This window comes from Dermacentor variabilis, chromosome 6, assembly GCF_050947875.1.
Source record: "Dermacentor variabilis isolate Ectoservices chromosome 6, ASM5094787v1, whole genome shotgun sequence".
Taxonomy (NCBI): domain Eukaryota; kingdom Metazoa; phylum Arthropoda; class Arachnida; order Ixodida; family Ixodidae; genus Dermacentor; species Dermacentor variabilis.
In genome coordinates this window covers 73,826,366-73,938,697 of record NC_134573.1, presented here as the reverse complement: position 1 = coordinate 73,938,697, position 112,332 = coordinate 73,826,366, and the positions used below count along the sequence as shown (strand labels likewise).

General features: G+C 46.8%; 2 protein-coding genes and 1 long non-coding RNA gene across 4 annotated transcripts; 1 reads left to right on the top strand and 2 right to left on the bottom strand.

Annotated features, from left to right (window-relative positions):
• Positions 1–5,503: 5,503 nt before the first annotated feature.
• LOC142584862 (uncharacterized) lies at positions 5,504–14,612 on the bottom strand. The gene is made up of 5 exons (XM_075695170.1): positions 14,387–14,612; positions 12,492–12,643; positions 11,673–11,740; positions 10,404–10,487; positions 5,504–5,742 (listed from the first exon to the last, which is right to left on the bottom strand). The coding sequence occupies exons 1-5, from the start codon at positions 14,510–14,512 to the stop codon at positions 5,615–5,617; spliced, it is 558 nt and encodes a 185-aa protein (XP_075551285.1). The 5' UTR covers positions 14,513–14,612; the 3' UTR covers positions 5,504–5,614.
• Positions 14,613–19,181: 4,569 nt separating this feature from the next.
• On the top strand, positions 19,182–31,575 carry LOC142584861 (uncharacterized). Its single transcript, XR_012828950.1, has 4 exons — positions 19,182–19,426; positions 20,379–20,448; positions 21,540–21,608; positions 31,454–31,575. It is a non-coding gene; the product is annotated as an uncharacterized LOC142584861 (long non-coding RNA).
• Positions 31,576–52,959: 21,384 nt separating this feature from the next.
• LOC142584220 (uncharacterized) lies at positions 52,960–81,405 on the bottom strand. Of its 2 annotated transcripts, none has more exons than XM_075694379.1 (5): positions 81,102–81,405; positions 73,504–73,655; positions 68,725–68,789; positions 63,417–63,503; positions 52,960–53,387 (listed from the first exon to the last, which is right to left on the bottom strand). In XM_075694379.1, exons 1-5 carry the CDS (start codon positions 81,225–81,227, stop codon positions 53,263–53,265), a joined length of 555 nt encoding a protein of 184 aa, XP_075550494.1. In that variant the 5' UTR covers positions 81,228–81,405; the 3' UTR covers positions 52,960–53,262. The 2 variants fall into 2 exon arrangements, with proteins under 2 accessions (XP_075550494.1, XP_075550493.1); XM_075694378.1 differs by having other exon boundaries at positions 68,725–68,792; positions 81,102–81,402.
• Between the last annotated feature and the right edge of the window lie 30,927 nt (positions 81,406–112,332).

The window sequence follows — 112,332 nt, the reverse complement described above, 5'->3', positions numbered from 1 at the left end:
CTTTGTATCCGTATTTACACAACGATCTGTTGAGAAATATAGTTTTAGCAGAGAACGTAGATCTCTTGAACAGTAGAGTTGTAATGCTTGTGAAGTGGTGTATTTCAATTTTCTTTTGCGTTTGACGATTGCCAGAGATCCCGTGCTGATGAGCTACATGCAGGGCAATCATTACCTTTCTCTGTCTTTAGTGGCTCAATACGTTGGATTGCTGGAAGCTAATAGTTATACCTACCCTCGCGTCATCTGTTCAGTGAAATATGTTGCCAACTGTTATAATTAAGCCATGCCAGTAAAAAGGATTGCTCACGAAGCACACAAAATGGCTTATGGCTAGAAACATGAAACGTCGAGGAAAATTTTATTAACGAATTCAACATATAAGGAGCAACTCTCCAGTTTTGGCCATTGCAAACAGAGAAGCGCAGAACATAGATCACGTCGCGGCTATCGTGTCAGTAAAGTATCAAGTGACTAGGCTGAACAAAAACATGTGAAATTTCAAACAGTAGCCTACGTGCCCTTCTTCTCGAGGGAGTAACGATAGGGTCAATGTCACATGCAGCAATGCCTGGTGAGACAGATTGTTTGTAACGTCATTCATTAGGGCATGTGACCTAGGTAAATCATCCAATGCAGAATGTTCAGTACCGCCACTCGGTGTAAGCCACGCGACAAAAAGAGGAAGATAATAAAGGAAAGGAAGCGGGACTCGCCATGTAAACGTGGCATGGTCTCTTGGCTCTTTTATGGGGAGAACACAGGAAAGAAAATGGTCTTGCGGAGGCTAGTCGAGGTACTAGAAGAAAAGACCTACGTTGGCAGTGAAGCACGCTTCCTGGTAGCATGGCAATGGGACATTTCAATTTCTCTTATCGCGTCTAATAATAAACCCGTTCTGGAAGAGTTCGTAGCAAGGTACTTCGAGAAGGTGCCCTGCAGCATGAGGGGTACACTCTTAAACAAATGTACACCCTTTGGGTGGTATCTTGCCACACAACAATAATCGTCATGTGTCTTGCTTGCGTTTACTTTCTCGAAAACGCTGCACTCGCTATTTTCTCGTTGAGAATGCTCTGTCGTGCTGATAACGCCCATGTCGTTCGTGACTTGGAAGTACCGGGCTCGCAACGTTAAAGAAAGGAAATACGGACAAACCAGATGACGATTATTGTTTTGGGGCGGGGTACAACACAAAGGGTGTAATTTTCCTTGAGAGTGTATAAACAAAATTTGCAATGGCGTCTGGTGAGGGGTCTTTAACAAGATTCCCTTTCTACAAAAATGTGCAGGCAATCGCTGATACAAGACTTTGTGATGATTTTAGCTCTTAAAAAGGCACGTTTGATTCGCCTGAACCACTGTGAACGAGTTGACGGCGGAGTGCGAGCAATTCAGAATTGTGCAACTTAATTTAAGCACTGCAGGGGCGACGCAGGCGTTTCGTTTTGTCTGCAACACTTCCGTCTCACTTTGAGACGTCCCTAATTGCAAGCATATGCAACTTAGGTCCTGTGAACACACTCCACGTTGCACATACACAGCAGAAATGCGTAAGAGGGTTTCAATGGCTGCGATGCTGCTTCCCACCTGCATGTCTGCACAAAGCTGGCACCCTCAGTAGACAGGCATATAACAAAATCATGAACCAGTCCTGTGCCTTCTGAAATGAACGGCATGGCTATGAGGGAGCCATTGCTGCACTGCTGAAATAAATGGCAGGCTGCAGTACCTCTTGAACTTGTTCAGGCGGCGCCGGCATATCGAACTATAACAAGAAATTTGCTCTGCCATGTGCAGCCGGACAGGTAGGGTGCCGCTGCTTTCTTCGGTCCGTGCTATAGGAAGCTGAGGCTTATCAGCAAGGAGTCACCTGCTTATTGGGACTGAAGTATATTGTTGTGCCTGCAGAGAAGATTGTCATATCTGCAAACACCGAGGAAGCACTGCATTTGGAGGCCTTGTGAATTGGTAAATATTGCCATGCATGTAGTTGGGCACTTGTGACAAGTTTCTTGCCACCAACTCACAATACGAGCATCCTCACATTGTAAAGACCATCATTTAGACCATTTAATGACCATCATTTAAGGTTTAACTATCTGTCTTGAACATAAGGTATACGTAATAATGCCAGCACAATTACCGCTACCTTTGTTTGTAGCTGTAGAAAAGTGAAGTATGTGGTTGTTCTGATTAACGGGGAAGATATAGAATTTGCACAGTTATTTCTGGTCTTTAGCAGATTATTTCTCAGAAATATTTTCCCCGGATAACCATATAGAATACTTGGCACAGAAGGTATATTTCACAGTCCGTTGTATGCGCCATGATTGTCTTTCCTTTCCTGGGCCTGTAAGTGTTTCATTCTTAACACACCATTTCTTTTCCCATTAAATTACTGAACGGGTATCTCGAAAGACAGTCACACCGCGATCTCCTTGCGAGTGCACAAGCAGTTCGCGTAGGCTATCAACTGGCACGGACATCATTGCTGCATCCTGCTGTATGCCACTTCCACAAGCCATTCATCATAATCACTTTTTGTCTGTGTTCCCGACATCATGTAGGGAGGTTGAATAAACTGGGGCCGTATAACGTAAAACTATTACAATGTGGTTTCTATTCCAATATGTCCGACGCATGCATCGGGCGGTCACCCGCAGGGTTGTCTGAACAAACCAATCAAACGCTCCCCTCGTTCATTGGAGGTCTCTTTTGTTTGTTTGAAAAACGAATAACATTGCCTGCACTGAGCGACTTGTTTTGTCTAATTGGCTCACAAGAGGCGAGGAGCATGCTCAAGTGGAGAGGGATTCGATGTGACCGAGCCACTGCAATGAATATCGATATCCGGATGAAGAGGGTGATGGCAGCGTCCGCGATAGGTCCGCTTTCTCTTACTTAGCTTGCGGTGGCTCGTCGACAATTGCGGCGGCACGCAACGGAAGCTTAAGAATGACGCTAAAGTGGATCCTCAGCAAATAATAGTTGGCAGAACGAGGTCGTAAATGTGCAGAAAGTTCTCGAAAACGTTAAACGGCTGCGCAAAAGCTTTTATTACACCAATTAAACCTATGCTCACCGGCTGGGGTGAGTAGCCAGTGTTGGAGAGATCGGCGGCAGCCATCTTTTATTCATTTCGGAACGGGGCAGCCTGCGGCTATTCAGAAGAAAATTCACTTTTGTTCGGCATATTATCGCATCTTTAACGCGTACATGTCACTTCGACGCGGTAACTTATTGCGCTTTTGGGACGTCGCGTGAGAGGCAGGTGAAGTGGGTGCAGCCCGAAAGCTTTTGACTAATAGCCGATGGCTAATGGCGAAAAGGCGTTGAATAAGGAATAACTATTTTTATTTTATTCGGTCGAAGTATGCGTAATCAGTGTGTACACGTCATATCAGATGGGGAGCTATCGCGGTTTTCGTGACGTCGCGTGACAGACAGGCGAAGTGAGGGTGGCCCAAAAAAGTTTTAGCCAATCACGGTGGGCCGATTGCAGAAGTGGAATAGGAAAGTTTGGAATAGTTTTACGCTATAGCGCCCCTGAATTGAACTGTAAGGTTGACCAACAAGAAAATGTTCACTTCTTGAGATGCACCTCTGTTTATGTGCTTCTTCATGGGACGTTCCTCCTTCCTTGTGAATTTGCAAGGAAGGAAGCATGCACACGAAGGATTGAATAAGAGCATGTTTGTCGCGTTCAGGAATTCTTTAAGTTAGCAACATAGTAAGCCAGTCTGGCGCAAGAGATGCGGGTGGCTGCGTTGTTCGTAATTATTTTGTGTGCTTTGCTATGTGCCATTCGTTTCGACTTGCCATTCTGCAAACAGTCATTAAATCTGGTGTGGGACTTACGCCTTGCATATCTGGGAGTGGCCTGGCGCTGGCCTGCCTACCTGGAACTGCAATATAGATAACTCAAAGGTGTGTTTCTATTGTAGTTCGAGTGGTCCGAGAGAACATATTTCCGGAGCCATGATGGGGTGCAGGTTTGGACACTCACGTCAGTGCCCAACCCTTGTGGGGTAGATCTATTGAGTGTTCCGTCATCTGTAAAGGAAGCCCTTTCGGTCGACAAGCTTACTTTTAGGGGGGGTGGGGTCATAGTTGCTATGGGGCGACAGAGCCCTTTCGGCCAACAAAGAATGCAGAAGAGATTGCGATCTGGTGTAATGCGGAGGCTTCGCCACAAGTGGAATGCAGCGGTCATTGTGGAGTGCTGCTGACGTCATTTGTCGGTCCTTTAGGGGAGCTTTGAAAGTATTAGCGCCGTTGCTTAAATGATATTGCGCGACATAAAAAACGACACGGACGTGAAAGAAGACGACACACCAAGCGCGCTTGGTGCGCTTGGTGTGTCGTCTTCTTTCACGTCCGTGTCGTTTTTTATGTCGCGCAATTGGCGCGCTTGGTGTGTCGTCTTCTTTCACGTCCGTGTCGTTTTTTATGTCGCGCAATATCATTTAAGCAATGGATTACCAACTTGCCCGCAATGCTGCTCTTATTAGCGCCGGTCCGGAAGTAATGGGCACCGCGGAAAAAGAAGGGCTCTACGCACTTGGGGCAAGGAAACGACATCATCAGGGGAAAAATAAGAGTCTTGTAAGCTCCCTCCTCTGCGACACAATCAGAACGAAGATAGGGCATGTTGGCGCAATATCCCTCATACGCCCGGTTCGATAACTATTTTCACTGGGGTCACATCGGTGCTATTTGAGCGGCCCGTGATGTACATAATTTTCTCTGTTCTCATCGTAATAGATGTCGTAAATAGATTGCTAAAGTTTTTGCCACCCCACGTCGTCATTCCTGTCCGGATGGCTAGTCTCCCGAGGCCCATGGCACGTCAAGCTGGTAGACCTGCCATTTAATGAAGCCGTACAGCAAACCACAACCAACGAGTATCCGGCGCCTTAACACATTGCATTGAAAAGATCAGAGCTCTTGTAGACAGTTTGGATGAGAACGGAAAGTTAAGTGTGTGTGATGCTTATCTATCTTCTGGCAAAGTGATATAGTTTGTTGGCTCGCTGTAGCTGTTTGATGACATTCAAGGAATCGGTGTATATCTGTACTTGTGCGACATCTGATAATAATGAGGATGCCGCAGTGGCATCTCGTATTGCCTGGAGTTCGAATAAGTTAGAGCAGTAGACATCCATCGTGTACTCCCTATTTCCTTTCGGAGGCAGCGTTACGATAGACAGCAAACACTGGTGTTAAGGCTTTGAGATAATATTACCTTGTTTATAGGATCAAACGGCAGGAACGCGGCCCGTTTTCCCACCTGTTTCTTAAATGTTCTGACTGAAAAATTTTTATAGCCCATTTAAGTGAAAGATTTGTAAGTGCTATTTCTGATGTACCTCAGCTTCCCACAACACTTCACGAAACATAACAAAAGGAACGTGCATAAAAACTTACGCTAAGTGGTGACCCACATTTCCGTACATTGAAGCAGCCTTTTTGTGCACACGAACAAAACAACGTGCGCGAATGATTTGGGGACTTCTCTGTATTTTGATCGCCAAAACTATTCTTGTAGCCCTCGAATTTTAATCATGGTTATCATATTTTCTCTGTTTGGAACATTTTCTTTGCAACGTATCTATGCGGTGACTTTGCTGCAAGTATCTTTGTCGTAGAGGGAAACACCCTCTCCGCAGATCTTGGTATGCTGTCGGTGACATTCTTCCGGAATCGAAGCCGTCGCGTTTTTTACCCACAGTGTGCAATCTGAAAGGAAGAAATAATAATAATAATAATAATAATAATAATAATAATAATAATAATAATAATAATAATAATAATAATAATAATAATAATAATAATAATAATAATAATAATAATAATAATAATAATAATAATAATAATAATAATAATAATAATAATAATAATAATAATAATAATAATCAGCCTGGCTACACCCACTGCCGGGGAAAGGCTTCTCCCATACTTCTCCAACTACCCTGGTCGTGTGCTAATTGTGGACATGTTGTCCTTGCAAACTTAATATTTCACGCTAAATAACCGCGTAAGATTCCTGTAAGCATCTATTAAATTATGTTTTAGTGTGCAGGAAAGGTTGCTCTATGGAACAAGCAAAAACGAGTTATGACATGTTGCCAAAGGTTGCGCGTGGTTATACGCCTTTAGAACGTGATAAATTCAGTGCAAAGAAGACAACACAAGATGCGAAGCGTTACTTTCCACTGATATGTGTTATTATATAGCACTTCATACTTGCATGCTTGCATTTACATGAAAAGTACGCGCGCAGCTACCGCTATGACAACGCAGTTATCAAGGAAGAAAGGTCAGTGAAACGATTCCAAACAAAGTTTTCTATTACGCAGGGCAGTAAGATTAGAACTGCCACAATCTGAGCCATAAGAGCTGACATATTAATTTGCTGGGTAGCAGCGAAACATGTCGGTACTTTGCAGTGGTTAGGCAGGGGACGGCCCAATGCGGTCGATAATTATCATTCATACTCTTTGATTGTTCACTTAAACATCAGCTTGGCTAGCCTGTTTTAACATTGTACCATTTCAATTGGTAGTCGCGTTCGTCATGCGGAACGTAGAATCTCTTGTGGACGCCCTATGACGCCATTTCTAGGCGACAGTTAAGTCGTTGCTTTGGAAGCACAGATATACCGGGTGTTTCAGCGAACACTTTCAAAAACTATTAAAGATTGCCTGTGGCAGACCGCGCAATTCTAGTGCATGAGCTGGGCTACTCGAAGACGTGGACATGCACAGAAAATTGAAATGCACATTCGTCTAATTAACACAAATTAACTAATCAAGTATTTAACTAATTTCCTGATGGCGCAAACTGCAATTTACAAATTCTAGCCAGGGAGTTCGCAATCCGGATCCCACTTGGAACTAATTCTCAGAATGGTGTCAGTTTCGAGGTATGAATTCCAGAACTTTGCGGAGAAATGCATTGGCGTTCCAGTTACTTTCGAGCTTGAATGCATAAAACGACGTTCTGCTAAGAAAGTAACTGGATCGACAGGGAATTTTTACCGCAAGTCCGACGGCGCGTATCTCCTAAAGGCTTTCATCCACACAATTATTTTCAAGCGAAACCGCTTTGCGAACTCACCAGCTAGAATTTGTAAATTGTAATATGTGCCGTAAGGTAATTAGGTAAACTTAATCAGTGGACTTTAGTGAATTATTCGATTAATAATTTCAATTTATTGTACAAATAATGTCCCCGTTTTCGACTAGATGAGCTCATGCAGAAGAATTGTGCTGTCTGACAAAGACAATTCAAAGACTTGTTTGAAAGTCTTGCCTGAAACACCCTGCACATGGTGTTCCAAGTATGAGGCATCGTGGTTCTTGAAACGATAGCCCATTTTACGTCGAGATAACCAAGTGCAATTTGTTCGCAGTCGAGCAGTAGTTAGTAATTGTTTCTCCATGCCATTTATTTGCAGAATAATTTGAATTTTGCTATATTTAAAAGCTTCTTAATATTAATTTTAGGTATGGATTGCATTTTTTTTAATAACTGCTCCGAACGCTGCAATGACAGTGAAGAATTTGGGGGAAATTGAAAGAAGCTTAAAGCTCGCATGTTTTCAGCTCGGTGCATGTTGTCTGTTTATTTTTTTCCGGCTGATAAAGAAAGCCCGAGAAAAAGGAAGAAAAAGAGTATCACGTGCCCAACCATCCTCCCGCAACAAAAAGCGGAGCCCTCGAACAAGCTACATATTAGTTAGTGGCCGAGCTGGCGCATTATCTGTGCACCCCACCGCGACAGCGTGACGCTTTGGTGCTGATCAGGAAAGAGGGCCGATAACCTGTGCTTCATGCGTCGTGTAGATGCTGCGCTCTACAACTCCCGTGGAGCGTGTTCGAGGGCGCTGCTTCTTTTATGCGGGCGGATGGTTGGTCACGAGATATTTTTTTTCATTCTTCACGGCTTTCTTTAGCAGTCAGGAAAAGAAAGCGGACAAGACGCACCTTGCTGAATAACGTGCAAGCTTGAAATTTCTTTCAATTTTCTTTAAATTGTCCATTGACAGCTTGGCATTCAGAGCCGTAATTAAAACAGCTATTTGTAATTAATTAATAATTCGATTGGTATCAGCAAAAAAATTACTGGCAGCCGCTCTGCTCCACTGTGAACAATAGACACTTGGTTAGCGCAGAATGGCCCGTATTTTTTGAAGACGCTAGACATGACAGCTGGGACATCCTGCATTCGCTGTTTTTTTTTTCTGATATATTTATGCTAGCTGAGAGATATGTATGATTTAGCAGTTAGGAAGGCGTCGCTTAGTGGCTATGGCGTAGGGCTGCTGAGCCCGAGGTCGCGGAATCGAATCCTGGCCATGGCGGCCGCATTTCGCTGGGGGCGAAATGCGAAAACACTCGTGTGCTTAGATCCAGATGTATGTTAAAGAACCCCAGGTAGTTGAAGTTTCCGGAGTCCCCCACTACGGCGTGCCTCATTATCATAAAGCGTGTCTGGCATGAAAAAAAAATCATAATTTAATTTTGTATTTAGAAAGGCTTCCTTAACTGGAGCTGCGTGAATGACACATTGTATGAAATCTTATTTTGCTTCGTGAAAAAGGAGGCGACAGGAGTAGAAGTCGCAGCAGCAATTTGACAAAAGGTTTGACTTATGACGGGTACTGACATGTGTGCTGGATACCAAAGAACATTTTTTACCAATTAACTGTCTCAGTCTCGTAAACCACGACACGCTCCTGACTTAGAGTTCGGCATGCAGCAAAGCGGAAACGAAAAAAAAAAATAATAAACGTAATATGAACAATCTTATCTTTCACAACAGTGCGTTGTCCGATACGAAACTGCTCAGCGTAGTCAGTCTCGAAACTGCTGAGCCATCATTTGTTTTAACCGGTTTATATTTCCACGCATTCGTATTTAGTTTGTGAGTGAACATTTAAAAATGCAATATTAGGCGTACTTAACGTAAAGAGATCAAGGCGGAGTCCATACATTTGATTATCGACAATCCTAAAACATGCAATAGTTTTGCTAGCTTTCATGTTTATTTAGTGCAAGTTCGCAAACATTTGCCAGTTTCCCTTGGCGACGTTCGTAGTATTTTCTGCAGCGGAAACACTTCCACAAAGTTAGTGATTGATGATGCCTAATGTGCTCAAGCAACACAGTGGCATGATGCGCCGCTATGCAATGCCGTGGATGAATTTTTACCGCACTGGGCGGTTTAACCTGCACCAATGGAGCGCTATACGAGAATTCCCGAGCTGCGCAGCGACGTTGACCAACTGCAATGCCGCGGTAGGTCAGTGGCTATGTAATGGCGTCGCTGGGAGCCACGTCGCGGGTTCGATGCAAACCGCGGCGTCCACAATGGTGACGGCAGAGGAATACAAAAACGTTTGCGCACCGTGCGTCGGACGCTCACGTTACAATCAACCTCGGACAGGGAATTCTAATGCGTAGCCCTCCACTGGGGCGCACCTGGTTACCAGCTGTAGAGCGTAAGGATGTTATGAACGGACATTTCGAATAATAGCGAACTGTAAACGCCGGAGGTTTACCAAACGCGTGAAGCGATGGCAAACCTGTCTCACCAATATTTTAAACGCAGCCGAATACGTATGCGTTTGTCAATCACCGAAAGACAAGAGTTTGTGATCGTCCTTGCAGAGAACTCCCGAGTGGTTGACGCATGACAATTGTGACGCGTCTGAAATTTATCGCAGGCGAAAATGTTTTCGCAGCCAACAAAGACAACGGGAGCACCCAAGCATTCGCAAAAATCTTTTGCACCCTGTCCCGATTCTTGGAAGATAAGAATGGCGGAGACGTTTTGGGTAGCTTCAGGCTATCCATTGCCGAGGATAGTCACGCGCTAAAGATCAAATCAATCAATCAACCAATCACTTGATTATTCCAATTAAAACGACGGAAATAAGGGTTAAATATTCATTGTTGTATTCGTTTTTTAATGCAGGCGCAATGCGCATTTGGACATTTACGAGGACAACATCAATGCGCTACAATACCTTCCTGCAAGGCGGGTAAACTTGGTGTTTTTCACGGATGTCTGTGTTTTCGCACTGTAAAACAGTTCTTTATAGAGCATGTACTTTCTCGTACCCTAATTACACTTTCTTTCTGTGCGTATCCGGTGCTGAAACAGCCTTTCTCTTCTGAGCGCTCTTTTTTTCTTCTCGCGTTTTACCGTCTCACGCCACGATCCTTCAACGAATAACGAGTACTTTGCGCTGACCAAAAAATGACGCTCCGTATTCTTTTTTTTTACATCATTGCACATACATTGTGCTGAGGCACATTCTCTATGTGTACGTCTGACCCTGAGAAACGTGGGCAACACAATGTTAAAATCGTGGCGTGGTAAGTGCGGCTTACGATGTCCTTCGTAGTTGACTTCCATGATTCCGCAGGTTGTGTAGTCAGTGTAGGGGTACCGAATAGTCTGCTGAGTGCTGGTGTCTGCAAAAGAACAAAATTATATATTTTTTTGCAACAAGCAAAATTAGTTACCTTGTGCGTGTACCGTCATGCCAGTGCAGGACAGTGTAACATTTGGTTGCGCCAAGTATCATGCGTTGCAAAAAAAAAAAGAAAAAGAAAACGTCACCAGAAAGAAATGTTTCAGCATGATTGGAGGAGGACTGTTACTGACCACTGCGCATTGGCGACAAGTCGGTGGCTAATATTTCATTTAATCATGTTTGTGACTTTATTTTTAGAGTAGAGGATCGATCTTTCAGTATTGACCGAAAGGCGAGTACGGAAGAAGGTAAGAAATGGTACGATCGCGGGACAGCGCATTCTAACTTCGAGTATCTTTTTATATTTCGCAATCGGCTAGGAAGCGGCAAAACAATGCGCAGAGACTGAAGTAGTTCGTTAGAGCTAGCAAATGCTCGCAAAGTCAGCGTAGGATAGAAGAAAGTGAAAAAAAGTATAATGATAGGTGTTTTGTGTTGGAGTGTAAGCGTCCATTGCTGCCTACTAGCTGATTCGTCTAGCAGATGCAGGAAGACAGTGGTCGATTCTCAGACTCTCTATTTGTAGCATGCTGGCATTAGGGCCGGGATGACTGCAAGTCTGTTAGTCTTCTAGTTTAGCAAGCAAGCTTTTGAGAAAGAGCAACACACTTTCAAGAAACAAACTAACCTACATATAAAGAGATGAAAGGTCAGGCTACCCTTTCTTCACGCGTCGTCTGTACTTTCAATAATTTTCGACAGCATTCACATCAATTATGCTGTCGAGTTCATACGTGATTTGCTTTCCTGCTCGTTGAGAATCTGTGGAACGAGAGTCAGGGAGAGGTTATTCCTAATATTACGCGTGGCTCACCAATCGAGTACTCGGGAGTACATAACTGTTAACTGGCGTGAATGAGTTGGGAGGATTAAATATTAATTACACAGCCCCGCAGTGCTATGCCTTTCAGAGTTGCTAAATTTAGGAGTAAATTTATTACTTGTATCCCCCCCCCCCCCTGCCCACTGGCACACAAGGTGAATTTAGCTAATGCTGATTTAAAGGTAAAAACATCTTTAATATCCTACATGCACCAACGAGTGCTACAATGAAGTAGCGCCTAAGCTACACAGGTATTCAAGCACAGCATGCGTAGTACACTGCAGCAATGCGTCGACTTACCTGAGTTCACCACGACAGTAGCAGTCTCGGGGGAGTCACCCAGTGTGAAGTAAAACGTGGCGTTCTTCCTGGCAACAGAGAAATGAGCACTGCTCGATTAATTCGTAACACATCTGTCGCACTTAAGGTACTAAGTGAAAATGCCGTGGCAATTCTGTTTACTGATTTTTATATCTAAAATATGCAACTGGACATCTTTGCCGTGAGTAGCGGCTTGATAGAGGAATAACCACGCTAAAAAAATACAAGGCCGAGCAATGCTACATTACAGTGGCCGAATAACTTTAAGGGCATCACCTAATATATGAAGCAGTTGTTGCGGCTAGTGAATTGATGAAAAATGTATCAAACTTGGCTTGAATTCATAAAGAAAGGTAAACATGACTTCCTGTGGTTTCTTGGTGAGTGTCGGAAATGACAATACAGTTGAGACGCCACTGATTTCGTGCCCACGTCTTAGAAAGAGATAGAAACAGAAGGAAAAAAAAAGAACGGTTATATTTCTTTGCGACTAAGAAGTTGTTCCATGCAAGAAGTGTTGACTTTTTTCGGAAATTCTACCTTTTAAACGGTTAGCTCGTTTTAATATTTGCGATATATGACCCTCTCAAATAAAAGCTAGTCTTAAGAATATCAATAACTGGAGTGACAACGAAGAAGTGGTTTATTTGCCTTCACTTACGGCGTCGCATGACGTTCAATATTTTTACTTGGAAGGGGAACCATACGCACTGTGCGGGAACGAAACAATCTTATTTCCAGCTCCTCTACGAACCGGTTCGACATAACGTGGCAGTAGAAGCGTAGGCAATTGTTTACCTCGGCTGTCCATCACCTGCGTTCAGTGACCACTGGTACGTGGCCGATGGACCGCTGGGGTCGAACTGGATGCGTGTCGCCGTCAGGCACTTGAACAACGGGTTGGTATTTGTGTCTTTAATAGCCACGGCGTAGGTAACGGCAGCCAAAATCTGCGAGTGTCAACACATAAATCTAGAAAACGCAAGTGCAAAAAACAAGGAAAACCGCGAGTTTTCCTTTTCTATCTGCCAGGTGGCTATCGTTACGCAATATTACGATTAAATAAATGCGTACAGTCTTTGTGCATAAATGAGGCGCGTAAGTCGGCTGTGGAACTGTTCGTCAGTAATTAACCCTTTGTAGTCTGTGGGCTGCTCTGACCGCCCCACAGTATCTTTACGCGTTCTCCCTCGAGTTGTCTGGGTCCCCGAAACAGCCACAGCCGACGGCGAGCGTCTTCATGGCCCAAAAATCTATTCTCCGACGACGGAACACATGTGATCTGATACCCAGGTGTAACTACTGCCTTCCTCGTAATATTCACCCCATTTATATTGTGCTCTTTTGATCGAGGTCGAGCGCAATCGGGATAAAATTTCACGACCCCTTCTGCCACACCCGCGAGGAATAGAATCGAGCTCAATCGCCATCGAAAGTGCGCCACGTGACACCCGCATTGCTCGGGTGGAGGAAGTCGCCCTCCGGAGACTTCGAGCCGGAGCGGCCGTTTCTGATTGCGCAACCCGAACCTGTGGTCCAGCATCCGAAAAAATCCTTTGCCCAAAATGTCCTGCTTCTGAGTATTTCGTGCAATACCGGCGTTGTGGGGACTCATCGGCACATTACTTGGTTTGATTCATGTTGAACTGCGCTAGAAACGTGGGAACAATCGATGAAAGGGGCGCGCACACGTACGCTATTCCTTCCTAATCGCACATCACGCCGCCTTTGCGACATTCGCAGTGTAGAGCGTCTGCATGGCTCGATGAATAGTTTTAACCAATCGTTTTCACCAAATGGAACTGAAGAAATAACCAAGCAGAAGTAATAAAGCCCCCAAGGAACCTCTTAATGTTCAAAAAAGATGTTGACAAATCACCTCAGAAAAGCACACTCAGTTTTTCTCGCGATATGCTGTGTTATTCTTTGTTTTTCAAGTGTCCTATAATATCTCCGCTCGTTTTACGTGTTATCTAACCATATTTGAATGTATCAATTTCTTCTTTGTTTTCCTTACCTTTTCTGATATCCCCAAAGGGGCCTTTGATGGTATAATAAACGATGAGGATGATATTCATTATGATGGGAGAGACAGACAATTCTAGAAACACAGGAAATAGTCCAGTTTGTTGCATCTCCATACACACGTTAACATCGCCAATTTTGGTGCCATCGACTTCCTTCTCGCTGCGTGTACTACTGTACGAAATTTGGCCTAGTTTGGATATTGTTAAAAACAATGGCTCCTGAAGAACTGCTGGTTCTAAGAAAAAGGTGACTCGGTTCTGGAATGTTGCAACACTAATATATTTCATGACCGGCAGGTGCAGCCGGCGAACTACAGTTTACAGACAGTAAAACGCAATATATTTAAAAACTTCCGAAAAGCAATAATGTACTAAACTGATGTCGCGTCTCTTTCTTTGGCATAAGAACTTCAGCTATGCGATCGGCAAATCCGGCGAACTCTTCTACCGTAGTATTTGCTGGACTTCTAGGCACATATAAACTTACTAAGCCCCTATGTGTATAACCAGTAATTACTATCAAAATCGAAAAATTTCGCGGCAGTAAGAAATCAGAATGGTTGCACAATAATGTACATGGACATTCGTGTCCTTCTTTTTTAGAGACTGTAATAACTGCACACACTGAAGAACCAGCGCAGTTTTACGCGAAATGCTCCTCCGTACCTCGAATGCGTCGGTTTCCTCCGTCTTGACGTCGTTTTTCTCTGTAGACGCGTGCACGGGTGCCGGGAGCACGCAGAGTTGGACCAAGGCCAGGGCAAGGAGCGCAAGCGTGTTAACCGAGGACATTGTTGCAACTAAGGCGTCGGCGGTAGAAGCGGCGGCCTTCGATGTATTCTCACTTCACGCGAACGAACGCTGTCGCCTCGCAGGATGCGCGCTATCGACGTCTAGACAGACGCGTCCGTCCTCGCGCTGAGGATATGTGCGCTCGCGATGCGCGTCCACCAGTTCCGGGAAACTGGCTAAACTTATCGCTCACGACAGGAGTTTACTTCTTGCAGGACCCAGGTGGTGGGCTTCGGCTATAGGCTACGGGTCTCCGCAATCACAAAAGAAACGAATAGCTCGTAGCGTGCGTGGTGGCGACTATTGCACGATGAAGTCTGAATGCCATACAGTAAAGCAAAACCCCGGCTACAACATGTAACAGTGGAGACCATCAAATCGGCACAGATCGCATCTAGCACTATTGTTTTATGACAAGAACAGCGTCCACACACGCACTTGAAGAAATTCAACATTACAAATTTAGTCATTTCTTCCTTTCCACAGAGATGGAAAACTAGAAAAACACGTGCACTCGGGTTCCCTTGACCGTAAGAGGACTCCAGCGGCTAAAAAAAAGAAGAATAACAAACGTCTCTTGCGTAAGCGACGTATATGCGTGTGATCAGGGCGCGAGCCAAACTCAACGGCTAGGGCTCGCGGTTTATCTCTGTGTGTAGTGAGCAGCAGCAAGCCTGACCATGGCGGGCACTTGCACGGCAGCGCGTCGAGTCACTTTTTTCAAATTTCGCCTGTGTTTCAAGGTAACAACGTAGGAATCTGACGAAGACGAAGTGGAAAACAAAGAAGACACATACAATGTTGTGCGTGTCTCATTTGCACTCTTCAGCTTGGCCAGATTCCTGCGCAGTTTGCCTGAAGCGGAGTCGCTTGCTTTGCCTACTAGCACGTCATAGCACAGCTGTGGAAATGAAGGGATCCCGCTACCGGCCGTCAAGAGCGCGAGCGTCACCAGCCTCTGCGTGGCGACAAATTCATGCCAATATTTACGATATTATGATGAAATGCTCCATCCTAAATGCGTGAGCATTTCTATTCATTCCCAATAAGAAGTTTGTCCGTCCATCACGTATGGCGAATGCAATGGTTCATACCCCCTGAACAATGATTTATACCCCCGCAAGCAAGTAAAAAATGCAACAGCTCATACCTGCATAAGAGGAGGCTACAAGCGCTCAGCAAAGTGAAGTGAACAGTGCACACATTCATCGAAATCACCCATACAACACACAGAATAACATACGTTTCAATAAAGAAAAAGCTCAAAACAAGCGTCCGAACTACAAATAAAGCATTGCATAGTCTTTTGAGAAATTGTTGTGGTTGGTTTGTATTAGATTCGCTGGACATCCATGTTGATAAGGACCGATAAGGGTTGACAATGGTCGGATCATGTTCCATAAGGTTGACAACGACCGATGAGGGTTGATAGCTGTTTATGCTGGTCGGGTCAAGTTTCATAAGTTTGATATTGACACCGGGCTGCGTGGAGGTGAGAAAGTGGCACAATGCTTACACATACTTAGACAACTACCAGATGAATTTCTGCGTGAATTATTTTAGAGTTTGTTTATGGTTGTCGTAACGGCAGCAAAATATTTACGTTTCATTTCGCGCCAGGTCTAGCATTAACTAATTTCGAAAGAGGGCAGGACTTGTCATTAACCGGTTTTTCAGAGCTTCAGTTTTCAAGCCTACCCGCCGCACTGCCATTCAGATTTATGAAACTATCGAATATTTTACAATTAAACTTCATGAACGTTTTCATTTGTCTTTATAGCTGGTTGTTCTACAGCTGCGAATGTGGGGCAGAGTTCTTGTTCACAAGGACACTACAATATAATGTTTCTAGTGCTCTACAGTCTGAATCCGGGTTAATCGCCAAGGCAACATCTGTGTCTGCGTGTTTGCCGCTCCCTTGTCCCATTTCACCGATGCCGAGCAAAGCTTGGACACTACTTTTGCCCCAAGCTCCAATTCCATTTTATTCCCAGGAACATTGGTACGATAACACTGCTAACAGCCGAAGTGGTTTACAAAGCGTGATGGGCAGACGCAAGAAACTAAGGCAGAACTCATCCTTTGGGGATTGTTTACACTAATGCAATTAGCCTTGAAGTAGTGGCACATATGTAAGTTGGTGATGAAAAATTCGTCATCAGTAGAGATAACGATGATGCAACAGTGGAGTATTAGGCTGCTTGTTCGGGCAACATACCCAGTGACCTAAATTCAGTTTAATTTTCAATTAAACTTAGTTTATTTCAACTCAAACATGTTGATGAGCGTGGGCAATAAGCTTTTGTATTGCTTGACGATGTCCGCAGCCTTTTTAGACAGACAGTGCGAGAACATAGGGTGAGGTGTTATAGATATTCAATGCATCCATCGTTTTCTCAACAAGTAGTTGTGTTACGTAATGCACATATATAGAATGATATGGCGAAAAAAATCACATATAGAATAAGCGTTTGAAATGATCGAAGTGAACCGAAATTTAAAAACACAACCAAACATAAATAACAATCCAATCCCTTGGAACATTCTTACATAAATGAAGTTAAAAATGTGTCACGCGATACATCCTGCAATTCAAGTAATGCATGGTGACAAAATATGCAGTTTTTCCTTTTTGCCGAAGCAGGAGAAAAAGAAAGAACAATAAAAAATGTTAGACAACGTAGATTTTGTTCAGAACAGACCGCAAGCCAAACCACTACATTTAATATGTGTACTTAGTCTTTGCCCGTCGTACCTCGCAGGCTTCGCAATACGTGTACTTAGTTTCCCCTCCCTGAGTTATAAGCTCAAGGTAATGTTTAAAATGTTACTATTTCTTGAACAGAAGTCTTATACCGTTGAATTAGTATTGAGACCTAAATATTACGTTTAGGAAGTAAACATCCCTTTCAAAAATGAGGCGTGTACGCACATTGTGGGGAACTTTCAGAATGCTCTCAGTACAATTTTTTTGTATTCTATGTAACGTAGTAATAGTAGTAAGTCATACTGCACCAAACAACACGACAGTAGTTAATGCGACTGAAAAAAATTTGGCCTTATATAGGGGGAAGCTTTGGTGTTTTAAAAAGAAAATAATTCAGAGGACTCATCGCAGAAATAATGTGCACGTTATTGCGATTATCACAGAAGCAATGCAGCAACAGTATTGCCAACGCCGAAACATGTATGCAGCCAGGACATGTACTCTCGCGCTTCCGACTGCACAGGCTGCGCCATCTAGCGGCGTCACCGTAAGGTTCCGGCCTAGCGCGGGTGCGCATTTACATTCGCTCGCCTGTGCAGCCGGTCGACTGCAGCGCCGCCCCCGCGGCACCAACGGGAACTATATATCTAGGTAACTTTTCGCCCTAGGGGAGCGTAGGTCCCTAGGTGTCGTGTAAAAAACGCACCTAGCTCCTGAAACGCCCTAGTCCCCATGCGCTCGCTCGCGCGGGGCCCATAGAAATATACCCATAGCGCAGATAGTATGTGGTAGTATCAGCATGTATCAGTGGTAGTATTGTTTGTGTCAACTCGCCGGAGTAGCAGAGTAGGCGGTTCATTGTGCGTGCACGCGAGCAGCACGAACGAAGCGATATAAGGTGGAACGGCGCGTTTTACGGCAATTGAAGTTGTGTGTGTGTGACGCGCTTGGTGTGTGCAAAGAGCAATTTAGTTGCGCGTGTGACGAATGTGTATGCGCAAATAGCACGACCACGAACGAAGATGGAACATCGCGTTTTAGCGTGCGCAAACAGCAATCGAGTTGCGTGTATGACGCGTTCGTTCGCGCAAACAGCACGACCACGAACGAAGCGATGCAACGTGGAACAGCGCGTTTTGCGCAATCTAGTTGTGTGTGTGTGTGTGCGTGGCGCGTTTGTGGTGTGCAAAGACCACGACGACGATCGTCTTCTAACTGCGCCAGAGCAAACCGATTGTTGGATTCTACATAGGTATTGAACGGGCGTTAAACCTAGAGAAACACGGGATTGCGACGCTACTAGCCGCGATGTATAGCACTGTACACGTACGTACGTAAGTTTACAGCACAGACTTAATTCGGAGTGAAGGGACACGCCACGAGTGATTTGTATGTGGAGGTTAACTCATACGTGCATTAATTAGCGGCGGTATAGGGAAAAAAAGGGGGGGGGGGCGGGAGCGGAGGGAGGCGGGATTGCTGAGACAGGTGCTCGAAAGCGTTTCCACGCATGTTTTGTCGGTGTACTCGATGAACTAAATGCCGCTTTAAAGAAATTGTGACGAAATGTTGGCATGTGCGTAGTGGCACAGTTTAAAATGTGTCGGAGAGTAAATCCGAAAAGAACCGAAGCATACCATGTGTAAAAAATGTGTGAAAACTACAGCTGCAAGCTTATGTTATGCAGCATTGACCGATGTCGAGATATTGTTCTCATGAACGTAGCATCCATCGCCTTTGCACGCATGTGCTGGCTTCGGCGCACTATCATCAAGGCATTGATCAAGGTTAATAAAACTGTACCCGCAAAGAGTGCGTCGCCCTGGTTTCGGTTTCGGTTCCCAACAGTTTGTAAATTGTGCTTTTTGTTGGCGATTCTCTAGACAAGGGATGAAAACGAAAAGTGGCAATTAAAATAAGCAACACGTAGAATATTTTAAACGAAAAACTGTTTCAACATTTCTTTATGTAACTAATTCTAAGGCTCTAAGCGCCACCTATTTCCGGCAGTCAAAATGTGCCATGGCGGCTTCCTGTCAATTGGATGTGAGCGTAGCATGGGAGCTTCAATGGTACATCTCAGCTTTTTTGGTTATCCCCAGCTGTTCCTTATATTTCCTCGTAATAACTCTTTCTTGTACCCAATAGAATACCGAATATGAATCGTATAGAAGCTCAGAGGCTGCACCTGTCATTCACATAGACAGGTAAGGTAGCTGTTCGCGACCACTTTCAACTCATCTGGGACGTACATAATTTTTTTGTTATTTATGCATGCTTAGGCATCATTTTTCACGCCGCCTGAAGTTCTCGCTAAAAGTACGCTTTAAATGCACTGCACGCCTTAAATTGACACCCATCTGTAACGTGTTTGAGCCGTTATTTATAGCCCATATTTTGCGGACTACGATTTTAACCTCATGCGCACTACCGCCCGTTTGTTCTGTTGCGCTCGCGATATCAATGTTTTTAGATCCAGAAGGCTGCTTCCGCATGAAAAAAGAGACTCGCCGTGTTAGATTGTACACATGGAAAGCGAACGCTGTGACACATTCTTTAAATTGGCCGACTTTGCAAGCGGTGGCATCATTGCCGTCGTCGAAGTGTGTATACAGGCACGCTATAATAGAGACATACGTATTTACAGTGCCAAATGAACAATTTGGTGTTTCGTCCCTTGGCGCTCTCCTGCTCGGTCTGACAGGCAGGTGTCACGCAGTGCGTTGCACTGAAAGCGCATGAGCATACCGCGAAATCTACGCGAGCGTTTTTATAGACAAATGCTCGAAGATTTCTATCACCAGCTGCCACTTGAAAGTGCGTTTAGCTAGCAGGCCAGCAGTGTAGTGTCTGCGCTTTCAAGCATACACTTGATCATACGAAGATAATGAGACAAAGTGTAAACACATGAATGACAGATTCACTATTTCTTGACACTCGTAAATCCTCAAACCTGCCAATTGTTCGTTAGTGCGTGAAAAAGTGGAATTTTGTGATGTTTAAAAGCAGACATTGGTTCATCCAAACGTGGCTTTGCCTAGGCCGTCGCATTGTTTGAATGAATTATCAAATGCATGGGCATTGGAGCAATGAGGTGATGTAGCTGAAAAATGCACCTTTGTTCTCTTTTCACTTTGCCTCATGGTATTCTGTCTCAAGTTTAGCCATTGTCAAAGCAGCAATTTCGACTGGCACAGCAACACTCATCTGAATGGCATCTGTCAATGTCGTAAGTTGTCATTGCTCCTTTCAGCACATATGTTACATGGTCTTTGACATCTTCAGTACGACCTAAATGTGTTTCACAGCTGTGATTGCCGCAGTGCATATAGAAGCAACGAAGTGATCCCAAATACTTTTGCAGAATAACTGAAATGTGGGCAAGTTCATTCGGATTCATGATTGTGGCAGATTTGAACCCAACACTGTGTAACACTACTACACAGACTGGCGTTTCGGGTAGTTGAGACACGAGTCTTATTAAAACCTCGTTGAGATTTGACAAACTGTTAGCTAGGTGGGATAAAGTAATTGTGATTCAGAATGGTAGCCTCAACATTGAGCACAAGGCAAGAGGTGAGTTTTTTATTGTGATCATTTTCTACAAGCATGCACATTAGCGTTACAGTAGTACAAGCATCTTTGTAGCACATCCTTCCCTGTATAAAAAGGGTCATGTTGCTTACTGCTTAGCTGGTGTTATGCATTGTCCACTTCTATGGTGTTGATGCCCAGGATCTCTACAAAACGGAACCTCTTCGGTACAGTCGTGTGGCTGCTTGTGTTAGTCTCCCCTAGCCAGAGGCATGAAGGGCGGTCACTGACCAAGTCTGATGTATAACCCGACGTTTTGGAACTACACACGGGTTCCTTGTTCACTGAGTAGGACAGGAAATCGTCGTCACTTATGTAGCCAGCATGTGACGTAATGAACATGTGTAAATGGCAGGCATAGTCCCTGGTGTCCGGTTCATCGTAGCTGGCGTCAATTGAACGATTAGCAATTCTAGCAGCCGCCAGGATGACATGTTCTTTTCTTTGGCAACAACAGTGGCATTGTCCCAGTCAATCTTGTGACTATGTTCCTGCGCATGCTCGGCAAATAATAGTCGTGTGACTATTATTTCTTAGATCACGTTTTTTTTTTTTTTTTTCGTTTCCATGCCTGACCAGCCGAACTTTCATCGAACCCTTGATTATGCAGCCAGAGGCAGTGGCACTCGTTGTGTCCTGTTTGAGATGAATGGTCTTTTTGTCTGTGTCTATCCACTATCACCTGGGCTTATCTCCTGGCTGCTGAAGTGTGCCTGCATTTTCCAGGTCAACTACTCGGACATTAATGTCTGGATACAAATTGGGTAGATCTTGTATGCCATGCCCAACATCAGAGTAAGTTTTCTGTTTCTGCTTGCACTTTTGCTCATGCACTTTCATTTTCCTCGGGTCCGGGAGTTGTGGAAAGAAGCTGTTTGCAGTAGCTGGAAGTGTAGTCCTAAGCCTTTGGCTCGTAAGCATTTGCACTAGCGAGGAGCTATTTTTCAGAAGGCTCAGTCTATAATCGTGTGTCTTGTAGGCATCACCTGACGTCTCAAGGGAGTTCTTGGATAAGCTTATGGTGGCTTCTGTGAGATCATTGCGCTGTTGGTAGCGTGGACTGCACGCCATTTGTTGGAATTCTTATGAATTCTGCAAACAGCGAGCTGCGCCCTTTTGGAAGCTACAGTTTGTTGCGGTTCACGACCACTACACTATTGCACGCCTTGTGAAAACAAAGAGACATTGAGTCGCAACCACAGGTCCTGTCAAACTAGCCAGTACTAGCTCAGGATACCCTTACTAGTATTTTGTGACGATGAGCCACCACACCCCTCCAATAGAAAATATGTCCATAGTGAACTTCTGTAACAGCTTTTCTCGGAATCCCAATTGCAGGAGTGTCACCCTTCTCTTAGCCCTGTGGTACTAGCATGTACGACATGACTTGGAAGACATTTGCTGTTTGTATGTATTTATGATGCAGCACTTTGTCATCTTGATAGGCATTTTTTGATTTCAAAGTGGCCTTCAAGTGAGAAGTGCTGGGTGGGTAAGCTCCTGTAGCTTCTTGGGCGCGATGGTTTTATTGCCAAAATATCAACATGTCTTGGACTACATTGTCCTTGTAAAGCCAGAATTCTTTCAGAGTTTGCAACACCTTGTCCAGCTCTTTCAAGTGAAAATGCAAAGTTGGCAGCAGCATTAATCTAGCACTTGTTCTTTCTTCAATTGTTGTAAAGAAGGTGGGGAGAGGCAGCATGCATAGCCTTCAATCTTGGTAGGCCCTTGTGGTGCCTGTTATTCTCCTTCACATGAGAACTTCACAGTGTATCAGCTGCGGGAAAGTCTTTGCCTAAGATGTACATTATGCCTCGTAATGCATCAATCATGTGCTCATTTTATAGATTGGGAAACAGATTGTTGCCCCATTTATAGAATTTATCTCGAGCTTGCAAGAAAGAAAGCACTTCTTTCTATATCTGGGCATAGCCAGGCATTCTGTCTCTGCAAAATATCTTGAGGCGTATCTAGTAACATGTTGCCCATCGTCTTGCTTTTGGCTGAGCACTGCAACTAGACCACAGCACAAAGCATCAGCTGTGATTAGCAGCTGGTCTCTCATTTTGAGGAGCACCAGCCAAGCACTGGATCTGAAGAAAGTATTTCTTTCCATTTTGAGAATTCTGGAACCTGTGTGGGTTCCAGACAAACCATGCTTTGAAAACAGCATGCTGGACAATGGGTGTAGTGTTTGCATGTTAGGAGCGAATAAACCTAGATAGGTGGTCATGCCCATTAGCAGCAGTATTTCTGGAGGATGGTCTTGGCATGTCTGTGACAGCTTTGAGCTTGTTTTCGTTCATGTGCCCCAAGTAGGATGTTATTGTGATGCCAAACTTACATTTCTCTTTGTGGATGGCAGCTCTTGCACAGTGGGTGCCCTCAAATGTACTGCAGAGTTCGTTGTGTTCATGTTTAGTTGAGCACCAACTGATAACCTCTACCATATGACAAGCAACACATATAAGTTCTGGATGAATATCATTCATATACCATTGTGTTTGATCTGGGGCACACCAGATACCAAATCGCATGAGCAGTTAAAGCGAAACCAACGGAACGGTGCTGTAAAGGTGGTCAAGAACTTTCTGTAATTTTGAGGGATTTGCCAAAACCCTGAATTTGGGCATCAATTTTTCATACACCAAGCTGTGACTTGTAGTATCTGAAGGGTATGGTCTACTGCAGGAATTGGCTCATAGGGCTTGCTTGTTCAGTTTTTGTGTAATCCATAAAAGTGTGGAGTGCTCCTGATGGCTTCGTCACCATAAGCATGCACCAAGGAGTTGGCTCTGTCATAGCTGTCGTAAAACCAGTCTTAAACCTGGAGAAGTTTGGCTTTCGTCTTCTATAAAAGCAGCCATACAAAACAGTGAAATATTAGTGCACAGGACACAGGCTCCAGTTTCAACATTGTCATGCAAGCTGCGCAAAGTATTTGAGGATGCGGCTTTGAATCTCCACAACCATTAACATTCTCAATCTGTCTAAGCACTCGACTTCAGCTTCACAATCACCTCTGTGACCTATTTAGCAAATTTATTTGGAAATAGCAGCATTCTGCCTGATGCACGAGATGGAACTTTATGTTGTGCTAGTTGCCTTACACACTGACCACAGTAACTTGGAGATCACCACCTTCTCGAAATGTCACGAACCACATTGTTTTCAGGGTGAGACAAGCAATCGTGTCTAATTATCATCTGTGACAAAAAATAACTGATGCCTGTGGCAAGGTGCCATTCAAGTGGTTGAGTTCCTCCAGGAGGTAGGGGGTGATACGAGTGAGAACCCTCAAAAGCCAATTATGGCCTTAGCCAAGCAGCCCCAGGTGACATAGTAAAGCTTTTTGGGCACAATGTCATTAGGCACCACCCTATATAATTTATTTGCTTCCACAACATCTGCATGGCTCGCGAGTGTCCGGTGGTAAATTTCTGAAGCCACATCAACCTCGATGTAGTATCCCTAGTTCCAAATACTTCAATCTGCATGCCACTATGTATGGTGGGGGTTACTGGGAAGGAGAATAACGAACAGCTACACATAGATAAAAACTCCCTAAAGGCTGTTATTGTGGAAGGACTGCCCAACATCAACACACGCTATATGATACAAGAATGTTGCTGCTATCAAAGATGAATTCAGTCAGTAATTGAGGATGAAGATAGTTTTACTCAATAGCCTTATAAAAAATGGTAAAAGAAAGCTAATAAATTTGTAACATGTTTTGAATCTTGTCTGAAAAAAAAATCATTAGTATGTCTTCAAATATCTCGCGCAGCCGGTAATCGTGTTCTACTTCTTCATGACCTTCAGGTACGCTAGAGAAGTCTTTCTCATCATTGGGCTAAAAAATGTAGTTGAGCAAAAGGAGTAGACCTAGGTGGCTGACAGGATGGCTCTTCTTTAAGTGCTGTGCGTAGAAGAAAAAAACATGCAAACATCTTCAACACTGTAATGGGCACTAACTGTTAGGGATGAAACATGAAAAACCCTAAGGAAAACATTTAGGTTTGGTGGATATGTAGAAAATACACAGAGACTAAAGACAATGAAGGACAACGAAAAATGTTTGTGTAAGCTTCTTCAACAATGCGTTTGTTGCCTGTAGACAACACCAGGCAGAACTCGGAAAGCGACCTTCACCCCAATTCGACGTCAATTCTGCGTGCAATTTGTGCATATTGACACAAAGGTGTGGGGCTCCTGCACTGCAGAACAGCGCGCGCAAAGGTCGGCTTCAAGAAAGATAATAAAGTGCGTAAGCTGCACGCTCTTGTTCTGCCCCACCATTAAAGAGAAGCATACATTTTGCAAGACTCTGTCTCCAATCTACGTTACATTTTTCGGCGGAGGTGTGGGGTACGTGCTACCACTCGCAGATCGAACGCCGTCTACAAGCCCAGTACGAAGTCCGGTCAAGCTGACTCCCGTGCAGGTACGGAAAGCTGTCGACTTCAAGGACTGCCACCTGAGCACGAGCCTCTACGCAATCAAGTCAGAAGGATGAATACATTGGTTCCACCTTCTTCATCGGCCGCCCCGACCGAGGTCGTCCTCAACCAGCCACGAATCCCCACGTCCTTCCATGGGGACACCTTTGAGGATGTAGAGGACTGGCTCGATCACTTTGAGCGTGTCGCAGAATTCAACGTCTGGACTACAGAGCGCAAACTACGCAACACCTACTTTGCCCTCGAGGACTATGCACGGACCTGGTTTGAGAACCGTGAGGCAGGGCCCTATCGACATGGGACGAATTCCGACGGCAGCTAATCAGCACATACGCCAGCTTCGATCGCAAGGAGCGAGCTGAATCTGCAATGCAGGCGAGAGTACAGAGGCCGAACGAAAGCGTCGCAATGTTTCTCAAAGGTATGTGCCGACTTTTCCGACACGCAGATCCGTCCATGCCAGAAGAAAAGAAGCTAAGGAATTTGATACGCAGTGTCGAGCAAGAGTTATTCGGTGCCCTAATACGCAACCCACCAAATATTGTTGCAGAGTTTCTCGCGGAAGCCGTATCGATGGAAAAGGCACTGCAGCAGCGAACAAGGCAGAACCGCGACGTGTCGACCCTATCGCGTGATTCTCTCGCTATATCCCTGGACAATATTAATCCCTTGTGGGAGCTCCTTAGGCTTATCGTTCGAGAGGAGCTTCAAAAGCTTCAGGTGGCTCCAGCATCGGTACAGCGACCTGCTCTGTCTGAGGTCGTCCGGGAGGAAATCAGGCAGGCAGTCCAAGTCCCAGAGCGAAGCGAGACACCACAGCACAAGGTACGGCAGCCACAACCTCGCATGTCGTATACAGAAGCTGCACGAAGTTCGTTGTCCCCGATTTTTCGCGATGTGAGCGACGTCCTGGACCTTCTTGGTGTGCGCGCCGTTGAACAAGACACTCGCCTCGTTGCACGCCATTCATGGCTGAAACACACCCACCCCACAAGAGCGACGTATGGCGCTCCGCAGACCGGAGGCCCTTGTGTTTTCATTGCGGTGAAGCCGATCACCTCTACAGGGCGTGTTCCTACCAATGAGCTGGGCTCCGTGAATTTTCACTGAATGCGCCGTGCCCGTGCAATGGTGAATGCGCCCTGGAGATTGACGCATACCTCGTTTGCTTTGCCCCACGATTCCGTGAACCCCGGTCACCGTCACCCGCTCGAAACAGGTCTTCCAGCCCCCTATTCAAGCTGAGAGCAACGAGATGTCGCTCACTCAGCCCAGCCTCCCGGGAAAACCGAGTCCAACGACCTGCGGAGGAAGAGGTCGCTGATGTTGCGAACGCTGAAGATCCTCCACTGCAAGGACCGCGATATGACGTAATTGAGACGCAAAGAAAGCAGTGTAGTTCCGTACCAGTTACCACAGATGACCACGAGGTCATGGCGTTAATCGAAACGGGTGCGGACACATCTGTTATGAGCCAGAATCTCGCGCGTATACTGAACAAAGTTTCGACGCAATGGACCGAAACTCAGATTCGTACTGCAGGAGGTCATCTCATAACTCCAATGGTCCGGTGCACGGCACGAGTCAACATTCGGGGCTTCACGTACATCGGCGACTTCGTCAGTCTTCCTGAATGTTCAAAGGACCTTATACTCGGCATGGATTTCCTTCAGGCGAACGGTCCATCATCGACCTGCAAGAGTCTAGAGTCAGCTTCACTACTACGCAAGCCATAGCGAACAGTAATGACAACGACCGTGACATCGCGCTTCACGTAACTGACGATCACATCACGTTGCGACCCAAGAGCAGCATGCTTACCCTTGTCCAATGCGACATGGAGGACGCCGCCGAAGCAATTGCTGAGGCAAACATGCCCCTGCTTCTTGAGCGCCACATTTGTATAGCCAGAGGGCTTCTTCAGGTGCAAAACAAATGTTCAGTCGTTTTGCTAACAAACTTTAGCAACGATTATCGGCATGTACCGCGAGGAACAACATGGCCGAACTGAGCTCATTTCTTCACGAAATCACTAACGTTACTGACATTTCCACATTGGAAACCGCATCGTCTCAGCAGTCTGGGTTCCCCAGCCTAAAAGAACGGATTCACGTTAACGCCGCTCTGCCAGACCATCAGAAAGACCGTCTACTGAGTCTCGCGAATGAATTTGTGGACTGTTTTTCAACGTCATCCAAAGTGCGGCGCAAGTGTATCACAAAACACCGCATTATTACGGACGAGTCTGCATGTCCTGTCCGTCAGCATCCTTACAGAGATGCTCCAAGACGACGTGATCCAGCCATCCACCAGCCCGTGGGCCTCCCCTGTAGTGTTAGAAAGAAAGACAACACACTATGCTTCTGTGAAGATTACAGAAAGTTGAACCGTGTCACCAAGCGTGATGTTTATTCATTGCCACGCATCGACGACGCATCGGATCGTCTACAACATGCCAAGTTTCTTTCTTTGTTGGATCTTAAATCAGGATATTGGCTAATCGAAGTTGATGAACAGGATCGTGAAAAAACAGCATTTGTGACGCCTGATAGGCTGTATGAGTTCAAAAATTCTCCCCTTCGGTCTCTGTTCCGCACCTGCCACCTTTCAGCGGACGATGGATACCGTGCTTGCTGAACTCAAATGGCAAACCTGCGTCGTATACTTAAACAATGTCGTTGTGTTCTCGAGCACGTTTGACGAACATCTCGCATGACTCGAGGGTGTCCTGCGATCCATACTGCCAGCCTCACCATCAAGCCTGAAAAACGCTACTTCGGGTTCCAAGAGCTCAAATTTTTTGGCCATGTCGTTGGTCCTCAAGGCGTCCGACCAGACCCCGACAAGTTAGCTGCCGTCGCTGAGTTTTCACCACTCACAGACAAGAAGGCTGTCCAACGCTTCCTTAGTTTGTGCGCATATTATGGGCGCTTCGTCAAGGGCTTCTCGAGAATTGCTGAGCCTCTAACAGGGCTTACATGCGATGATGCGCCTTTCATTTGGGCGGACGAGCAGCAGCAATCGTTCAATGAAATGCGCAAGCGTTTGCAAGAGGCCCCGATACTTGCTCATTTCAACGAAGACGCTGACACTGAAATCCATACTGATGCCAGCAATGAGAGTCTCGGTGCTTGTGCAGTGGCAAGCTGGTGCGGAACGACCCGTTGCTTATGCAAGCCGCAGTCTCACCAAGTCTTGAGAAAAACTACTCAACCACTGAAAAAGAATGCTTAACGGTTGTGTGGGCAATTGGTAAATTCCGACCCTACTTGTACGGTAGACCCTTTAACGCTGTGAGCGATCAACCACGCCCTGTGCTGGCTTGCCAACCTCAAGGATCCTTCAGGCAAACTAGACCATTGGAGCCCTCACTTACAAGAGTATGATATTACAGTTGTCTACCGATCTGGCAGGAAGCACAGTGACGCCGACTGTTTGTCACGTGCACCACTCCCTACGACTTCATTGGACCCTGACCATGACTTGCCATTTGTCGCCGTTATCGACGCCATAAAGATGGTTGAGCACCAGCACGCTGACGCTGAGCTGCTGCCGTGGATCAAACACCTCCAAGGAGTTGAAGGTGTTTTACCCTGCTTGCTCATGTGCGGCTTATCATCATACTACTTGCACAACAACGTCGTTTACAGGAAAAACTGCGGAAGCGGCCCCAATACGTACCTCCTTGTCGTGCCGTCGGCGCTACGCCACAACATTTTGCGAGCCTGCCATCATGAGCCATGCGCGGGACACCTGGGATTCGCCAAGACTTTAGGCAAGGATACGACAAATATTACTGGCCCCGGCCATATTCTTCTGTGCAACGGTACATGAAGACCTGCCATGATTGTCAGTGCCGCAAGAAAGCACCAGTTAAACCGACTGGCTTTCTCCATCCTGTGGACCTTCCTCAAGCACCGTTCCAACAAATAGGAATGGATCTACTTGGGCCATTCCCAGTGACCTCTTCGCGCAACAGATGGATAGTCGTCGCTACCGACTACTTAACCCGGTACGCCGAAACCGAAGCTATTTCGCAAGTAAATTTATATGAAGTGGCCAAGTTCTTTGTACGCCGCATCGTCCTACGACATGGTGCACCGTCTGTTCTCATCACTGACCACGTTACAGCATTTACAGCGGAACTTATGCAGGATGTTCTCCAGCTGACGCATAGCTCTCACCGCAAGAACACTGCATATCACCCTCAAACCAATGGATTAATGGAACGTCTGAACAGAACACTGGCTGATATGCTCTCCACGTATGTCGACGAAGAGCACAAGACGTGGGACACGATCTTACCCTATGCGACTTTCGGGTATAACGCTGCTGTACAGGAGACTACATAGCTTACGCTGTTCGAACTTGTGTAGGCGCCACGTCAGGTCAACACTTGACGCCATGCTACCTATGGCTGATAATAGCCCGACCAGCGAACACGTAGAAGAGTTCGTACAAAGAGCCGAAGAGGCACGCCAGCTTGCTCGGCATCGTATCCGGAGCCAACAGCATACCGCCACCCTTCGATACAACCAGGGTCGTTGCGACATCCATTACAATACCGGCGGCTGCGTGTGGGTCTGGACGCCCGTCCGCCACCATGGACTCTCAGAAAAGTTGATCCGCTCGTATTTTGGTCCCTACAAGGTTACACACCGCCTCAGTGACGTGACCTACGAAGTGGTCCCCTGCAGTTCTGAGCCCAGTTCACTACGTCGTCGTCCTCCCGCTGAAGTTGTTCGTGTAGTGCGCATGAAACCCTACTATACGCATACCTGAATGCTGAGATGCACCTGAGGAGCTCCATTTCTTATGTAGCTGAAAGAGCTTTTTGAACAGAGACGGTCGCTCTTCTCATGGGAGGCAATTGACACAAAGATGTGGGGCTCCCGCACCGCAGGACGGCGCACGCAAAGGTCGGTGCCACTAAAGACGATGAAGTACGTAAGCTGCACGCTCTTGTTCTGGCCCGCCATTAAAGAGAAGCGTATATCTTGCAAGACTCTTGTCTCCAATCTACGTTACAATGTAATCGTTGTCGGGTGTAAAATTAAGCTTTATATTGCATGTTTTACACATTACTCATCTGATGCCTTAGCAGCGATGGTTTTTCCTCTGCCTTTCTTGTAAAAAAATTTTGGGAAGTGCCCACGTGCATCTACTTTTATTTATTTTTTTTTGTGCATGGCACATGTGCTGTTAGCCTGGAACTGATTCACAATGGTATTAACAGCCATAGCGTTCAGGGCACCGTGTCGCTGAAAATCCAGCAGTGGTGTTGGCGACCTTTTCCATATGAGAAAATTTATCCCGAACCATGCATCCTGATTCGTGCAGGCCCTCCACGTGGCATATAGGCGTTACTGAACTAATTAAAATTCTCAAAGTATAATGTGTCAAAATTTCATAAAGTATGGCTTGCACACAACTTTGAGACATGATAGCGTTGGATTGTAATTTGAATATGCGAGAAAACATCATTCTGTTGCGCGGAAACTCAAACACAAACCCCTTTTCCAGCTGCCATTTCAGGTATGTCTTAGGAGTGGCATGCCCCAGAAAGCTCGCCTTCGCGCATAGCGGGGCGAAACGCGAAAACACCCGTGTGCTTAGATTTAGGTGCACGTTAAAGAACCCCAGGTGGTCAAAATTTCCGGAGTCCTCCACTACGGCGTGCCTCATAATCAGAAAGTGGTTTTGGCACGTAAAACCCCAAATATTATTATTATTATTATTCGCGCATAGCGTTTGCCACCGGCATTTCAAGGGAAACATTACAGAAGCATAAGCTGCAGTTGCCCGGAAGCGTGAGAAGCAGCCAGGGATCTTTTAATGCTATCGTGTTCCACTCTTAAAGGCGCAGCTTAAGTGTCCTCCAACCTTTTTTTTTTTTTTCGCTGTTTGGGGACTGCCTTCTCGAAGGTGTTGCTTCGTTTCCTTTCTGCTGTAGGGTGAATGCAATATCTGCTTTGAACAACAGCAAAGCCACGTTTTGATTGCACTTGATGCTGGCCGCACTAGCGCGGCATCTCTCCTATCCAACAGTTCACTATGATGTTATCACTGAAATAGAATACACAGGACACCTTCGTGTACCACTTCATCTACCTCGAAGTAATATGCCATAGCTCTATGATCATATCCTTAACATCCACTACTTTCTTGGATTCATTTCAGATAGCTGGAATGTACAGACTAAAAAAGCTCGGAAGCGCTTGCACTCTTTGGAGAATTTTGTATGAGCATTTTCAGGCTGTTCTGGTGACAATAAAAAATACTGGCTCTCCTGTAATCGAGAATAGATGTAAGCATGAAATGGCTGCCGACAAAGCAGATTGATTGTAGATGTTACTAGCCACAATCTTAAAATGGGTGTAGCGCACATTCGCAATGGCACACCCCACCCCCCCCGCATCACGCAACTGTACACTGGTCCATATGGAAGCAAGTTCACACTGGTCCATATGGAAGCAAGTTCCCTGTCAAAGACAGAACCCCATTGCAAGTCTCGTCTCGGTCCACCATATGCGCCGTGGACCTCGTGGACTGCTGGCATTGAAAAGAGCACAAGCAACTGTATGGTATGGTATGAAGAACTTTATTGAGGTCCTGAGGGATCAGTCTGGGACTGATGCGGGCCGCTCCCACGTCGGTACAGAGAGGCCGAGCCCCTCTGCCATCACACGGGCCCTCTGGACAGCCCTGAGTTGGTCCGCTAGCACTTCACTGTGCAGCATTCGCTGCCACCACTGTTCACCTCGATAACCATCACCGGCCAACGCCAAGCAGCGCCACAGCATGTGTTGTAAATCGAGCAAACCCCCACACTTACTACAATAGACTGAAACCCCGCAGTCCGGATTAATTTTATTCATGATGACCGGGTTAGGGTACGTCCGTGTCTGCAGAAGCCTTAATGTAACCGCCTGCGGCCTACTTAATTTAGGATGTGGCAACGGGAATGCCCTGCGCCCTAAGTAATAGTGCTTGGTGATTTCGTTGTAGGTTAACAGTTGGTCCCTGTACTCAGGAGCGGGAGATCCAGCCCCTTCAGGGAGTACACGGCACACTAATCCTCGTGCCTCCCTGTGCGCCACCTCGTTGAGGTTACGCGGGGCTCCCTCCACTGTCCCCATGTGCGCCGGGAACCAAGTAACGGTATGCGAAGTGATATCCCTACCCTGCAGCAGTCTGTTAGCCGGTTCCGCAACAAGTCCTCTCGAGAAGGCTGTAATCGCAGATCGCGAGTCGCTAAACACCAAAACTCTTCTAGAATCAAGTAGTGCTAGAGCAATAGCCACCTGTTCAGCAACCCCCGGGTCTTTGGTATAAATGGAAGCAGCATTTCTAACGCTCCCTTTGCCATCTACTACCACCACCGAATAAGCATTTTTACCATTAATCCATGCGGCGTCAACAAACGCAGACTCCTCCTCCTGATCCTTTGCCTCTCGCAACAAAGCCCTAGCTCTCGCGACCCGCCTCCCTACATTGTGCACGGGGTGCACATTCCGCGGAAATGGACGAACCATGATATTTGCCCTAAGGTTCACGTTCAACTCGTGTAGAGGCGCCCTATCGTGCGACACAGCCACCGATTCTTCAATTGACTGTAAGATATACCTACCCGCTGGTGTACCTAGCAACCGCTCCCTCTGTGCGGTACGTTGAGCCTCAGCAATTTCATCTAAAGTATTATGCAAACCCAGTCGTAACAACATATCGTTTGACGTAGTCATAGGCAGACCAAGCGCAGCCTTGATGGCTTTTCTGATTAATGCTTCCAATTTATTTTTCTCCCCCCTATTCCAATTTAGCATAGCTGCCACATACGAGAAATGACACATAATAAATGCGTGAACTAAGCGCATCGCACCTTCTTCTCCTAAACCCCTATGCCTATTAGAGATCCGTCTTATAAGTCTTATGGCCTCCTCCGTTTTCTTGGTAATACGCTGAATGGTTGTAATGTTCGATCCGTTCGCTTCAAGTACAAAACCCAGGACCCTGATTGCTTCAACTTTGGGTATCACCGACCCTTCCCTAGTATGAATTCTAATGCAAGGCTCAACTTCCGGTACCCAACCCCTCGGCCTACGACCTAGCTTCTTAGATTTGAAGATCAACAACTCCGACTTTTTAGTGGAGCACTTGAGCCCCATGAGACCCAGGTACTCCTCCGTAAGCGTTACCACCTGCTGCAGCCTAGTCTCAAGCTCTCCATCACTACCACCGACACTCCATATAGTAATGTCATCCGCGTAGATAGAATAGCCAATATCCTGGACAGTGTCCAGTCTATTAGCCAACTTCGACATCGCCAGATTGAATAACATAGGCGAGAGTACGGATCCCTGCGGGGTACCACAGCAACCCAATTTAACGACTTCCGATTTTATCTCCCCAAACCTGAGACATGTCTTTCTATCCGTAAGGAAAGCCTTGACAAAATTGAAAAGCCGCTGCCCCATATTCAAGTCCGATAGCACCCGTAGAATGAAAGAATGTCGGATTTTATCGAAAGCTTTTTCCACATCAAGTCCAATTAGTGCCTTAGTATCCCTTGTTCGCCGGTCAAGGATCTGATGCTTAATCCTGATCATAGCATCCTGAGTCGAGAGGCCGGGCCGAAATCCTATCATCGAATGCGGAAAGACCCCATTGCCCTCAACATAACGCGTTAGCCTATTTAAAATGGCATGCTCAGCGACTTTTCCCAAACACGACGTCAGGGAAATAGGTCTGAGATTTTCAAGCCCTATGGCCTTGCCCGGTTTGGGTATCAGAACAGTAGTTGCCAGTTTCCACTCTTCCGGGAAAGAGCCTTCCTTCCATAGGCAATTGATCTGCCGCGTAAGGAACTCAATTGACCCATCGTCTAAATTCCGTAGCATTTTATTCGTAATGCCATCCGGCCCTGATGCCGATCGACCATTAAGATTCTGCAGCGCCATCCTGATATCACTTTCAGTAAATTCCGCGTCCATAGCTGCATTTTCGTCTCCACTATATTCCAAAACCCCATCAGGTGTATCGTGCCAGGTCTCCAAAGGAAGGTATCTCTGAGCCAAATCCTTTAGCAACTCCTGCTCCGTGGAGTCCCGACACGCCTGATGGACCAGCTTACCTATCACAGTCCTCTGATTAGACTTAGTGTTTGTCTCATCTAGTAAATGTCTGAGCAAACTCCATGCGCCTCCCCTCTTAACGCGACCATCAATAGAATTGCACACTTCATCCCATTGCTGCTTGCACAGTACCCGACAATGGTCTTCAATTTCCTGATTAACCATTGCTATACGCTTTCTAAGCCTTCTATTTAATCTCTGACCCTTCCATCTCGCTAACATCGACTGCTTTGCTTCCAACAAATGTGCCAGGCGACTATCCATGTGTTCCGTGTCAATATCGGTCTGAACCTCTTTAGTGGACGCCTCAACGTCACTTTTAAGCTGACTAGTCCACTGTTCCAAGGTCAACTCATTTCCTTCATCATCGATTCTCTGCGCTCTTCTTTTCCTAAATGCATCCCAGTCAACCATCCTGAATGTGCGCTCCTTTTTATTAGCCACTGCCAAAGTAATCATAAGTATGTAATGATCGCTACCAAAATCTTTATTAGAATTGGACCAGGACGAATCCACCACCCCTCGAACAAAAGTGAGATCAGGTGTCGAATCTCTACATGTCGACGTGCCACATCTGGTGGGATACGAGGGGTCTGTAATCAGAGTTAAATTCAAGTCTAGTGCCTGCTGCCATAGTCTCTCCCCCTTAATAGTGCTATAAACATACTTCCACACATGATATGGTGCATTGAAGTCCCCTCCAATAAGCAACGGTGCATCCTTAGCCAGATTGGTTGCCTTGGTCAAGAGAGATTTGAAACTCTGCTTCGTGTCCCGGGGGCTACTGTACAGGTTAAGCAGGTAAACGCTCCTCTGACATGACCTTTGCCGACCTAAGATTACTTCCACCATAATATATTCAATCTTGCAATCTGCCATGTGAAGATCATGTCTAATGTATGCCAACCTCCTATTAATGAGAGTAGCGAGTCCTCTGCCCTGTTCATTATCCTTAACTTCCGCTTTGAAATTCGTTAAGGTCACGTTAGACGTCAGTGTTTCCTGTAACATGATAACTTGAGGCTTGACACCATGCGTTCTAACAAACTGCTGCAGAGACGCCTTCTTATGATTGAACCCCCTACAATTCCACTGCCAAATACTAAATGAACTATTTAATAGAGCCATCTTGACCACGGAAATTTGGTGAACTATTTTTGAGCTCAAGTCCACTCGGCGACTTACCCTGCTGGGCTAGCGGCCGAGTGCACTCCCGCTCCATAACAGGGACCACTGTCTCGTTTAGATATATTTCAATTTTGCCTAATCTCTGATCCGTGATATTTTCCCGTTCTTCTATCCGCTCCAGTCTACTAATGATCTGATTTACACTTTCTTGCAATGTCGCCATCATTGCTTTAAGCTCGGAACCGACTTTACCCTGAATCCGGACGGTCGAGGATAAGGCCCTCTTTTTCGGAGCAGGCGTCTCTTCGTCCGCCATGTTCTGTTCTGCGACCTCCACAGACCTTGGTACCTCAACCGAGTCATCATGTTTCCCAGTCTGTCTTAAGCTATCGTTGTTACCGGAAGGTAAGCCGTTCCTAAGTACAGCCATCTCTTTGATAAGCCCGTCAATGGCTGCTTTTAAACTACGATTCTCTCTCTCCAATTGCGCAATCCTATCCCTATCCTTATTACCATCCACATGCTCCTGGCGCTGCTCGGGCGCTCGGCCGGCGCTGATGCCACCCTTGACCTTGTCAGCCCAGGTGGTCTGGCTCCCAGCTGCGCCGCCGTCGCCACCAGCTGCAGGAAAGCGCACCCGCGCCTCCATAGAAACGGATCGGCTCCTGGTCGTACGAGTCCCAGAAGATGGCCGCTGCCTCGACCTGGAGCGGCTCCTAGAGCGCGAGCGTCCCTTAGAGCGTTGGCGGGCGCTCACCAGCTGCACCATCTCGGCTGCCTCTTGTTCCGCCGTTAGCTCCGCCCTGGCTCTCTCCTGTCGTCGAACACGCACGACGTAGGGAAGCTGGTATCGTTGTCTGCATTGTTTATCCGCGGTCAGGTGTCGTCCGCCACAAAGCTTGCAACAAGGCACACAGTTGTGATCCTCTTCAGGGTTCCGAGCCCCGCATCCTCGGCATTCAAAACAATCGGGGGCTGGGCAGACGTCCGCCCGATGTCCAAGCTTGCCACACACATAACATACATCCAACTGCTTTCGATACAGGAAGCACCGTACCAGAGTTGGCCCATATCTGACGAAATTGGGCACCTTTAACCCATCGAAAACAATGATGACTGATCCTGTGTTTTTGATGCGTTTGGCCGCCATAGCCAGCGGATTGCGATCATTAACAATGTTCCGCTCAAGTGTCGCGGGGCCATCCATAATGTCTACATTGCGAATGACCCCCTTACACGTAGTGTGTGGGGCCGTCTCGTACGCACTGACCTCAAAATCCCTGTCTGCCACTCTGATTGACCTGAGTCTCACATATCGTTCAGCGTTGCTCCTTTCTGGCGTACTAGCCACCAAGATATTTTGCATAAAGTTCGGGCAAATAACATCTTCCCGAATCTGTTCAATACCGAGGCCTGCCGCCTCTACGATTGCCTTGCCCACCGCTGTAGAGCTAACTTTCTCCAAATTCAGTCCACCCCGTGGGCGAATGACTATTTTGATGTGTTCTTGTGGCATCGGTGGCATGCGCGACGCCTTCACAATGCGATTCTTGATTGCCGAGCCTCCGCGCCGTTCACCTGCGCCCCGTCGTTCAGGCATCTCACTTGGCGAACCGCCATCACCTAATCCATGCCTCGTCGTAGTTCTAGATTTTCGGTTGGACACTGTCCGCCATCCCAGGTCTTCAGTAAAGTCCTCCGCCGGGAGCACTTCCCCTTCAACGTGCATTGCTGCCATGCCGCGCTAGGTCTACCAGACGCTAGCTCTCGGCCAGCGTGGCGTGAGCACAAAAGTTCCAATGAAGTCCAAAAAAGGGGTGGCCCACCTCAAATTCAGGTATCCGCTGAATCTTCTCTTCTTCACGGATCCGATGATAACAAATTTACACCACTAGGTGACCAAAAAAGGCTCGGAAGCTTCGAAAAAGACGGACCCATAAAAGCCCACAAGCCTCCTTCGAACTTCGTCGTCGTCTTTCTCACAAGCAACTGTGTCTCAGTGCCAAAAAATGACAAGTGTACAGTGCCTTGTATCTGCCTCTGAACGTTGCTATTAGAAGTGACAAATAAAACTTCAGCATACTAGAAGTTACAGCTTGAGTGATATTGTGAGCAAATATTTAGATCTCAAAAGCAATATTTTTTTAACATGTTTGGGAAGTAACTAGCATATGTATTGCAGTCTTGACTGTTTGGCCGGATGAGCTGGTTTGAGTGCCAGGATAATGGCTCTGGCTTTTGGTTCATTGAAGGTGGCTGACAACAGGAGCTAAAAGCATTTCATGCTTAAAATGACTGCAGCAGCGGCACTGTTCGGTTAGTCAAGGACCTCATTTCATGGCCCTCATTCTGACACCTTCGAACACTGTTTCTGCCTTTGTAACGCTTCCTAGAATTTGTCCTTCAAATTCTTATGTGAAAGAACCATGCATCAATTTTGGCATATTTCTCAAACTGTACGAGCAGAATTGCTGCTGATTTCATAAATACAACCTGTAAATCAATACAGCAGAATTGTTAGTTGAAATATGTAATCCAAATCAAGGAGCCATTCTCAAGACGATGTTCCCGCTGGCACTAATGAGTGTCATTCCTGGCGTTGGTGAAATCTTTATTCTACATTATAAAGTATGAAACGTTCGCACATGCTCTTATTTCCTTGTTTTTTGGGCTTTGCTGTTTCAAGGAGCTTTGCCCTTTGAGTGGCAGCAGCCTGATTGACATAACTTCTGACTCGCGTATTTAACATTTTTGCACGGATTGGTCAAGGAGTAGCCAGATTTTGAGAAGTACATCTTTAGCAGAGTCTATAGGTGCTGGCTTTTGGTGTGGAGAGAAAAGCAGCTTCATAGCTTCCCTCCTGTCTCTTGTCATTGTGTCAGCAAACTGAAATGAAAACTCTCGAAACAGTATATTTGTTAATGAGGAATCTTTGCAAGGCACATTGTGAAGCACATGCCGATGAATTGCTTCAACCTTTTACATTAAACAAATTATGCCATGTGCTGTCAAGAGGCAAATAAAGCTGTTTGCTTTAAAAATTAACAATAATCTCCACAGTTTGTGAAGTGATTGAGATATTGTTACCCAGTACCTTCAACAAAGATCTTATGGGAAACAGTGCAAGGAACTAGCATACTTACACTAATTGCATGTATTTGGCGGAGTTGTGTGGGAGACAAGATAGCCAACCAATTTTCCTTTAATGCATGTGAGCTTTGTCATCTTCATGGTGTAATGTAATCTTTTCAGGTAGCAGATAAAGAATGTGTGGCAACATGAAATGGCCTTTGATGACACAGGCGAGTAGTGGATGCCACACTTCAGTTCTAATTAAAGTTACATCAGCACAGAGCATGTATGCTACGACCAAGTTGGGTCCATACTTTGGATTACCGTGTACAGTGTCACTCTCTTCTGCATTGCAGAAGATGGAAGCCAGTGTTTCTTTGCTGTTGCTATTTCAATTTAGTATATTTTCATGTTTTCATGCTCTGCAATATACAGCCAGAGGTTGCACGGTCTTGAAATGAAGACTACTTTTTGTGTTTTCAAGATAAAATTTTAGCTATAATAAACGGAATTTCCAAAAAACAAATTTTATGTTTGGCCTGCCTTCTTTTGGGTGATCAGACATGGGAGCTATTGAGGCATCATGGCTCATACGTGCTGCCTTTATGCTTGAGAGGTGTGTGCACAATGCTCCTTACATGTTGAAAAAAAAAAAAAATGGAGACCATCCATAATTGGTCTTGGGTTGCTTTCTTAGCCACAAGTGCTATCTGAAAGTATAGCTGCTTTTTGTTACTCTTTCTGGCGGTGCGTTTTAGATACATAAAAATTATGATGGACGTGCATGTTCAGTGTGATTGCAGGAACGAAAAACTTTACTGAAAGATCCTTTGCAAGAGATGCAAGTGCTTGCCCATTTCATGAAAAAAAAAGGCTTTGTTTTCATTGTATACAGTAATCTAATGGTCAGGCAGACTTGATCACAAAAGCAAAGAGAGAAATTCAAAGCCTGCTGACCACATCGTAACTGTCTAGTGCATAGACAACACTTGCACGTTGGCCAACAGCATGGGAAAGGAGAAAGAGATTGCCATGAAGCACATGTGGTGAAAAGGAGAATGAAGCAAAAATTGGTAGCATTCAGAAAAAGCTAGATATTCTTGATGAGAAAACTGAAACATTGGACAAATAAATAATAGCAAACTTTATCAAGTCTTACCACCGTATTCAGCAATACATATTAAAGCTCATGCTTGACTTGATATAAATGACGCATGGTGTGAACGCGCCCAAGATGCTCATTGTGTTTCTTTTGGTGTGTTCATGACAGGCGTCATTTAAATCGAGTCAAGCATGGGCTTCAAGTTAAGATGCATTTATGAATACGGGGGTTCGTGTTGCGGCATGGTGAGGCTCTCTGGAATGAAGACTTCATGAACTAGAGAATAGATGTGCCCGTGAGAACCTACTTTTACGTGTTATCGCAGACATCTGAACCACAGGAGCAGTCTGAAGCATGTGATAGGTTTGTGAAGACTTTCCGAGAAACGTGCATGGGTTTTCTCTGCAACAGTTTGCTACAATCGGGGGTATGACTCATTTTACATTTCCTGATCACCTTGCATATTTCCGCACAATGCTTTCGTCATTACTGTTCAGTGGTTCAGTGGCACTGAAAAGGCAATACAGGCATGAATGTCAAAAGAGGCACTTGTAGGCAGGGTAAATGCAAAATTACCTTGTTTACATGTCCATAGTTTGTGCTTACAAAGAAGGCAGAAGAAGGATGCCAGGAAAAAAAGCATTTCGTCTGAGGTTCCTCTCATTATGAAGATGTTTACAATGATGAGAGCTAAAGACAAAAAGTGTGGTCCTAATGAATGGACACATTCTCCCAGTTGCAATTCATAGTTTAAGATATTGAGGGACTTCAATCGCACTTCAAAAAGAAGTCCATGATCAATAAACAGTGCAGGAAGCCAGTATAACAGTTTTCATTGACAGTGAATTGGCCCTAGGATATGATCCAGTTTGCATCTTCAATAAAATGGCTATTGATTGGCTACTATTGATCTGTACAATAAGTGCAGCACGCAGTACCATTTACGCCTTGGGCCTCACTTATGCCATGTCAAAATTGTGGAAATACAACACATTCATAAAACAAGCTCTCTTTATCACCTTATCTTAGGGAGGTACTTGTCAATGTTACAGTGCAGAGCACGAACATTTCCTTAGGAGAAACCTTCCAGTTATTTATGAATTATATGGGAGAGGTTCATTACCTCTGGAAAACTGTTCTGCATAACACTCTTGCTTCTTCACACATCTATCATGATCCGTCAAATACGGGATAAGTTGGGTGCTGCAGATAAATGGTTCCTGCAGAGCCTAAAGCTACAGCATCAATAGGTAGCTAAATTTTCATTCTTCAAGTTTGGTCCAGTTCTCTGAAACATAGACATAGAACTGAAACTGTTCAATCTGAGTACCAATATTAAATGTGTTATTTTGGAGCTTCAATGATTTGCTGAAGTTGATGGAAAGTGAAGGACTGTATAAAAAACATGGCTGTAAGGTCAGCTATCATCTTCTGCGCATAAACTTTCAGATACTGCGCTAAATATAATCTAAAACACATGAAAAGTTTTTATACATTAAAGTACAGCCACACTGGATCACGCTAGCATCATTATCATATGTCACTGGTGTGGCACTCAACACAATGTGGGAACTACCATGGCTCGTACAATGCTCCGAAGGATACATTGCAATAGCGCAACTATGCTCAATGGCATTTGAACTGTTTCTTGCAATTTACAACTTCTAGCCATGCACTTATTCATTTATGACTTGGATGGTCGTGAAGCCTAAGTGCTTTTCTATCTAGCAATACTGCAAGCTTGTCTGCTGACACTAGCTGCACAAAAGAGCAACAGTAGCTTGTGCTCCAGCAGAACTTGAGGGCGGATTACAAGTTCTTGCCACACTATAGATGAGAAATATGAACATACTCCCAAGCTTCAATATCTTAGCCGGTGTAAAGCTGCAATACAGGTACTGCACTCCCTTAATTGCACTGCTTACAGCTGTCAAACTATACCTCTGGTGCTATGCACATTTTGGGGATGGCAAGAAGTTCCACTAGACAAGGTATCAACCACACAGGCATTTAAAACATTGAGTTAAGGGTGTTTAAGACTGACTAAACACAATTTGCCACTTGGCTTGGATCTCGATTCCTTTCCCCTCTAGTGTCATTGACTGAAGAGCCACAACAGGAGTAGAGTAGCAATGCTTTGTTGTCTTGCCTGTTTACTAATAGCAAGAAACTACGCTCTAGCACTGTAGCATAATCAAAGAACAAAAGGTTAAGTGCAAGCTTGATCAACCAGCTCTCCAGTAGTCTGGGCCCCACGTCAGAGGGTATCGTCGTATGGTGTCAGGACTACAAAAGTGCACGAAGACTACTGGAGGCTGCAGTTTCAGTAGAAGGTAGGGGATAACCCCTAATTAAGGGTAAGCCTTTGCTTTTGACAATGATCGGCCAAATTTAATCACGATTTCCCACTTCTCCGCCGGTGCAGAAATGCCATCGTCCTTTTAAGATTGACCACATTACAAAAACGTACGTACGTACGTACAGTCCTATACACTGCGGCTGGTCGCGTCGCAATCCCGTGTTTCTCTAGTTTTAACGCCCGCGCAGTACGTATGTAGTACTCAACATTCGGTTTGCTCTGGCGCAGTTTTAGAAGACGATCGTCGTCGTGCTCTTTACGCGTCACACACACGCACGCACACACACAACTCGATTGTGCAACACGCGCTGTTCCACCTTGCATCGCTTCGTTCGTGGTCGTGCTGTTTGCGCGAACAAACGCGTCACACACGCAACTCGACTGCTCTGCGCACACCAAACGCCAAAACGCGATATTCCACCTTCGTTCGTGGTCGTGCTATTTTGAGCATACACATTCGTCACACACGCAACTTAATTGCTCTTTGCACACACCAAGCGCGTCACAAACACACCACCCACCCACACACACACACACAGCTTCGATTGCCGTAAAATCCGCTGTTCCACCTTGGTATCGCTTCGTTCGTGGTCGCGCTGCTTGCGTGCACGCGCAATGAAACTCCCACCCTGTTGCTCCGGCGAGTTGACACAAACCCTGCGCTAGCGCATATTTCTATGGGCCCCGTGGCGCGCGCATGGGGACTAGGGCGTTTCAGGAGCTAGGCGCGTTTTTTACACAACAACTAGGGACCTAGACTCCCCTAGGGCGAAAAGTTACCTAGATATATAGTTCCCTTTGGTGCCGCGGGGGCGGCGCTGCAGTCGACCGGCTGCACAGGCGAGCGAATGTAAATGCGCAGCGCGGGTTCAGTTCTGCCCAGCATCGCATAATTTCAAGGAATACCTTTTGCCGGAATTTTATGCAGGCCAATAGTTTATTGCGATTAGCATTCTTTTGATGCTTCCCGCCCTATCCGGTGTCTGAATATTTATCTCCAACAGTTCTTCCACCAACCTGGGTCGACTGTGTCGCGCATCGGGCTGCTGCACTGAGGGAACAGGGTTCGAAAGCAACCGTCGGGCCAACTTGGATCACTGAGTAGGTGGCACTGTGTGCCCATGTGCCGCTCTTCAACGGATCTCTATAACCATTTTGTACACTGTATATATCAACATCATTTTATACACCCTGACAATTAGTTTCTGTGTAACTGTGCGTTGCGTGGGTCTATATGGCTATGTCTTAGTGAGAGAGGACTCGGACACTTCTTTGAAAACGTGCCGTGTATACAATGCTTCGTACTTTGTATATGTGATCGTCCTAGCGGAATTTTGCCGTGATTGTGATTCAGTGTTGATATGGGGCGCTATAACGTAAAACTATTCCAAACTTTTCTATTCCAATTCTGCTATCAACCCTCCACGATTGGTCAAAAACTTCTTTCGACCACCCCCACTTCACCTGTCTGCCACGCGACGTCACGAAAACTGCGACACCTCCCCATCTGATATGATGTGTACACACTGATTATGCATCATTTGTGAGAAAAAAGAAAAACAGTTATTTCTGATTCGACCCCTTTTCGCCATTAGCCCTCGGCTATTGGTAAAAAGTTTTCGGGCTGCACCCACTTCACCTGCCTGTCACGCGACGTCACAAAACCGCAAGAACTCACCGCGTCAAAGTGACGTGCACGCGATAAAGATGCATTAATATGCCGAACAAAACTGAATTTTCTTCGGAATAGCCGCAGGCTGTCCCGTTCCGAAAGGAATAGAAGATGGCTGCCGCCGATCGCTCAGACGCTGGCTACTCGCACCTGCCGGAGAGCATGGGTGTATTTGCGTATAATAAAACTTCTTGCGTGGCCGCGTAACGTTTTTGAGCACTTTCGGCACGTTTACCCCGTCATTCTGCCAACTCTTCTTTGCTGAGAGTCCGTTTTAGCAACATTCTTGAGCTTCCGTTGCATGCCGCCGCGATTTTCGTCCAGCCACCGCAAGCTAAGTAAGGGAAAGCCGACCAATCGTAAAGGCCGGCACCACCCTCTTCATCCGGTTATCGACTTTCAGTGCAGTGGCTCGGCCCCATCGAATCCCTCTCCACTTGAGCGTTCTCTTCGCCTCTTGTCAGCCAATTAAATACGACAAGCCGCTCAGTGTAGGCAATGTTATTCGTTTTTCAAGCAAATAAAAGTGACATCTTATGAACGAGGAGAGCGTTTGATTGGTCTGCTCAGACAACCCCGCGGGTGACCGCCCGGTGCTTGCGTTGGTGGTTACGCAAATTTGACGTCAGGAGATTGGAATAGAAACATATTGGAATAGTTTTACGTTATAGGGCCCATGGTCCCTTGTTGAATAAACTTGTTCTAAACACACCTTGACGTGGGTGTGCGTAACTGGGGATGCAGCACTGGACACGTGGCACTCGGCCCATGGCGCTCTCCAGTGAATCGTTTTGATACCAACTTGGGTCACTGGCTATGTGCCGTACACACCCATGCACACCCAGCGACTCACGTTGGCTCAAAGAGGTTCACTGAAGCACAGAGCAAGCGGCACATACCCAGTGCTCCATGTCGGCCTCAAAGTTATTCTAAGTAAGTAGTATATACCCAGTCCCGTGTTTGCAATAACCCACGCGGGCGTGAAAGAGGTTAATTGAAAAGCAGCACGTATGTACAAGCTGCCACGTACTCAGTGATCCAAAGTGGTGTAATGGTTGTTTCCGGATCCTGTTTTCTCCGCCACAGCAGCCCGACGCACTTCTCATTCTATTAAGGACTACTCAGCGATTCAGGTAACCGGGGAAACGGATAGATACAACCATACCGAGACAGAAAGATGCAAACATAGATGGATAGTTGGCCCACGCAAAGGCCGTGAAGTACCCCAAAAGTGCTAACGCATTAATAAAGCAACCTTAATCGCGCTTAGGAAAGATTTTCCCTTTCCCTTACGTCTGTTGCAAAGTCTAGCGATTTCGTCCGAGACGGCAAAAAGGCTGACAGCTGCTAGGTTGGCTCAGCCGCTCTTGAGTGTTGTGGGTATTGTTAAGCGTTGTGCACGTCGTCCTGCGCCTTGACGATAATTTCCGATTTCACTGTAAAACAACGCATTTTTACTGCAAATATACATGTTTTTGTAGTGAAGTAAAGGAACTCTTATGGCATTTCGTTTATGTTTTACGTTAACCTTTTATGTCATTCCGTTATGTTTTAACAGGCTCCAGGGCAAACGGTAAAAGAGGGGGTAAAAGGAGAAAAATGATCGATTTACGATAATATTGTCGTTATAGTGTTATTCGTTTTGGGATGTATCGTATTTTCGTATCTCTTTTTGTTTTTTTAACATGCACCAATGCTGGCGAACTTGTGGTATGCTAACCACAAGTAGAAAATCCACAGAGATGATTTATCGCCAATCACTCTTTCGTAACATCCCTGCAATTATAATTACTATACACATAAGAGTGCTAGAAATCAACTTCTGCTGTAAAAAAGTTTGATGTATTTTTTACATAGGTTGTTTTGAAAATGGTAGGCTCCGTGAATGAATACATAAAAGAAGTTCGGCCGCATGTTACACTCCTGTAACACTGGAAGGCGAAAGCCTGCTGCACACGCGGCAATGCATTAAGTTATATCATCAGACGGGTCAGTAGTATCGCAAGGCATAACGAGCCGCAGTGTGAGGTAAACGTATAACGTTGTATGTCGACGTCCTTAACGACTCATGCGAGCACCTAATGCGCTAACTAAACGTTCTTTCGTTCTTTCTTCCATTCGCTCTTGCTTTCTTTGTTTCTTTCGTTCCTTCTTTGATTCTTTCTTTCGTTTCTTCATTCATATTCAGCCATGACATTTTTCCTTGCTTACGGGGGTATGAGCCATTCCTGAGAGAGATAGAGAGAGAGAGAGAGAGAACATTAATTAGCACCAGCAGTTCAGTCGGCTGGGCCTAGGCCTCCCACGATGGGACGTCGAGGTCTTGCCTCTTCGCCGCTTCGTAGGCCTGCCGGGTCACCCAGAGTTGGTCGTCTAGATGGGAGCTGCGCAGGGCGGCGTGCCATCTCGACGAGAGGGTCACGGGATTAAGGTCTGGGTATTGACGTTAGCACTCCCATAGCATGTGGGGGAGTGTTGCTGATTCAGTTTTACAGACCTTGCACGTCTGGCTCGGGTAGATGTCGGGGTATATAGTGTGATAGCATGTGAGGCAGGGGTATGTATTCGTCTGTAACAGGCGAAGGGTGGTTGCCTGTGCCCTTTTTAACTTGCGGTGAAGGGTGGGGAAGGTTCTTCTTGCGAGGTAAAATGATTTCACAAGGTCGTTGTATGTTGTAAGGCGGTCGCGTCCTGTGGGTGCACCAGCACCGTCTCCGGCACGGTTGACTAGTCCTCGTGCTACGGAGTGTGTAACCTCGTTGAGGTTGGTGAGGTGCGGGTGGACAACGCCGGCGTGTGCTGGCATCCAGACGAGGGTGATTTGATTTTCAAGCGAATGCAGGGCTTGTCGTAAGATACGGAGTGATTGCTGAGAAATACGACCTTTCTTGTAGTTGTTGATTGCTGCGCGAGAATCGCTCAGTATGGTGTGACAGGCTGGGTCAAGAGTGGCCAGAAAGAGAGAGAAAACTTTTATTGTGTCTGCTTAGAATTATGGCGCGAGATAGAGTCGCTCCTTCTTCCTCCCCAGGCATCAGCCAGGAGTCCGTTGGTCCTGGTGGCATCCTCGCTCAACTGGACGAGTTGGTTTTGGATGCCCGGGTCAGATGATATTTTTGTCTCACTGGTCTAGACGGCGCTTTCTTCGGGCATGAGCCATTGCAAGGAGCCATTTGAGGCTTTCTGCCATTCTACAGCGAAGGTGGGTATTGCTAGGATCTGGCGGGTCGATTCCGCACGTACAACAATTTTTCATACGTGGGCCGACCCCGAAGATAGTGCAATACCGGGCCGACCCGCGGAAGTGGTGAAGCAGACGTTACGCACTCCCCAGAGGTGGGTCCATGCTGAAGATTGTGAAATGCCAGGCCGACCCGTGGCAGAGGGGTAGCAGGCGGTAAGCACTCCCCACAAGTGCGCCGATCCCGAAGATTGTGCTATACTGGGCCGACCCGCGGTGGAGGCGCAATTCGCCATTAAAGGTCCCACATAAACAGCTTTGCTGCTCATCCTTCTTCACAGAGTGGAAGAGCACTGAGTTTCTTCCTTCGTTCTTTCTTTCTTTAGTTTGTTCACTCATATTTATTTTTATTTTTGTACAATGTACGTTCAATATTCCCACCTGTTATGCTCTCAATCGAGAGCAATAGCAATGTAAATAAATAAATAAATAAATAAATAAATAAATAAATAAATAAATAAATAAAGCTTTTGCATTTTTGCTTGCTCACGGGGGTATGAGCAATTCCTGATATCTTTTGTCTCGCCGGACTAGACGCCGCGTAAAAAGCCATATAAGGCTTTCGCCCTAAAAAATTCTCACCGCTGCGTACGCAATAGACGGCTGTGATGTTTTTTTGAAGAGATCATGTCTGTTTCTGGATTATGACATGAAACATTGCATGGCCTTAGGACTAAATTGCTCATAAAAACCATCGCCCAAGCACGCCGTACAGATAGTTAACCAGCGAAGCTGAAACATGCAACCCCGGTTTTTATCAATCCCGACGGTTCAATAAACGATAGCTTGGTTGGCTGCCGGATTCTCGGTACGCAGTTGCTGCTTACGCTGCAAGAGCCTGTTCTTGTGCCCGGGCTGTAGCATCGGCACAGCGTAGACGAGCTCGTTCCCGGTTCTGCTCACGGCGCTGCTGATCGAAAGCTATCTGCTCCTCTTGAATACATATAACGCGTGGCCTGTTCATTTCGGAGCCGAAGAGAAGCAGCTAGATGCGCGTGCCCTCTGCTGCGACATAGAGCAATGACATCACCACTGGCGCAGCCAATCGCGTGCCTCTGTCTCTTTTTCTTTTTCGCGCATGCGCATGGGGTTGCGCCGGAGTTTTCGGCGCACAGGTGACAGACGGACGCATGAACGAATCGGTCAGCCATATACAGCTTCGGTGTAAAGTATTCACAATATTCTGATTAACCACGTGGTCTGCTTGGTCAGTGTACAGTGAACTGACGGACTGCGCCTCTTTATCAAGTGTTGATCACTCTAATGAACTAAATATCATAGCACAATAATTTTCTATACGCTTTGCTCATTCTAGAAATTACATATGTTGCTATGACACTAGAAAATGAGAGAAGAGCACATTCACAACATTAACAAGACAGTAAGAAAACAGCAAAACGAGATTGTCAATCTTGCCACATCCTTCTAAACCAGCGACAGCTCGGGGATATAATAGCTTTTCAAATCGCTTCACAATATTGAGTGGTAAGTTGCAAACGTTCAACATTCGTGTTTGTTTGTATACCGCAGCTGATGAGGACAAACCAACATGCTATACGACCTTTACTGGCCAGTTCTTCCAATCCGTAGCGTTTCTTTGAGGCTGTGAAGTACTATTCTATACGGTACTGCATTGGCTCAAGCTTTGTCGTGCTTCCTTTATAAAGTTATTCTTCGGAATTGGGAGAATGACAGCCCGCAAACAAATGCCATGTAACAAAACATCGACAGCGCATGTAATTTATGTGAAATTTTCTCAGGCTCAAATATTAAAAGTGCGAAACAATAACGAAAGATCGGAGTACGCAAGAGGCTGCGTTTCGGCCAGAAAGCTCGCCTTCGTCCACAACGTTTCGCGTAGGCGCCGCGGTGCTCGCTGTGCAAGTTCGCGGCGTCTCTTCGTTGCATGTGTGGCAATGGAGCGTTCCCTGCGGCCCACTAGTTGTTGCGCCCTTTCCGTTTGGGTGTGGACGCTCCGGTGCTATTTCAGCGACTATACCCGGCACGATGGTTGGTCGGAATGGCTGCCGAGATGGTGATAAGGCGATCTCGCAAGCGTGTGCGTCTCGAGCAGCAAAGCACGTCAGGCCCTCTAGTTTTGCTGCGAACCATAATTTCTCTCTCGAAAAAGAGACGCATAGGTGTGTAAATGAAGGCGAAGCTACATTCAACGCAGGTCTCATAATATACTGCGGCTCATGTCAATCAGAGACGATTTTCGGAAAGGGGAACGCAGAAGCGTTGCGGAAAAAGGAGGCGAAAAAAGGAAAGACGCTCACAGCGAAAGTATATGCTCAGAGACAAACCAGAAGGAACATTAATGCGTATGCGCTGTCATTCAGAATTGTAAAAAAAAATGTTTACGCTTTTTTGTACATATAAAATTTGCCTAACAACGTGGCATGCATCACTACATCAATAATGACAGCTATAGTGCAGGTTATAGCAACAACGGCACATGCGAGTGGCCTGACAGAAGTCACCAAAAAAAAAACTTCGGGATGGGGGGAGAGTGTCAGAGGAGGGGGGTGCAGAAACTTCAGCCAAGGGTGGGAAACATAAGTTCCTTAACCATGAGATGCATTGGCGGGGCACCAGTAAAAAGGTAAGCATGAACGTGAATCGGACCAGCCTCGAGGATTTGCCTTTCGAGTCTGCCTTTAGATCTGCTTACAATCTCGGTTTAATCGAAAAAGGGCTAACAGCCACAATCCCGGCGGTTGGCAGTATGGTGCGCAGAGTTGCTCAGGGCCTTTTAAGATGAAGAATGTTCTCTTAGCCTGTTATTTAAACTGCGCCCCGTCTGCGCAATGTAAACTATTCCACAGTCCAGTGGTATCTGATATACAACTTCGGTATCACAGGAGGCGAGCGGTTTCGTGTGTTTCTTTTCATAGGTCTTGTTTTTATGGCCGTTTTCCAAGGGAGCACAACCGAGAAAGCTTGAGAGGAGCTGTGAAGACAAGGTCAACACCGTGTTCTTTCTCGATACTATTTAGGTTGTGTGAAATCGTTTTGTCTCTGAAAATATACTTAGTTGCATGTGAGCGTCTTTCCTGTCCACGTCTCTTTTTTCCACAACGCTTCTACGCTGCCCTTTGCAAAAATCATGCCAAACCAACTAGCCAAACAGCTTACTATTCCACTAGAGACGCCGAGGTCGGCGTCAAATCGCTCTGCCTGCACACGAGTGCAATCAAGGGCCCGCCGCACTGCGTTAAAATCGCAGTACGTGAAGGTACATGCTCTGTAAAGGTCAGCATGTCGTTATTAGCCTTGAAAACGCTCACGGGCATGAAGCCATATATTTGTGTTTTCGCAAACGCTTAGTAAACGCAAGTGCATACCGGTAACATACGTTAGTCGGTTTTGAAGCACTCTTGTTTTCAACAAACTAATCCGGTGCAGTAAGAAACAAACTTTCGTGCGTATCCAAATGTAAACTTGAAGAAAAGAACGGTTGTAGAATACAACAATTTACGAAACTCCTAACGTACAGGGGTGACAGGGCTCGTCTAGAGCCTCTAGCCGCGTACAGCGGAGCAAATTAAATGAAATTTAGCTTTAGAACTTGCGTTTCGAGGTGCTTCTTCGTAACTCGGTACCTCTCTTAAAATTTGTTTCTTCCTTGCGCAGAGCTCGGCTCAGTCGCTGTGGACAAGTGGGATGACATCTGTACGCAATTCAGTGTCATACAAATGTAGTACGAGCTTCGTAAGCAGTTCCACTGCCTCAGATCGTTACGCCTGACTTGAAGTACGTATTAAAGATACCTTAGCAGTCAACACTCGCTACGGCACGGTTTGAGCACTGCGGACCTCTGCACGTGTGATTACTATTCCCGTTTTTCCTCATCGGCACGTCCATGCACACCGCCAGAACGAACCGCCGAAGTGCGTCGCAGATTTCTATCACCGGGTGACTGCTTCCGAGGAGGGTCGCGTGGCGCCGCCTGCGTCGCTGGAATGACCGAACACTCTAAGAACAGTTTACACCCTTTGGCTTGCCCCTGCTGCCACACAAAAATAATCGTCATCTGCCTTGACGCGTTTCCTTTCTTTATCGCTGCAAGCCCGGAACTTTCCAGTGACGAACGGCACGCGCCTTATCAGAAGGAGCACTCCAAAGGGTTTAAACTGTTCTATGCTGATAACGCGCGTGTCATTAGTTACTGGAAAGTTCTGGGCTCGCAGCGATAAAGAAAGGAAACGCATCAATGCAGATGACGATTATTTTTGTGTGGCAGAAGGGGCAAGCCAAAGGGTGTAAACTGTTCTTAGAGTGAATGCATGTTGACGGCGTTTCTCTATATATCTTAACACTTGTGCTTTCCCTGTAGAGCAACAGGCATCGCACCGTCAACATCAATGTAGCGTCCATGATCGCGTTCGCGTCTTTCCTGTTTGTAGTTCACAGTGGTGGTGCTGGCTGTACATGTTCGCGGCGTCCATGCGCTTGAGCGTAACCCGCGTTCACGAAGCGAAACGTCATTAATTTTTTTTTCCTTATGTAGCAAAAATCGTGTTTCGTTGCCTAACAGATACGATCACGATGCCACATAGCCTCTGGGTTTCCATGTACGTACGTGCTCTGTCCTAATTTTCAACTCTTCTAGCGGTATACGGAACGGACTTCCTGTATGCTTGCCGTCGTCTGTGACGACACAATGACCTAGGTCAACTAATGGCATATTCGGGTGGTAGCTTCAGAGAGTTCAACAGCGGTACCAAGGTCACATTAAAGAGCCACTAAACGTTTGTTCTAGCATATAGTGCAGTCACTGATAATATTGAAGTCAGATATGACAACTAGGATTGCTCTCCACCGTTCTGCTTTCTTTTCGCCAGATTGTAAGGTTGTACGTAACACCAGACAGCGATTATTGGTAGTAATAGCTATTCGTAAGCGCTTATTCGGCACTCGCGGTGCCATTGTGCGTTCTACAGCAGCTCGCCGAAAATCATGCTTATGTAGTCAAGGGCCTACACTAAAGTAAATAAGAAAAAAAGGCCGTAGCGTTAATTTAGTTGAAAGTAAGGGAGAAGCAAAAGCCGATTTTCTTAAGATAACACCACGAGGCGTAGAATCTAGTTACCTGACGGACGAACACTCGCCATCAACTCAATCTAAAATCGAGTTGGGTTTAACATCTCGAAACTACATAGTAGGTACTGGAGGACGTCGTAGTAGAAGGCGGGGACTCCGGAATCATTATGACTACCTGGATTTGATTTACGTGCACCTAAGCCTAAGCAGACAATCCTTACTGAACTCTGCCCCCATCGGCATGCGGCCGCCTCAGCTAGCAGTCGAACCTGCAACCTCGCGCTCAGCAGCTTAACGCCGTCGGTACTGTGTAACGCTTTAGGAGTTGCTATCGTGAAGCGTCCACACATCGTTCTCGCGATGTGCGGCTGTCACTCCTGAGGGAAAACTAATACGCGCGGGTGCTCGCCTAGGCCATGGTTACGGCTGAGAGCGAAGCAGAGCAAAGGCACTGCTTCATACAACACGTGCGCAACCATATGCTTGCGTCCTTGCTATTGGACTAGGTAGGAAGGCCTTCTGCACGCCTTGGTGGAAAGGCAGTGGTCGATCGATTGATCCCTAGCGAAAGGTGCATTTATTCTGCTTCTGCAAAATTTGCCACTTGAGAGCACAAGGCCAATTGTAGCGGTTTGCTTCAGTCAGATCGACCGAAAGCTTTTCTGATGTGTGAACAGCGTAAGCACAAAAGATCAGAAGAGTTTGTGTAGTTCAAATAGAGGAGCAGCTACGTCCCCCGCCTCCTCCCTATTGATGGTGGGAGGGGGGGGGGGGGGGGACAAGTCGGGTGCGCTAATGAAAAACCCTCCCTTAAGAACAGTCTTCTAATTTTTTTATTAATTTGAGTTGTCCATCTTGGGTTGAATTGTGTAACAATAGAGCAAATCGGAACGAACAGCTCCATGTGCTTATGAGGAGCGCTCTCTGTCTTCTTCATAGGCAGGCGACACCAGAGCCCAAGAGTGAACCCAGCGTCGCTCCATTTTCTGAGTGTGCACGCATATTGCATGGAACATGACAGAAATGACATATGACGAAAGGTTCGTTTGAAGCACTTACTTTTCTCATTTCCGCAATCCTGTTCACATGAACAGCAAAATGAAAAAAAACGGTGATCCGTCCGCCCACTTGACACAATTTTGTTTATTTGGGAATTCATTCTCACGCTGCTGACATTTTGAACATGGGTACGATGTTTGCTTGTTTTTTTCGATATTTTTTTCATTATTTCTAAATGCTTAAAAGTCTCCGCAGGTATTTTTGTCATACAGCGAAACACCGTTTGCACAGAGTTTGGCGTGCGCCTTAAAACATTTCTTCGAAACAGAGTTCTTGGTCGTGTTACGAAGCCACAGCGTACATTCTGAAAAGAGGAGAAAAGCAAAAAAAAAAAATGCGCCAGAAAGTTACCGTATAAAAACAATTGTGAACGCTGTTTATAGCGTTCCTGATTATCAAATAGCAGAACCCTGAATAAAAATAGGGAAAGAAGGGTAAAGAAACTCTGTACGAGTTTTAAATCAAGAGCCCCATAAAGTAAAATTATTTGAATCAGTTTTTATTCCAATTTTCTCACTTACAATTTACGTAACCGCCAGCCTAAATACAGGGAGGTGAACCACAGCGTACTCTGAACCACCCAAGGAAGATTATCCTCGTTTATAGGAGACCAGCTTTGTTTGATTTCAAAACGAATAGCATTGCCTACAGTGACAAGTTTTTCTTATCGAATTGACTGACCCCTTAAGAGGAGAGGAATACGCAGAAGTGGGCACATGATGAGCACAAATGTGCCGGCGTCTGGGATTGGCCCACTTTCTCTTGCTTAAATTGCGGTGGCTGGTCGGAAATTGCGACAGCGCGCAACAGAAGGTTAAAATCTCGCTAAGACAGATCCTCTGGGAAGAAGAGGTGGCAGAGTGACATCGTATATGTGCCGAAAGAGATCGACAACGTTACACTGCAACGTAAAAATTTTAACGGCACGCGAATAAACCTGTTCTCCCCAGTGTTACATTTCGCCTACGACGCGCGGTAAAGCCGGCGCGGATGCAACGGACGCCGGGGCTTCGTTCCAAAGCGGCAGACATTTTGGCCCGTTCGGCGCCGCCGCTACGCCTCCCTGCCAAGCGCGTCCAGGCATGTTCCAATGCCACGTGTCTTCATGTGCGTGTGTGAGTGTATGTGCATATTGGTGCCCACGCTTGTCGAAGCGCGGCAGCCGGGGAGAGGAGCTCCCAACAACTGTGAAGCGAGGGGTCTGACAGGCGCCGACACGACGTGTGAGCCACCTTCTCCTCCCCATTGTGCCCGACAGGCGCCGACACGACGTGTGAGCCACCTTCTCCTCCCCATTGTGCCCGACAGGCGCCGACACGACGTGTGAGCCACCTTCTCCTCCCCATTGTTCCCGAGCGGCACCGTCACGTGCTCGTCTATAGAGGGGTTCCTTCTTGCCCTCAACTGCGAGAGTATAAAAGCAGCTGCCCCCGGACGCCAAAAGGAGGGCTCCGATTTCTTCTGTTGAGTAAAGTGCACTCCCGTCTCTCTACTTCGGTCAACCTGACCGCCAACTCTTTGCGATGTTAGAATAAACAAGTTGTTTTGTTGTTACCAGTCGACTCATGCTTTGCCGGGACCTTCGGATGCTTCCAGTTGTACCCCAGGCCGCCAGGCCAACGCTACCCTTGGGGCTTGCGACCCAGGTGCAACAACGGGCGTCAGCGCCGAGCTCCCATCAACTCGCGCAAGCGGCGCGATTTACAACAACTGTCTGCCAGCGGTGAGATCGCGACAACGGAGGCCAGCAGCGAAGAGATGCAGTTGACTGTATGCTGAGCAGCTCAACGACCATCCGGGAGCAGTGCAACGAGCCCTGTGTGATGACTGGTTGCCTGCAGCGGAACGACTGCGCTGAATTCTTGGCTGCGAGGTTTGGTGAGTGCGGGACTTTCTTCTTCTGAGCTTTGCCAGGCTTTTGTTAGTGTCAGAAACAGAGCTGGTAATTGTGGTTGTCGTTGCTGCCGGGTTAGATTGCGGCAAGACAATAGTAGGCAGTAGAGAAAGCAGCATTCAGAGCAGCCATGGATTTGAAGTCGTTGCGCAAACCGAAATTGTTGGAGCTTGCAAGAGAGTTGGGTCTGGATGTCTCAGACAAACTCAGAAAACCAGAACTGCTGAGGGCTATTCTTGAGTTAGAAGCTGAGGATGACGAGCTGTCGGAATGCCTTGAGACCATTGAGGAGAGGGAGACTGTAAAAAGACAGGAGCGCGAACTTAAAGAACAGAAAGAGAAAGATGAGCGTGAACGTAAAGAACAGAAAGAGCGAGAGCAACAAGAGCGTGACCGTCAACACGCTTTGGAAATGAAGCGTCTCGAGATAGAGATCGAACGCGCTCGTAATGGAAGTCAGGCACACGGTGCAGGAGAACGCGTATTGTTCAAAATGACTGACCTGATGCGGCCGTTTAAGCTTGGAGAGGACATTGGTTTGTTCCTGGTTAACTTTGAGCGAACGTGCGAGAAGCAGGGGTTCTCTCGGGAAACGTGGCCACAGCGCTTGCTCACTTTGTTACCCGGCGAGGCGGCCGACGTAGTCGCTCGCTTGGATAGAGAGGAGGCAGAGGATTTCGACAAAGTGAAATCGAGTCTGCTAAAAAAGTACAGGCTGTCAGCGGAGGCGTTCCGTCGGAAGTTTCGGGAAAGTGAGAAAGGCAAGAATGAGTCATATACAGAGTTTGCCTACAAGCTTATGTCAAACATGCAAGAGTGGCTCAAAGAAGAGATAGCGTTCGGTGACCACGATAAAGTTCTGCAGTGTTTTGGGCTAGAACAGTTTTATAGTCGGTTACCTGAGAACGTGCGGTACTGGGTCTTGGATAGGCCAGACGTTTGTACGGTGGCTAAAGCCGCTGAGCTAGCCGAGGAGTTTGTGACGCGTCGGGCTCGCGGGGCTAAGGACGGTCAAAAGGGTGAATTTGGCTCGAAGTTTGAGAGGCCAAAGTTCACACCCATAAAAGAAAGGGGCGACACACGTAGTGCGGATGAAAGGAGACGGCGGAGACGGCGGCAAAACGAACGAAAGGAGACGGCGGCAGCCAAACGCAGAAAACGGTTCGAGATGAGGCAAGCGCGCGTTTGTTATACGTGCCAGAAGCCGGGTCACTTTTCGGTGCAGTGTCCAGAAACAAAAACAAAAGTTGTGTTTTTGTCAATATGCAGCACTGACGAGAACATGAAGCTTCTCGAGCCTTACATGCGAGACCTCCTCGTGAACGGGAAAGAGTGCCGAGTGCTTCGCGATTCCGCAGCTACGATGGATGTAGTTCACCCCTCTTACGTAGAACCCCATATGTTCACGGGCGAGTGCGCATGGATCAAGCAAGCCGTGGAAGCTCATAGCGTGTGTCTGCCGGTAGCAAAGGTGCTTATCGAAGGACCTTTCGGAGCGCTTGAGACGGAGGCCGCAGTGTCATCTATGCTGCCCCCCCAGTACCCGTACCTATTTTCGAACAGGTCCGATCACCTCCTGCTCGAGAAGGGGCTTTTGTTTGGTGAGGCTAGCGTTCAGGCCTTAACCAGATCGAAGGTTCGGGAGCTCGCTGCAAAGGCGGTAGTTGCGGGGCCGACGTTATCAAACAATGAAAAGGGGTCAGAGGCGCAGCAAGCTGATATTCAGAGCACGCCCGAACTGAATAAAATTGAGTCTGTAACGTTAAAGGCACCAGATGCTGGAGAGGAAATGCCCGACACGGGAAAATTAGAAGAGCTATCTGCAGATCTGCTCATCGCGCCTGCGTCAGACGGACTTGATAGGTTGCTAAAAGTCAGCCGGTCGGCTTTGATAGCCGAGCAAAAGAAGGATGGCAGCCTAGAAAACATACGCTGCATTATCAAGGAAGGTATCGCCAAGAAAAATGCTCGCTTTGTGGAAAGAGGTGGAGTGCTGTACCGGAAGTATCTAGACCGCAGGGGAGTGGAGTTCGATCAGCTGATCGTTCCTCAATGCTATCGTCAGGATCTGTTGCGCTTGTCGCACGGGGGTTCGTGGTCCGGACACCTAGGAGTTAAGAAAACTAAGGACCGTCTCTTGCAAGAGTACTATTGGCCAGGGTGTTTTCGGGACGCAGACCATTTCGTGAGGACATGTGACACCTGTCAGCGGGTGGGCAAACCAGGGGACAAATCGAGGACGCCGTTGAAGTTGGTACCTATCATTACGGAGCCTTTTAGACGGCTCGTTATTGATACAGTGGGACCTCTGCCGGTAACAGCCACGGGGTACAGACACATTTTGACTGTGATCTGCCCAGCGACAAAGTTCCCTGAAGCAGTGCCGCTTAAAGAACTCAGCTCAGTTGAGATAGTCAATGCACTACTGTCCATATTTGCGCGAGTTGGTTTTCCTGCGGAAATCCAATCAGATCAGGGCACAGTGTTTACTAGCGCTTTGACGACAACTTTTCTCGAAAGGTGTGGGGTAAAGCTGTTACACAGCTCAGTGTACCACCCACAGTCGAATTCCGTTGAGAAGCTCCACTCCGTCATGAAGCGCGTGTTGAGAGCCTTGTGTTTTGAACATCAAACTGACTGGGAGCTGTGTCTGCCTGGGGTGATGTTTGCATTAAGGACCGCGCCGCATGCAGCTACGGGGTTTTCGCCAGCTGAACTGGTGTACGGTCGCTCGCTGCGATCTCCGCTTCGCATGCTTCGAGAATCGTGGGAAGGCAGGGGCGACTACCCAGTCGTGGTGGAGTACGTGCTTAAGCTCCTCGAACGCTTAAGAAGGGCACAGGAGTTGTCAGGTGAAGCAATGGCAAAGGCCCAGCAGAGGGCCAAGGTTTATTATGATCGGACCGCCAGGGCCCGTCGTTTTGAGGTGGGCGATGAGGTCATGATATTGCGCACATCGCTAAACAACAAACTAGACGTGCAGTGGGAGGGCCCAGCACGAATTGTTCAGAAACTGTCGGACGTTAACTACGTGGTGAGTCTGCCAGGAAAGCGGAAAGCACAGCAAGTTTACCACTGTAATCTGCTCAAACCTTATAGACAAAGGGAAGCAGTAGTGTGCATGATGGTAAACGTTCCTGAAGAGCTTCCGGTCGAGCTTCCGGGACTAGGCTCAGTGACGAACAGGGAAGACACCGGTCAAGTCATTAGTGACCTTATCAGTAAAGCACCGCTGTCGCCTGAGCAGAAAACCGAACTACACCAGCTCTTACAAGAGTTTCAAGGTCTGTTCTCTGAGAGGCCTGGTAGGACTTCTGTCCTTACTCATGACATAGAACTTACCTCCCCAGAGCCAGTACGATCCAAGGCGTATCGGGTGTCACCCCGCCAGAGCGATATTATGGAGGCTGAGGTAAAGAAAATGCTACAGCTCGGTGTTATTGAGGCAGGTGAAAGTGATTATACCTCCCCTTTGATTTTAGTTGAGGTACCGGGCAAGGAACCTCGTCCTTGCGTCGACTACCGCAGGCTTAATTCCATCACTAAGGATCAAATTTATCCGATCCCTAACATCGAGGAGCGCCTTGAGAAAGTTAGTAGCGCTGAGTTTATTTCCACCCTAGATCTTGTCAGGGGTTATTGGCAGGTTCCACTTACAGAAGAGGCTAGTAGGTATGCGGCGTTCATTTCACCAATGGGAACATTCCGTCCTAAAGTGTTGAGTTTTGGTTTGAAGAACGCGCCATACTGTTTTTCAAGCCTCATGGATAAAGTGTTGCGGGGACAGCAATAATTCGCTTTACCGTATTTAGACGACGTAGCGATATTCTCCGCATCCTGGTCTGAGCATATGGCACACTTGCGGGCAGTGCTAACCCGCCTGCGCGAAGCGGGCTTGACAATCAAGGCTCCCAAGTGCCAGTTAGCACAGGCAGAGGTTGTCTACCTCGGTCACGTGATTGGTCAGGGTCGTCGCCGCCCCTCTGAAATAAAGGTGGCCGCTGTGCGAGACTTCCCGCAACCGCGCACGAAGACCGATATTCGGTCGTTCTTAGGTGTCGCCGGCTACTATCAGAGGTACATCCCCAGGTACTCTGATATCGCGGCTCCCCTGACGGATGCTCTAAGAAAAACAGAGCCCCAAACAGTCGTATGGGACGAGACAAAGGAAAGAGCTTTTAGCGCCCTAAAGAGTGCCCTAACAAGCCAGCCTGTGCTACGATCGCCAGACTATACAAAAGGGTTCGTTGTTCAGTGCGATGCTAGTGAGCGAGGCATGGGCGTTGTACTGTGCCAACGGGAAAATGGAGAAGTAGAACACCCCGTCCTGTATGCTAGTCGTAAGCTGACCAGTCGTGAGCAGGCGTATAGCGCCACCGAGAAAGAGTGTGCGTGTCTCGTGTGGGCCGTTCAGAAATTGTCATGCTATCTAGCCCGCTCGAGGTTTATCATTGAGACGGATCACTGCCCTCTCCAATGGCTGCCGACCATCTCTCCCAAAAATGGCCGCCTCCTGCGCTGGAGCCTCGCTTTGCAACAATATTCCTTTGAGGTGCGTTACAAAAAGGGGAGTCTCAACGGTAACGCCGATGGCTTAAGTCGAAGCCCCTAACGTAGGAATCAGCCTCAAAATTGTTTGTTACTGATTGTTTTCTTCCTGAGGCAGGATTTTTAACATATTGCTTTTGTTTAGTGTTTCAAAGTGATGACATGCTTTCTAGTGCAATTTTCCAATTTGTGGACGCGGTCTGAGTGCTGCTAGACTACTGTAAGGAACTAGGCAGTGGTATAAAAGGGGAAAGAGCCTGGCAGGGCTTAGTGAGGGTTGTGCCGTGCTTGCTGACTGAGCGGTTGAGTTTCAGCGTAGTTCTAACGCTGGCCGGGAACGAGAACAAAAGTGTGAACTCTCCTGAAGTCACTTTGCAGTGTCCTGTGCGAACCTGAACGAGAGAACGAGGCCTTCTCTGTGCGCTGCGCTCAAGAAACGTCGAGGGACGCCCGACTTCGGTTATGAGCATCATCGAGCGACATCCCTCCGGACAGCGGATGCAGTCCCCTGACCATCGGGATCTCCTTCCCCCGGCGGGGCGGTCTGTTACGTTTCGCCTACGACGCGCGGTAAAGCCGGCGCGGATGCAACGGACGCCGGGGCTTCGTTCCAAAGCGGCAGACATTTTGGCCCGTTCGGCGCCGCCGCTACGCCTCCCTGCCAAGCGCGTCCAGGCATGTTCCAATGCCACGTGTCTTCATGTGCGTGTGTGAGTGTATGTGCATATTGGTGCCCACGCTTGTCGAAGCGCGGCAGCCGGGGAGAGGAGCTCCCAACAACTGTGAAGCGAGGGGGTCTGACAGGCGCCGACACGACGTGTGAGCCACCTTCTCCTCCCCATTGTGCCCGACAGGCGCCGACACGACGTGTGAGCCACCTTCTCCTCCCCATTGTGCCCGACAGGCGCCGACACGACGTGTGAGCCACCTTCTCCTCCCCATTGTTCCCGAGCGGCACCGTCACGTGCTCGTCTATAGAGGGGTTCCTTCTTGCCCTCAACTGCGAGAGTATAAAAGCAGCTGCCCCCGGACGCCAAAAGGAGGGCTCCGATTTCTTCTGTTGAGTAAAGTGCACTCCCGTCTCTCTACTTCGGTCAACCTGACCGCCAACTCTTTGCGATGTTAGAATAAACAAGTTGTTTTGTTGTTACCAGTCGACTCATGCTTTGCCGGGACCTTCGGATGCTTCCAGTTGTACCCCAGGCCGCCAGGCCAACGCTACCCTTGGGGCTTGCGACCCAGGTGCAACAACGGGCGTCAGCGCCGAGCTCCCATCAACTCGCGCAAGCGGCGCGATTTACAACACCAGCAGCTCATAGCAGCCAGTGCTGGAACGATCGGTAGGCAGACGCCTTCTATTTCTTTCAGAACAGGGCAGTCTCCGGCTATTTCGAGAGGTTCCCACTTTTCTTTTTCGGGATATTCAACCAACTTTAGCGTGTACACGTCATTTTCGCGTGTTTCGTTTTCACGGTTTTGAGACGTTGCTTGACAGAAAGGCGAAGTGTGTGCAGCCGGAGAACTTCTGACCAATAACGGAGGGCTAATGGCGAAAGAGGTGTGGAATCGGAACTAATTATTTTTCTTTTGTTCTGTCCATTCATGCATAATGATTGTGCTCACGTCATATCAAATGGGGAGTTCTCGTAGTATTTGTGACGTCTCTTGCCAAACAGGCGAAGCGCGGGTAGCCCGAAAACTTTTGACCGATCTGACAAGGCTCACTCCATAAATGAAAAAAAAAAAGTTTCGAATACTTTTACATTATAGCGCCCCATATGCTGAAAGTATAAGCATATTGAAAACAGTGATATGCACCACAGAAATAGATGAATACTTCACGCTGAGCTGACAAATGTACAGGCAGCTGAATACGGAAACCACGTAGCTTATGTGGGTGAAAGATACTGCGCAATGTTAATTGCTCTTAATGCCTAAGCCAAGGATCTGGCGCATTTGCGGAACAACAAAGCGCGCTTAAAGGAACCCTAAACCACCTCCTATATTTGTAAGCAATTCAAGTAAGCGCGCCCATGGAATTCAGAATGCGGTCACGATAAACGTTGCGAAACGTGGCAGCGGTACGGGCCGCGGGCGCGCCACGAACACAAAATTAAAGAAAAAGACAATCCCGTGCTCCTCTCCGGGCCTTTCCGGTATCCCCAGTGCTCGTCGTGAGGTCACCATACTCCATCTGCTGACGTCACCAGGAGCAGACACTATCGATTGGATGAACAAGAACCTACGACTTCCGATTAGTCTGCTAGCGGGTACGCGCACTCCCTGCTCTTCGTTGCCATGTTGATCGCTTGTGCGTACTGGCGAATCGGTAACTACGGTCCGCAAGTCAAGTGTCGAATCGCTCGCGTTCCAACACAGTCGTGCCTAGTGGTCTGATTAGCTGCGCGGACAGAGTCCGACAGTGTTTTGCGATGGCTAGAATGCATTCTTGTGCGGTGCTTGTCTGCAAAAGCGCCAACTTGTAAAACTAAACGACACGACACCGGCTGCCTGATATGACGACGCCTTGCGCAATGCCTGGCTTGAGCATTGAGGATCGAAGCGCAACGGCGATTTACGTGCTTGTGGGCGCCACTTCGGTGCTGAAGAGGATCCATCACGACCCACGCCTGCTGCAGGAGTTGAGCTGCAGGAGGCCAAATGCGCTGCGAACTCTGTTCCTTCCAAGAAGGCCGGTTAGTTTTTATAAATGCTCCTCCTTGCAGTCTGACTCGTATGATCGCCACGATCTGGGGAAGGCGGAGATGGCCACTGGTCATCGCCAGCGGAAGTGCTTCGTCACCGCTTATCACCGTATGGATCCATTATATTGGCGATCCTTTCTAGACGTGGGCTCAACACCTGCAAGGCCCATAGCGACATGCCTCGCAGGAGCGCGGGCCGACCCGGCAGCAACAGCGGGTAGCCGAGAAGCGTGGAGTCGCGGTAGCCGGAAATGGGCAGTTTCGAAATGTGGGTTGGGGATTACGTATGTCACGTGACATTTGGAGAAGCACTCGGCGAGAAGGATAGGCCAGGCGACGAATGGAAAGTAGCGAAGGAATGAGGTAAACGAGCCGGGGCCGCGTTTAGATCATCAAACCGTGTAACTCCGCTATTATGGCACCGTTTGAAAACATTCTCGCGGCGACGTGTTCATTGCAGACTCGTGCACAACAGAAACAGCATCACAAAATTTTGACCTCTGGGTGGTTTCGGGGCCCTTTAAGTATATTCTTTAGGTGCAGTGCTTTTCCGATTATGTTAATATTTGAGGATCAGTCAACAGCGAATACACAAACCGGCGCTTGCAAAGAAGGTTTTATGAGGGCCGGCTGTTATTAGGGTGTTACGCGATTGAAGCTGTTTTGCATGTTGCGCATTCGCCTGCGTCTATGTATTGCATGTTATACAATAACGAATAGACAGCCGAAAGCTGGCGCTCTCCTTGTTCCCTTCCGTCCTTCCTTGTTTGCGCCAAAGCGATCATATTTATGGTCTACTCAGCGTGTAGCATTTCGCTCTCAAGCCAACGAAAGGTTTGTCTAAATGTCCTTTCCTACTATGGTATCCACGTAATCGAATGTGATATGAAAGCTCCCTTTCCGTCGTAAGGCTAATTTTCGCACACTGTGCATGATATACGGATGTACAATATGCATGACACAAACCTAGCCGGTTTGCGTCATGCATCATGCACAAACCTAGCTGGTTTGCGTCGTGCCTATCGACACAAACCTAGCTGGTTTGTATCGCGATGCGAGTAATCAGCTTTTTGCGAGACCTCGCCGAAACCTGTATCTGATATGGTTGACTTGACTGACTTGATTTGACTCGCATTTAAGCGCATCGAAGAAGCTCTAGTAACAGGGACAGCTAGTTCATTCTTACGATAGCCAAAGTAGCGCAGTTCCATGATGGCACACGTCACAGCGTGGTCGGCGTAGAGGTAACGAACAACATCCGGATGAGCGGTGTCTGAAACGTAAAAAAACAATACAATATTTTTTTTTCTCTGAGTGAACTTCTGGTCCAATAAAAGTAGGAAGGTCAGTCACAACAACGTTGCAAAATGATAGAGTGTATTTCACAGCACAACACTTTTCTAAATGCTGACTGAGCTGCAGAAGACATAATTCTCGCGCGAACAGAACAATATGCAATAAAATTTATGTATCTTCGTTGCGTAACGAGAGGACGATCTGCAATATCAGATGTATACATGAATTCTGCCACGCTACGCCGAGCTTAACAGCCCGTAGTGCTGCGGTGGTCGGTGTTATATTTCACATTCAAATCGTACAAGCAACGTCAGCAGGACAAGCGAGAATGACAAAACAAATACAAACGTGCACCTTTCTCCCTTCACCAAGACCCTGAAATTGAAAATGCAGCGCAATTCACAGTATGAAATCACACACAAAAAATCAAAATTTAGGGAAATACCATTGTTTGGGTACTGAACCTTGCAAGCTTTGGCGCAACATAAGAACCCACCAGCAACTTCATTGTGCTTGACGACTAGTTCTTGCCAGATGACGTGTGCTCATCACGGAAATAACAGCGCATGTGTGGCGTTTGTTCAAGCATGAAAGCACATGATCTAGTCGTACTGAACAGACGAGTTCGCAAAGATATTGTTCTGGCATATCGAGACCTCTGCTTCTTGGCGTTGTTGTGTGCATGTTGGTAGTGATCGTAAAGACGCAACTCCATGCAAGGGAAAGCAAAAGGAGCATTGGGCCTACTTTACAGAGAATGTCGTTCGTAAGCGCAGTTTGCAATTTACCTACTTAATTTGCTAACGTTATGTCCAGCATCACGTTGGCTGGCAGTAGCTCTTAGAAAAAGAAAGAGCCGGTGCATTGGTAGCCATAGCAAAGGAATAAACAACCACACAAAGCAAACTTCATAGTTTCAATTGATCGTTCGAAGTAAATTAAATTCACAAGCATGGTTTCACGAGCGCACAGGCAAACGTAACAGATCTGGCTCCATGACCGCGAACACTCGCTGCACGGCACTGACGGGGTGAAGATCGCAAACTGAGGGGAACGGACGCTTCTGCTGCTTCTCTTCAACGCGTGTACGAACCACGAGATTACACCGGCCATCAAGCAGTAGGCGCGCACGAAGCAAGGTCGTGTACATGCAGCCACCAGCCATCTTGGCACGCCTGACATTTGCACCCGCCGGCGATTACTCCCCAAGACAAGGCGCGGGCGATGAGCGCGCTCATCCGCAGCCATGCGCAACCACGGCCGGCATAGCGGAGGAGACGCGCGTTCACCGCCTTGCCACGCTTTACCAAGTGACTTCAAACGTTGTTCGCGCTTCTAGCCAGCATCATACTCGGCTCACGCTTACATCCGCCGCGTACAGAAAACGGTGTGCGATTGGACCATATCCCGCTTGGACTTTATGCGGAGCCTCATGGCGACGACGACGGCTAAATCTCGTCGGGAGAATTCGTGTACTTGCTATTGCAACAATATTTCTAGCGTATGATCTTCTTGTGAATTTGTGCCATCGGTTCTTTCTAGAAACAGAGAGATTTTTTCCTTCCACACGTAGACAAAGAAGGGGATAGCGTGCTTATTCCAAGTCACACTTTCTCAGAGAAAGCTCCTGATGCCGTTACTGAGAGCTGGCAACCTAAAGCCTCTCGCGAAATTTGACATTGGTCCGCCGCCTTCGTTAACGTTATGTCCAGCATTAGAATAGGGTTGCATTTCTTTTAACGAGCATTGTTAACGTAAATGTTTCTGTGAACACGTCGCTAGAACTTTTTTTACCTGATAAGTCTATGATCGACTGCAACCACCCCTGCCTTGATAGCTCTTTACGCTCAAAAGACAAGCTGGATATGAAGATTAAGAGAACTATATGTGAAAGCGATGCATGGCATAAGCAAGTCATTCGTTTTCTTCTGACGGACATCGGTGAGTTTTTGCAAAGATTCTTTGCCCTTAAGAATTTTTTTATCTGTTACGACTTCTTCATGTGCCAGAAATACGTTGGTGTCACTGTTTAGATTTAGTAAAAGTGTCTGGCATTAAACCTTACATGGAAGTTTGCGCCGGTGCACTACATTTTGTGTTTCTATCTCAACCTCACATGACGCAAAAAATCTGAAATTTATTTAGTGACTTCACAGAATGCACGAGCTGTATGAAGTGGGAGGAGCACTTTAAATTCAGAGCACCTTTAATCGCGTCCACATTTCCTTTTTTTCTTTTTGCATCGGGGAATGCCGACAACCGAATACAATGCACTGGAAGAAATGTGCTAAAGCGACAAAAGCAAAAGTGGGAGAAGTCAGCGTATTTTAACTTGTTTTTAAACGTGCAATGTCCATCGGTGATGGCTACGTGTTAGCACGAAAGCTTTAGTATTTTTGTTTTCTTGATCGTTAGATGTACCTGGCCTACGTTTCGCGGTTGGTTTGCCGGATCAAAGGAGCCCCAGTTGGGTCACAATGTAAGGAAGCAATGATATCTTCAAATTACGGCTAAAATGGATACTATTGGCCCGATCAGTTAAGTATGGACGGCACAGTACGTTGGACTACATTATGAAGAAGGGTGAGAAGTTCAGGCGACAAGTAAACCATGAAATATGCCATAAAAGTAAACAGGCATCATTCTTACTGCCATACTGAAGATTTCATTGCGTTTGGGGATTTGAAATAACTAATGAAGTTTGCGGTTCGGCAATCAGGCACCGAACATTAGCGAGATTAGCTAAAATGAGTTATAGAGATTGCGAATGACATTACAAGATGAAATATGACATAGCAAAAGAAAGATGTACTTTATTGCTATTGATCCGAAGTGCTGGTGAATCGCCGACTTCGCAAGAAATAATTTTTTGTCAAATAAGATGTTAAAAAATAAGCAACATCGAAACCCTGTTTAAATAAATGCTAAATTTGCTCTTTTCTTACTGCGCGCTGTTAAGTAAGAGGTACTTTTTGAGTGGTTTCTCTGAGCAGAGGCACGCGTGGCATTCCAGTGACTATTGAAACAAATTTTTGAAAAACAACTATATTTTTAAAGTTGCCTCCCCTTCGCTACAAGCGGCGAATTTGTTTTGCGTATAGCTTTTTCTTTCAGGTTGTCGTGACTGGTTCAAGCATTTTACATAGCTGTGGAGCCATGCTAAAATGCACTGCCAAAGATGACGTGAAATGGCATATGTGACCCGAAAAATGCGTTCATGAGCAACATCACATCAGCTATGTTATCGCTGCACAACTGATGCCGACGAAAGAGGCAGTAAAGGCATCTTGCAGCTTCTTCGCAGGTTCGAAAGGAGATTAGGTTGATAAAAATTTCTGTCGCAAATCTCGGTGTATGTAGAGTTTGTGTCTCTGTTTGTTCACTTACGCAACAACAATCTTTTACAAGTACAAGCTGCACGCCATGTAGCCTGCCATGCAGCGAGAAAGTCTGTGGTTGCTTCGCTGTTCTGCATAGACTTCATGTCAAGCCGAAGTAGCGGACGCATACGTTCTGCTGAACAGAGACTCTCAGAGTCAGGTATCTGGTCAAACTAATCAGTAACGCATTCTTTCGTCCTTTGGTACGGTGAAAAACAATGACTACCTGATTTTCACCCATTGGTAGCCCGCTTGATATCCTGGCGTAAATAAATAGTGCTGCCACCATCGACGCCACATTTTTGTCACAAACTGTGCAGCGTTTATGAAGATACAGACGCAAGAAAAGCTCGCGCACGCGAACAAGAAATTCGGAGAAACAGACCGCAGCCGGCTCAACGGTGGGGCCGCGGCATAACAGACCAATACATGCGACTTCAGCGCCAACACCGCGTTCAGACGTCCGGCGCCGCTGCAACGCTTGGCGCGCGCCTGCTGCTTAGCCAAGAGCATCGAGTTTCCTACAGTTACTAGAAGGATCTCTGTCACTGCCATTGTTCAGCCACCATAATATGATGGGTAGCACATGAATTTGTCTGATTTTCGTGCGCGGGGCTTCAGGCGCTTTTACGGTTTCGTTTATTACGCTTTAAGTGGGCCTGATTTGGTCAAACTTTCAACGCAATGTTTGATTTTTTTTCAGTGCAGAGAGTAATAAGATTGCAAGCACGTACAATCGCTGCTTGTCCATGCGTCAGCGGCGTAATGGTTTCAATATCGGGCTTCTATGCGAGATGTCCTGTGTTCGAATCCTTCGTTCGGGCATTGTTAATGTTTTCTTAGTTATTTATACCGCAGTAGTTTATTAAAAATGATCCCATTGGAAAACTACGAAGCCATTGAAAGGCACAAGGGCGAAGTTTAGGCAAACCCATGTTCTACGTCAATCATTTCCTTGTTGACTGAGCTACCCTGCTTGCAGCTCTCGTAGAGACTAGCATCACAGTTCTCTGCCGTAATTGTATGAAACCGTATGGCTCAGATCCTAGCATTCTAGTAGGCTACGATTTTTACGCAACCACCTGGCGAAGTACATTATGAAAAATTTACCAGCACAGCTCAAAATTTTCTGCGCCATAAATATTTCTTGCACGCATGCTGGTGGGTTAACCTTTCATTGTGTTTGGACCTAATGTCATTAAGCTTCAGATAACACGGATTTTCGTTAATGAAAAATTTTTATTTGCCTTGCAGTTTGATTTACCGATACAGGGCCGTGAATCTATTATGGTAGGTTTTTTAAGGTGTGGTCTCGCAGAGGCTATGAACAGTAGAAACTGTTTTAGGGTATCATTTACAAGAATGTGCATTATTCCACCTGTGTACTCTTCGTCTGTACGCTGTTCACATTGGATCATTGCGTGGCTTCGCTTACGTGTTCGGAACTCATTATACGTGTATTTGTTGGAAATCAGTGCAGTGTGTGTTGCAACCTGTAATGGGGGTTAATTTGTGTATGTTCCGGCCTGTCTAGGTTTATATGTGGACTTTATATGTGGACTTCTGCATGAGAGTTACTCTCTCATCTTACTTCGTTCTAGGTTTTCCAAGCCTACGACGTTTCTTCTCAGCTTACAACGTCTTTTATTCTGTGATTATCGCTATTATATGAAAAGGAATAACCACAACAATTGCGCGCGTCGGTGGCCAAATTTGGTTTGATTTCGATTTCAAAAAGTAAAGAGATTTCGAAAGAAAGAAAGAGAAAGTAAAATCAGGCGTAGGGTGTGGAGGTGCGAAGTAATTCAGGCATCTTACCAGTGTCCACCACTACGTTGGCAGTGTCGATTGATGGCCCTTTTGTGAAATGGAGCGTAGCGTTCCTTCTGGATGCAAAGGACATAATAGTAAAGGAAACGGCCACAACTTGATTACAACATGTATTGTCTCGTGCACCGTCATCAACATTTAATTAATAAAATTTCGCAGTGCCAGCCCACAATGCAAGCCTACTTCAACTCTGTTCGGGCTGTGAGCTGTAATTCAGTTCTGTTATTGCAGTAAGAGCAAGCGGTCATATATTAAGTACGTCAGCTGACACAGGACAAGTAATAGATAAGCCTAATGTATAGTTACAGGAGAAAATAGAGAGTGGGATAGTACCCAGGAGTAGGAAAATCCTGTTCATAGGGCCCGTGAATATGAAGATAACATGCATAAAATAAATGATCATCAACATTAACCGATAGGGGACAGAATATTGAGCGAGAAACAGAATATGTATCAAAATTATTCCTAAAGAGACAGCGCAATTAATTGCGCCGTCGGGCCTTGTCATGTACCTTTTCACAATACGAGAGTCACTGCCTTTCATTAGTAAGCTTATAAAAAACATATTGGGACGATATTAAAGAAATGAAGAAAGCACGTAATGATCGTTTTAGGAGTTTAGACATGCATTGATACAGAGGCTCTGTGGTTTGCATTTGACGTTAGTCTGCTGAAAAAACGATAAAATATCTACGGATTCCAGTCTTATGGGAAAATAGCCGCTAAGGGAAGCTTTCCTTGTTGTTTCAGCGAATGCTAATGAAAATTTTATCCAAACATAGCGGTATGGACGGTAATGTTCGCATAAAATGGCAATAAGGAAATGCTATTTTGCGAAAGCGCAACACGGGTGGCAAAAATACAATAGAATGTTCATCCAAACGAATCGCGATTAGGCAAAGGCAGCGAAGCAAACATTTCGATGCAGGCGCGCCCTACGCTTCAATGCCGCGTAGGCGCGCGATAAAACAACAGGTTTTTCTCTACGTTAAGCGTCGCCAGAAATATCAGTGTTCATAATCGCCAATGCAAATTGAAACAGTCCAATTTCATGTGGTTGCACGGGCGTCGTGCCCTTACTACAGTGACCAGCCGTGGTAGCTGACTGGCTATAGTGTTGCGTTGATGAGCTGGAGGTCGCGGGGTCGATGCCGAACGCGGTGGCCGCGTTTTGATAGGGCGGTATGGAAAAACCCTCGTGAACCATGCATTTGGCGTACGGTTAAAGGTATCCAGGTGGGCAAAGTTAATGCTGAATGCCCCACTACGGCGTGCCTCTCGACCAGATGGTGGCTTTGGCAAGTACAACCAAATAATTTTTTAACGACGGCAGGAGAGACACCGACGAAACTCGTGCCTCGCATTTTTTTTCTAATCTTTTATTCTTCTTGGTGTAGTTGCTGACTTCGAACAAGCGCGAGAAACGGCATCTGCGTCGAGAAATACGACACCTAACGAGAAACGCTCAATGCCTCGCTGAACTACTGGTCGATCGCGCTATCCGTGTTCTGACGAGACGCACGACCAAGACGGCCTTACTGATGGTCGGTAGCCGGCAGTTTTGTTTGGTTTGCGCAGGTCGACGATAAAGTCACCGGCGAACTCTAAAGGCCAAACTACACCTGCACGTGTGGGTACGCCAAAGCTCCCGTCCACGTCTTTCGTTCACCGTGCCTCGAGAGCAATAGCGATTTGAACTTACAAGACGCGCGCCAGCGCGCGACCCCGCGGCTCATTATTTCAGCCTTTGTAGACGTCGTTTGGCATTTTAGTGAGGCAGCCCGAGTACAGATATCTGTCTGGAGAAGATAAATTTGGCAGAGACGCTTAAAACTGCTAACGCGTGGGAATGCGAAAGGATGGCAGTTGCTTTGGTGAAATGTTTCCGCTTACATATGCATGCATCCGCAAGTCGTGGTGCACGTTGTAACCTTGCACGGCGTTGCTTTTGTGACGCGATGGCTGTGGTACACCTCATCTTACGCACTCATGATTTGACAGCAGTGTACTAGGATTTGGTGGGCTGAGCGGCGCCGTGCGCGCTAAGCCGTTGACGTCAACTTGGAAGCGGAGGTATGCATTGAAATCGAAGGTGCGACGCCTGGTGCGCCGCAGGGAAAGCGCGCATTGCTACACATGCGGAGAAGAGCGGCGTCGTCGAGTTCTATGTGGCGTCCGCGTTCGCTTCCTTTCTGTTTGTGCTTCGACGCCGCGGTGCTGGCTGTGCATGTTCGCGGCCTCTGTTGTTTGCACGTGCAGCAATGTGCGCTTTACCTGTGGCACACCGGGCACCGCACCGTCGATTTCAATGTATAGCTCCGCTTACAAATTGACACCGTTGGCTTCACCTCTCCCCGTTTCCACTAGCACGCAGTGAGCTTATTACTCCTATATCTTAGTACACTGCAATTTGGCGTCGGGATTGTTGTGTTTCTGTCATCTATGTTGCTCCTGCCCACTAGGGGGGATTGTCCAAGAAATGGCTACGCGCTGCTGAGCGGTGCCATTTCTTATAAAGGGGTCGTTAGCGCGTGATAGCAGACGATGATGATGGTGACCCGCAGGCCTCCGAAAGTGTTACATGAGCCTTGGCATGTAGGGAAGACGCTTTGCGCCGTCGGCTATTTTCGGTACTATGAGTTGGTCACGCCGCCGCTGGATTTTTGCAAAAGGGGGAACATAATACTTCCCTATCAATCTGTGCTCACGCCGCGCTAATCTGTGCTGCAGCATCTGTGCATACGTGAGGCACGTGGGCACGAGCCTTCACGCGCCGGCAAGCGTACGTGTAGTTTGGCTTTCACGGCATCGTCTTGTAGTGGCTGTTGTGGCCAGGGTTCACTGCCTCGGGTGCTCACCGAATGAAGTGCAGAGTACAGAAGTATTGGATTTTCTTTTGCGTTGCTAGTGATCTGACTTACGAGGCGGAAAGCGCTATCTCCGCGTCCACGCACTTCCCTGGCGCAAAGCACTCGTCGCTCACACCATCATCGAGGATGCACTCGACCCCCGGCTCGTTCACTCCAAGTATTCTCCGGTCTCAGCTTCGTTTGCTACACTTCTACATATAACCTCTTGCCTATCAGCTCGATCTATCACTTGCAAGGGCTTTTGTAAGTACTGTGTGCGCACAACAACCACGGGATACAACTACAAACAGAGCAGATACGGAATATTTCCTTAATAGCATGTATGTACATTTTTAATGGACTAGCGTAACAGGCGGATTTCAGGATTTTCTGCTGGAATGCGGCGACCAGGGTCGGAATTGAATGCGGGACCTCGAGCAATGCCACAGCCGCAAAGATACCGTGGCGGGCACAGAAGTGTGGATTTGATGTTCAACCACTTCCGTAATGTCGCAAAGACCCTGAGGTGCTTTAATGTGGCTTTGCGTCGGCGTCTCGCGTCAGTTGTCTGTTTGACAAACTTGCATGGTGTTCATTTTTCATGAATAGCAGAAACGTACCACACTGTATACTTTAGTTTGCCCACGACTGCTGTTTGCTTGCCTTTTCACGTCATTTAACCCTATTCCACCCTCTACCCCTGCGTGAGAACTGCGAAAGTGGGAAAGCTGTTTGTTTTTCCACTCGTTTCGCAGGTTCATCGGTTCTACCTCCCTCCCCCGTTCTCGGTCTCTTCTCTCCCTCCGCTCTACAGTTCGATACACGTCCAGTCTGATCGTGCACGTTAGTAGAAAGCTAAGCGCTGCAGTTTCTGCAATGCATTTAAGGGGCATCACGGACAGTTACAGCTGTAAAGATGCTAATGTAGTGACACCCGGGGAGCTCCAGAGGGCATTGTCCCCTTGCGACGCAGTGGAAAGGTCCGAACGGGTATCTAACGTCAACTTTGCGATGTGCCACGATCCTGTCATGTGTATACACGCCCCTCCCCCCCCCCCCCCCCCACCTCCTACGCGGTGTGGAAGAACGCAGCATCGGCGCAAAAGTCGAATGAAGAGGCAAAGAAAGCTCCGCCTTAAAACCCGTATGTAATATGAGCTGAGATTTGGGGATAGCGAAATGCGAAAAAACGTTTGTCACCCGCGTGTAATACGAGTCAGGAACAGTCAGAGAAAACACTTATTTACATCCGACTGCCCTCTTCAAACATCGCTGCCCTTGGTTGCGCTGTCCTCGAACTTTGTCGAAGAACTCGTCCCAGAGAAAGCCATCCTCTGTGCCGTCGAGCGTGTCCAAAACGCCGCACTTCCGAAAAGCGCGACAAACAAGGTCATCCGGGCTGCTCGGCAATGCGTCCGCAAGCACGTTCTTGTGGCCAATCCACGCCATGCTCTATGGCGCCTTCTGTACGCTTCCTGATGATGAGGGTGATGGCAACCATGCAGCAATAACAACTCTGGTTGAAATTTTGGTTTGGATCAGCATATTGTATGAATAAGGCATTTTAGGCTGCCTATAATTGGAAAAATATCTTCGCATTATATGCGGGCTGTTACGCTAATACGCGGGAACGTGTCTCGCGTGAGAGGTGTTTTGGTGTCTTTCCGGGCGGGGGTGTACTTGCTATGGTGCTAAATGAGGTGCAGAGGATGAAGAATATTGCAGCCTTTTATAAATCGCTTATCGAAGGCGAAAGTGCGCCAGGAATGTCCATGCTATTTTACCTTGCTAGAAATGAAATGGTGTGGGAATGAATGACCATGGATAGCTTCTAAGCACTCTGCGTGTAGGTTGACCACTTCACCCGAGTTCTCCTTTGCGACTTGTTAACTTTCAAAAAGGAAACGCCATATCTTACCTTGTAGCACTTTCATTTCTGTTGAATGACCACAGGAAGGCCGCTGACGGGACGCCAAGGTCGAGGTCGATGCGAGTCGCTGTCAGACATTTCAGCATTGGGTCCTGATTTACGTCCCTTACGGCCACGGCAAACTGATCCATAGCCAAGATCTGAAGTTTCAGAATAGAAACTTTCAAATTTATTCTACTGACAACACAGCAATCACAACGTCGATCTTTTTTGTTTTCTATATAGCAAGAGGTGTCATAATATAAAAAAACCAGTTTGGAGAAAGCAAGAGTACGAAGTGCTCATCGCTACACTATCTATGACAGTGCCCCAGACTGCACCCACATTTTCGGCCCCTGGAATAGTTATGCATTCAGCTAGTGCATACGCGTTGCATTGTGTTGTTTGGCTATAAAATTTTGCACGTGCTCCATACTGAAGAATTATTGAGACTAAAAAAAAAAAAAAACTTCAGTCTGGTAAAACAGGTCACTCTCTTATATTTGTTCATTTATCAAGGAATACGCACCGTTAATAAATGAGTAGCAAGAGCGGTAATTTGGAACGATCGTCTTTATATTATTACCTTTTGGCCTTCGTCAATAGCGCGCATAAACCCGCTTCCCTGCTACCACCAAGATTGTCCACGGTCCGGGTGCGACAAATGATAAAAAAGATAAAAGAAAACTATGCTCAAGACACAATGCCAAATGTAAATTTTTGAATTTCTTGCTGAAATTGTGGTATTATGGTGTGACTAATTAAGCTTTAGTTTTGAGTATGCTGACATAATCTTTGCGGAGAAAAGACGCATGAAAGCGCCCGAATAGATCAGGGAATGTTTTAAGTCAAAATTTTTATACAACAAAACAACAATGGACTGCGTCAGACGATGCCGGAACTTGATGACATTATTGTTCACGATCTGATGATGTCGGTCGGAAACTGATCCAGCGGAAGGACCCTCCTCCCCCCCTCCCCCCCAAGAAGAAGAAACAGACCATTGAATACGACTGAAGTGACTAAGAGCAGACACGGGACATATAAAGGCGACAAGGACATGCGCAAAATTTTAACTGATGTTTATTACAAGAAGGTATATATATATATATATATATATATATATATATATATATATATATATATATATATATATATATATATATATATATATATATATATATACTCACGCGTACTTCATAATCAGTTACAATCGTGCAAGTACAACATGGTTCTCACAAATAAACCAGAGTGCACCAAGGCCGCGTCAAGGCCTAAGGAGGCCTCCCACATACAGACCCCAGGTATGCAAATTCTTTAGCAGTCAATGCTAGGGATGGTTTGCTAACGCAGTTGCCTTCTGTGATGGCCGCTGCCTCAATGATGAGTCTAGTGTGTTCTTGCAAGTTGGTTGCTATTATTTCTGTTTTTTTTCAGAGTGGATGACATTTGCATTGGGAGCAACGGATTTCAAGGAAACTCTCTCTCCCTTTTTGAACTTTCTGAGTATGTTCCTGCGCGCTCGTCTACAAGTGTCTCAACACAAGCAGAAACAACGCTACGATCGTCGTCACCGTGATGTCCATTTTGTGCCCGGCGCCCTCGTGTTGCTTTGGTCACCATGGCGTAAAGTTGGTCTTTGTGAAAAATTATTTTCCTGTTACACAGGCCCATATCGCGTGCTCCGCAAAGTGACCGATGTCACCTATGAAATCGTTCTAGCCACGCCCACTACGTCTTCCGCTGTGAAAACCAGTGACATTGTCCACGTTGCTCGACTCAATCCCTACAACTCTCCATGCACCTTGGATATTTAACAGCACCGTGACAGTGCTTTTGCCGCCGGGGGGTAGTACAGTGAACTCTCACTTGAGTGAACTTCAAGGGACCGAAGGAAATAGTTCACTTAACTAAAAGTTCACTAAACTGAATATTCACTAGACCAACAGAAGACATGGCATACACAGTCAAAAGTTTGAAGTGCAATTCATGGAGCAAAAGACATGGCATTCATAGTGTTAGAAATGTGTGAAATGGAGTCTGTACATATCAGCAAGTACAAGGTTCATAACAGTTATAATGCTGCCTTTCTTACTTAGAAAAAAAAATCTGTTGTCTTCTTCTGCACTTGTACTTTTAAAGCACAGGAAGTAACAAAATTGTCCAAAGGGTCAATGTTTTTGTACACTTCTTCTGGCACAGCTTGCTGTTGACACAAAGTCTCTCAACTTTCCAATGTATGCTACAATCTCAGCTAGAGGGCTTGAAACTGGCTCGGCAGTTGCCTCTTCTTCGTCTCTTCATCGTCCTTTTTTCGAAAGAAAGAGACGACGACCATGCCACGACTAGCCGGTCGGGAAAAAACACACACCACGTGGTTTGTGGTGTGACAGATCGCCGCTTTGCTCTGGCGGCGTTGTAAGCGCCAGCGATGTTACTTTGCTCATGGCCTTCGAGATTACATGCTTGCTCGTTTTGTGCGGGCGATCTCGGAGGCCATGTCTCGTTGCCGTTCGTTTTCCGCGCCGCCGCTTTGCCCCAGGGGCGCTGTAGCGCCAACGACCTTACATTGCCGCTGGAGCGGCGGTTTGATGAGGGCGGGCATCGGTTCTGATCGTAAAAATAAGCCTTGGTCCTCTGAAGCGAGTTCGTTAAACTGATATGTTGACTGTTCCGAAATTCGTTTAAGTGAAACACTTTTGCATAGAATCTATAAGAAAACTGCCGGGGATTTTTGAAAAGTTCGTTATTCTGAAATATTCGATAAACCGACGTTCGTACAACTGAGAGTTTGCTGTATTGCGATATGATCGAGCGATGCTCAAAAGACGAGCCGCCGCGAGAACGATGACGAAGTGGGTCTGTGCCCTTGGCACGAGCGAGTGTCAGCCTGACTGCGTGGCTCCAGTGTAAATAGCGTGTAAATAGCCTTTTCGTCTGTGTCTTTCCACACGTAACAATATTTTTCCTCCTCCTCCTGCTGCCCCATGTAAATGCACAGTGTAAATAATTTACCAACTGTGCTTCCACGTGAGGATATTAAAACATGAGAAGAGTAACCGTGGGAATTTCAGACCATCATTACTTCGTGCCCATCTGCTCTTGCTTGTCATGTGTCTGCCCACGCTAAGATTGATGTTTGTGATAATTATTCATAATACAAAAGTCTGTTTTACCGATCCAGCTCAACTCAGCTTTCCTTTACTGTCCATTTAAAGCTCGGCTCATTCAAATATAGTAAGGATTGGACAGTATTCCAGAGGTGAGCTGTGATGCGCCTAGAACTACGGCATCTACTTGCGATGAAGGAATGCTACGCACTAAGAACGTTTCTAGAAAAGTACCGGCCTGAAACAGGGACGTCATTCCCAAAGTAGGTGCGGCCACAATTGAACGCTAACGACACAGTCAACTTATTATAGGGATTTGTATGTAAAGCCTCAGTTGCCAGTCTCACATACCCCGACCTCCCTTGTGCAAAGCCACTTCCCCAAGCAGAACTATAACCATAGACGTATCTACTCGGGGGGGGGGGAAGGGAAGGGCGAGGGGTGCACTGGCCCCCGATGTCAAAAGTGTGTGTGGAGGGAATATGCCGTTTGACCCCCCCCCCCCCCCCCCCCGCCCCAACCTTCGTCCACTTTAGAAACCGGGGACTGGCACTTCCGGCTTCCCGCTGGGAAGTCCAACAAAACTACACCACAAGCTAAATTTCCTTCTTAATAGAGTGCCCATGTAAGTAATGCTTTTCTTTGCTACGCATATCCATGCGAGGACAACGAGGATTGTCTTTTGTGCCTTCTAGGCACGCCGTGTAGCGAACGACGTGCGTTATTCGCTATACACGCTTGCGTTAGGCGGTTCTCACCTTAACCAGCTGTCAACTTGCGCAACTCGCATCATGCCCTGTTTTCTGGGGCCCCTAAAACAGTATTCGAAAACAGTAATCAGCTGGCCACAATTCACCTGTGGGCGAGGCGGCGATCCGGATAAAGTATTGTAATTATCCCCGCCCAACGATTGGTGTGCCTTACGGTATGACATCTTTGGATTATCAATTCTGGAATTATTTCTGGAATCAATTCTGGTATTCTGGAACATAGCGTTGCAGTCTCAATTTCTTATCACTATCAAAAATGTAATCAAGCCTCTTTCCGGTATAACCGTCGAAGTTCATTGTGTAATCACCATTTATCGTAGATATGCCCGCGAAAATGGCCATGTTCAAACATGCAGAGCCACTTTTGTGCTAATAGAAGATTCACTTGGAATTTTATCTAAACGCATGTGTTACTTCGTACTTCGCGGGTTTCATTTTCACGCTGTTTCTAAATAAGAGCTATACAATTGCTTGTTTCCCGGCAGTAGCAAAAGCAGCAGTTATCTCTTGTTTTGAAAAAATTAGGGCCACTTTTTAGTGGCGTGTACCACAAGTTTGCACACTGTAAAACAATTTACACCCTAAAACGAGAAAAATTGTGTAAATGGGTCTATAACTCACACCTTTAGGGTGTCCGTTATATAGATAACACCCTAAGGGTGTGAGCTATAGAAACATTTACACCCTTTTTCACTTTTTAGGGTGTAAATTATTTTACAGTGCAGTGTGTAAATTGCTTATGTGCTCTGAAAATAGTTAGACAATAGCCGCTTTCTCGCAATTTTTACCTGGTATAAACGGAATTTAGTTGTTTTCCCCCGGTATCCCACATTAGGAGTGACGAGCTATATGTAAGTTTCTCAATGAAGCGGTCTCATACTTATCGCTAATCTTAGAGTTTCCCATGCGCCTAAAAAGAACAGTACAAGAGAGGAACGCGAAATACCATGCAAATAGGACAATTTTATGCGCGATGCGTTGTGAAACATTCACTTTTCTGCTTTAAATGAAGGTGCCGCCGATAGTTATTAAACCCTCGTTGTTTCATGTATGTTCATGCGCATAACCCGATTCGTAGTTTGTTTTTTGGATGGGCTGCTGAGCACGAGGTCCCGGGATCGAATCCCGGCCGCGGCAGCCGCATTTCGATGGGGGCGAAAACACCCGTGTACTTACATTTAGTTGCACGTTAAAGATCCCCGGCCAGGTAGTCGAAATTTCCGGAGTCCTCCACTATACGGCGCGCCTCATAATCATAAAGCGGTTTTGGCACGTTAACCCCATAATTTAATTTTAATTTTTTGTTTCTCGGGTGCATTTGGTTAGCCAAACAAGGCATCTTGTTTACATTTGGGGAAAATCAGCGGCATGGTATGGCCAATGTGTAGACAATGTTCCAAATGGGTGGGTTAAATGCGCGTTTTCCAGTAGACCACGCATTCAAATGCTACATGCCGTTATTGGCGGTGTAAGACTTAGACGGCTGTGCTGGCATAATTACAATAACAATAGAGGTCACATTTTGCAAGCATAAGGGGAATGATATGCCAAGTTCATGCGCTATGGTAAATACTTGCTGAGCAAATATACGTTAAAGAATTATAAGCAAGTGTTCGAAAGCATCACGCTGCTGCTTTTATATAGGTAGGTTTCTCAATCTCCTAAGAGGTCTGTGCGTTTCCGATATTTAGTACCTTGAAGGAATAGGCAGAACTTTAGGTGCAATGCGTCGCGTAGGTTTAACGTATCTGGCTTATTTAGAAGGGTTGCGAATCCAATATTGAACACTTATATTCTTTTTCTTTTTACTTCTTCAGGCGGGATATACTAGTTTCGCCTGGTTGTCTCACGGAACCAAAGGAGGCAGCTTCGTTATCTTTGGTGACTGTAAAGACAAGTTAATGGGGGTTGTGTAAGTGAAGTTGAAAATGTATGAGTAATTGGGGCTTTATCAATACATTACTTATGCAGGCACTCTCCTTTAAATAGTCCTTTATATAAAGAACAAACACAAAACCATCAGAACCACATAATTGACGATAAAACGCTCCTGATAATGCGTAGCATGTAGCGCTCCCGGCATACGTTTCATGGTGAAAATTACTGTTGCGCAAGTCGTGCGGCGAGGGAAACTTGCGACGTGCGGAGTGACGTCACTAGCCGTTCGCATATAAGTGAAGCAGCCTAGCAACTGATTTCATGGTTCTTACAGCACCGCTATGGGTAGGTGACCCGTAGTTAACACTTCAGAGAAGCAGCGTTATTACGAGGCGTGCTGTCAAAATTACCGTTAGTCTCATCACTACCATTACTCTAAATTTCCATTGCCTCCATTCATCATCATCATCACCACCACCACCACCACCGCCATCATCAGCATCATCATCATCATCCTGGTTACGCCCAGTGCTGGGCGAAGGCCTCTCCCATACTTCTCCAACTACCCCGGTCATGTGCTAATTCTGGCCATGTTGTCCCTGCAAACTTCTTAATCTCATCCGCCCACATAACTTGCTGCCGCCCTCTGCTACGCTTCCCTTCCCTTGGAATCCATTCCGTAACTCTTAATGACCACCGGTTATCTTCCCTCCTCGTTACGTGTACTGCCCATGCCCCATTTCTTTTTCTTGATTTCAACTAAGATATCATTAACTCGCGTTTGTTCCCTCACCCAATCAGCTCTTTTCTTATCCCTTAACGTTGCACCTATCATTCTTCTTTCCATAGCTCGTTGCGTCGTCCTCAATTTAAGTAGAACCCTTTTCGTAAGCCTCCAGGTTTCTGCCCCGTACGTGAGTACTGGTAGGACACAGCTGTTATAAACTTTTCTCTTGAGGGATAGTGGCAACCTGCTGTTCATGATCTGAGAATACCTACCAAACGCACCCCAGCCCATTCTTATTCTTTTGATTATTTCAGTCTCATGATCCGGATCCGCAGTCCCTACCTGTCCTAAGTAGATGTATTCCCTTACCACTTCCAGTGCCCTCACTACCTATCGTAAACTTCTATCGTTACCTCCATTACTGCAAAGCAATAGAGCATTGCATACGGTTGTAGTGGTGGTTTTCAACAGCTTCGCAGGACATCTACTCTCGCAGGGCCGGGAGGGAGAGTCAATTTTTTTTAATACTGGAAATAATTTATGTTGATTGTACTTCGTTGCGTATAACCTCCAGAATACTATTACCTAAACTACCCATATGTTTATACTGTAGACTTAAACACGAAGTACAATTCCTTGTTTAAGTATTGAAATTACTTTTAGCGAACGTGCGTTTTTATGTATGCTGCACTGCTGCTACTTGGAGGGATCCGGAACCTCCGTGGGTCCCTTACTGCTTTTTGTCCTTGTATAATATTGACATCTTATACAGACGGAAGAGATAAATGTAAATTTAAATCACTTTTCGGGCGCCCGTGGTTGACCATGTGTCATTGATAAATACGGCGATGTCTGTTAGATACAAATATAACTGACAGGAGCATTTCCAGACTCTTTCACTTATTGTAAGAGTAATTCTCAATATATATAGGGGGAGAGCGGGAGGTCAGATCATCTGCGGTTTGCCCCCCCCCTCCTCCGCCCCTACTCTAGAAATGGTACGCCGCTGACTTTAAGCATACCTTCGGTACACTAATCTCCCGTTTGTGCCCGTTTCAGTTTGCTTCAATGACATCACGTCATTTGTAAAGAGCGTGGGAACGAGCAGCAGACTTTCCGTACCTTGAATGCGTTAGGAGTCTTATGGTGGTATTTGTGAGGCTTCCAGAAGGACCGCGCTGACGCAGACAACAGGGAGATCTGGAATGAGGCCAGTGCCAGGAGTGCGACTGTCCCCAAGAACGACATTGCTGCCAAAAGGGCGATGAAGGGATGACCGTTTGTGGCTTGGAGACAGTTAAAGCAGCACTCTGCACGTCCGCAAACTTACGGCTGGTGACTATACGGGTGAGTAGTCGAGCGTACACTGAAAGCGGCCAACGTTGAAGCGTGATGGCACTGGAATGCCGTTTTATGTTGTACAGATTGCGCGCAGCTGCCGCTCTCCTGACGATTGTGCAAGGTCGACTTGCCATCGTTATATTCCACCAGTCCCGTGGCCACAACAGCGAACAAGACTACAGCAGCGATTCAAGCCAAATTGTCAGCGTCTCTCCTGTGATGACCAGTTAGTGTTTTCGAAACGATGCCGTAGGCCAAACCGTTGGCACGTGCGTGAGCAGCAGAGCTAGTATTTCGCGGCTCCGGCAGAATAGCAAATGGGGTGACTCCATGGATGTTTACCTTGACAGCATGCCAACGGAAAGCGGTGGGAGTGATGGGGGGTTGGGCAGGCTATGGGCTAAACAAGAGAACGAAGGGGCAGAAAAACGCTGACTGACAACTAACTTCATTAGCAAAACGACGCTCATATGTATGAAAACGTACATCTCCTCAAAATAGAAAGAGCACAGGCGGCACATGTGTCCGCTATTAACTATACATGTAAACGTTCGAAAAAATGGAAAAGAAAGTCTTTCGTTGTCGCTTACGGGGATTGAAGCACGCAGGTGTTTTTCCTCAAAGCTCTGTCTGGCTTAATTCATCCTGGAATGACTTTGTTGGTGTTAGAAATTCCTTAGCATAACTTAGGTTTTGTGATGGTGTTTTTGTAAAGGTTTGTGTTTGTGAACTGCCGGCGAACTCACAGCTGACATTCTTGTGGTTTGCAGCAAGCATGCTGCGAGTGGGGTGGAATTGTTTTGTAGTGTACTCTAATGCAGAGGTAACAGACATCTTTAATAACAACTCGTCCGAGTTAGCGCTACATTATCAAAAGTTCAGCCAATAGCATCCGCCGACATTCTGAATAACTCACTCAATTTTCAATCAACACGGGTGGACAGTCGAAGCCTCAGCGCTTGGCCAGCGTTACTGGAGGGGGTATTTGTTTTCCTCAGCCCAATAGCTGCGTTCATTGGTAATGTTTATACATAAAAATTTTCATCAATGTTAGAGACGAAATGTTTCATGCATTTTGACGAGGCACATTGTAGAAGTTGGCAGCAGTTTCTGATCACCGTGCAGCAGACGACGCGCCAGCGTCCCACAACGACGACGAAGTACCTCCTCTTTTTCCGACCACGTGGCAAAAAGAGATGTGAACACAGATAAGCACAGAGCAATCAACGTGGAGAGGACATGTAACCTTGGTAGCTGCACCCTACTGTTGCGGCGCAGAGCAAAAGGCTGCTGATAAACGTTGGCCAGTTTACGTCCTAAAATACATGTTACGTATTTGCGGCCCGCGTCCTTCGTTCATCGGATAACGCTAGAATAGCTTCCAGTGACACCCGTGAACGTCCTGATCATGAGAAAAAAATCTACGGACAAATAAGATAAGAGGTATTGGGGGGCGAATCGCTGACTTTATCAGCTCACCGACATCCTTTAAATTAATATACACTATCATTGCATTCTGCCGGCATATTACCGCATTGGACAGATACTTGATGTAATACAAGAAAGCTTCACAGGTGAAGGGCTGCCCAACGCGAAATGAAGCGAAATATGCTTTGTTTGACTTCAAGAGACCGGAAGAAAGCGGTCTGTATTAAAGAGCATATGGAGAAGTTTGTGGTATCGCTGAGATTAAAGGGGAAAATGAAGTTAGGCAGGCTATCAAATCCGTAAGCCAGATAACGGGCTGTCAGAGTTAGAGAATGGATCCCAAGGGAAGGAAAAGGCATCCATGACGGCAGGTAAACAGGCGGAACAAATTAACCAACCAATTTTGAAGATTGCGAACGCACAGCAAAACAATGCATTGCAGCTTTGTGAATTTTGTGTTCTCTAAGCGTTTTATGCCGATAGCGACAAGGTGGTCAGTCCAAAGAAATTGCTTCGTCGTAAACTGCAGGCAACACCACACGGGAATGTGCAATGGCAAACAAAAGTTCGGAGACCATGGCAGCAGGAAAAAAAATTGATCCAAAATTCTAGGAATTGTCTACCAATCCGCCAGCATTATTTGACTGGACTGCTACTTCGTTTTTGCTTGGTTATTTAACTAATTTATCCATGCGTTCACACCGCTACCAAGCATCTATTATAAAATATTATAACGATTACATATGTTGATTTGACTAATTATCCATGCATTTAGCAGATCTACCACAACAAATTAGCCAAAATGCCGTCACAACCAGTTTAATTTTGCCACACCACAACATTCTTTATGTTCCTTTTGTGTTCCGACCTTGACGCGGCGAAAGGAAACGTCACCAGATATTTCCTTTTTTTTTTACTAAAGGCACCAGTAATCTACTATTGCACTATTATAATAATTATATCTGTTAAACTGACCAATTATACATTTATTTTGCAGGTGGAAGGCGTCAGGGGACGCAAGGATAGTGCTGGGGCACTCACCAAGGAATGCTTACGGATTACTGTGGGGCTGTAGGAAGCTAAGGAGAGGCGCCTATTAATGTCCTTTTACCTTGAACAGGCTGTGATGTAAACTGAGGACAAGGTAGCTTTTACTCCCATTAATCTTATGTGGCTGACGCAGACATGTGCTTGCCAAGTTGTGGCCCATGGTTCTAATCCCAATCAGAAGCATTTTCTTCGTTTTTTTTTGTTCCTACGGCTACCCAATCATCTACTATTACACTATAATAACAACTACGTATGGTAAATTCACCAATTATGCATTTGTTTTGCAGATATAGGGCGCCACGGGACATACATATTTTGCTGAGGTACTCGCCAGATAATGCTGACACATTAAAAACTAAGTTGTTTTGTAGCATGGCCTCGCAGCAGAAAGTAGCACAAATATTTCCTGCGATTGTTTAACACGCGTACCTGCGTTTCACCAATCAATAAAAGGCTGTATATTGAGGCTGCGAAATACATGTCTTTTTCTGTGTACCCACAGTCTCCAAGATCTATTGGGAGACTCTACTCATTCATCATGAATTTCCAGAGCACTCATGGCAAGAGCATCATAGCCCACAAGCTTACTAGGAGTGGTTCCTACACCTATGAGTTACACTGCCTGCACTATGGTATAAAGTTTGTAAACAGGGATAAGGTGCCTCAGAAAGGCTGGCCAACGTTTCGATAGGAGGACCTATTTTCGTCAAAGGCGGCCTCGTGCTCCTCGGCGTGTTAGTTTTAAATAGTTAGTGCAGTGACGTCCTGTGCGGGTGTTGTCGGTGGCGGTTGGTTATAAAGGGAAAGACTTCAGAGGTAATGAACGCTGCCGCCTGAAGTCTGTGAGCGTCGTTCCCAAGACGAGGGGACAAGAGAGGGAGAGTGGGAATGTGGCAGAAAAGAAAAGAAGGAAAACGAGAAAAAGAATGGGGAGACACCAAGAGGTGAAAAAAAAAAGAGAAAGACCAAGAAACAAAAGAACGAAGGGGGGCATGAGAGGGCGTTGGGGAGCGACAGCTTAGGGAGCACTCAGGAGTGTCGTTGGTGGCATGTTTTTGTGGCATTAGAAGAGCCGGTCAGGCCGTCAGTGCGCGAGTAACACAAAAGGCAAAAAAAGAAAAACATGAGTTGAAAGAGTGACTTGAGTAGCATAGCAGCAATGCATCGAGTAATCTTGAAGTAGCTAAGATGGTGACAAGGAGTCTACGGTGCAATATATGGGATAACTCGAAGGAAGCGGCATGATCTTTCAAGGGCCGTTAGCCCTAGTCGCTGAACGTGGGGGTCGTTGCGGCGGTATACAGAAATGGCGATACCCTGTGTGGCTGAGGTGCCGAAAAAGGCATACTGACGTCTGGGATTTCGGAATGCGTTGGTGAGGGTGTTTCGAAAGGTATATAAAAACGGACAAAAAAACAAGAGAGAGGGGGGAACCGAAACCGGAATAACAAATAGGAGGGTGACGTGCGCAGAAGCGGACGGGGGCAAGTGTACATGGGAAAAGGGGTTCGTACAGTTCATATAAACGTAAAAACATGAACGAGTATATTAAATTGAGTAGTAGGCAGCAAACAATTTTCGAAATGGAGGAATAGATGAGGTTAAGAATTGAGGTTAGCTGGTGGCATAATGTGTTTTGTCTCTTGGTTGATGATATGAGATTTTCAGATTTAAGTTATCGCTTTTAAGTATTCTAAGTTTCCACGTGACAAATTAATTCCCGTCGGGTGTAGGCAATTAAACTTGTGCATGAGGTATGATTCCGTATATTTCCTTTCGCGAGGTGAACGGAAATTTGTTTGTATTATACAGAGCCTTGCTTTGTCAAATGTATGACCATGTTCATTAATGTGGCTGGCTACTGCTTTAGGTAAATTGTGTTTTGGGTCCGCGTTGTGACCGTTGAGTCTTGTAGGAATTCGTTGTCCAGTCTCATCTATGTATTGTTAGCTACAAGCGGCACATTCTAGACAGTAGACGACGTTGCTTGATGTGCAGGTAAAAGCCGAAGTTACCTAGTGTGCGTAATTTGATGCTGTACTTTTTACTGCAGTAGTAGATTGAATATGCTTGCATGTAGAGCATCTGGGGCAGCCACAGGGACCGGTTCCCAACTTCCTCTTTGTCCATAGTTTGGCATGCACAAGAATATCTTTAAAATTAATGTTGCGTCTGTAGGCTACTCTGGGCGGGTCGGGAAAAATATTAATAAGTTTCTGGTTGCTAGTGAGAATTGGGTAGTGTTTACTCGGGATGATATTCACGTTTGGGAGTGCGTTTGAGAATTTAGTAGTAAGAAGAGGCGTTGTTGTTCTTGTGATCTTCGGGCGGGGCTTCAGGACCTCGGCTCGATCAAGTTTGGTTGCAGCGGTGTAGGCTTTGGAAGGTCACTGTTTGGGTGGCTCGTGTTTAATAGGGTTTCTTTAAGGTGATACAGTCTATCTATGTAGCCTTGGTTTTGAACGCAAATGCAACGTAGTCGTGTGGCTCTGCCTTTAAAGATGCCTTGTTTGCAATGTCTGGGATGGTGGCTCGTATATTCTAGGCACTGTTGTTTGTCGAAAGGTTTCCTATACGGCGTTGTCTTTAGTGCCCCATTCTCAATGTAGATTGTTGTATCCAGAAAGTTTATGCACTCCATTGAGGATTCTGATGTGAATTTTATTGTTGGATGAAAAGAGTTTAGAAATGCTACATATTTATCTAGACTGTTTTTACCATGTCCCCATATTATGAATATGTCGTCTATGTATCGTAGGTATCGTATGTATCGTGAGGACATGTGACACCTGTCAGCGGGTGGGCAAACCAGGGGACAAATCGAGGGGGCCATTGAAATTGGTACCTATCATTACGGAGCCTTTTAGACGGCTCGCTATTGATACAGTGGGACCTCTGCCGGTAACAACCACGGGGTACAGACACATTTTGACTGTGATCTGCCCAGCGACAAAGTTCCCTGAAGCAGTGCCGCTTAAAGAATTCAGCTCAGTTGATATTTGCGCGAGTTGGTTTTCAAATCCAGTCAGATCAGGGCACAGTGTTTACTAGCGCTTTGACGACAGCCTTTCTCGAAAGGTGCGGGGTAAAGCTGTTACACAGCTCAGTGTACCACCCACAGTCGAATTCCGTTGAGAAGCTCCACTCCATCATGAAGCGCGTGTTGAGAGCATTGTGTTTTGAACAACAAACTGACTGGGAGCTGTGTCTGCCTGGGGTGATGTTTGCATTAAGGACCGCGACGCATGCGGCTACGGGGTTTTCGCCAGCTGAGCTGGTGTACGGTCACTCGCTGCGGTCTCCGCTTCGCATGCTTCGAAACTCGTAGGAAGGCAGGGGCGAAGACCCAGTTGTGGTGGAGTACGTGCTTAGGCTCCTCGAACGCTTAAGAAGGGCACAGGAGTTGCCAGGTGAAGCAATGGCAAAGGCCCAGCAGAGGGCCAAGGTTTATTATGATCGGACAGCCAGGGTCCGTCGTTTTGAGGTGGGCGATGAGGCAATGATATTGCGCACATCGCTAAAAAACAAACTCGACGTGAAGTGGGAGGGCCCAGCACGGGTTGTTCAAAAACTGTCGGACGTTAACTACGTGGTGAGTCTGCCAGGAAAACGGAAAGCACAGCAAGTTTACCACTGTAATCTGCTCAAACCCTATAGACAACGGGAAGCAGTGGTGTGTATGATGGTAAACGTTCCCGAAGAGCTTCCGGTCGAGCTTCCGGGACTAGGCTCAGTGACGAACAGGGAAGACACTGATCAAGTCATTAGTGACTTAATCAGTAAAGCACCGCTGTCGCCTGAGCAGAAAACCGAACTACACCAGCTCTTACAAGAGTTTCAAGGTCAGTTCTCTGAGAGGCCTGGTAGGACTTCTGTCCTTACTCATGAAATAGAACTTACCTCCCCAGAGCCAGTACGATCCAAGGCGTACCGGGTGTCACCCCGCCAGCGCGATATTGTGGAGGCTGAGGTAAAGAAAATGCTACAGCTCGGTGTTATTGAGGCGGGTGAGAGTGATTATACCTCGCCTTTGATTTTAGTTGAGGTACCGGACAAGGAACCTCGTCCTTGCGTCGACTACCTCAGGCTTAATTCCATCACTAAGGATCAAATTTATCCGATCCCTAACATCGAGGAGCGCCTTGAGAAAGTTAGTAGCGCTCAGTTTATTTCCACCCTAGACCTTGTCAGGGGTTATTGGCAGGTTCCACTTACAGAAGAGGCTAGTAGGTATGCGGCGTTCATTTCACCAATGGGAACATTCCGTCCTAAAGTTTTCAGTTTTGGTTTGAAGAACGCGCCATACTGCTTTTCAAGCCTCATGGACAAAGTGTTGCGGGGACAGGAAGAATTCGCTTTACCGTATTTAGACGACGTAGCGATATTCTCCGCATCCTGGTCTGAGTATATGGCACACCTGCGGGCAGTGCTAACCCGCCTGCGCGAAGCAGGCTCGACAGTCAAGGCTCCCAAGTGCCAGTTAGCACAGGCCGAGGTTGTCTACCTTGGTCACGTGATTGGTCGGGGTCGTCGCCGCCCCTCTGAAATAAAGGTGGCCGCTGTGCGAGACTTCCCGAAACTGCGCACGAAGACCGATATTCGGTCGTTCTTAGGTGTCGCCGGCTACTATCAGAGGTACATCCCCAGGTACTCTGATATCGCGGCTCCCCTGACGGATGCTCTAAGAAAAACAGAGCCCCAAACAGTCGTCTGGGACGAGACAAGGGAAAGAGCTTTTAGCGCCCTAAAGAGCGCCCTAACAAGCCAGCCTGTGCTACGATCGCCAGACGACACAAAAGGTTCGTTGTTCAGTGCGATGCTAGTGAGCGAGGCATGCTCGTTGTACTGTGCCAACGGGAAAATGGAGAAGTGGAACACCCCGTCCTGTATGCTAGTCGTAAGCTGACCAGTCGTGAGCAGGTGTACAGCGCCACCGAGAAAGAGTGTGCGTGTCTCGTGTGGGCCGCTCAGAAATTGTCATGCTACCTAGCCGGCTCGAGGTTTATCATTGAGACGGATCACTGCCCTCTCCAACGGCTGCAGACCATCTCTTCCAAAAATAGACGTCTCCTGCGCTGGAGCCTCGCTTTGGAACAATATTCCTTTGAGGTGCGTTACAAAAAGGGGAGTCTCAACGGTAACGCCGATGGCTTAAGTCGAGGCCCCTAACGTAGGAATCAGCCTCAAAGTTGTTTGTTACTGATGTTTTTCTTCCTGAGGCAGGATTTTAACATATCGCTTTTGTTTAGTGTTTCAAAGTCATGACGTGCTTTCTAGCGCAATTTTCCAATTTGTGGACGCGTTCTGAGTGCTGCTAGACTACTGTAAGGAACTAGGCAGTAGTATAAAAGGGAAAAGAGCCTGGCATGGCTTAGTGAAGGTTGTGTCGTGCTTGCTGACTGAGCGGTTGAGCTTCGGCGTAGTTCTAACGCTTGCTGGGAACTAGAAAAAATGGCAACTCTCCCGAAGTCACTTTGCAGTGTCCTGTGTGAACCTGAACGTGAAAACGAGGCCTTCTCTGTGCGCTGCACTCAAGAAACGCCGAAGGACGACCGACTTCGGTTATGAGCATCATCGAGCGACATCCCTCCGGACAGCGGATGCAGTCCCCTGACCATCGGGATCTCCTTCTCCCGGCGGGGCGGTCTGTTACGTTTCGCCTCCGACGTGCGGTATAGCCGGCGCGGATGCAACGGACGCCGGGGCTTCGTTCACAGCGGCGGATATTTTGGCCAGTTCAGCGCTGACCCAACGCCTCCTGCTGAGCGCGTCCAGGCATGTTTCAATGCCACGCGTCTTCGTGTGTGTGTGCATGTTGGTGCCCACGCTTGTCAAAGCGCGGCAGCCGGGGAGAGGAGCTCCGCAACTGTGAAGCGAGGAGGTCTGACCGGCGCCGGCCCGGCGGATACGTCACTTCTTGTCACAACGTGTCCATGCACCGCCGTCACGTGCGCCTCTTGCGAGCCGTTCCTTCTTACCCTCGCCTCCGAGAGTATAAAAGCAGCTGCCCCCGGACGCCAAGAGAGAAGCTTCCATTTATTCAGTCGAGTAACGTGGTCTCCCGTTTCTCCACTTCGGTCGACCTGACCGGCCGCTCTTTTGCAATGCTAGAATAAACAAGTTGTTCTGTTAGCAGTCGACTCATCCTTTGCCCGGACCTTCGGATGCTTCCAGCTGTGCCCCAGGCCGCCAGGCCAACGCTACCCTTGGGGCTTGCGACCCATTTGCAATAGTGGGGTTTGTCAGTGCAGCGCGATTGGAAATCTGTTTCCAGAATCCCCATAACTATGTTCGTGTAGGTTGGTGCAAAAGGCGTACCTATCCTTGTACCATGTATCTGTAGGTAGTAACTGTTCTCAAATTCGAAGTAGTTATATGTTAAAACTAATTGAAGGAGAGACAAGTAGACTTCAGGAGAGTGTTGTGCATTGTGTGTAGACAGCGTTTGTTTTATTGAAGATGAACTACAAGGATTCGAATGATGGTGTACAGGGCTATGATATCTAGTGTTGCGGGAATTGTGTTGTAGGGTAGCGTGCCTTTAGGAATAATGTCCTCTATAATTCTCAGCCCATGAGGAGCATCTTCTGCAAATGACCGAAGTGCTTTTGGCAAGTCAACAAGGTAGTGGTTAAGTAATGTGGAGATGCTCTCTGTCGGGGTGTTGTTGTTTGATGCTATCGGGCGACCTGGGATAATAGCGGTGCATAGTTCAGCGGATGGAATTTTAGGAATTTTTTGAAGGAGGTAAAAACGCCCGGCAGTTTTGTTGCTTCGTTTAAGAAATTTGTATTCGGACGGTGTTATCAATTCTTCCGCCAAAAGTGATTTCAGCCTGTTGGTAATTGTCAATATGTAGGATAATGTGGGATCGTTATCTAGCTTGCGGTAATGTTCTGGATTGCTTAGTTGTTGTAAGCCTCGTGCTTGTATTTTTCTACTGGCCAAATAACTATACTTCCACTCTTATCTGCTTTCTTAATAACAATGTCATTCCGGCAATTAAGATTTGAAATGATAAGACTCTCCGACGCAGTTAGGTTTCTAGGTCGCTTAGATGTCTTGGATTGGCTTATAATTTCTTTAGTGGCAGTTTTAAGGTATATGTCAAGTTCTATGGCTTGTTCTGGTTAGGGAGTTCAAATGGATTGGGCTCTAAGTGGTGTCGTCCCGGTGTCTGGTGTACCTGCGAAAAAGTGTCTTATACGCATTCGTCGGGAAAATTCTGAGAGGTCCTTGTGAAGCTTGAATTCATTTATTGTGTTGTTCGTCGGACAAACGTTTAGGCCTTTGCTGAGTACGCCTATTTCTTTTTTACCTTATGTTTTTGAAATGTTACAACATTGGAGTGGTTTAATTTTGTGGAAGTTTCCCTCCCGTCTGGTACTTCTAAACTCGAGGTCCCTCTTGTCGGCGTGTGGTGGCACTAACCCTTTAAACCTAACATACCGAGGATGACGAGGCCGTCTTTGACGAAGATAGGTCCTCCTATCGAAACGTTCGCGAGCCTTTCTGAGGCACCTTATCCCTGTTTACAAACTTCATACCACAGTGTGCTATTCCATCTGTCAGCCCCTTTCGGACTACCTGCACTAGCCACTTGTAGCCTACTCAAGCGGTGGTTCTAGAGCCCTCCCGTAGCACTTCAGCTATGAGACGGAAACTGTAAGACAAAAAAATCGGCAGAGGCACTTGGGACTCCTTACGTGCGGATGTGCGCAAGTATTCTTGCCGCGTTGATGAAATGTTTTCGCTTAGGTAATCATCAACATGTCGTCGGGCATGCTGCGAACTCGAACGGCATTCCTTTTGAGACATGATGGCAGTGGTACACCTCATTTTACACGCTTATTATTTGGCGTCGAGAGTGTTGATGATGCCGAGAATGGTGCACCTCTGTCATGGCTCACACCCACTATGGAGGATAGGCCAAGAATCGGGTGGCAGGGTATAGTTAAAGAAAATTCCTGTTTGAAAGCGAGAAGTGCTCATTAAAAGAAAAAAATATCAGTCGTACCACTCTTTGAAGAAGGACGAGCAGCGAAGCCGTGACGTGGTTTACCTCAATCAGCGTATCTATATTTAGTTATTATTATTATTATTATTATTATTATTATTATTATTATTATTTATGTCACTGGTTTTCTGTTAACTCAAAAGAGCTTTAATGCTTTAATGACCGGGCGCACAGGAAGGTACAGCGTAGAAATCAGCAACACTGGCATGCAGATTTAAAAATGTACAGAGCGCTCTATAAGCGTCTTTACAAACGTGCGCACTCGATCTATATAGCACACATGAAGGCTAGTACTTCTAAAAATTCAAAAATCTCTTTGGAGGCACGTTCGCTAACAGTCATGCAACAATACGAAACAAGCTATCTCCCTACTCAGCGGGGACAACCAACCCGTTCGAGATGTCGCGGGCGCCTTTGCCCTACACTTCGGGTCTGTCTACAGTGAAGGGCACAGTGACGGAGTTAGTGAGCTTTCCAGTCTAGCGGCCTCAGTGAAACTTCTCTTTATGAGCTTCAAAGGCTTAAAACCGTCTTTTTCGTGTGGTCCTGATGACATTCCACCTGCTTTGATTAAGACGTACGGGTCCTTGCTTGTGCCAGTGTTTACTTGTATTTTTAATTCTGCTTTAAAGACGAACACATGACCAAACGCTTGGAAAACAGTGTGGGTCGTTCCTATATTTAAGTCAGGTGTAAGAGCTGGTGCGAGTAACTGCAGACCTATTTTTTTTGCAAGCGCAGCATCTAAATTATGACCTCAGTAAGGCGTTTGATGTTGTATGCCACAAAATACTCCTTCAAAAGTTGACAAAACTTGATCTGCACCATTCTGTCACAGCGCTGATAAGAAGCTTCCTACGCGACCGCTACGGCTACGATAGCGTGAATGATGAGTCGTAAGAACTTTGTGCGGTTACAAGCGGAGTTCCTCGAGGGTCTGTCGTGGACACTCTTCTTGCTGTACATTAATGACGTTTCGGCGGTCATTCAAAACAGTTCAGTTTTGTTAAATGCTGATGACGCCAAACTTTCCAAGCGATAAGAAAGTTCATGACTGTGCCGCTGTTCAGAAGGGAATTGCGAATTTCGCGTCATGGTGCGCTCGAAACAAGCTCGTTATAAACACATCAAAAATGAAAATATCAGGCTTCACGTAGATGACTAACACGGCTTTATTTCCCTATAGCGTTGAAGGGGTTCTCCTGCCAAGAGCTCAGGGAACAGAGGACCATGGAGTGTACTTCGACAACTCTCTGAGTTGCTCGCCCCACGCTCAACAGGTGAGTAAGTGTGCATTTCGAACGCTCGGGGCACTATGACTGGTGGCGAGAGACTTCAAACAACCTGGGCTGTTTATAATTTCACATAAGAGCGTATGCTTTCCAACTGAGGTTAAACAGTGCGAATAAAACAAGGACACGAGGACACAAATACGACAGACAAGCGCAGTCTGCGGTATTTGTTTCCTCGTGTCCTTGTTTTATTCGCGCTGTTTAACCTCAGTTCTAAATATGAACCAACTAGCCCTCATCAAGATCCTAGTAATGCTTTCCAGTTCTTGAGTATGCTTCCGTCGTTTGGGGGTGGTACTTGTAGGGGAAATGTTGAACTTCTCGAAAGTGTCCAAATAAAGTTCGCATGTGTAGTTAAACCGTGGTTCTGCAAAAAGCCTTCTATGACCATAGAGCTGGGACTCACGTTCATATTACAAACCCTCACCTGTAGATGTAACAAATCGGATGTTCTTTCTCTCCGCATTCAATTCGTGGAAGAATCTGCTGCTTGTGCTTGATTTCTAATGTGCGCTTTAACGTTCTGCAGAGAAGCACAAGGAAACAGCGCGCCTTTCAGCCTTCCGATTTTTGTGACCCTCTGTCTAGAGTGCAGGCGACATATAACGTCCAATCAGAGTGCCTGGATATCTTCATGCTTTGTTTTATTATTTTGCTGAAAGGATGGAGCTGCAGAGCAATTTCAATAACTGAACAAAAACGACCATATGTTGTGCGTTCCGTGATTCTGTAATCTTTTCTTGTTCTGCACTTTTGCTTTGTATTCTCTTCGTGTATACAGGTAGCGAGGCACTGGAAGTGGTAAGGGAATACATCTACTTAGGACAGGTAGTGACCCCGGATCCGGATCAGAAAAATAATCAGAAAAATAAAGATGGGCTGGGGTGGTCTGGCAGGCATTCTAAGATCATGATCAGCAGGTTGCCATTATCTCTCAAGAGAAAAGTGTATAAGAGCTGTGTCTTGCCAGTACTCATGTACGAGGCAGAAACCTGGAGGCTTACGAAAGAGGTTCTACTTAAATAGAAGACGACACAGCGAGGTATGGAAAGAAGAATGATGGGCGGAACGTTAAGGGATATGAAAAGAGCAGATTGGGGGAGAGAACAAACGCGAGTTAATGACATCTTAGTCAAAATCAAGAAAAAGAAATGGGGGGGGGGCAGGGGTAGGACCTGTAATGAGGAGGGATGATAACCGATGGTCATTAAGGGTTATGGAATTAATTCCAAGGGAAGGGAAGCGTAGCAGGGGGTGGCAGAAAGTTAGGAGGGTGGATGAGATTAAGTTTGCAGGGAAAACGTGGCCACAATTAGTACATGACCGGGGTAGTTGAAGTATGGGAGAGGCCTTTGCCCTGCAGTAGGCGTAACCAGACTCATGATCATGATGATGATGACACATTTTATGCTCGGCTAAAATCGCTATTCGCGAAATTGTTCTTTTTTTGTGTGCACGCGTGTGTTTGGGTGCGTGTGTTTGAGTCGGTGTGCACTGTTCTCCCTGTGCATTGTTTTCGCAAGTGTGCCAGCACCAAGACCCTCGAAGTTGCTCCTGGGCGCTTTAATAAACACCTTTCATTGATTGATTGATTGAATAATATTATTGAATGACACAGACAACAAATACATCATTTGACTGTGGAGTGCTTTATACTCATTTTTTATAAAGTAGTGACTTGCCCAAGAACCGCCACACGGCAGACGCGAACTCCACATGTACAACTTCACTGTGAGCTACGTAATCAATAAAACTGGAGACAAAAATTTGTTTGTGTCGACGCGACGCATAGATATACGGACATCGACCACTGCCGCAGGGTAGCTATATGCAGCTATATTGTAAAAACCAAACAAAAAAGAAACAAAAAAGAACGAAAAGAGATGTTGGAATAGCTATAGCAGTATGCGAGCGAGCAGTAAGACCACTGGAAGGTGAATGTAAAAGATTCTACAATCAAAGGGAGAGAGAGAAAACGTTATTCAAGGTCCTTGCATGGGGTCAAAGTAGTTAATCATGGAGAAAAGAAATGTTAGTAAAGAATTTGGGGAAACAAATTTAGGTGAAACTAATGCAGATCTGATATGTAGAATAAATATACAATAATTATCAAACTAATTGTTTTGTTTCAGTTAAATAATGAAATACTGCTGAACAAACGTCTCCGTGACATTAGCCTAGTGTCGAGGCCCAGATGATAATAATACTGGTGTACTTAACCCTAATTCAATTTTGCAGAGTAGCACCTTCGAGTAATACATTTTTCTGGCGCGAATACCGTATGCATGATAAAAAGTAATGGTCTATTGATTCAATTTCCTTTCAATTGTGGCATAGAGGGGACACTGTCGGACCTGCTTTATGTAAGTAAAAATTGAATTGCGGGATGCGGCAGGCGTAATCTGATGTCATCAGCACCATCAGCCTATTTTATGTCCACTGCTGGACGACGACCTCTCCCTACGATCTCCAATCACCCCTGTCCGGCCCCAGCCGATTCCAACTAGCACATGCGAATTTAATTTCATTAGTCAACCTAGCCTTATGCCGTCCTCGACTGCGCTTCCCTTCTCTTGACACACATTCTGTAACCCTAATGGTCCACTGGTTAACTAACCTACGCATTACATGACCTGCCCAGCTTCATTTTTTTTCTTAATGTCAATTAAGTAAGTCTGTAGAGTCTGTGAAGGAGTATGTTTACCTAGGACGAATACTCACAGCTGACCCTGATCACGAGGAGGAAAGATACGGAAGAATGAAAATGGACTGCACCACATACGACATACATTGTCAGATCCTGACTGGAAGCTTACCGTTGTCATTAAGCAGAAAGATGTACTATCAGTGCATTCTACCGGTGATAACGTATGGGGCAAAAACTTGGAGAATAACAAAGAAGCTCGAGAACCAGTTAAGGACCGCAAAGAGCTATGGAACGAAGAATGTTAAGCATAACGTTAAGAGACGGGAAGAGAGCGGTATGGAAGTCAGAGCAAACGGCGATAGCCGATATTCTAACCTGGTGTATGTAACTTACAATTAACCAGGGAGGACACTACGGTTTCTTCTAGCAAAAACAGATCTCGATGGGGTGACCTAAGCAGTATTCGGTAAAAAAAAAGAATCAAAGGCCCACCTCAAGATGTTGTGGCTAATAAATCTGCCATTTTTTTAAGGCAGGAGCCCAAAACAAGTTAATTTTTTTGTAAAGTTATAGGGACAAATTTTGGAAGACACTTAAGATAGCTGTATTCGTTGCCGTGGAAAGCAACATACATACTAAATCGAGAATCTGTAACTACGACAGCTGACGACTGATTAGCTGGAAGTTTGCAGAACGGTAGAACAATCGCCAATAATTCTGCTATAAAAATAGGCGTGTAATCTGGAATGCAAATAGAAAAGGGCCGACCAAGAGAAGAAGGGAAAATGCCTACGCCAGTCTTCTCTGAGGACAGTGAAGCATCAGTGGCTATTATAGTGCTTGTCTCCAGTTTAGAAATGTAATGTTGTAATTGGTCATTTAAATATGCGTATGGCATTAGTTTAGCATTTGAGGAGAAAATGTCATCAAATTCTTTCCGGAGGCTTATCTCGGATTGACTTGTTGGCCTGAGGCCTGAATACGGTCTGAGGGGTTCGTATTCGCGAGCAATGATAATTGAAAAATTAACTTGGTTAATAATGAAGGCACACATTGATTTTTTTAGGAAAATCGTAAATATTTAGGTTCGTTTGGACTGTAAGAATCCTGAACCTACTTTTTAGCCATGGTATTCGCGCTTCCATATACATAAAGGTGTTTGCGGCAAATTTAGGTAGTCCAAGGCACAATCGTAGGGCTTCGTTTTCTAATAAAATCAGAGGCTCAATTTTATAAACTGGGCTGCCATAAAAGAAGATACACTCAGATTGCATGATTGGTCGGGCATACATTTTATATATCCGAAATAATGTGTGTCTTCGCAAATCGTATTGTTTCTTAGAGATCTTCCCAATATTCAGAAGAATTCACCTTGGTAATGAACTCTTAACGATACATCAGTGAAATGTGGATGGAAAAAATGTAAAGAAAGAGAAGAAGTGCACATTTACTGACGTTCAGAGACATATTTGTATTATCAATCCAAGTTTTAAGGGTACAAAACATTTTATAACGATTGATGAAGTGAATGCAGATCATGGTTTGATACGAAAAAAAACGATGTCATTGGCATAAACGAATGCGTGAATGTACTGGAGGAAAGGAATGAGGCTTAAAGATATATTGACTAGGGCAGCATAAAACACTGACTCTTCTGGTACCCCTAGTTTCTGCTTATACATAGACTGTGTAATACAGTAAGACAGACTGCTCGTATTAACCAGCTCGAGTAGCAGTAATGAAGCGCCACAATAACTATTCCACCTGCTCTTTTTCGTACTGCTCGTTTAAAGCTTTTTAAAGGGCTTCGGGGAACCTCCAAGGTCCTCTAAAACAATCACTCGAATAGGACATTGGTACCAGGATTACCGATCACCGCTATGTAGTTTCCTGGTTAGGCCTCCTGAGAGAAAGGGCCACGGGGCCATCCCAAATCTATCCTCTGACCAATGAACGACCTGTAGTGGCAGCGACATCGACGCGATGACCTGAGGAAAGAAGACGCGGTCAAGGGATACTATGAACGGCACGGGAGCTTCGTTGGTTGGGAGCCGTAGAAATAATGGATGAATTGAGTTTGAGCTCTGGCGCCGAAACATCTCGTTGTCTCTCTCTCTCTCATGTGCTCTGCAATAGACGACCACGGACGTCTAGACCAACGCGCAACTTCTGCCTGGCAATAGCGCGCCACACAAAAAGTGGAGCGATGTCGAATGTCAACAATCTACGCCAGCAAGCCTCGACCAAACCGAAAGCCGCTGACCTTACTTCAACCGCCGTGGTTGTCTCGAACGTCATCCGCCTGCCAGAATCTCGGGCCTCGAATCCCATGGCCTGGTTCTTCCAAGCGGGGGCCCATTTCGAACTCTTGCTGATAGCGTTACAGACCTACAAGTGCCTCCTTGTGGTCGAGGCGCTTCGAGCAGCCGTCATCGACGAGACTGCTGAGCTTCTCCTTTCGTTCAGGCACAACATCCCAGCGTCGCCTCATGATGCAATCATGGCTGCTATTCAGGATCGTACAGCTACGCCTGAACGCTCACAAACACAACAGCTACTCTTATTCGAACAGCTGCGCAATCAACGACCAAGCCAGATACTGCGCCGAATGCTTAACCTTCTCGGTCAAAGCACTTCCACCACGGCCATGCCGTTGTACGCGAGCTATTTTCTCAGCGCTTGCGCACCCAAATCAAGCTGCTGCTGGCCATTCCTTCAGCCCAGGATCTGTCAGGGCTCGCTGCATTGGCCTATAAGGTGATGGAAGTCTAATTCAGTCCCGCTAGTTCCAGCTGTGGTGCCTGCGTCAGCATCGCACACTGCGCGTTCTTCACCTCCAACCCGGCAAGAGATAGCATCGACAACTAGCTCGGTTGCTGAGCTGTGCGATAGATTGGGCAAGCTCATGGTTGCGATCTCTCCTAGGAACGTTCCTCCTCGCTCCCGCCGTCATAGCTGATGTCCATCTGGCCAACGCGGTCCATCCAACGAGCGCCAGCGATATAGTGCAGCAGATGAGGCGGTCATGCACTGGTATCACAGCGGTTTTAGTGCGCCAGCACGTCGCTGCTTCTTCCTTGCACTTAGTCCGGAAACTAACGTGGTGGGACCCTCACCGCCGACCGCTAACGCGGACGAGCGGTCAGGGTCCCACCCCATACCGCCCTTTCTGTGTCATCGATAACGTCACTGTGCTACGCTTTCTGATCAAGGCGGGTGCACAGGTGAGCATTTTCCCTGCTATACGAGCGGATCGCACAGCTGCTCCCATTCTACACTTGAAAGCCGTGAATGCAATTCGAATTCCAGTATTTCGCAAACGCTCACTTAGACTTGGGCCTGCTAAGAGCATTCCGGTGGTTGTTCATGGTCACTGACATGAGTTCTGCCATTATCGGTCCTGATTCCCTCATTGACCATGACCTCATTGTAGACGTCAAAAGATAACATCTCCTGGGCATGACAACTTATGCGCCGAAAACCACAAATTTAGCGCTCTCTTGCGCAACGGCTTCCAATGGGCCCTTCGCGGCTTTGTTACGATAATTTCCCGACATCACCGCACCGTCCATCTGGAAAACACCCGTCTGCTAAGACGTACGACACCGCATCAACACTGCCGGACATCCTGCATTCTGCCGCCACGTGTACTTGTTCACGACGACCTCAACGGTGCACGTGCATAGTTTGAGCTTATATCGAAATTAGGCATTATTCGGCCGTACGCCAGTAACTGGGAAGCTACATTCCGTAGGGTTGCTAAGAAAGCAGGTGAGTGGAGGCCAAGTGGAGATTACAGGCTTCTCAGTACTAAGACTGTTACGGATTGGTGTCTTTTGCCGAATATACAAGATTTCACCGTATCTCTTCATGGCGTCGCAGTCTTTTCAAAGACTGTCCCTACCCGCGCCTACCACTAAATTGTTGTGGCTGAGAGACATATCTAATACGGCCATTACAATGCCATTCGGTCTCTTTGAGTTTCTGCGAATGCCGTTTGCCCTCAGCGAGCCGCCTAATCATTAGAAGATTTTATTGACACGGTAACGCGTGGACAAGCTTTTGTATTCGTGCACGCCGAGAACTTTCTCGTAGCGAGCACCCCCGTCCCAGAGCATCTACATGTACGACTTTTGCTCCGACGACTATGTGAACACGGCATCGTCATCAGCGCTCCCAAAAGCATGTTTCGTGTTGACCACTTTCAGTTTCTAGGACATCGACTCTATGCCAGGGACATTTCCCCACTTTCATCAAAAATCGATGAAGTAGAGAGCGTCCCAAGCCCACAACGATCACGAAGCTGCGACAGTTCCTCGGCGTGGTTAATTTTTACCGCCGATTTTCCGCCGATTACCACGTCTCTGGATTGCCTCCTTACCAACAAGAATAATACGAGCTTGCTGCATTAGGACGCTGCTGTTGAATACGCATTCATCAAGGTCAAGTGCGCACTGGAAAACGCCGCAATTCTTGCACATCCTAACCCCGCGGCTTCACCGGCCCTCGTGGCTGACGCGTCCAGCACAGCCGTGGCAGCGGTTCTCCAGCGGAACATCGATAATTCAATGTGACCCCTAACCTTTTTCTTCAAGAAACTCACTCCAACCCAAGCTCGCTACAGCACTTTCCTGTCCAGGGTTATTTGCAATTTACCACGCCATCCCGCACTTTCGCCATATAGTCGAGGGACAACCCTCTGCCATCTTCACGGCTCAGAAGGAGTCGTCCACACGTACGCCACGAGAAATGCGCCATCTCTTGCTCATATTGGAATTCTACACCGACATCCGACACGTCAGTGGCGACGAAAATCTAACCGCTGACACTCCGAGTCGTGTGAACGACGTGACGTCCCCTGCACGTGCTGCGGCACTTGATGCGCTGACGTTCCTCATGCTTTAACTTAATGATCCTGAGCTCCTTCAACTGCGTTCATCCAAAACAGCACTGCGGTTGGGCAGTATCCTGCTGGATGCTGCCACACTCGTCTATGACACTTCTACAGGCACACCGAGACCATTTGTCCCCGGCACGTTGCACAAGCAGCTCTTCGACACACTGCACCAGCTCGCTCACTATGGTGTTCGTGCCACACAGCTACTCATGGCCCCGGATGAAAGCCGATGTACTTGACTGCATTTGCTCGTGTGCATCCTAATAAAGTGCAAAAGTTCATAGGTATTCTGTTCCCGCAGCACGCGTTTCTTTAACCTCATCGTCGTTTCGACGTTGCTCACATTGACATTGTTGGGCCACTGCGACCATGTCAGAGGTTTCGCTCACCTGCGCGCTTCTGTCGACAGGGTTACCGGTTGGCTAGAAGCAACGCTCCTTCCCAACAGCTCTTCCGCGATGTTTGTGGCAGCTTTTGTCACGACATGGGTTGCCCGCTTCGGATGCCTTACCAATGTTTTCACATTTAGAGGACAGCAATTCGAGTCCACCTTCTTCCAAGAGCTCATGTGCTTGCTTGGTACAAGTCCTCTGCGTAGGGCGTACTACCATATCCAAATCAATGACCTCACGAGAGGCCTTCATCGGCATCTCAAGACAGCGCTGATTGCTTATAGCACGCCATCGCAATTGGTTCAACGTGTACTACTGGTTCTTCTAAGTATCCGGTGCGCTTTAAGCTCGGACATCGGGTGCTCGAGCATGGAGCTCATCTACTGTACTGCCCAACGACTTCTTTTCACCACAATCACCTCTGGCTGCTCTGTCTACTCAGGAATATGTGCAGCTTCTTCGCAAACTCTTTGGGGACCTAAAACTTCTCCGGCATGCCCAGTTCCAGTACGCACGTACCTTACGTTTGAACTGAGCTTGCCAACACAACCCACGTCTTCAAACGCTATGGACCTGTTAGGCCTGCTCTGCACCCACACTACCTTGGACCTTTCCCGTAACGGAGAGACGCGAGTCCACATACATCGTGAACATTCATGGCAAACCTGACGTCATCGCACTTGACTGGCTGTGGCCAGCCTACTACGAGGCGAATCTCACAGTCGCATCCTTCCTTTCAGCCCCGGACGTCACCTTTCCGGTCAGTGGTCACAGTGTTTCAGTCTGCCGAGTTCCATGGACGTACTGACATCATTCGCAGATCATGCTGATTTCAAGAGGGGGAGCTATATAGCGCCAGCGACATCGACGCAATCGCCCTAGGAAAGAAGACGAAGTCAGGTGATGCCACGAGCAGCGCAGGAGCTTAGTTGTTTGAGAACCGAAGGAATAAAAGATGAGTTGAATTTGAGCTCCCGTGCTGGTGGTTGTCTCTCTCTCACAGCTTAACCTACAAACCCGAAGCACATTGCTTTCTCACAGGCTCGTCCCGTACCAACAAGAGCGAGCATCAGCATAAGAGTGCCATTACAAAGTGGATATTGTATGTTGCTTTGATTGCGGCTCTTATCGCGGTTCCTACATGACCTGGTTTATAATACTTGACCCCACAAACCCTAAACTCCAGTCAACATGAAGGTAAATTTGAATATTCATTTCAAGTCGTAAGAAGCATATTCATTCAGAAAAACATGAAATGTTTCTGAGCAAATGATATGGGGGATAAGTTTAGTTACTGCTTTCCTGAAGTATTTACGACGAAAATGTTGCTCTAGCAAATAAAACAAATCCTACTGTTGGCCTTGCAATAACTTTCCCGCGCCTAAATACTTGGATGTGTCATATTGAGTGTATCGAAAAAATATTTGGGCTATTTGGGGTTTAGAAAATGAATGCAAAAACATAGTTGAATCGAAGGTAACAAGAAAACTATTTCGTCGGGGCTGTATTTGAGAGTTTTCACTAGGAAGAAACAACATAAGAATTTTGCACAATTGTTTTGCCATCTCTTATCATTAAAGGTACCACACGTTGACATTTTTTACAGAACTCCATGCTGTTGCAGCTCTGAAGATGTGAAGCAGCTGTGTCGTTGCTATTTGTGCATGAGGATGTAAGTTTCAGACTTTTTATGAAGGGAACCTATTCTAAGCAACTCTGGAATTCGTCAAATGACTTCGTTCTTGGAAGCAATCTGGCGGCTATATGAAAATCCAGTATGTGTCTTTGGAGTGAACTTAGGTCTTCCTTAGTTTCACGTCTTATTTCTCATGCGCTGCTCTTGCAGTCAATCCTAGGAGAATTTTTTTGTGCAGCGAAAAAGACATTGCCCGAATTATGCAGGCTATAGTAATAATGACGGGTTGTGGTAACTTCGTCTAGAGTCCAAAATGTGTGCAATTCAAGCTGCGTCAGAACATTCTACATGCTTGCTTAACCATAGCAACCTTTCTTTATTTTGTGCTGTGACAAACGCATAACTGATTCATCATCAGAAAGCTTTCTTTGTTGTCATTGCAGGACAAGAAGGTTCCTGTCAGGCCTTGTGTGGTGAGCTCTGGCCATAATCGCGAACAGGCAGGATTCATGCAACTCTGCGTCGACAAAAAAAATGCAGTTCGTGTTGAAAACTACAAAGGAAATGGTCGCCGCAATCATGAATGCATTCTTTATGTAGAAAACAGTATATGCGCCTAAATCATGCAAGACCAGTACAGTCCACCTGGAATGAATTCTCAGGATGAGACCAGTTTTCAGATATTAATACGCGAACTTTGCGGAGAAATTCATAGGGGTTCCACTTACTTTTCTGCTCCCATGAGTAAAACGACTTTTCTTTAAAAAAGCAAGTGGAACGGCACTGAATCTTTAACGACCCATATCTCGTAAATGGTGCCATCCATACAGTTCTTTTCAATTGGATATGGTTTGCACTATCACCCACCAGAATATGTAATTGAAATATGTGCCATAAGGTGATTGGTTAAAACATAAATAGGTAATTTCTTATGTAGTGGATTATTCATTTCAATTTTTGTACAAATAATGCACACCTCCACGAGCATGAAAGCGCATGGACCAGAATTGTGCTATCTGCCGTACGGAATTAAAAAAAAATTGAAGTGCTCACAGAGGCACTCTGCATACTATACCTCCGTAAAACCTACTGTGATCCCTTTAATTACTGCAATATATTGCAAACTTCTTCACTACTGTGATACTTTGCAATAATGTTTGTATTTTATGCCTGTCACAGTATGAAATGACATAAATTTTATTGACATTTTGCTTGAAAATCGCAGCATATGTCTAGCATGTTTCGTAAATGAGTTACGCTATCTATTTTCCGCAAACATGTAGTAGTGTTTGCTTTTGCGTGCCGTGAGTGAAGCAGAATACGTAAATAGGTATACCTGATAAAAGACACGCTTGGGTCCTGAGGAACGAAAATGTGATATTTCATGTGTATAAATGTGTAATATATTGAGCAAGATCCTCATGCACTTATATATATATATATATATATATATATATATATATATATATATATATATATATATATATATATATATATATATATATATATGTGCGAGTGTGTGTGTACGAATGTAGAGATATATCTGTTGGCGGCGCCACTGTAATGAGACAGTGAAGTGGACAATCGGCCGTCGCCCAGAGAGCTTTGTTGAAAGGCGTTCTTCGTTTTATCCAGCACGCCGTGCGAGCGCCGGCGCCCAAGTGCGCGTCTTTGTCCACACACACGCATATATATATATATATATATATATATATATATATATATATATATATATATATATATAGATATATATATGCGTGCGTTATGCTACATTGCTTACGTTTGAAGGATAACATCACATGAACGCTTGACATGGTGATTCGCCTTAAGCCGCAAAGGCTACGCACGACAAGGGCATGATTGTTTTACAGCGGAACTGTCTTAGGCTAGTTTCTAGCGTTTCGTGTTGTGCGTATACAAAAACTATCATCCTGTCGGCCGTATTTACGGGGGTATGAGCCATTGCTTGAGAATGCATGAGCTTGTAGGGGGTATGACACTATAGGCGAACGACGTAGAGATCGCGTACAAGTAAGACGAGCCGTTCCGTGGTCTTGACCTCATAATGTGCAGCAGTCGGCGACAACTGCTTCGGGTTTGTAATAACGAGGTCTTTAGGCGTGTGCGCGGTGACAACTAGGTGTCCAGCCCGGGGTTGAAGTGGCATCATCTCTCCTACTTCACGTTGCGGCAGGTTGTGCGTCAAAACGACGCTGCGTTCTCGTCCATCTTCATGAAACTAGGGGACGGGAGAGCCCTCCAACCGGAAGAGTAGGTCGTCATAGACAGTCGGTTCGTCAGCGCCGATAAAGCCTTGGTCGCTGCGCCTGGTGCTGTGGGACTCTTCTACTCAAAGAAGCACGTCGATGCCTTCAACACGGCTGTTGCCCTACAGGGTGTGCGAGACGTACACGAGGCTAGAGCAGTTGTATATCGGATACAGGTCCGACAAAGAATGCGTTCACGTGCAGGCCAAGGTAGCCGATATGACGAATGTCAAAATTAGCAATTTACCTCGTACATTAATACTCCGGACAGGCCGTCATTGGAGTTTGAACCTGGAAACGTATAACGCTAGAATGTTATCTAGTGAGGCGAGTCTAGCAGTGCTATTGGAGGAATTAGAGGGCACTAAATGGGATATAATAGGGCTCAGTGAAGTAAGGAGGCGAATAGAAGCATATACAGTGCTAAAAAGCGGGCACGTCCTGTGCTACCGGGGCTTAGCGGAGAGACGAGAACTAGGAGTCGGATTCCTGATTAATAAGAATATAGCAGGTAAAATACAGGAATTTTTTAGCATTCACGAGAGGGCGGTAGGTCTTGTTGTGAAACTTAGTAAGAGGTACAAAATGAAGGTTGTACCTACATACAGTCATGATGACTAGGAAGTCGAAAGCTTCTATGAAGACGCGGAATCGGCGATGGGTAAAGTCAAAACAAAATACACTGTACTGATGGGCGACTTCAATGCCAAGGTAGGCAAGAAGCAGGCTGGAGACAAGGCAGTCGGAGAATATGGCATAGGCACTAGGAATAGCAGGGAGAGTTATTAGTAGAGTTTGCGGAACAGAATAATATGCGGATAATTAATACCTTCTTCCGCAAGCGGGATAGCCGGAAGTGGACGTGGAGGAGTCCGAACGGCGAGACTAGAAATCAAATAGACTTCATACTCTGCGCTAACCCTGGCATCATACAAGATGCGGACGTGCTCAGCAAGGTGCGCTGCAGTGACCATAGGATGGTAAGAACTCGAATTAGCCTGGACCTGAGGAGGGAACGGAAGCAAGTCTAAAGGTCTAAAAATTAATCTGCGTAAAACTAAAGTAATGTTTAACAGTCTCGGAAGAGAATAGCAGTTTACGATAGGAAGTGGGGCACTGGAAGTGGTAAGGGAATACAACCTTCAGGACACGTAGTAACGGCGGATCCAGATCATGTGACTGAAATAATCAGAAGAATAAGAATGGGCTGGGGTGTGTTTAGCACACATTCTAAGATCATGAACAGCAGGTTAACCATTATCCCTGAAGAGAAAAGTTTATAACAGCTGTGTCTTATCAGTACTCACGTACGGGGCAGAAACCTGGAGGCTTACGAAAAGGGTTCTACTTAAATTGAGGACGACGCAACGAGCTCTGGAAAGAAGAATTATAGGTGCAACTTTAAGGCATAAGAAAAGAGCAGATTGGGTGAGGGAACAAACGCGAGTTAATGATATCTTAGTTGAAATCAAGAAAAAGAAATGGGGGGGGGGGCATGGGCAGGACACGTAATGAGGAGGAAAGATAACCGATGGTCATTAAGAGTTACGGACTGGATTCCAAGGAACGGGAAGCGTAGCAGAGGGCGGCAGAAAGTTAGGTGGGCGGATGAGATTAAGTAGTTCGCAGGCACAACATGGCCACAATTAGTGCATGGCCGGGGTAGTTGGAGAAGTATGGCAAAGGCCTTTACCTTGAAGTGGGCGTAACCAGGCTGATGATGATGATTACTGCTCGCTCTGGGCAAGCCCTACACGGTCAGGGTCAACATTGACGTAAAAGACGGACTCGTGTTACTTTGACGGACTCGTCGGTGTACTTTGAGAGGCGGAGTACAGGGAATGCGACGCGCGCGATGCGGTGCGCATTTGGGTGAAATTCGGTGTGCCACATACTGGCCGTCTGGCTCAGATCAAAGTCAAGCTCCTCGCGCATGCTGCTTGGAGACTGAGAATAAAGATTGTGGCGGATTATGTGCGTATGGAGTTGCGTAACTTCACCTCGCCCTGAATGGAATGAGTAGACTGTGTTGCCGGCGATGGTAGTTTCCGGTGGTTGAATCTAGTGCAGTCGTTGCCGCCACCGTATGCGCTCATCCCGGAACGTGAAAGAGGGACCTCGAAGAATGTATCAAAGGCACCTTTAAGTGGATCTTCCCGGTGGCCCCAAATTCATCGTCATTGTGGGTGACTTTAACGTCATGTGTCTTGTCCCAGCGGAAAGTGTTTTTTGGCGTTTTTACTGCGAAGACGCGGCCATCAATGTACACGAAGACCAACGTCTCAAGGACGCGTCATCGGTCGTGCCTAGGCCCAATGTTCGCTAAGAACTCCAGTGTCTTCGCAGAGCCCATAGCTATCTATCATTGGGACCATAAAGCACTAATTACTGAAGTCACGAGATAAACGTTAATACAAGTAAACATAAAAAGTGCATACTTGTGCAATATTGTTTTGGTGCTTTATTTTCTTTATAGTTATTACAGTTCCGCTGGTCATCCACCTTCACAGAGTCGAATGGCTCTGAATGTATTATAAAGGAGATTTATTCGGGTTCGTAGCGACCGCCGGTCCTAGGATGCACCGAGCAGTTTTCGACCTCTAGCCTCTGCTGCGCGCTTGATGCTGCCGATGCTGCTGACTCTGTGCGCACGTTCGTCATCTTCCTTACAATGGCCCCGCGTTAATAAAGGAGCCATCCTGGCGACTTAGTTTTCTGGAAGGGTGGTAGAATAGTGATACGGCTTGAGACGCTGAACGTGAACGACTTCGCGGTTACGACGTCGCATGTCGGACGGCGGCGTTAGCGGCTCAACCAGGTAATTGACGGGTGATGTTCTCTCGAGAACGCGGTATGGCCCATCGTACTTCGGAAGGAGTTTTGAAGCGAGCCCAGGCGTGCGGTGTGGCACTAACAACCAAACGAGAGCGCCCGGGAGAAAAGTGGGAGTCGAGTTCTGGGATCGTGAACAGCTTTTTGACGGTTCTGGTCCTCCGAGGTGAATCGGCGGGCCAGCTGGCGACATTCCTCGGCGTGTCTGGCGGCTTCCGAGATCGGCCGGCATTCAGATGGGTCCGGCCGGTAGGGCAGACTGGTGTCAATTGTGTGCGAAGGATGACGGCGGTAAAGAAGGTAAAAGGGTGAGAATCCGGTAGTGGCCTGAGTCGCGGTGTTGTAGACGTAGGTGACAAACGGAAGAACTAGGTCCCAATTAGAGTGATCAGGTGAGACATACATGGCGAGCATGTCACCAAGTGTTCGATTAAAGCGTTTCGTGGTGCCGTTAGTCTGTGGGTGATAAGCAGTGCATTTACGATGAATAATGGCGCATTCAGCAAGCAGTCGTTCGATGACTTCAGATAAGAAGGCGCGGCCTCTGTCGCTTAAAAGTTCACGTGGACCTCCGTGACGAAGGAGAAAACGACGAAGTATGAAATTGGCGAGCTCCTGCGCTGTAGCATTTGGTAGAGCAGCAGTCTCCGCATAACGGGTTAAGTGGTCTACCGCAACGATTGTCCACCTGATGCCGGTAGGAGTCAACGGAAGTGGCCCGTAGAGCTCTATGCCCACGCCATAAAAGAGTCGGGATGGACATTGTAAAGGCTGGAGTTCACCGGCGGAGTTGGGCGCTTTGCGGCGTTGGCACTCATGACAAGAGCGGACGAACTTTCGAACGAAATTGTACCTTCCGTGCCAGTAATAGCGGTGTCGAAGTCTTTCGTAGGTCTTGAAGACTCCCGCGTGGTCATACTGAGGGTCGACATGGAATGAGGAGCAGAGCTCTGATCGCAAGATTCTCAGAATGACGAGTAACCAGGTGCGTCCCTCTGGGGCATAGTTGCGTCGATATAGTAGCTGGTCGCGAATCGCAAAATGAGGAACTTGGCACCGAAGCGTGCGTGACGCCGGAACTTTCGACGCATCCGAGAGGTCTAGCAGAGATGCAGTCCAGGGATCATTACGCTGTGCAGCAGCGATAGTGTCAACGTCCAGAGAGGATAATGTACACTCGCAGGCGGAGTCGTCACTGGCCTTCGGGGGAAGCGGCGATCGGGATAGCGCGTCAGCATAGGAGTGCTTTAGCCCGGAATGGTAAACCACGCGGATGTCATATTCTTGGATTCGCAATGCCCAGCGGGCAAGGCGGCCCGATGGATCTTTGAGCGTCGACAGCCAACATAGTGCGTGGTGGTCGGTCACTACGTCAAACGATCGGCCGTATAAATGTGGGCGAAACTTCCCAAGCGCCCACACAATGGCCAAACACTCCTTTTCTGTAACGCTGTAATTCGTCTCCGCCTTGGTTAACGTGCGACTCGCGTATGCGACGACGTATTCTGTGTGGCCAGGTTGACGCTGTGCCAACACAGCGCCAAGGCCTACACCGCTTGCATCGGTATGGATTTCGGTTGGCTCTTGAGGGTGAAAATGGCGAAGAATGGGTGGCGTCGTGAGAAGACGGCGCAAGGTTTTGAAGGCGTCGTCACACGCTAGAGATCATTATGAGAAATCTCTAGCGCCGGTAAGGAGCTGCGTGAGAGGCGATACAATTGACGCAAAATTTCGACCGAATCGCCGGAAGTAAGAGCAGCAGCCGATAAAACTGCGTAGCTCTTTCATAGTGGTAGGTTTTGGGAACGCAGTAACAGCACGTAGTTTCTCGGGATCCTGGCGAATGCCCTCGTTTGACACGACATGGCCTAAAATTGTGAGCTGACGAACAGCAAATCGACACTTCAGGTTAAGTTGCAACCCCGCGTTGGTCAAGCAAGTGAGTACGTGCTGAAGGCGGAGCAGGTGCGTTGCGAAATCATGGGCGAACACCACAATGTCGTCAAGATAGCAAAGACAGATTTTCCATTTGAGGCCACGCAGAACATTATCCATCATCTTTCAAACGTAGCAGGTGCGTTGCAAAGTCCGAAAGGCATGACGGTGAATTCATACAAGCCGTCTGGTGTAACAAAGGCAGTTTTTGGGCGATCGGCCTCTGCCATCGGAACCTGCCAATAGCCTGACCGCAAATCCAGCGAAGAAAAGAACTCGGCTCCCTGCAGACAGTCCAGAGCATCATCGACGCGTGGTAATGGGTAGACGTCCTTCAGCGTGATTTTGTTCAACCGTCAAAAATCAACACAGAAGCGGTTGGAGCCGTCTTTTTTGTGACGAGGACCACGGGAGAGGCCCATGGGCTTTGGGAAGGTTGAATGACGCCTCGACGGAGCATGTCATCGTACCTGGTCTGCAATGACGCGACGTTCCGTAGCGGACACGCGATATGGTCTTTGTCCCAGCAGTGAGTGAGAGCCAGTGTCGATGTAATGCTCAACCGTCGATGCATGGCCAAGAGATGTTTGCGCAACGTCACGTCGAAAGAACGGCGGAACTGCTGAAGGACTGCGAGAAGTTGAGATCGCTGCGAGTATGCCAGATCTTCGGCGATGAATGGGCTGAACATACCAGTCCATGTTGAGTCGGGTACGGAGAGGGCATTCAGTTCATGGACGGCAATAGAAGGCACTTCGTCGAGGACGGAGACAATTCGTGTTGAATCGACCAACTCGACGTAACCAAGGCATTCGCGGCGCGGCAGTGATAGCGGCGATGAAAGGTGATTGTAAATGGGCATCGTGCTGACACCGGCGGCAAGGTCAAGAGCTACAAAGGGCAAAGGAAGCGCTTTTCTGGTAACAAAGTGATGAGAGGGCATGAAGACCGTCCCGTCGCATATGGTACTACAGAAGACTGGTACGAATGCTGAAAAGCACGGGGGAATACAGGTGTCTTCTTTCACGAGAATTTTAGTGGCAGGACGAGCATCGACGGAGGCCAGGTCACCAAGGTGGAAAAGTTCAATCTCAGCCCGAGCGCAATTGATGATGGCATTGTGGCGTGTAAGAAAATCCCATCCTAGAATAACGGCGTGGGAGCACGATGAAATAACTATGAATTCAATCGTGTACAAAATGTCCTGTATGGTCACACGGGCAGTACAAGCAGCGGTAGGGCAAATGGGTTGAGCACTCGCCGTTCGAAGCGACAATCCAGACAAAGACGTCGTCACTTTACGAAGCGAACGGCAAAACCTGGCATCCAAAACTGAAATAGCGGCACCGGTATCGACGAGGGCGACTGTGGCGACATTTTCGATAAACACATCAATGACATTGGCAGGTAAAGGAGGAGGACTTCGGCATGTCGACACTTGCGCAGTTCTTGCCTCAGGAACTGCGCCGTCTAGTTTCCCTCCATTAGAGACGGGTCGTCGACGCATAGGGGAAAGCGATCGGCGACGTGGAGAGGGTGATCGGAGGCGTTCGAAGCGAGGACGGCGATCAGTCTGGGAGCGAGCTGGTGATGGGTCAAAGAGTCCGTAAGGCGCATTTGAATCAGGCGGCACATAGGGCGCTCGGTGATCGTCATCGAACGCCAGCGATCGGCGGCGGCAGAACCTTGCGACATGACCGGGACACATACATGCGAAGCAGATAGGGCGATTGTCCGGCGTACGCCACGGGTTAGCGATGGCAGTGGTAGTCCAGGGGTTGGGAGGGGGAGGGCAGTGCACAGGCTGCTGGAAGCGACGCACGGGCACAGCGCGAGGGGCCATTGCAGCAACTGTACCATACGTGACTGGTGTAGTCACGACATCCTGCTGGTGAACAGCCGGCAGCGCTTCCGCGACCTCTTCATGGATCACGTTACGGAGATGAGACGGTAAAGTGCTGGCAGACTCCTGAGTGACGGACACCAGAGATAGCTGTCGTGCGACTTCTTCGCGGACGAAGTCCTTGATTTGGGTTATCAGGGAGGCTTGTTCTGGGCCGGTGGTCAGGCTGCAGAGTGGCGCCGCATTTGGTGTGGGATGTCGTCTTGTCAGAGCTCGCTGCTTACGTAATTCATCATAGCTCTGGCACAAGCTGACGACGTCGCCAACAGTGCGCGGGTCCTTGGCCAGAAGCATCTGGAACGCGTCATTATTGATTCCCTTCACGACGTGCTTGATCTTTTCCGCTTCTGTTATGGCAGCGTTCACGCGCCTGCACAAATCTGGCACGTCTTCTATATAGCTGGTGAATGTCTTACCCGTGTCCTGTGCGCGTGTACACAAACGCTGCTCGGCTCGGAGTTTCCTGACGGCGGGTCGGTCAAATACTTCCGTAATCGATGTCTTGAACACCGACCACGTTCGGATTCTCATGATTTCTGAACCAGAGACTGGCCACGCCCGCGAGGTATAAGATACGTGAGCTAGTTTGTCCGAGTCATTCCATTTGTTGTGAACGCTCACCCGTTCGTAGGACGACAGCCACTCTTCAACGTCCTTGTCGTCGGTTCCGCTGAAGATAGGAGGCTCCCGCTGGCGAACGGTGCCAGCACAAGGGG

Excerpts from the sequence above, each read along its gene's own strand:
- LOC142584862 (XM_075695170.1), bottom strand. The coding sequence starts at position 14,512 with ATGTCCTCGGTTAACACGCTTGCGCTCCTTGCCCTGGCCTTGGTCCAA. Across the intron at positions 11,741-12,491 it reads GCAGGTGATGGACAGCCGAG|GAAGAACGCCACGTTTTACT; the intron begins GTAAACAATTGC and ends CTCTGTTGCCAG. Across the intron at positions 5,743-10,403 it reads AGTCAACTACGAAGGACATC|ATTGCACACTGTGGGTAAAA; the intron begins GTAAGCCGCACT and ends TCTTCCTTTCAG.
- LOC142584220 (XM_075694378.1), bottom strand. The coding sequence starts at position 81,227 with ATGTCGTTCTTGGGGACAGTCGCACTCCTGGCACTGGCCTCATTCCAG. Across the intron at positions 73,656-81,101 it reads AGACTCCTAACGCATTCAAG|ATCTTGGCTATGGATCAGTT; the intron begins GTACGGAAAGTC and ends CTGAAACTTCAG. Across the intron at positions 53,388-63,416 it reads ACTGCGCTACTTTGGCTATC|AATGTACGCTGTGGCTTCGT; the intron begins GTAAGAATGAAC and ends TCCTCTTTTCAG.